Source organism: Diadema antillarum, unplaced genomic scaffold (assembly GCF_040938485.1).
Source record: "Diadema antillarum isolate AM-2024a unplaced genomic scaffold, OU_Dant_1.0 seq00001014_RagTag, whole genome shotgun sequence".
In the NCBI taxonomy this organism is placed as follows: Eukaryota; Metazoa; Echinodermata; class Echinoidea; order Diadematoida; family Diadematidae; genus Diadema; species Diadema antillarum.
This window is the reverse complement of record NW_027271850.1, coordinates 113,689-241,660: the sequence shown is the minus strand read 5'-3', so window position 1 is coordinate 241,660 and position 127,972 is coordinate 113,689. Positions and strand designations below refer to the sequence as shown.

The following is a 127,972-nucleotide window of genomic DNA, read 5'->3' as shown; positions in this document are numbered from 1 at the left end:
CTCCACTCAACATTGATGTTGAGTAGGATCTGTTACCCGGGGGAAGAATGTCTGTCAAATCATCATTGGCATTCGTTTTGATGTCGGATGCCCCCATCGAGATTAAAAACATTGATCCCTTAATACCTCAAGTTCGAATATAGATAGAGGAGCATTGAGAACACGTCCTTGTTACGCCAGATTATTCGAGCGAGAGGTGCGAGATTGGGGGTATAAACAGCCTTTCCTCCCGCGGTCATTGTGGAACATTCGTGAGCGCTCCCGTCGCAATCGGCAGCTTTCGCTGATGATTAACGAGTCCTACAAATTACTTGCAGGACCCAGGTCCGTGTGTCAGAAAATGAAGGTTCTTGTTTGTTTTGATCACATACTTCCTCTTTGTTTAATCCTTTAATTGTTAATTTGCTTGCCTGCAATATATAGTTGTAATGCAAGGGCTCTGCTCTGTCAGTTAATGTTGCACTCGATGTTCAAATTCAATTGATTGTCATTTGATGTTTAGGAATATTGTGTAGACAACTTAACATTAACAGTGCCGGGGAGACTCAATAAAATCTGTCAAAGAATCAAGAAAGTTAAACGCTTGAGTTGTTTTTTTATTTTATTTCATTTCCTCCAAAAACACCGACATGAGTCATAGTCGTAATTATATATGGGTAATCCGCATGAAATTACGCATTTAATTAGAGGCATTCTTGAGTAGTGAACACTAGATAAGGGTAAGGGAATATAGAAGCTTTTAATTTTCATGCGAAAACAAAAAGGAAACCTTTGCGAGTATACGACATTATTGTCTTGTCTGTCAAGTGTGTATATAGGATTGAGAAAGATATAGGCCTAATTTTATTAAATTTCTACGTGATTTTGTCTTGTCCTTAATGACGTGCCGAAGAGCAAATGGTCCCCTGGACACATACTCGAACTATAACCTTTCAGGGCCACCAATCTCAAAAAATGGTAAAGATGATTGTATGTACCAACAGGTTAACAGACTTGAGGGGATTTTTAGCAAGGAAGATGCAATAGAGAAATCAGGGTTAAGACATCATCATCATCCTTCACGCTAGGTTATCTCCTCGATTTCCAGCCAGACTTAGCACCACACGCTCCCAGTGTATATTCCCTATCTGTCAGCGGGATACAAAATAAGAACATGTAGGACGTCGTGTGGAAACAGACTGGAACTTATCCGCATCAGCCAGACGTTGGGGGTTTGCAATGTTCTCATTACCGGAGAGAAAGTGGGCCAGTCGACACTTTCACAGCGATTAGCGATTGAGCCTTTTCAGCCGCAGGTAATGTACACAATGATCCGCACGATATACGTCACTCCCACAACCCAGTTTCACTAATCTATATTCAGTAGATTAAGAAGGAGAGAAAGGGGGAAATATTTGTCCATGTATTCTGCACATGTTCAACGACATCACCTCATATTTCGTTCAATAGATCAGAACCCCCCCCCCCCCCCAAAAAAAAAAAAAAGAAGAAGAAGAGTGATATACTTTTTGACATTATGATTTATGGAGATAAGTAGATTTTTACTGGCAATTCTCCAATCAACTTTTTATCATTCATATTTTCTTTACTGTTTATTGCATTTTGTATTAGTAATCTTGAGCAGAGACAAAAATTAAATGAATATTTTGTCGATATCGGATATAAGGATGTAGAATATCAAGGTTTCATGTTTTGTCTTGAGATAATTATTTCAGTCAGAAACACATACAATGGAAATAAACACTATGTTGATTTTGTTATTTCACACTCGTTCATTAGTTTGTGATTGGAGAACAACATCAAATCACTATACTGTGATCAGAAACTCTTACCTTACCCTCCTCCTGTCTTTTAACATGATTACAGTCACATCAAAATTATCAAAACTTTAAGACTTTTAGGTACAAAAAAGTAGATTAAAACGTGAATTATGAAAAATTATGTCAATTGTTATTTCTGTTTCGTCAATAACAGATATACAACTGTGGCACTCCATAACATCTTCATCGAATATCAATGAAACTGTTCTGATTTCATTTCACTCTTTATCAAAGTCAATTCAAATATGGATATGGAGTAGAGTTTCTCTTTAATCACATATCATTGTTGCTCCTTTCCCTCCAAATTTGATGGAAAATATATCCAATATCGAGACTGGATAGTTCTTTTTGTCCAAGAATTCACATTTCACAACCGTTTCCATGACACTTGCTCCTGCGACAATAATTGTTCCCATGAAATATCTGCACGCTATACAACAGCCAAACATAAAACCCATCCACAAACATTACCCTATATATACCTAAAACCCTATCACAACCCTAACCCTAGCCCTAAGTCCTTGGAGAAAATAAAACAGGAGCAATTGTCGCAGGAGCAAAATATTGTGTCACCTTATCAACCACAAACAACCAGTTCTACTCATATTGGAGTTCTTCACTCTTAATGTTTTTTTTTCTCCTTTTCATAATTATTCACTCAAGTACTTATGGATATCACCATAATGATAAAAGGGCCTAGACATGTCCGTTGTATCAGAAGGTGCAAAAAAACTTACAGCTGCTGGAATGTACGGAGCGTGGTAAATGACGTCATCGAATATATCATGTGAGATCTCAGTTTGACTTGTCACTCAATGTCTCGCTCCTTCTAAATGTCAAGTAAATAGGAATAAACGTGTCTATCTCATGACCATATAATATATCATGAAAGCTGTAGAATGCACAACAACTCGGGTCCCCCGCAGTAGAGTGCTACAATTATACTAATCAGGGGGGTGGGAGAAAAAAAAAGTATACTTTAGTCTCACCTCCCTGTACTAATGCAGAACTAATCAACACCTGATCCGTAAAAGCTGAGTAATCGTAGATCTTTTAGGCAATGGCTGCGTTGTTTACGGTAGTAGGGAATCATGTTAATTTATGCCCTGACACCCATAATTGTATGGAGTGTCGATTATTTGATTTACACAGCTGATGGCAAGTACCGTCTGCAAAGTATTAACAAGTCAACTCCTGGGGAAATCTAATGTAGAAAAATATCTTAGTCCCTTCCACCTCCTTGCTTAAACTGACAACTCCGAATTTTACGCCGTGTCCTGTATTGGTAGAATACTAGATGGAACTGGTTAAATTCTTTGAAACTGCACAAAGAAGATTCTAATGCCAAATTTTTAATGAAATGTTGACTTTATTGGCTAATATGTCTTGGCAACCTTGGGATTGGTAAGAGATAGACCGTTTCAGAGGCTTTAGACAATGTACGACTAAAAAAAAGAGACCATGCATATCTTTTTAGTACGGTACACTGACAATGGATAGTCAAAATTAGGAATAAGAATATTGACTTAATCTCGTTTGTCATTATTATTATTATTATCATGATAAGTAGAAGTAGCAGAAAACGTCATCTATTTATCCAATACTTAAATCTTTGGTCTTCGGAAAGGACCAGCCATTTCGTCTAAGGATGTATAAATAGGATTTATTTTTTTCCCCCAATTTTCACGCTATAACAGAACCCTTTCTCCAACAACTGCACGTATAGACGAATATTCACATGTGAATTTTTACAAATTTGTATGTGAATATATATCTACATAGGCTATCACGAGTACATTGGTTCGAAGTTTTCTACTATAGTGGGGGGGGGGGTCTTGATTCTTTACATGGAGTATATCCTTGCACTATATTACGAATTGGATGAAAAAGTCTGTGCATTATTTCAGCTAAGCATTTCCTTGAGATTTACATGTTATTTCTTATGTTTCATGTCATCGGGAACTATAATATTATGATGTTGTGTCTATATCATGACGTCAATTTCGTACAGAAAGGGAATATGATCAATATCTTTAGAAGAAATCTAATAGGCAACCATGGAAGTAGTTGAACCGCAGTGACAGAGGTTTTCATAAAACAAATCCACATAAAAGCTGAAAAAAGAACCAAACAGAATAGCTAAACGAAAACAACAAGGCTTACCAGTAAGTAAAATGGAGAGCAAAATAAGAAGCAGCTCAGGATGCATGAGTCTCACTGACGAGTTCAAGAAGAACGGAAGACGACGTGATATTATTGGAGTGACCATGAGACTGATTAGCAGGCTAATGTGTCAATACCGGAGTGATCTTTTCTGGTCAAACTTAGGCTAGTTGTCCCTGTAATGGACTCCAGACTTATGATATTCAATCCGCTTCTTGAGGTCTCTGTCGCGGATGATTTTCATATAATATACAGCATGTCCCCCCCCCCCCCCCAAAAAAAAAGAAAAAAAAACAGTCCGATTTTCGCACTGATAGCTCCCAATGTGATTAAACCGTGTAAATGCTACTTCAGGATCTTAAAATATAACATCTTAGCTCTTTTTTTTCAAACAGAAAACCCCGTTCAATTTGGTTAAGTAGTCACAGAGATATGTGGATTGTTGTAAAGCATGTCATGAGTCAGATTCTTTCAAGTTTAGCACTTGGATGCTCTTGGAATTGCATATTGATGTGTAAAGATAATGGGCAGAACTCGGAGGGAAGGGATTCCTGACATCCTCTACAAAACTCCTTATTTCTCTTTGACCACTGAAAGCAAATCGAGTGGAGTTTTCTGTAAGATGTAGGCAATGAGTTATAGTTTCATACCCTGAAGTTGTATTTGGACTGATACACTATTTTTTAAGTTATCATTGCGGAGGGTCCCATTGTATTTTTTCCTCTTTTTTTTTTTGGGGGGGGGGGCATACGGTACAACAAACATCGAGCTGTGGGATTCCATAGAAACTAAAACTGGACAGGTGCTGCAATTTTGATGAGTTTTACTCTGCTAAGATCTGGACAGTTGATATAAGTCTCTGGACTTTCAAACAGGAATTGAGTCTGATTTCTATCCTCTCCCCAGACCTAGTGAATACATCCTTGAACATGAAGTTTTACCTACTTGGTCCATTTTGACCCAGGTTTATAAATGGGTACCAACCAAGGTGATCTATCATTTGGTCTACTCCCACTTCGTCTAATAACCATTCATTGTTAACCCACATGGTTTAATCCCGTTTCATCTAATGACCATTTAGTTCAATTGAAACTTAGCCTCATTACCAGCTGGTCTACTTCCAGATGAGCTATTCCCATTTCGTCTGAATAGCCACAGTTAATTAGACAAAATTGGGAAAAATCCAGGGAGACAAAATTGCGATTAGACCATCTGGTCGTTAGACGAATTGATAATTAGCCAAACTGGGCATTAGACCAAGTGAGGATTAGACCACATTAGACGAAATTGATAGTAGACAAAATGAGTTTAACCGTATAGTGGTGTTAGACGAACTGGAAAGTAGACCATCTGATATTAGACCAAGTGACAATTAACCCCAACCAACACGGTTGAGTTAATGATAACGGTGATAATGGTCGTCCAATAAGCAGTGTTATTTTCCTGTCATCAGTGTGCTTTATACCTATCAATTTGTTTTTATTCATCCATCGATTTTGGTAAACCATTCCCATTTTTGTCCTTCTTTTCAGATCATTTTTTCCCTTATGAATAAGCCCCTCATTAATTCATCGATTTATTGATCAAATGCATCTTGCTGGAGGGCAGATTAGAGTTACGGGGGGGGGGGGGGGGGGGGAGGTGGAAGCAAGAGCGCACCTCCGTAAAAGGAAATAAAAAAAACCCAACAATTTAAGATTCCATTTGGACAAGACATTTCTTATGTTCCACATTGAACAAACAAAATATAATGATTAAGGAAACAAATCGCCACTTTCAAGTTCATAAGACTTTAATAAGCTCTCGAGCTGGTTATCAGGTTGGCGCACCAAGTTTAACGTTTAATCTTGGCCAAATGATTAAAGGGATCGTACAGTTTTGGTTGAGACCTAATTTCAGGTTTCTAACATTTTTGGTGAGATAATGAGAAACCTCTTATGAAATATGAAAGAGCATGTAGTTCCATGAGGAATTCAACGTTAACTAGTATTTGATGAAAATTGGTTTAGAAATGGCTGAGATATCAAAAACAGAGCGATTCTAAGGGAGTGTGGGACCCATCTTTTATTACGATCGCTTTGTTTTACTTTGTTTTTGGATGTTTCAGTCCTTTTAGGAGAAATAGATTGGAAGAGAGAGAGAGAGAAAGAAAGAGACAGAGAGAACGTGTGTGTCTGTCTGTGTGCGTGTGTGTGTGTGTGAGAAAGAGAAAAGGGATTTAAGTTATACTTAGTATATAATTTCATTTTCATTCGTGTAATAATATCATGTTCGCATTCACCAGAGTACAATGTCTTCCAACTTTCAAGAGCATTGGATGCGTTCCCATCAGATCTCCTCCAAGGCATGCCTACACCCTGGCAAGCTTTGCTCGCAGAGGTCGTCGACTCGACGTTCGTCTGGACTGTGACGTAACGGCCTGATCGTGGGCCGACGATAGGCGTCGCTCCATCGTCACTCTCTTCAGTGTGTTTGAACGCGCGGGCAGTTATTTCCTCCAGTAATTGAAATACAACAGTGAACCGTTTCGGAGAGACGGAAAGAGAGAGGGAGAGGGAGAAATTTTGCCGAAACATTTTGAGTATTCCCTGGATGGTACACTCGAAGTATTCCCAGGTATGGCGACGTGCTATGGCAACGAAAAACACATGAAATGGGAGAAGAAAGTGTTTTTAAGCCAAAATTTGGAAATGCAGACAGGACTGAAAATTCCGAGGCTGTGCTATGGGTCGTTGTTTTCATCAACAACACGACCCAAATGGTCTGCTTGTCTTCGAAAGCGTGTAATCCCAGTGAAGATTGTCAGTGTTATTGATAGTTTTGTGAAAGAGGAACGAACTCCCCGATTTTTGCAGAGATTACTGATTCATACATAATCAATAGAGATATAACCCAAATTCATAAAGTGTAGCTTGACACTTTTTGTAAAGATCGATTACGATTCGGATTGGTTTGCAAAGCATAACACTTTAGCACCTAACTGTGCATATTCGCAAAAAAAAAAAAAAAAATCGCATAATTATTGCAACGCGGGAAACGTCTAAGTCAACTCATGAAAGAAGAAAGCTTAGAAATCAGTTCCCATGCCATATATACCAAGCGTTCTTCTGCATTCTTGGTGAAAGGAAAGTCGCTGATTCCGGTTTGTTGTTGGTACGATGGAATGTGACTGAAAGTACCACCCCCCCCCTATATATCTATAAAGTACATTGCACGTTTCGATTTTTAAGAAGCATTCTTTGATGAGTCACCTTGAATCCCAGACATTAGACTCAACATAATTACTTTGTCATCGCAGTGGCATCCATACATTCTGACTGAGATTGCATGAAAATCTCATCACAAACAACCATACGATTCGGTCATTGTTTTATAAACAGTTATTAGTTGTAAGTTTCCTTTGGGTATAAAACAGCGTGAGAGTTCCACATCACCGTATCCAGCCCCTTGCAGTGACCGCTGGATGGACTCCGAGACAAAGTGAGAAATTTTCTTTCGACAGAGAAACGGAAAAGAAAACAAAATTGAATTTGAAGAAATGACCTAAGCAGGACGATGTGTGTACAGCGTGAATCCAGCCGCAATTTGTGGGAGTCCGTCGGGCCACACTTTGCGAGACAACCGTTGTGACCACGACGATGTTTATTCTGGGAAGGCACAGCATGTGTGCCTATATTGCGGAATTTCTGAAGCGATAAGAATCATTTTTTATTTGTGCCCGCGTTGCACACATGACGTTGATGTAAAATGTTTTGCGGTGACCTTACTCCAATAACATTTGGCAATCTCGCTATAGGGACGACACTATTTTCATCTCATTTCCTTTTGTTTATAAGGTCAATGATGGAATGGTGCTGTGTTTAAATTATTCACGATGATGAACAAAATGCTATGATTTGACCCAAGGTTCACCCCCTTTTGTCTGTTTCAACCTGAAAACACACTCACATGTAGGCCTTACATTCAAAGGTTTACAAGCTTACAGATTGGAAGTAGAATTATTATTGACTCTGTACTCCTGTAATGACCAATTAAGAATCAGAAAATGTTCATTATTTTGATGCTCATAAAATGCCTAATTTTGTAATTTGATAAGAACTGCCCAATTGGTGCAAGTAAGAATTAAGAATCTATTTAACATCTAACATCTAACTATCTAACTATCTAACATCGCGCCATTAAAAGTTATCGACACATCTGCCGCAACTTGAATGTCATTTCTACACTTCGCCTGACGTGCACACATCGTCTCATGTCGTTGTTCATGATGACTGAACAAGTTTTGATCTAATCTTTGTTCTCTTCAATGGTTTATCGCCTTAAAATTGTACAAGGGGAGCATTCACATTTAACCCTCGACTTTCTGGAACCGGGGGTGCCATACACTTTGTGTATAAGGGCACTATACTTCGAAGAGACAATGGGTTAAGTTAAATGAGCATATCACGCTGACCCGTTGCCCTCGGATGATTGAGAGAAGAATCTGGACTTAAAGGGACGATATGGTATTGGATGAGGTGAAAATTCAGCTTTTCACTTTTTGTGAGATACTTAGAAACCTCTTTAGAAAAAATTAAAACGCATACAATTCTAAGAGGAATTCAAGCTTATGTTTATTTGATGAAAATCGGTTTTGAAATAGCTGAGATATAAAAAAATAAAGTAAAACCTTTTCTTAGGATCACTTTGCTTTGGATATCTCGGCGATTTCAAAACTGATTTTCATCAAAAATAAACTTTGAATTCCTCTTAAAATACATGCTCTTTCATATTCCATAAGAAGTTTCTCATTATCTCAAAAAATCATCATTAAAAAAAAATCGTTGGAAACGTCAATCCCCATCTCAACCGAAATTGTACCATCTTTTTAAGAAATGGAGGGAGCTGATCAAACAGGCATTTCCAAAATAAATGTCAAAGTTTTGTGAAGACTTGAAGGGTCACATAGTTTGTGACCTGATTGTGTATATCATGGATTACTCTAAGTAGCTGATGGACTGTGTGGAGTTTTATCTACTTCGGCTCAATAGCGGATGAATACGAGTCCAAGAGGAGTCCATCCCATTCAGGAGGAGTCAAGCAATTTCAGTAACAAGGATAAAGGAATGTCTAAAAACAAAATCAGAATATTGTAAAGATTGCCTAGTTTTCTAAGTACACCACCATAGCAATCTGCGATCTGATGCCTATATCTGCAGTATACTGGTTTCGTTGTTCTGTGACTTTTCTCAGTGATATTCCCAACTATCTTGGATCCTTCTTTTAACCTGTTGTGTGCCACATTTCTTTCCCGTTCGTAGGTTTGTGTGTTAAACCTGTGCACATTATAAACTCATTGGCATATAGGGTTAAAGGGGATGGCTACTAACTGATCAGTGGGAATCAGTGGGAATGCTGGGGGATGATTGTTCCAATTCTTGCGGGATTAATTTAAGAGTACATTATTGTTGAGTGAAAATCATTTGCTTTAGAATGGTCTCATACTCAAGTAATGTGCAGTTTAGTGTTTCCAGGCTAGCATGCCTGTACATTGACGGGGCATTCGACTGCACATTACTTGAATATGAGACCGTTCTGAAGCAAAATTGTCCCACAACAATAGATATATAATGTACTCTTAAATGAATCCCACCAAAATTGGAACAATCATCCCCCAGCATTCCCACTGATTCCCACTGATCAGTTACTAGCCATCCCCTTTAAGGATTTTAATCCTACGCAACATTACGGTGAAGTCTATGAATCCTTTAAACAAACAGCTGTTTCGATTATAAGCAATAACTACAAACTATACTGTTTTGAATGATTGCACTAAGTCACGCTTATTCCCGAAAGTGCGCTTACACACCCGTGTATCGCTCTCCTTTTATGAAAGAATATAATATAGTCTCTTATTCAATTGTTTGTAAGAATATATTCTATTGAAACAGACTGAAAACAACATTAGTTCATATACGGATCATTGATGTTTTTGGACGTCAGACCTAAGGTAAAGCTAGTGGGGTAGAAAAGGGCGGTGGAGGGGAGTTTCTGAGCAGGAAAGCACAGACGAAGAGGAAAAAAAGAGAAGAAGAATAGAGAAAATAGTGGAAACTTCTAGGAAGAAAAAGAAGAGAAATGAAAAATAAATAACTTGGTCTCTTATTTTTTTTTCTCCTGAAACAGATATTTATCGAATATTGATTAAGTAAATGCAATAAATATTAAGGACCTTATTCCCCTATTGCCTCACAAAATTAAATGGTTTTGCGAAGCAACGAAAAGTAATGAAAATTAGTTTTGCGTGTCTACGAAGCATGTTCTATATTATCTGATAAGCGGAGAAACGGGCAGTTGAAGGTATTATATATATATATATATATATATATATATATATATATATATATATATATATATATATATATATATATCACTCGTGGGTAACAAAGAGACCCTATTCATAGACTTCAAGTTTGAGTGGGAGGGACGATTAGGTCTCAAGTGGCATATTCTTATTCCGCGAGAAATCTCTCCGTCCTTGAGATTTGGGTTTCCAGGGAGAATTCATATTTCCTCTTGGCCAGATGATTTTTTTTTTCTTCCTCCTGGACAAATTCCAGATGACTTTAAATTATCTCAAGATGGCCCTTCACCGCCACTTCAGTTGGTCAAATTGTGCCACAGAATCGCCGTCTCCTTCTCTAGATGTTTTGACATAACCAAAAACAGAAAGAGAGAGGCAGATGGAGAGTGAGCTTCGGGGATACAGAGGAAGAAAGGGAGAGAGAGAGGGAGGGGGTGGGGAGGGGAGGGGAGCGGGAGGTTGAGAAAATGTCGTCTGGCTCCCGCCAAGTTTCCGAAACGAACACCGGAAGATTGCTTCAGGAAAAGAAAGGCTGAATTATGGCACTTCAAAGAAAATATGAAATATCAACAGGGAAATCACATAGCGGTGTTTGTCCAAAAGACCTATACATTCCACTATTGCGAGAACTATTTCCTCCTTTTTTAGTGGTCGAGTTGTTTCCTCTTCTGTTTTTGTTTTGTTTGTTTTTTTGCTTTTTGTTTCTTGTTTAACATTACTGGAAGTGGAAGTACTCTGTAAGTTTTACACGCACGGTGCTCAAACAAACAGAATTATACATTTTGTTGTTGCTATTGTAAAGAGGATCCTTTTTGTGTAAATCATTCCTTGACTAGTGTTTTACGGAGGCAGCTGAAAGTTTATGACAGTTTGCACCATAGTGGAAAGAGGAAGAGACCAGATATTCAAATTGTCGTTTGTAAATTAAATCCAGTCTTTGTAGGGAAGAAAATGAGATGCTTTAGAAATTATGATTTGCTGCAATTTTGCTAAGTTGATGAAAATCATGTCAATCTTATCGACGTGTTTTATGAGACATTTCTCGTCTTGAAAATAAATGCATCGCAGTAAATTTGGGTATCAAGTCAGTTGAGTTAAAAGGCGTATTGCTATCATAATCAAGTCTCAAAAAATTCATACTTTCTTTCTTTTTTTTATTTCCTTAAGTTAAGCCTCCCAGAACTGTAAGGTATGAACAAGAGCCATTTATCTTTTTAAGGCATGGGCTACATATTTTGTTTTTGGTGAGTGTATGATAAGATATGTGTAAGTTGTTACGACTTAGACAATGAGATGGACCAGATCGATCGCACACGCATCATTACTGTGATACTCGACAAATATAGAAGTCCCCAACTGTTGTAACCTCGAGGAAGAGAAGGACCAGATCGACTGCACACACATCGTTAAAGTGACACTGGACAATAAAGCCACATCACCACTCATCTTTCAGGGGGAAACGGCAAAGCCAAACTGTATTAGCCTTTCTCCCAAATGGGTTATTCATGAGCACACGAATTAGCATAATTCGAATATGCATACTCAACATGCGTACCCAACATGAATAAAGGCTCTTTCAAAGAGCGGGCAATTTCCAAAGTGTCGATAAGTTATAATTTCCAAAGTGTCGATAAATTATGTATATCTTTGATGCGGTTTGAAAGGACCTACCTGTTTTCCTCCTTTTGAGTTTCGCTTTACTCTATAGGCCTAAATCTTCGCACCTTCCTGCCTTAATACACTTGTCCTGTCTTTAGCAACTCTTCCCAATGGCAAAACGAGTTATGCGCAGGCGCATCAGGAAAAAACTTTTTTCTCGTGTGTCCACACTACTTTCCTCCAATGGAATGGGTTTGACTGTCAACTTTCAAACTGAAATTCCCCAATTCTCTCTCTCCTTCTCCCCCTCTCTCTCTCTCTCTCTCTCTCTCTCTCTCTCTCTCTCTCTCTCAATCTATCTATCTATCATCTATCTATCTATCTATCTATCTATCTATCTATCTATCTATCTATCTATCTATCTATCTATCTAAGTATCTGTCTGTCTGTCTGTCTGTCTGTCTTTCTCGAAGAAAGCCAACCATAATTGAGCCACTTGGGACAACTCCCTGTCATCTGTTAAAATTGGGCTCCTAATTTGCGGTTGAACGAGTAGTGGGGAAGTTATATGCATGTATATGTGGAAAGAGGAATGTTTTACCACTCATACAAAAAGTCCAGTGTTTTGCCCTTTGATAACAATGCCTTGATGACAGAAGAGGCAGGAAGAAAGTGGGCGAAAATTTCGTTTGACTGCAGACAAGGAACCATTGTGTACTCCAATATGTGGGCTAAATACCAAACTCTGGAATGATTTATACAAGATGTGAGCACCAAAAGACTTACTTTTAGTCAGATCTTCCGATGACATCCATTAAGATCTTATCAATTTTTTTTTCAAGCCTTTTAGTCGTTTTCTTAGGCTGTTTAGATTTAGGTTTGTACTCGAATCGTTTAATTTGACGGTAAAACAAGTAGGCTGTATAGATAGTTTCGACAGCTTGTCAATTGTTTAAAGAGAATGGATAATTATGATGCTTATAAATGTGATAGGGATCGGTGTGTTTCATATACGTTACATCAATACCTTTAGTCTACAATTGTATACAAATGTACTTTGGACATTATGTAGATAATTTGTGTTAGAATTATGACAATGTTTTCCTCTTATATCAGTGCATGTTACAAGTAAACAAAATTACCTCTGAGTATTACACGTGTTTCCTGTTAAACCATAGTGGTAGCAATCACTGCTTGTACGATCATCGACTCTCATGATGAAAAATTGAATAATTGTTATTTGATTATATTGAAGGGTTTACACAGTCTTGTCGAAATCAGCCGCAAAAACAATGTCAACGATTAAGTGGTGTACCGACTGATACAGCTACAACCTGATTTGTCTTGTGAACTTGATGATTTCAAACGAACATTCGAAAATGTTTATAATTCTTCGTAATGATAAGTGAATGAAAGATAGACTGAAGTAAGGAACTAATGAACGGGAATGAATGGACGGATGGTGAAAAAAAAAAAAGGTTTACAAAGTGAACTTATGAATGAAAGAAGGAATGAAAAATGAATAACAACTATATTTATTTTTCAAATGTACACATTAAAAGGTAATTAGGTTGCTGAACAGTAGTGCCATAAACGTGTATGGTAGCCTTGATAATGACTACGAATTGCAAGTTTCATCAAAGTCGTACAAGAACAATTAAGGAACATGGATAGTTAACGTGTTGGTATCGGATAGTGATATCAGTATCAACCAAAAATGGACATAACCTCACAATGCTCGCATTTGCTTTCACACATAGTGTGGATCAATACTTATGCACCTATTACTCATCCCATGAGTCTTCTAGGTTAAACAGGACAACTGTTATTTGATTCGGGGGACACAGCTTACTATTTCTTTATTTCAGGTCAGAAAAGGAAATCAGGCAAAGATTTATACAGGTACTTGTCGGTGGGATATTTGTGAGTTGATGACATTATTTGCAGATGCGTTTTAGCCGAATATCACTGACTTGTGCAAAGTCGCCTTTTTTGTAAAGTTATTTTTCATTATTGTAAGTCAGATTTTGATGAAACACATAGATCTCCATGTGTCTTATGTATCCACAATCAATTCAAGTTAACATGCACATTGTGTGGAACCGCAACATTAAGATCAAGACGCGTTCTATTTTATGATTATTTGAATCATCCTCCCTCCCTCCCTCTCTCCCTCTCTCTCTCTCTCCCTCTCTTGAATGGTATTGAGTTGATTCTGTGTCCTGCTTCCTTGTGAAAATATTGGACAATCCCCTAATGTAAATCAGTCTGTTTGTTGAAAACATCATCGCCCATCTTGGCTTACTCGGCTCGTGGGTGGAATAAAAATACTTTCATTTTCCTACTTCAAAGAATCGGCATTCCGTTTCCATGGTAATGGAACGCCGCATGGTTGGGAGGGCTCTGTTTTTGAAGAGATTCACTTACCATGCACGGCTGGAATACGCACGTGTTCTCCGTATTGATGGGAGGGGATTTATTTTTGCGTTCTTTTGTTACAACCTCTGGAATAAACGCTTTTCTCCTTAATGCCCAGAAGGGGAAAAACGACATGAAAATATCTCAGAAATATTTGCAATGTTTGGTAAGTGAAAAAAAAAGTTGGAGCCTAGTTTTGTGTGTTAGTGTCAAATCGAACAATGACGCATTACTTCACAGACAAAAGACGAAGAAAGAGGATGCGTCATAATGCGACAGACTGGCTAGAAAAACAAATAAAAAGGTAAACGTAGATTATAACAGCTGTACCGCATCTTAAAACCCAACCCAATAAATCAAAATGGACTACGTGACAGTCTATTGACTGCATGATAGTTACGGTAAGACCCGGGCACTGCTAGGAGAACGTGAGAATTGACTGTGAGGCTTCATTTATGGCAAATTGCTCATGACGCAATGTTATCCGTCTAACTTATCAGTGTCATCAAACTATGTTGCCTCTTATACATATCGGTTCCCCATATGATTATGACGCCACAATCGGCCGCTTGGCCACTGAGAGAAGAAAGAGAGAAGACAGTCCTGTATTTTCATGTCTATAATTATGTCATGATAATGACCTTGGAATCTGGAAGAGAAGTAGGAACACTTCATTCTCACAGAGATGAATATTTATCGAATTTTATTCATTTTCGTAATTTTGTGGAGATGGGAGGATTTTATATCATTTATCAGACGAATTCGTCACCATCAAGCTTGGATATCTATGACACGCGTATAGATAATTATCATAAACTACGATATAGGGGGTTCGATCCCATGTTGGAGAGGATTGAATCAATATTGAGCGTAATTGCATCATATCAGAGAAACACTTAAGCCATAGACGCGTCAAACATATCCCCGGGAGAGTAATACAGAGCATTCAAGATGAGAAACACGTGTCGTGCATGGGGAAGATGGGCTGTACCGGATAAGAGACATCCCGAAAAAAAAAAAAAAACCAAACGGGAATCCATTCCCTTACTCATCCAGAGATACCGGTGTCATTCTGTGTCATAGGAGAAAATGTCAGTCATTGTCCTCGGAAGGTGGCGGAGAGCAGACTGGAGTAGATGTCCGCGCATCCGACGCTCGGCGGGCGACGACCACGGGAGAATACTCAACGAAAAAGTAAAGGACGACCATAGATGAAAAACGTGTGCAGCGGGAGTCGACGAACTGTTACTGAGTTAAAGTAAAGCTCCAATCCATGTTAAATGAATCTTCCATGACTAGAGTAAGTAGAATCCAGCCAACAGAATTGCGACAGTGTCGTGAAATTAACCAAAAGACAAAGAGACGGAAATTCAAACTCCACTATTACATACTGCAACCTACAACGCTGTCATTATGCGTCGCAGAACTTGAGATGAGCCAATGTGTTCATACACGTCTCCGATTGCGTCATAATCACACATCACATGACATTTCACTGTTGTAAATATTAATAAGCAAGCATAAATATGACTTTTTAAAAAGAGATGAGGATTGTGAGTGGTGTTAACACTATTGACATTGTGTGAATCTCTCAAGTTCTGTCCATAACATTTAAAGAGTTTTAAATCTCTCAATTATTATGCCCGTAACATTCAATAGTTGCAAATTTCTGGTCTTGGAGGCATGCATATACAGGCTGTGTGTTCCGTGGTTCGGTAGGCTAGATTACTCCAACTCAGCTTTGATATGGACATGGATGTGAATTATTCAAATAACTAGACCTTAGTTTGTCAATTTTTCAGCCCGCTTTGTGCTTCGAGCAAGCAGAGTTGTGGGCGTATTTCCATTTCTCAAAAAATTACCTTGGATGCCTGATGACAAAGGAATCACATGTGACTATGTTTGTAAGTTTTCCAGTGCCAGATTCTGATCTAAGTTTTCATCGCATATTAATTGTCATTCTCCCTGTCACTCAATCCAACAAGAACTAGGCTTGCCTTCATAAAGTATACTTCCTTGCTCAAATTATAAATAAAGCGATGCCAAATACAGCTATACCGTGCTCCAGGTACCACATGTAAAGACACTCCATCCCTCTCTGTCTGTTTGTCTGTCTGTCTGTCTGTCTGTCTCCGTCTGCCCTCTCTTTTTTTTTATCTCTATATCTCTCTCCATCTATCTATAATACCTATATCTATCTATCTACCTACCTGTCTGTCTGTCTGTCTGTCTGTCTGTCTATCTAGCTATCTATCTACCTATTTATCTGTCTGTATGTCTGTCTGTCTCTATTCATCTATCTATCTATCTATCTATCTATCTATCTATCTATCTATCTATCTATCTATCTCATTTTCTCTCGTATTTCTCTATACGCAAAAACAAAAATCTTTCCATCAGCGTGGTCAGGTGAATCAAGTTAACTGCAATGACTGAATATGTTCTGCGACATCTTTCAGTGAAGACTTGGCGAATTAATTTCACATTTCATCATGAAGAGGGGAAAAGACGAAGGCAAAATTCATCAAAATAAAAGAAAAATGGTGATAAAAACGGTGCAAAGCTCCTTCACAGTCAAGAGACGACGAATTGAACTTTCCTGGGGACGAGGTCGAGTTTGCAGATAGATTGCGAGTTTCGCTTAGCCAATCGGCTCTTTATCATATATATCTAGCATTATCATCTGCCCTTTCGGTCAAAAACCTCGCCTTGTGCTGTCGGGTTCAGCAACGACAGGTGGAGGTGCGGGACTGCCAGCGCTGATGAAAATTGTATCCATGATAAGGGCATACGCCAGAGTCTTACGTCAAGACAGACTCTCTCAAGACAGACTTCTTCGGAAGAGCAATAACCTCCGATTATGATCTCTATGCACATGGCACATGACCTGTTGAAGAATACAAGAGGGACATATAAATGAACCTAAAGAGTATAGTCTCACTAATTACTAAGGTTATGTAATCACTTTGTGATGACAGAAGAGTATTTGACCATGATTTTAACATTTTTCTCTGGAGAAATTCCTTTTTCTCGAAAACTTTCATGAACGCCAAATATTGTCTACCTAAATTTGAAAGATGGTTGCTGTCGGGGGAAAGTCAATCAATCATTAGCTGTATTCAACCATATCGTATTCCTGACGACCGAGTACTTCCGATTTTACTGTGTTGTTTTGTTTTTCTTTTTTTTTCTTACACTGATATAAAGCAAAAATAATTTGCAAGATGTATTAGGTAAATTGATAGTCAGACAAACTGATGAGTAGATAGTAAGAAATTGAAACGAGACAAACAGGACAGAGAGAATAAGAGAAGACAGATCGTTATTCGTTTACCCAAATAGTGCAGTTTTTACTTACAACACCATAGCTGTGCCAATACGATATGTTTACCTTTTCTACAGACATAAGTTGTGAACGATACATTTGAGCGAAACGCTGGAATGAGTTACCAGCTTTTATTAAAGATTGCCCAACTCTGTCATTTTTCAAACGTAGCAATAAATGTTTTTCAGTTAGAGTGCATTCATTTTTTTTTTTTGGGGGGTAATATTCATCTGTTTCTGGTTTGGTTGGTTGGTTGTTTGTTTGTTTATTTGTTTGTTTGTTTGTTTGTTTTGTGATGTAATTACTTTCTTATTTTGTTGCTTAGTGTATAGGCTTTTATTTCTTAACCTGTGGTTGTACATTTCTCTGCTTAGTTGCAAATTGTACCTTAAAGGGGATGGCTAGTAACTGATCAGTGGGAATCAGTGGGAATGCTGGGGGATGATTGTTCCAATCCTTGTGGGATTCATTTAAGAGTACATTATATATCTATTGTATTGTGAAAATTATTTGCTTCAGAATGGTCTCATATTCAAGTAATGTGCAGTTTAAGGCCCCGTCACTGTATACAGGCATGCTAACCTGGAAACATTAAACTGCACATTACTTGAATATGAGACCCTTCTGAAGCAAATAATTTTCACACAACAATAGATATATAATGTACTCTTAAATGAATCCCACAAGGACTGGAATAAACATCCTCCGGTATTCCCACTGATTCCCACTGATCAGTTACTAGCCATCCCCTTTAAGGGAATCAGGCTCGATAGGCCTCATAATATGGTCTTTTCTGATCCCTCAAGTGTATGTGTGTATATTTGTTTCCTTCTGGTTGTTTGTCCTGTCTTGACATATTTTTTCAGCATGTGGAATAAAACGAATTGAATTGAATTGATTATCCGGATGAACAAACTAGAATTGAGAGAGAAATGAAGGCAGACATAGGAGGACAAAAAAAAAATAAAACTGAATTCTGAACTCACAACATAGTGAGCAAGCACTTGAGCTTCTTATTATGTTCGACTGCCAAGTTATAAAGAAGAAGGGACAGTTGACAATCACACTTACACGTATATAGCATACAAAATCAAGATGGGGGGGGGGGGGGGGGTGGAGGAAGAGAAGGGGAGTGAGTAAAGGAATGAAGAAAATGATGGAGATCTATATACAGGAGAGGTCATTGACTTAGTTTCCTGAAATGAACACACACAAAAAGGAATTCATTCGTAAGTTCTAGAAGGGAAGGATTTCTGTAACTGTTATTGAAATGAAAGCAAAAGAGAAACTTTAGTGTAGAAAATTTCCCAAAGATGACTCAAATCTATTAACAGTCTATCACTTCATCGACACTACTGTTGATTCTGACTCTCAGTTTATTATATAAAAAAGCCCCTCCCCCATTTTTCTCCCTCCCTCTCACACACACACACACACACACACACACACACACACACAAACACCAGGGGCGGATCCAGGAATTCTGTAAAAGGTGGGGGCGCAAAAAGTATTTATGGTGCCACTTCCGGGTTTCATTTTATGTTCTTCTTTTTATTTCTTTTGTTTTTAAGGAATAATGCGCCCCCCCCCCCCTAGATCCGCCACTGCACACACAACCCCCCCCCCCTCTCTCTCTCTCTTACTTACGTTAATGCGTATACATTATGTACCTATTATACGGTCGAAAATTTCAGTTTAGTCTATCTAGGTGATTTAATGAGTACCATGGTAGTTAGGATTATCAGATTATAGGTATCAATCTGGGGGGCATTTCATGAAGCAGTTTGTCAGATATTTCGTCTGACAAAGCGTTAAAAGCTACCGAAATCCTTGCATCTGATTGGCTGAGAGCAATTTTTCTGACAAGTTGTCGGACAAAATGCTTCATGAAATGCCACCCAGGGCTGTGTGCTAACATTTGTCTTTTCATCTAAGGTTTTACGATTAGTTTTGGCATTTAGGGCCTACTATATTCTCTGTTATAGGCATGATCTCACATGAACCGCAGACAGACTCTACAAAGAAATATTAATGTCATGGTGTAAAATAGATATGGCGCAAAAGTTTTGATATTGGGAAAAAAAAATCCAATACGCCATTAGAACAAGATTGCAACCTGCAGTTTAAAGGATTTTTAAACTAAAACTAATACCTGTTATGTTTATGTTTAAACTGGCTTTGTTTCACCTGTCAGTATCACATCATTACTGTATCATGTGATGAAAATTTGAGGCGGCGGAAAAATTAGTATGGGTCGCGTTTTATTAATTCACATGCTACGTTGCTGTACTTTATGCTTCCGAAATGGAGGGACATATACTTCCGAAAAAACAGTAAGCGGTAATGAAAGGCAGTCCTATTACAACTCTGAATCATCCTCGGACATCAATCTCACATTTCTCCCATCGGAGATGGCGGCGACCTCATCCGATGAACTTGTTTTGCCTACGCGTTACCATGGCAATGTTTCTTGCCACCAAACAACTTCAGAAGCCTCGCTGGCGTGTTCTAGAATAGTTAGTTACACACATCACGAGTCTCGGTAATCCGTGGATCGCTCCTTTAATGTCTCACCAAGGTTTCTGGACTCTTCTTGTGAATGTATACCACTACTGCTAGTAATAGAAACTGTCTCCCAGCTATAAGGTTGGAAATGGTGCTATACATTTTCCCAAGACTTCTGATAGAACGCTGAGAGAAACACTTAGAACTGGGGAATACTGATTCATAGAGCATCAGATCCGCCATGTATATCCTATACCAGTGATCAGTGATATTTATACATACAGTGAATGTGCTCGACCAGTGCAGTGACATTCATATGCTGGTCATGCAATATAATTTATAGCAGAGGTGATGTCATGTCCTCGAAATCTCTCATGCGCTTGCACACAATCTTTACACAAAGTTTCCTTTTCGTACATAAAATAAGAAAGAAGAATGAGGATAAATTGTTGAAGGGGAGCACATCAGTGGTATATATTTTAAAGCTGAGGTATCAATGAACAGAATGATATTCTGTTAAAAAATATCTTTATTTTCAAACCAATTATAGGATTTAGAGTCGCAGATACCATCGACTTGTGTGATTTGCATACTTGCAATCTCGGTGTATCAGGAAGAAAACATTTTCAATTTCAGTTCTCTCAATTCAATTCAATTCATTTCAATTCAATTCAATTCAATTTAATTCAATTCAATTCAATTCAATTCAATTCAATTCAATTCAATTCAATTCAATTCAATTCAATTCAATTCAATTCAATTCAATTCAATTCAATTCAATTCAATTCGATATTTTTCCCGTCCGACAAAGTGCGAAACAAAATACAAAGCATGCATTAAACAATCACATTGTTTGATCAATTTGAAAAAAAACAAACAATGTAAATCGTCCAGTATATGAAAAGATGTGATATGTACATAAAAATAAGTAGAATAACTAAGAACACATGTACATGCTTTGAAGGTGAACAGAAAAGTAAGTATGGAAGAGTTGTCCACTAAGTTGTACCACTCAAAAACCATGATAAGTAAATATACATCATCATTATAAAGTACCCAAAAAAATGCAAACTCAGGCTAATCTAACAATGATTAACCTGCAGGCACTATTCATTGAGCCGTGTAAGAATGGTAAAAGTAAAGGAGAAGGAAAAAATAAAACACACACCTCACAATCAACTGTGGTTGTTGTTGAGTTTATTGGCGTTTTTCAGTCAGACTTGACTATTTACGCCAACGACACAATCAACAACAATAGTGAATGTATATACAGTGTATACGCACATGCTCAGCCACTTGCCCACACACATGAAAACGAATGAAAAAAACAACAACAAAAACGCTCTCTTGCTCCTTGCCTCGTTTTCGATACTCACGTGACGCTACGTGTCCCCAGTGTCTGGAAATGGGTGTAGAGTTCGATTACATCAAATTGCACATGCTTTGATCTGCACTGGCGCTAATTGACTCAAGACTGTCGACAGTTTACGCGACTACTATAGTCTGTCAAGAATATAGAGCACTTTGGGGGAATTACGGCCAAAAGGCCCAATCCTTGTATTTGAAACGACTCAAAGGAGGCGAGTCGAGTCTATTCACATCACAGTCAACAAATGGTGTTTGTAGACTTCATTTCACCCGTTCACGATATGAAACCGATGCGTATCTGCAACCAAACAAAATAAATTGTTTGTATCATTAGACGCTATATATGTAGAGGATATTCCGAGTGTTTATCCATTATACGTATAGCGCAAGAAAACTGTGGTGAAAACAATGGAAAGCACTGCTGGTGAGTCCTTCCTTTGTAAAGCCAAACAATAAAGAAGAATATGAAATTGATAAATAACAAAACAGAGGAAGGGATAAAGCTGCAGTCATGTAGGGGAATAACATGATTATATTGAGAGAAGGTATTGTCGGTGTAAGTCATTGTGGAGAGCAAATGAGCATGCAATTCTCTTTAATTTCTGTATGATATACTTCCACTATTTCAACACTGAAGCAATTGAAGATGACACTATAGTAACATCCCTAATGGGGGATTCGCCTTATATTTTTCATACTGTGCCGGTTTGAAAATAGGATTGAACTTCGTACAGGATTTGTTGTCTGCAGAATTTCGTAACCTTGAAACGTAAAGTTACAAATTGAAGAAAAAAACACTCCACCGTTATCTATATAGCATTAGGTACGACAAACGTGCACATAATAAATGGGAAATTAGGCCTATGCATGTTTGTAATCTCTTTATAGGTCAGTATTAAATTACGTATATAAATGAGATGGATATTCAACAACATCGTACATGTGTTTTTTAGGGTGCTGTTCGTTATTCCGAAGGTTCACTAATCCGAAACACACAAATTCCCTATAATACCTAGAGGTTCGTTCATCCGAAAATGAAAAAGGGTTCGTTAATCCGAACATTTTGTGACGTTATTCCGAAGGCTCGTTTATCTGAAAATGAAAAAGGGTTCGCTATTCCAATGGCTCGTTTATCCGAAAATGAAATAGGGTTTGTTATTCCGAAGGTTCGTTGATCCGACAATGAAATAGGGTCCGTACCGAACCTTCGGAATAACGAGCTTTGTTTCATTTTTGGATGAACGAACCTTCGGAAGGACGAACCTTATGTCATTTTCGGATTAATGAACCTTCGGAATAACGAACCTTCGGACTAAAGAACCTTCGTAATAACGAACTTTCGGAATAACGAACTGTAACCGTTTTTTAAATGCATGATACAAGTATCAAAAGAACATATCATACAATATAAGCGTATTATAAAATAGAGAAAGAGATTCGATATGTATACAACGATAATGAGTAAGGAAGAACCCCACCTTTGCCCACCCTTCCCCAAGGTTTAATAGGATCTATGTATGTACATACTCAGTATGATTATGAATACATTTCATGATGGCCTTACTTAAAAGATAAAACTTCGAAAATGATTTTAATTGGTTTTAACATTAAAGATCTTATATGTAAATCACAAGTATTTATTCGCATGTATAGGCTATAATGAGCTAAAAAATTAATATTGAAATTAACTTTTTGCATAATAATCATAAATTGAAACACAGTACAATGTATATAAATTGTCAGTATGACTGGATGTCTGTGAAAGCATTGATGATATTTTACATGTTTTAAAATCTATGTTCAATGTTTGAGACAATGTAATTTGACAATGTCATGACCATTGAGAAAGTCTGAAGATCCAAATGAAACTGTCTAACCCTTCAGTCAATATCAGCCAGTCCTGCTTGTATAATTCCATGTCAGCGAAAAAAAAAAATATGAAAAATGAGAAAGAGAAAGAGAAAGAGAGAGAGAGAGAGGGGAGAGAGAGGGAGAGAGAGAGAGAGAGATGTATAAGGACGGAATGATGGAAAGTTATCACGTTTAAGAAGCTGGACCTCTGTGTGCGTCTTCCGTTCGGACCATGATGAAAACTTCCACCGGTCTCTGTCGTCGCCCATCGAACCCCTGGACGTCGAGGGCAGGGGCTGCAGCACGCCATGACTCACTTCCGATCTCGGTGTGCTGGTTGTCCGCCAAAAGATGACACCTATAGCTATTCTCCTCCGCGATGACAGTCAGTGGACCCGCGTTCATCATCTCCATCCCAGCTTTGACTTTCGTTCCATGACCGGTGCATGGCCATATTATTCCCGATGGATCTAGTGACATTAAGACAGTCTGCCAATTCCATGATTTCTTATCAAGTTGAATCATTTTTTTTTTTAATGCTTGAAGTTGAATGCTGAGTTCCCCTAGGCACAACCTTCTGTGCTTGCGGAAAGAATATTGGCATGTTATATGCTCAGCAAAGACAATATAAAATAGATAGAGCAGGAAAGCAGAAATGCACAATACTAGAAATTGGAAGTTGCAATTGGTATAACCTAAACTGTACCTAACAGAGATTTAAATATCTTTACAAAATAACGCATTGTCCAGTCGGCTACATGGTGGGCGAGATGTCGGGAATTTACACAAACCAGCAAGTGAGATGTAAATTCTCTTAATTTCATAGTCGGCTCACGTGACCAACGACTCCGGATCTGAATACAAACAAGTAACCAACATGTAGTAAAATACACGAATTACAAAGGCATTGAAGTATGGGAAAGAGCCGATGCCATCAAGCGCGCCGGAACACTTCTGTTTTTGTTTTTGTTTGTTGTTGTTGTTGTTGTTTTCTTCTTTTTTTTTGGGGGGGGAGCAAAATCTCGACGGGGGCACATTTATACAAGCGGGGGGGGGGTGGAAAAGGGGATTCCCCCCCCCCCCACACACACACACACACACACTGAGGTACTTTTTGTGAAAACAGAGTATAAAAGTCGTTTTTATAGAGCAAAATCAGTTGGAAGGACTATGATTATAGCATACGGAAGTACACTAATAATGTGATGGTGTGAGATCCTCGGCGAGGGTGTGGGAGGGCGATACCCCGTCCCACGGTAGGGAGTTTTTGTAAAAACAGAGTATATAAAAGTCGCATTTATAGAGCATTTAAAAGCAAATTTCTAGGGAATTAACATATTGAAAAAAATAAGTTGGAAGGACCATGATCATAACATACAGGTGTATATTATGTGATGGTGTGAGATCCTCGTCGAGGGAGCGAAGCGACCGAGGGGGGGGGGGGAGGGGAGATACCCCCTCCCACGGTATAGGGACTTTTTGTAAAAACAGGTTATAAAAGTCGCTTTTATACAGCATTTTGAATTAAATTTCTGAGGAATTAAACATAGTACGCTGTAAAAGAAATCACTGCGAAGGACTATGATAACAACTTATGAAAAATTTTCATTTTACTAGACCTATAAGTACGGGCAGAAGGAGCGAGCCATTTTCACTTTGCCATTTATCTGAAATGTATACTCATTAAAAGCTTAAACGTGATCGCATCATTCGAACAATAAAAAATATTCTTATACTGCTAGAAAGCGAAGAAGAAAATGAAAAATGTAAGGTTTACTGAAGGTATGTTTCAGCGGGAACACTCGAGGACGCGAGGCTACCATCTATACTCTAATTTTACTCATAAGTTACTCTTAGTGTATAGATACAATGATGTATGTTGTTAGTGTATTGTAATTTTCACCCCGTTAGGGGCGAAAATGTTGCATTTTCAGTTATGAAATTACAACATTTAGGCAAGAAAATATGCCTTTATTGTTCATTTTGGTCTTTAGCCATAAGTGATTAGTTATTTGTTACAGGGGGCACGGGACGGGGGTGCAAAAAAACTCGTTTTGTCCCCCCCCCCCCCTTTCCGGCGCACTTGGATGCCATTCTTCTACGTTCATGGCCAAGAGTATCTACTGGCTGATTAAAGATTATATTTTCTCTCTCGTTTGCACACAATCTATGAGAAAATTGTTATGGGTGATAGCATCATTAGCTCACCCACTTGCATTTTCATATAAACTTTTCAAGAACTGCTGTGCAAAAATTAGCAAAACTTCGCAATTTTGCAAATCTTTATCCGACTTTGATCAAATTTTCACTGTTACTCTGCTAATTGTATTCTCATATTAACTTTTAACTGGTCCAGAGTGATTATAATGATAGGCTTAATATTAACAATACTGGTCATTGTTATAATAACTTTTGCTATGTCTTTTATAACCATTGTTATATATTTAAATTTGAAAAAAAAAAATCCTCTAATATTGATTGGTAGAAAGAGCTAATTCACATGATGATTTAAATTTTCAGCTATTTCAGAATGCAAGTCTAGTACGTTATTTGGAAAATGGCGTCACTGTTAATGACATTTTCTGATAATGCACTGTTTATTAAATAAGTTTAATGATGCCACTGAGCAATGGTGACATCACAAACGCGCGCTGCTTCGTACAGTCACTTTGTAAAGGTGAAACGAAAATGTAACAAAGCAATTGTGACATCATGAAACAATTCTGACACCGCGCGCTGCTTCGTACAGCCACTCTGTGAAATGTACGATCGTAACGAAGCAATAACGATTGTCACATCCCAAAACATATTGCGCGTTGCTTCCGCAGTGACCGTAGGAAGTTCGTACACGGTCATTACGACCTGCTTCGTGCGTTCACTGTTCATGGCCCTTCCACATCACATCCAGCGCCCGACTTCTCGCCTAATATCCCCCCCCCCCCCCCCGCGCGCGCCTTGTTTGTGTAGATTTTCGGTCCCAGATATAACACAAATATATTCTGCCTAATTTGGAGTTTCTGGTTAAAAATATGGGTCTTGGTACGCTAAAAGTAATCTACATAGGCCTACCCATTGTCAAACGACTGTGCCCGGTTTGTAATGGAGAAAAGAGAGAGGGAAAGAGGGAGAGAGAGAAGGGGAGAGAGAAAAGTAAAAATCATAGCAGGCCTATCTATAGAGGGCGCGATACGAGAAACGAAATAGAGCTTATTGATTTTCGTGATCTTGGAAAGCCCTCGGCCTCGCGCACCGTTTTGTTGTTGTTGTTTGGTTTTTTTTTGGGGGGGGGGGGTGGGGGGGGGGTGGGATGATGATAAGTTATTAAATACACAGAATGGCCAAACATCAAGGACTTTATAAAGCATTTCATCCACAACGGTGATGTCACTTAAAGGACAAGCCAACCTTTATATACATGTGGATTGAGTAAATGCAACAATATTAGTGGGACATATCAGTGAAAGTTTGGGGGAAAATCCGACAATCCGTTAAGAAGTTATGAATATTTAAAGTACAATATATCTGCGCAATCATTGCTGGATGAGAAGACTATTACAGTGCATGATGTCACACGCGTACAACGATCTAAAGGAAAATAAAAAGAGAATTTCACAAAACTTTACTTTTTGAAAGTACACGGGCTTCGACCTGTTACTGACGTATGTCAAGTGTAATAATATATTCCCCCTGCCTTGTAAAAGAGAGAAGTTGAGTGTTCTTTTGTTATGCGAGGAAAGTGAAAATATTTATGTTGAATTTTTATACTTTCTTTATATCGTTGTACACATGTGATATCACAAGTTATGTCTTCTCACCCTGCCGTGACTGAGCAGAAACTTCAAATATTCATAACTTTTGAACGGATTGTCCAATTTTCCTCAAACTCTCATTGATTGTGTTCTACTAATTTATTGCTGCATTCACACAACCCACACGTCTATGAAGGTTAGGTGAACTTGTCCTTTAAGACTACAGAGTATGCAATTCAGCTAGGATGATTATTATTCCATACGACCTACCAATCCTCGCGGACACCTACTCACAATTCTCCACTCATCTCATTTTTTTTTTCCTGGCGGAAATACAAACTCTTTGTTGCATGGAATGACAGATGATTACATATCGAACATCACTTTGAAAACAATAGGCCTACACTGTCACTTTGTCTTTTGAGGATAACGTTCTTCTCTTTTTTGTTTTGTTTTTTCATGCCATCTGCATCATACTATTCCCATTACGAGTAGCACAACTAGGAAACGACAATGTTTTTATCGTAAAAATCGAATAAAATCGAACACTCCCTCTATGTACCAGCTGGCACAAAGAGGGAAATCCCCGCACGTAGGTTCTACACGTGTAATACGAACTTGATGATGATACGCTTGATAAGGCGAGTTGTTATTTTGTTTGATGATGGCACTTTTCAATATGGGGCCATTGGACATGCATGGCCAACAGCGCACGTGGTTCCATAGTCCAGAAAAAAAAAGGATTAGTTGTTTTCCTGATAATATCGACTGACCTCATGATGGTGAACGCATTATTTTCAAGTCAGTCTATCGTGTCCACGAAAATAAACAAAGACGCAGTAACACTTTTTAAAACGAACATCAACGATTGGAACGTATACTTTATTTATACTAATATCAGTGTGATAATCCATAATATTTCGTCACAGGGAAATAGGTCTGAATTGATCTGGATTTGTTTCACTTTCCGCACATTTTGTTTTGTTGTTTTACCGGGTATTTTCTTTTCGGCTGCATCATAGGGAATGTGCCTATGAGTAAATGTCACCCGTAATATTTGCCTTCATACCAGTATACCCGAGTTAAAAATCAAACCAACAGAAAACAGAAGAAGAGCGTCGTGGTTTCCACTGACACTCTCACATTTTACATTGATTCACGCGTTCTACATCATACAAATCACATTTTCACTGGAGTTTAGAAAAAGTCAACATTGGATGACAACCGCGGCCTTGTCAGCTGGGCGCCTCCTATAGGCCTAGCTCCCTACATGTACCACAGCTGTGACATATGTACTACTAATGTACAAGTAGTATATCAGCAAAGCACTACCCTGCCGTGATGCCGCCGGGTGTAATGTCCTTCAAGGCTGAAGAAGCCGGGGCCGGGGGGGGGGGGGGGGGGGGGGAGGGGCGCGCATAAATTATAAGCATCGATCGATTGTGATGGGGAACCAAAGGCTGTACCTACGATGAAGATCGAAAGTAAAATTTCGACATTGAATGTGTTCATGAACTTCGGTGAATGGATACCCCCCCCCCCCCCCCCCCCCCCCCAATGTGGATGAAATGACCACGTGTTCAAAAGAAAATGCAAAGCGCTGTACATTATTGTTAGTCTCATATCACGCGCTACTGTCAGGGATTCTCGTGCACATGTCATTTGAAAAGACTAGACGAGTCCATTATTATGATGGGATTACAATTATGTCGGAGCGTGGAAATCGATTCTTTAAAAATACAATTTTAAATAAACGTTTCAGCTAAACTGTACAAACACTTCTCCTTTGAAAAGTGGACACATTTTAATTCTCGTGGTAACGTCATCTCCTACTTTAATTTTCATACTAACAAGGAAGTGTGATCATCAACTTCCCTTTCATTGGTGAATACTTCAGATTCCTGGGGCAATACGAACCGCAACTAACTGCACTGGCATTGGAATTACACACACACGCTGTTCATGTACACACCCACGTTGATTATATGCTGATCACGACGTGATGGCTTCGAAAGGTAACAATCTCGAACTCTGTATTGCATCTTATGAGAATAATAATCGGTACCGTCGGCATGTTGTGTAGTTTGTACGTGTCAGTATACATTATGTGGTTCACTGTATTGTGTTAGAAGGAAATATGACAATAAACATGATTAGTAGTGGTGAAGACAAATCACCGTCGAAGCTTACCGGCGTAAATAGCCGCTTACCTGCGACGATGTGCCTTTTATTGCACCCAGAACTTCAGCGGCCATGTCGGCTACATGCGCGTACTTTACTGCACAGCCACGTACCACTCCCGTGTCAAAACATACTTTACATATGGTGCCAATCCAGGGTACTTTCAGCTCACCGTGTGCAGGAGTGATAGCTCCGAACTGCACTGTATACACTGTACAGCAACACGCATTGATTTACAATGTGTTTCAAGTGTGGCCACGTGTGTATGTTCAACAAAATATATCATTCACCTGGTAAAGGCCACTATGCACTAACCGTATTGAATAAAACTGTTTGCTTTGGCATCAAAATAAATGACTATGTGAATTACAGAGACAGTAGGGGTAGGACCGTAGGCCTATAATTTGGATTAATCAATTTTGGTGGAATTGTGAATCCCATGACACTTTCCAGAGCACAGATTCCCAGAGTAGGCTACAGACCAGTTTACAATGTATATTATAAGGAAAATAATTAGTGACAACAAGTAGGGCCTAAGTTATAGACCTGTTTCAGTGTTAGAATCTTTACTGTGCATGTGTGGAGTTACCTGCAACATTTGACCGAAAGATCTGTCTGTATCTGGTCGTCGGGGGGAAATGTTCTGCGGAGACTGCGTCTGGCTTCACGCATCACGGATCCTTGTCTATGGAGGAGAGCGATAACGTCAAAAAAATGAAAGACTCCTCCGGACAGACAGATCTTTCTGTCTACTGCAACATATCTTTATCAGTATTCACTTCACACTATTGCCAATAGCAATACTGCTGCTATTTATTTATTTGTGTAAATTGGTATTAACAGTTTAGACTGCGACTGATCAGCAGTACAGAACTGAAGTAGCCCGACCAGACGCTCTAAAGCGACTGGGCTGTGTATAGTTACTAAATGTATTGAATATGAACAATAATGAATATATGTAAACGGTCAGGGTTCTACCTACATGTTTACATGGTATTCAAAAAAAAATGTGATAATTTTACTGCAAGTGAAGTGCAAAGACTGGTCGCAAGTGGATGAAGTGTTCACCAAATTTCACCGGTATTCAAACACAGAAAAAGATGTGAGAAAGTGCCCTGAATTTAGCAAATGTTCAGAATGTTTTCAGTGCTGAATGCATCTATAGGGCTCTGTTATGCATGTGCTGATGTCAATGTAGGTGTGTAGCCACACACATTTTGGCATAGTTATGGTGCTGCTGCTGCATATTCCATTGTGTTTACTCCTTGACGTAAACTACATGAGGAAGATGAGTTTGTGTTGCACAGGAGGAAGTGTGTGTATTCACTCAACATACAGTAACCTTGTGGGTAGCCTGACCAGATGCCGTATGACACTTGCAACACTTGTGTACAGCGACAGGGCTGTGTATAGTTACATTGTACCTTGTGGGGCAAGATTTATCCTTGTTGATTAAAGCAGCATCTTTCCAAGCTAAACTGGGATGTGCTGTGCAGTGTGACAGATAGCGGTGATGGAGCAGTCAATATTGCTGTTAGTAGTGTACAATGTAGCATTTCTATTCATAATAAGAAGAGAGATGTTCACATTAAAAATTATTTTGTAAACTTTACACAGGAATTTACAGAACCATTCAAACCTACCTGCTCTAGCCACAGGAGGTTCCAACCCTCAATTGACATACAAGTGTGCTCTCCTTGAAAGTAGTGCTTGTTTGGGAAGAAACTGCTATGGCTGGTAGTTTGTTCCAGGTCAGCAGGTTGTTTAGGGATAGAAAGACAATTTGTATTGTGGGAATCAGTTGTTGCTTACTTATAGTTATAAGTTATATAGGGGACATAGACTTGAGTATGATCTCCTTGATCTTCTGATGTATGGAGCTTTCTTATGAAGTGAAGTATGAGTAGATGGATATTGACTAGTAGATGATGGTGTACATCTGTAGAGTGGAACAGGAAGGTCAAGATTTTACTGTGAAGTGTCGATGTGAATATTAAGATCTTATGTTTTTGAAATGCAATGAGGCAAAAAAAACCCAAATGATTTAAGTTGTCAAAGTCTATTCATACAGCTTAAAGGGGAAGGCTAGTAACTGATCAGTGGGAATCAGTGGAAATGCTGGGAGATGATTGTTCCAATCCTTATGGGATTCATTCAAGAGTTCATTGTATATCTATTGTTGTGTGAAAATGATTTGCTTCAGAATGGTCTCATATTCAAGTAATGTGCAGTTTAATGCTTCCAGGTTGGCGTCCCTGGTCAGTGACGGAGCATTAATCTGCACATTACTTGAATATGAGACCGTTCTGAAGCAAATCATTTTCACACAACAATAGATATACAATGAACTCTTGAATGAATCCTATAAGGATTGGAACAATCATCTCCCAGCATTTCCACTGATTCCCACTGATCAGTTACTAGCCTTCCATATGTGACCCTGCACCACAAAACACACAAAAAGTCGCCAGACATGAAATTTTAGTTAAGAACATATTCTGAGAGAGCAGACTTTAAGCTTTAAAATGATGAATTACTCAAATCAAATGGACTCTCCTAACCTATTCAAATACTGGAAAGAAAGCACGTACTCAGGAAAAGTTGAACTGAGAAAAGAGGCTCTGAAGTGCAGTGTCTATTCAAGCGCTTAATCTTCACCAAGAGGTGCTGGTTGTGCGATGAACGAGACAAAAAACAGGATGTACATGTACATGTAAACCACTGGAGTAACAACAATGAAGGGATTATCAGACTAAACTGAAATTTAGCATGCCTATTTAACACATTCTGTCCTTAGTTAGTGCCAACTTTCAAAGTAGTAGCATCATCTTTTCAAAAGTTATAGGAGTTGAAAGTGAAAATTGTGCACGAGGTTTTATAGAAATGAAAAGGGGACTCTATTCTGCAAAAAAAAAATGTTCGAGATAAGCTGCTAAAAACACACTTTCCTGCCCATTTTATGATCCCAAATTTTAGCATAATGTAAAGAAGACTTGCTCTTTCAGAAAATATGAAAAAGTCAAGATCGGCTCGGTTGACCCATTTTACCTATTTTTAGTCCTCACACAAAATCAGTGTGTGCGACTTTTTTCTCGTTTTGTGATGCACAGTCACATATTCAAACACTTTTCCATTTGTGTCTGCTACTTTGTGTCATGAAGCTTGAAGGTAGGATAATTATTCAGCAAACATCAGTGTTTTACAAAATTTTTCCTCATGTCTGACATTATGCAACTTTCTGAAACTACCAAAACAATGGAGTACACAGTCAAGTGGTTGTATTTACTGTACAATATGTGATAGTACATCATATTGCTTTGTAGACTGTTAAAGTATTCTATGACTTTCCTGTGATGATGAAATCATTGGTACTCAGACTACAATCGGTATTGTAAAGTTGCCCTTTTAGGACACTTCTATAGCCAACTCCACTGAATCTAACATTTTGATTGCCACAAATCTGGAATGTACATGTGTTAAGTGCTCATTCCTGATGAAATGTATGGGAGTATCCTTTTCATTGAAAGACAATCATCATGATTTTCTTTCACAGCTTTCATCTTCTTAGTCATGAGCTGGGGAAGGGTGTGTTGCTGCCCCCCCCCCCCCCCCCATTTTTGCACAATACATAGGAATACATTTAGGGTGAAACATTTTTGCTTTTGTCATTGTCAATTGGAAATAAATGTAGTACCATAGGTTGGATTTTTTTTCTTGTTACAACTTGTAGCTTTACATGAACCTCAAAATGGCACCAAAAATATAAACTGCGCCTGCCCCCCACTTATAAAAGTGTGCTGCTGACCGCTCGTACATGTCTGTGGCTGATCCGTGAAGTACTATCTGTAATTATTAGTGCTTGCCGAAATTTTCAGAAAGTGCATGACAAATGTGATCACAGTCATTCACATTTCCCTTCTTTGAGTCCTGTTTTATTTAACGAATGTCCTACCTTAGCCTGGAGGTATCTTTTGAACTACCTCCCACTTCATAAACAGTGAATATGATTCACATGTGACTAATTAATACATTGTATGCATAAAGGACCTCATGCTGACATGCTCAGCTTTAGGCCTGTTTCACTCACAATACCAAGGGCTTTTTGATTTCATAGCCACAACGAAAACTGCGATAATATAAGAAGAAAGATAATAGAAATAGCATGTGTTCCATGTTCTCTGCCAGGATGAGAACCAGAATCAAGAACATGTGTATGAAGGGTTTCATGGTCCCATTGATTCTAGGATGATGTTGTCAGTAAGGTCATTGGCCCGAATTCACGAAGGTGGTACAAATGAAACCATGGACAAAAACCATGGAGCGCCAAGTGTCGCATGGAATTATTTCATTATGAAATTGTTCATTTCGTCGACAAAATAACCGTTTCGTTAACAAAATTATCATTTTGTGGACGAAATGTTCATTTAGTTACAAAATGTTGTCATTTTGTTACAAAATAATCATGATCTTAGACGAAATGACTGATTTCATAACGAAATATTCCATGCAACACTTGGCGGTCCATGGTTTTTGTCCATGGATGGTTTATAACATGGTTTCATTTGTACCACCTTCATGAATTCGGTCCATTGGGTGCAGAAATCAGGCCAGCTCTGGGTAGGAGTCATAAGTTCGTAATGTTCATGTCAATGAAATGGGTTCCACTTGTTGGGCATAATGAATGGATCGCAACCATTTGACACTGCTAGAGAATGAGGTCTGCGTGTCCCTATTGTCAGCATAAACAACAGTCTGAGGGCCTAAGAAAAAGGCAAGATCATGATTTGCCTTGCAGAATGTGTACCAGTTTTTGTGGCACTGTATGCATGGAGAGAACAAGGAACTAGCTGGGAGTTTTGTGTCTGTGAGCTGCAACGTATATTATGATAGGGAGGCATTACACACAGAGCATTTTAACTCCACTTGGGTTTCATTTTCTTTTTAAAACTTTTCTATTCTTTGGTGCCATCATGTTGTGCAATGTCAGGGAATTCCAGGCTGAAGAGGATGTGAGAGTGTAACCGGCCACAGTTCAACTGACCTCGTAGAGAACTTACCAGTTCCGAGACTGTGCTGTGCAGCACAGCAGCACTCTTACTATCAGTACCTGTACCATAACCCTGGATCCCCAGTCTTTGCATTTATTCACCTAAATTTCTAGGGGCTTAGGTTTTGTTCGTAATGTACTTTGGTGCCATCCAGGTTGCCTGGAATTTCACTTTGCTCTTATCACTGTTTGTACATGTATGCCTGTACTTACACCTTTGTATTAAAGGGAGACAGAGAGATTTATGTGTTCTTAGCATTGACAGCCCACACTGTTTATTAATAGAATGTTGAAAGTGACAAACTATTAAACAGGAATTCCTAACTGTTGTTGCAGATGAAGTGAAAGTAATAAATTTTCCATGCCAACAATTTGTAATTTTAAAGTGTAATATTTGAAATAATATTTGTGATAGGCCTGCTCTCTAGAAATCATTGCCATACATGTTGTCTATAAAACAATAACATTTCAAGTCTTAATTTTATCTTTTCCTCCTTTAACAACACAGTGGAAGACCAGGCCTTTGTTACCCTCGTCACAAATGACAAGTATGCGTATGGCGCCCTCGTGGTCGGACAGTCTCTGCGAGATGTTGGAACAACACGACAGCTTGCCATACTAGTTACTCCACAGGTTACTCAACCTATGAGGTAACATCCCAATTTTCTTTTTTCTTATCCTAGGAGGTTAACTGTGCTGTTGTGGTACTGACCATTGTGCTGTCTGGATTAAAAGACAAGCAGTGCCGTCCAGTGCTTGGGGATCCTCTTCCCCCTTTTCTACTTGTCAAGTAAATTACAGTCATATTGCTATTTTGGTCAAACAATTTTATTGTACAACATTGAATTGGTGATACCATGATGGCACATGAGAGGATGTAGCAGAAAATGACAGCAATAATATGCTAAAACTATTATCCCAAGATTCTCCACAAATATGCAAAAATTTATGATATATATGCTGGACAAAGGAATTTGCCAGTGAGTCAAATGTGTCTGCAAACATGCCAAAAATTGTCTTGGAAAGATTTGTTTTCTGGAATTGGAACAGCTAATTACCTGTGGTCAAATGATCTTGAAAAAAGAAGAAGACAAAGATGGAACCAGAGAGCATCTGCAACGTGCGCTTCATTGCAATACTTTCATGCACAATAAGAAGTTATGAACCACACTGGTAACCCCCATCCCTATTTTTCATGCTTGCCTGTGTTAATAGGAGTAGAGCTGTGTCTGTTATCAAATACTGTTATAAATCCCTGCATTTCCTCATAAATCTGGCACTGGAGGATTAGTGCCTTTACCCTGGCTTAGAACTGAATGGTTAAACCCATGAAATTATGTTGTGTTATGTGTGTTCATAAACTTTGTTGCCATACAATTTGTAGGCTATTTCAATACAGTGTTCAAATCTCTAGATATTTTGTTTGTATTGTTCGTGTAGGACTAAGTAACAAGAGCTGTGCTCAGTGGATCTGTCCCATCGAATTTATTCCAGTACTTTACAGCTGGATTGCATGCATTTTGTGTTGCTGCAATTGTACGTCAGAGACAGTCCTAACTCATGCTTTCTGGTTGAGAGGAACACCTGTGATATTGGTTTGTAACAATTTTTGTATTGTTCTTGTTTTGCTGTAATGTTTCTGAATTTTGGTAAATTGATCTATCCTGCAGGCGGCAGCTCTCTTTCATGTTTGACTACATCCATGAGGTCAATCCTCTGGACAGTAACGATGAGGCCCACTTGGCCCTACTGACCCGTCCAGAGCTGGGAATCACTTTCTCCAAGATCTACTGTTGGCAGCTCACACAGTACTCAAAGTGTGTCTTCCTTGATGCTGACACGCTGGTAAGATTTCTATTCACATCTACAATTGTGAATTACAGGTTGTTAAAGGCTAATGCTGAAGCTGTGTTTACAATGTGTATGTACAGTAGGCATGATAAACTTGCTCTGTTATCAGGCATTTCACGTCTGATGGTTGCGACTGGGTGCATGCAGGGCTAGCACATATATTGATCTAGATGTTGTATAATTGCATCAAGTGATAGAGCATCAACCCAGCTGAAGATCGGACTATTAAAATGTTGTCCATGCATTGCGGGATGAATCATAACAGAGTGTCAACCCAACCTAAGATTGCGCTAATGTCATCCTTTTGTAAAGACAATACAAAATGTAGATTAAAGTTGTGAAAGATGTTTTTGGTGTATCTGTCATACAATATGTACAGCAAAAATACAGTCCTTGCCTGACAAGGTGCCTTTTAATACACCATACATCCCATCCCTGTGAAAAATGGGTTAATGAACTTTCTGTTAAAGTACCACGTCCTCTGAAAGTTGAATTCATTGCCTTTTGGAACCATACAAAGTGTACGTGACAGTTATGACATCTGAGGGAATTAAACTGGTTCCCCTGAAGATGTGTAAACTTGGTCTAGAGAGCTATTGATACCATTGAAATAGAAGTAAACACATGCTTTTGTGTGAATGAGATTAATTCCTACCATGCCAATGGCCTACATCAAAATCTGAAAGACAAACTTATACTGGTGTTGTGTGTGGTGCTACTTTAAGCACTTTAGCAAATATGTTGCAGGTATGGTGTGCATGTGTGTGCAGTGGAAAAAGTCTAGTACTCCATGCCATCAGGCAACCCTGTAGAGTGTACGAAAGTATTTGAGAGAGAAGCTTGCCAACAGACTGATGGAAACAGACGGACAGACAAAGAGAAAGTCAGCTACCTCCACTGATTTACTGCCTAAAAATACTCTGGTGGGAACATGTCTTTATGGCCATGATTTGAGTGACCATCTTTAGATTGCTCATTGTTTGTTAATGGAAGGAAAGTGTAGTGTCAGGAGAATTGCTAGTTCACAAATGATTTTATGGTACATGATGTTACCACGGTAACGAGTGAATGTCATTGTCTTGACATTTCACAGATTTGTTCTCGTTTTCATTGCAGATTTTACAGAATGTCGATGACCTCTTTGACAGGGAAGAATTGTCGGCTGTGGCAGATGCTGGTTGGCCGGACTGCTTCAATTCAGGCGTCTTTGTCTTCAGACCTTCCAATGAGACCTACAGAGGCTTACTTCAATGTGCAGTTACTCAGGGAAGCTTTGATGGTAAGGCACTATGACATGGAGCATCATCACTATTGATACAGTGATAATATGATGACGATGATGAAGATGATGATGCCAGTGTAGACAACAATGATAATTACAATGATGTGATAATGATTATGATGACATTGAAGAATCAAGCAATCCCTGAAAATATGATTAAGACTGCAATGATTGATGTGAAAATGGTGGTCATAAAGTGATAGTGGTAGTGGTTGTAGTGATGGTAATGCTGATGTTAATAATGATGATGAAGATTCAAGATTCATGTCAAGCAGCTGCTCATGATCATGGTCTCCTGCTATTGCGATCGTTCTTTGTCCGGCGTCCGTCGTGCATCATCCGTCGTGCGTAAACTTTTTACATTTTCATCTTCTTCTTGAAAACCCCAAGACCGATTTTGACCAAACTTTGGCAGGTATCATCCCTAGGGGGTTAGGAACTCAATTTGTTAAAATGGGCACCATGCCTCACCCAGGGGGCCCTCAGGGGGGCCCAAACCCCCCAAAATTAAGGAATCTTTAAAAATCTTCTTCTCTAGAACCAGAAGTGATAGAGCTAAAGTTAATACTATGAGTTAATACATTGATGACTGTAGTTTCAAGTTTTTTCATGGCGGAATCAGGGGTGCCCCCCTTGGGACCCAGGGGAAGGGGGTAGGGAGGGATCCTAATGGGGCCTAAATTGTACATTTTCATCTTCTTCTTGAGAACCCCGTGACCAATTTTCACCAAACTTGGCAGGTAGCATCACTAGTGGGGTTAGGATAGAACTTCTTAAAATTGGCACCATGCCCCACCCAGGGGGCCCTCAAGGGGGCCCAAACCCCCCAAAATTAAGCAATCTTTAAAAATCTTCTTCTCTAGAACCAGAAGTGATAGAGCTATAAAGTTAATACTATGAGTTAGTACATTGATGACTGTAGTTTCAAGTTTGTTCATGGCGGAATCAGGGGTGCCCCCCTTGAGACCCAGGGGAGGGGGGTGGGGAGGGGGGTGGGGAGGGGTCCTAATGGGACCTAAATTGTACATTTTCATCTTCTTCTTGAGAACCGCATGACCGATTTTCACCAAACTTGGCAGGTGGTATCCCTAGGGGCATAGGATCTCAATCTGTTCAAATGGGCACCATATTACACCTGTAGCACCCCAAGGGGCCCAAACTTCCCAAAATGAAGAAATCTTTAAAAATCTTCTCTGGAATCAGAAGCAATAGAGCTAAGATAATACTATGAGTTAGTACATTAATGACTGTAGTTTCAAGTTTGTTCATAGCAGATCCAGGGGTGCCCCTCGTGGGGGCGGGGGGGGGGGGGGGGGGGGGGGTGGGGAGGTCCAAATGGGGGCCTAAATTGTACATTTTCATCTTCTTCCTGAAAACCTCATGATGGATTTTCGTCAAACTTGGCAGGTAGCATCCCTAGGGGGTTAGGATCTCAATTTATCAAAATGGGCACCATGCCCCACCCAGAGGGCCCCAGGGGGCCCCAAATCCCCCAAAATCGAGGAATCTTTAAAAAATGGGCCCTTATTGTACATTTTCATCTTCTACTTGAGAATGCCTGGTCAAATTTTAGTAGAGCTGTGACTAATTTTGATTAGTGACTGCGTGAAAGGTAAACTTGCGATACTCGGGTGAGTGCCAGACCCGTGGGTCTCTTGTTCAGATTGTGATGCTGTTTATGTAATAATGATGGTGTGATGACAGTGATTATAATAATATAATACAATGCTCCTGATCATGACAGCGCTGGTGATACATGTACTACTAATTGAAGAGATGATTATGATGATGATGACAAAAACGTCATTTCTCAGTTAAAGCTACTTAAAAACATTTGATGGAGTGATTAAAAAAATGTTTGAATTATCACATTTGATGCATATATGGTAGTCTATAGTGCAGTCACATCAAGAAACACCCTACCATACAAAAATGTCACAATGAATCTGCAAATTATACAAGGAGATATCACTGATTTTCTCAATAAACCATCATGTTGATGGTTTACTCTAAAACGACTTTTATTAAAACTGTTGTTCACATTTTGTATATATATTTAACAATACTTAACATTGATCATGCTGATTAACGGTTTTGTGTTGGTTATTTTTGTCCCTAACTCGCATTTCAGAAGTATTTTGAAGCACTGAAGCCTTTTTTTTTTTCATCTGCAAATGTTAGCAAGGGGCTTTAAACTTTGGTATTAAAATGAAACCTCTATTTCAGCTATGAGATACTGATGACCTTTGAATACAAAAAAAAAAAATATATATATATTATGTAGTTCTATTATTGCAGAGTTTCACTTTGATTGTGTTTTAAAACCCCACATAGGTTTAGACATATTCTGGTCATAACCAACATATTTCAATTGCCCAAGGGTGTCCCATTTGCTCAGTGTCTGTTTGATTTTCCTGTATCATGACTTTCATAGGACCTGATTAGATTTGTTTAAACTCTCTAAAACTCTTCCGCCGATTTCGATCCTTTTCATTTTTTTTTCCGGGGGGGGGGGGGGGGGGGGGGGATATTTATTTTTCTTTGTATGAGTTGCGATATTATATTAAAAATAGGTTGAATGATATCTTTGCAAGAAATAGTGAGACTCTTATAAAGTGCTCATTTCTACCTAAAAAAGATACTCAAGGCTCTATAGAACAGAGTACATATGTGACCCGCGACAACGGTTTCAGGCAAAAGTCGCAAGAGCAAATTCCCTCCTAGGCGGGGTACAAAGATTTTAACCATTATTTTTGTCGATTTGGGTTTTTTGCAGAAATTGAATCTTTGATATGTTTTCTACATCTACACTAAATTTCATAGCATAAGACTGCATTTTTCCTATCGAAAATGGAATTTTAAGCACGCTATTTTGGATCGCACTCGTCAGTTTCGAGCTTCTTTTGAACGCCGCGCCAATATCCCCAGCGTTGCTACGGCGCAGAGTCTCGCATGCGATTGGCTGGTGCGTCGCGCGCATTTACATAATTCGGCTTTCGGAGACACCAGTAGCAGCGTTTTGGGAATGCTTTGTCCACGCGTGCATGATTACATGCTCCATTGCTCTTGCTATATTGGTTTATACACTCGCTCTGTAGTGCGTGCTCTTCGTTTGGCTTTCTATCCAAACTATATTCTACGACATGTTCGACAACGGAAATGAAACAAAATCATGTAGCACGACAAAATTGTATGAACAGAAGAAAAAAATTAGTCTTCTTGTACAGGTAGTAAAAACCATGACAGCAGACTGACTCAAGGGAAGGTAGATGAGAGGAAAGGACAGGTCACATGTGACCAGTTATATTCAAATACTACACATCAAGATCGCACCAAACTAACGAGTCATGTTTGTTTGTTTGTTTTGATATAATTAACACCACCGAACAAGGCAACATATGCACGGCTTGTAAAAGCAAAACAAACATAAAGCGTGACCCTTGTCAGCACTGGCAATTTTATGCCTTCAAAAGGGTCGCCAATGATAAAGTCAAATCAACAACAATGAAAGTGAGATTTGTAAATGTGTTGATTCGCCACCCGCTCCAGTTACATGCACATGGCCATGGCGTGTGGATGCCATTGCGTAATGCGTGCACCATACACATGTACACCATACGTGCAATTATCGTATCCGCCATCTTGAAAGACGTACTGGTAAAACAAACCCGAGCGATCACGCATTGTTTTTCGGCTCCATACGCTGAGCTCCTAGGTAGGGTGCCCGGGAAATTTGACTCTCTCAGTGAGCCAATCAGAAGGCGATGTGGTTGCTATAGGCGGAGCTTAACATCGATTGGCACCATCGTACGGATGGGTGATTCTCACCTCGCATCGCCGCTCGGACATTGTCTTTGAGAAAGAGGTGAATCTTCAAAGCTTGTTTTCTCGCAATTTTGTCAGGATAACAACTTAAAAAGTGCATTTTATTTCTCTTTCTATGCCCGCTTGTGGTGCCTAAGAACACAAGTGTTTTATATCAATGCAAAGCTTAGGAAATGGGCAATGTGATTCATTGAAAAAATGAAATTTCAAAATGCCCGACTTTTGCCTGAAACCGTTGTCGCCGGTCACATATTGTGTCACGTTACAACAGTATCACAGAAAATGATAAGACAATAAACCAACAAGCAATAGGCCTATATACGTACACATACTATACATACAGGTATACAATATTGTCAAGAACAATGTTTCCTACATGGCACATTCTCTGACTTTGTAACAGGGGAATTGCTGTGTCATATGAGAGGTGTACACGTCTATCTAAATAATTATCATAAATGATTATAGAAATAAATGTGAGTGTAAACTGTCTTATTTTCAATAAAGTATGATGTGGTGATACAATTTGTCTATATGCAGTTCAGAATACCAGTTTTATTAGTAGCAGCATTTTTGGCCTACAAGTGTAGGCGTAAGATTAATATTATTGAGCACTATTACCACATTATTTCTTTATCTTTCATAACTGAAGTTGAGTGAAATACCGTTAACTAGTGACATATCCCACAGCCAAACAATAGGGCCTACTCTGCCTTTCTTTCTTGCCACACACAATAATGCATGCACACACACATCTTGGATACACATGCACATGCATAACTATGCATACCCATGTTGTTCCAGGGGAGTACATGGAAGTAATTAGATAAGTAGTGATTCATTTAGCTAGCAATGTTTTGCGTGTGTGGCCTTTGGAGGCAGACTTGAGCTGTTAATCACTGGGTGTGGAATGTTCCCCTGGGAAGGAGCAGGCCAGCAATTCTCAGACAGGTCAACACAGGGCTTATGAGACTCAGTGGGCCCTTGATGGGAACCCCTGTGAGAACTTGAATATTCTCTGTCTATATTTAGCACCCTTTGTGATGTCACAATCCTCCCAAGTCAAGAGGAAGTAGCCCACTCATTTGCAAAGTCTCAATGGAGGGTTGGGGGGGGGGGGGGGGTGAATGGAAGTGAAAGCTGCTACAGCTTACTGAGCTATAGCAGAAAGTAAGTTTTATTTTGTCATTTTGATGGCCAATTTGGTTATAAAAATGGGTAAGGATTTTAAAATGGAAAATCTGCAGTCTATTGTAAGACTGTCACTTCGTTCTCGCAAAATAGTGCAACAAGTCAGCTAAATCATGTGAGGTTAACCAAGCCATTCATTTACAAAGCTGTAACAGGGATGTTTTGGGAGAAAGGGGTTCATAGAGGGTTTATTGAAAAACAATCAGTTCACCTGTGGTGAGGATAGCAAAGGTACTGTGCTAAAGGGAGCAGAAATCAATGTAACTGTGGAACTTATATCCAGATCATGTGACAAGTTGTCTTAAAGCCCCAGTATCGTGGGGAGACATAAATCGTCCTGTTGAATTCACTGCCCACCTGCAGCATTCAAAAACCACAAAAAGCACCCGTCAACCACATGTCAGCAAATATAACAGGCATTGGAGTGTCTGCTCATTGGTAATGGTTGATTCCAGTGGAGATAGTTATTGGTAATGCAGTGGGATGATATGAACAAATATATCATGCACTGTTTCAAGTCACTAATGAAATTATTATCGGTTTCCTCGGTGACAGAAAAAGTGCTATGGTCAATTCCACGGAAAGGTTGCATTTTATGAAAATCAAACTATTGAGTATAGATTATTAATGAAGCTTAATCAGATGATCTGGTATTGTTTACTCAAAGCAGCCTTTCACAACGGATATTTTCATACCTCATTTGTGAACATCGGTGAACGTGGAGTGGAGTTATGTCCCAAAAACCTTCATTTTTCATGAAAATTGCCAATTTTTGCAAAATTTATGTATCATTTCTGATACACCATTATGACCATAATACAGCTTGTGTAATTCTCAGATGGCTTATTTTCTGAATGTTCTATGGTCATAGATCGGTTTTATGATGTTCTAGAACTTGTTTCGGCATCAGTAAATATTATTTCCTTAATCTCAAAATGTGGTAGTTGATAGCGTCCCATAAGTCACGTTTTTGTGTCCCATCAGTCACACTGGTTTTCCCTATCCTGCTACTGTACCAATGAGTAGATACAATGTATTCATACCACTTGGCTCAGGGTAAGCACCAACCCTTTGCTACATTCAGGAAAGAAAATATCTTTCCAGAGACTCTGTGTGTAAGAATATTTCAGAATTTACTTTCCCATTTGAAAAACGGTGGTCCTCAAATGTCCCATAAGTCACGACAGCAATTTTTTGTTGCTGTACGTAATGCAATGATACTTTTCAAACTAAGTATGGTGTTTTCATAAACTGTGATATGATGGATCTAACCATGAACTGAGAAAAATGCATCTGATACAACTATTTTCTCAAAATACTGGTTTGAAATTGCCAAAAATTGTCACTTTGTCCCATAAGTCACAATGGAATTGACCCTATACCTGCCCCCTCAGAATCTATGGTTTCAACGAGAACCTATCAGTGCATGGTGTATTTGCTTTATAGAATGGCAGTAGTGTCATGAGTTTAACAATTTGTAGAAATAAAATCAAATACAAGGTGTTTGCCAACAGCAACACGTTTTTGCTAGTGATTGAGATTGGTACAGAGTCCGTTCGGATATATTTTTCGGAATTTCATAGAGATTTGGTCTTTGCATGAACAAACAAAAAGCTGAAAGTACATTGTTACAGAAATAGAGCAATGTGACAAAGCAGAAGAAATTTGATTCCCAGAATTTTGAGATAAAATGCTTGGAAATAAAAAAGATTCCTCGCTGACTATAGCTATCCCCAACCACAAATCAACCCCTACTCTTCCATTGTACGAGTCACACAATGGAAGAGTAGGGGTTGAGTTGTGGTTGGGGATAGTTCAAATTCTGATTGTATTACTTATATGTCAAAAATAGCATATTGTTATCAAACAGTTATGTTAAGGACTCATTTCTGTTTTTTAATGTGTGTGGGATGGCCAGACAAAATATTAAAAGCAACAATGTTTGCAAACTGCTCTAATGGAAGGCTCAGATTTCCCTAGTCACAATTTAGCCAGATGTCAAATTAACCTGCTATTTGTTCAGTGAAGACGCAAATAGTGCGCTACTTGATCAGGAAAATTTCCCCCAAAAATCTTGGTCTAGTTTGTGAAATAGCAGCACTAATTTGTGCACTAGCGCTATTTGGGTTATGTCCCCATCAACCTGAAATTTTCTTGATCCCATCATAGTGGGGATACCACTTTCAAACCGAGCATATTGAGCCGAGTAATGATGCAAAATATTCGTGCACCAATTTCAGGCGGCCTATTTTCAAGCTAATAGAGAGGCACATTTGTAATATCATGTCATTATTCCCCAAACCACAAAAGAGCCTGCTCGTGTGAACTTTGGTCTGATGAAGACAAGTATTCAGTATTGTCAAGTATTCAGATGGAATCGAAGATGGCAGTGTAATTCAGAGCACAAATGAACACTTCTTTTCAAATATTTCATGAACATTTTTTATGGTGCAGTTATTTTTCTTTATGATTATATGATTGATAGTATACGTACATGAGATATCTCTATAATTCATTTTCATTTTTCAAAAGCATGTAAGTCATAGGCTGCATTTATCATCTTTCCCCTGTTTGAAACCGCTTTCAAAAGCCGTTTCCAAAGCCCTTTAGAAATGGCTTCCAAAATAGTTGCGTTTAATATCAACTCATCGCGATCACGAAAACTGGCCTTGTCACTGCACAGCTGCATTGCGCATTTTTACCCGCATGGTTCGTAACCGCAGTACAAAGCCATTTCAAAACAGCTTTGCGTATATCTCACTTCAAAGGGCTTCTAGAAACAGGTTTCTGGAAACCTGTTTCGGAAAGCACAAATTTGGGGTTTTCAAAAAGGCTTTCCGAACCCCATAATCAAAATATCTTTGCGTTTATCATCTCGTAAAAATTCCCTGAAAGCTGTTTGGAAAACCTGTTTCTGCCGAGAGAAAGAGTTGATAAACGCACCCATAGACTTACAGCAGTTGTAAATTATACATTGCCTGATAGTAGCAATATATGGACAAACATGGATTACTGCAATCAATACATTAGCAGAAAAAAAGAAGATGTGATTGTTTTGCAAGGCTTTACAATTCGCAGGACTGTGTCATATATTGATCTCAAGTAGAGATATTCTACAGTTTGGTTTTCATTTTCAGTTGTTTGTTGTTGTTGTTGTTTTTTTCATGCTAGTGTAGTATTGATCTGATATTAATTTTGATTTGATTCGGTTTGGCTGAATTTGGTTTGATTCCTGCACTGTTCTCAAAGCACAATGACACTGTGTACAAACATGTGTGACACAGATCGTGTACGTATACAATTGTATCTTTGAAAAAGCATCCATCAACACATCTGTATAATGCAAATAACTGGGAAGTGTCCCATCTCATGGCAGTTTGTATAGACTTGTGAGTAACATTGAATCAGAAGACAAATGTACATATATGTAGATAGGCCACATACATTGTATATTGGGTATACATCGTACAAGTATAGGACACAATTTTTATGGGCAATTTTAATTTGGTGGCCTCATCATGGAAGTAAGAGATTTTTTTTTTTCTAATTTAATACAAAATGTAATTATTTGCATATTGACCAGCCTGACTGAGCTATGGACCAATGACCTTTTGAGTTGTACACACAGGCATCAATCATTCACTGAACACAATGCCATTATAATGATTATATTCCTCTTTGCGTTGTAAACACCAATCATTGGTTTCTTTTCTCCTCAAACATCCTTGTCATTGTAAAGTAGTGTTTAGTATTAAGAACTGAGTGCTTCTAGTTGCACACAGTTTAAGATTACAGTGAAACCTGATTTGAGGTGAGTCCCTAGTACCCTATGTTGTAATTCACTACTCACTGCAACAACCAGAGGTCACCAAAGGTCATGCACAGCTCCACATGTGATAGTGTTGAGCGACAGAGATAGAGATCAGATAGAAAGATATTAATGCAGTCACGACAGTGTGACTGTACAGCTCTATAAAGATTATGACCTTTGATGCCTATATTTATTGGCCTTGATGCCTATATACGCAATGCTATTTGGGGCCCAAAAGGGTTTGGCCCCCAAAATGATGAAATTTAAGGCCTGGCATGGTATTTGAGCCACAAAGTCCTGCTTAACCCAGATGTAAAAGCAGGTACCATGCAGAATTGCCATCATTGCTATGACAGGACCCTCTTGGGAAGAGCAGTACTAACACCACAGATTAGCTACTTCGGTAGATAGATAAAGACTATACCATCTATTACATTTGATTGGCTTGTCTGTTGTAAGTTATCCCAAAATGGCAGTGATGACCTTCTATTCAAGCTATCATTGTTTGTTTTCCACCAGGTGGGGATCAAGGGCTGTTGAACACATTCTTCAGTGGCTGGGCAACGTCAGATATCAGCAGACACATACCCTTCGTCTACAACATGACCTCTTCCACCAGCTACTCCTACCTACCTGCATTCGTGAGGTATTGGTCCAGGACCTGCACAGAGTACCGGGAACACACCTTGTTTAACTCTTTATGTGCCACGTTCGCATGTCTGACTCAGTCAACGACATGCCAACTTCGCATATTCTGCTCAAACCTACAAACCCGCCCAAAATGATTGATAAATCGCCAAATGCCGCCGTACAATGAAAACATTTTCTCACACTTCATTCATCTTACATAAAGCTTGCATTTTATGTGGTGATCGACTACTGTATACGCCGAATATTTCGCGAGGTTTTTATTTTCGCAAATTTTGCAAGTCAGCTGCTATTCGCGAAATTGAAAACACAAGAAAATATTGACCCCATTCAAAGACCTAATACTCTAATATGAATGTGACATACGCGTATATATTTCTCTGTTCAGTACACGACTCCACGATCGCGAATTTAACCACTCGCGAAATTGTCGGGAAGTCCCGATTCGCGAAAACTTAGACTCGCGAAATATATGGCGTATACAGTATCAAGCGGTGTTCCCTATTAAATAGATTTGCATCTAAATTCTTAGTTTCTGTCACTGTTTTGTGTGCAAAAGTCATCCCTTTACAGTAATGTAGCTACTTGTCATTTCAAAGAAAAATAATCATCAATTCGTCATGCAATTTTCATCAAAGCAAAGCATGGCATTTTCTCTACAAGTTTCCTCACTACATATCCAGCGTAACAGAAATCTATAGAAGTTACATAGATTTGAAAAACAATGTTTCCTCAAAGCATGACTACATTGGTGTTTCAGAATAATGTGGCACACAGGGGGTTTCCACCATGGCACATAAAGTGTTAAATAGAGGAGATGATGGTTGGATTGGTATGAACAATATCCACTATGACCCAGTGGATATGAACCACAGGGCCTTCATCATGTGGGCTCTAGCTGGCTACAACTTGGTAACAGTGGCTGTCACACTCTCCTGCAAGCTAAGGCACTTTACCCCACTGCCTAGTCCTTTTAGTAGAAAGGACTCAAAGCTATCTCTCTCATTGTACAATGGAGGTTGTTCATTAGCATTTAAGAACTACAAATTTTACCTTTAATAGTGACCATTCAAAAAGTATCCAAGCTTACATTTCTATGGAATGCTGAAGAGGTTGTGCTATCATTTTACATCATTCTCAAATATGTGACCGTGCACCACAAAACAAACAAAAAGTCGCACCCCTTGATTTTACGTGAGGACTCAAAACAGGTGAAATAGGTCAACTATGTCAATCTTGAGTTTTTCATATTTTCTGAAAGACCTATCTTTCTCCTACATTATTCTTTAGTTTGGGATCATAAAGCGAATGGGAAAGTGTGTTTTCAGCAGTTTTTCTTCAAACACTTTTTAGGGGAGAATATAGAATGATCAGGTATGTATTAGAGGCCCCTTTTCATTTCTTGAAATCCTTTGTACACTCTTCACTTTCAAGTCTAATAACTTTTGAAAGGATAATGCTACTACTTTGAAAGTTGGCATTAATCATGGACAGAATGTGTTGATAGAACATGCTCAATTTCAGCTTAATCTGATAATCTCTTCATTATTGTTGCTCCAGTGGTTGACATCCTGTGTTTTGTCCCTTTCATCCCATAGCTAGCGCGGCTTAGTGAAAGATTATTAAAGTGCTTGAATAGACCCTTTACTTCAGAGCCTCTATTCTCAGCTCACACTTTTCCAGAGTGTGTGCTTTCTTTCCAGTATTTAGGTAGGTTAGGGGAGTCCATTTCAGTTGAGTTTATTATACATCATTTTAACCCTAACTAGGCTGGGGGGGGGGGGGGGCCTCCGAGGCCCCCCCCTCGATATTTCGCCCAATGTATCGCTAACGCGAAAAGCTAACGCCGCAACGTTTCATGACTTTTTTCTTTCGAGTCTCCCGCATCTTTTGACACCAAAGTTGCGATGCCCGGGCGCGCGGTTCCGAAGTTGCGCATAAATATGTACGTGCATGTCAGACCAAAAATTGCTCAAAAACGTGAATTCGTGTACAATTTCAATGCAAACTGTGGTTACAGGCAAATTTCATAAATGCATGATTATTTTGGGGTTTTATCGATTAAAATCAATTAATAACATATTTTCTTGTTCGGAACAATGTCACGGACAAGTTTCATCGAAAAAACAATGAAAAACATAAAGTCGAAAAAACAGAGAAATACATAAGAAATTTAAAAAACAATAAACTACTTAAGAAATTTTTTCAGATGACACAATTTTTTTCTCTTATATTTGCTCAGGACACTAAAAAAAATATTTACACAAAAAAACGTGCCCATTTTGAGCTTTATTTAGTGATTTATACAAAAATGTCTGATTTCATGCATCATTATGCATAAATTAGCATAATTAAGCATAAATGATAATTTTTTTTTAAATCTAACTTCATGGTACTTTAGATTACGTCATAGGCAATGTGTGTGCGAATTTTCGTCGCGATCGCGCGGTAGACGGCCGAGATCTGGAGGGGGCTAGCCCCCCCCCCCCCCCCCCCCGGCTCTATGATCTACCTGTTAATAGCCCGGCCTATTTAGGGTTAAAGCTTATTAGAGTCTGCTCTTTCAGAATCTGCCCTTAACAAAACATCCATGTCTGGCGACTTTTTGTTGGTTTTGTGATGCAGGGTCACATGATTATCGGCTCAGATTTGTTTGAAGGTCTCTAGTGTTATTTTGCAGCCAAAAGACTGCACTTCCTGTAAGCTGTAAAATTTTTTATTGTTTGTTTTTTATGATTATGTATCTTTGTCCACATAAACTTGTTTGCCGCCCTCATTTGTAAGGATCTGTCCGATCTCTTCTACCATACAAATGTAGATATCGAGTGAATAATGGCATGACAAATAAATCTACAAAATAGAGTGGAGTGAAGCCCGAGTTCAGGTATATCCTACATTTGGGGGGGGGGGGCGGGAAATGGGAGGAAAACTGTGGCAAAATTGTCTTGTGAAAACTTCAAGTTTCTCACACATAAGAACGAAGGGGGAAACTAGGAGGTTCACATCATTCACAGACAAATGGAAAACTTGTGCCAAATATTTTGTGTACTACATCGTATTATGGTAGTGTTACGTGTTTATGGACACAAGCTTTTATATATGCATACGTGCAATTTGTGTGAGTGCTCTACGTACATACAATTTCACATGTATGATGCTTTATTCTCCCAATTCATCTACCAGTATAGGTAAAGCTTCAAGGTGTTTTCCCCTCATGTGTAACTCATTCTGCTTACTATGTTTCTTTTTTCTTCTTGTTTGTGTCTCTCCCATCTCCTCAGGTTTGGTAATGATGTGAAGATAGTCCATTTCATAGGCAGAACCAAGCCATGGATGTTCAGGTACAACACACAGACCAGAGTCCTGTCCCCGCCGCCAGACTCCAGTGTGGCACACGACTTCAAATACGTACAAGCTTGGTGGAACATCTTTCTCACCAAGGTCATGCCACGGATAGAGCAAGAACAGGTTAGGTCAAAGTTCACTCGTACTGTACACATTTCATTCTTTATTTCAGCAGCAGGTTACCAGAGATGTCCATCACCACACACATTCACCCATTGTCATTGTCATTGGCAGGAGCAGTGAATGCCATTGCATCGTGCAATATTTAGTAATGTTGGGCTGGATGGTGATAGCAGAATATTGCCTGAGCTAGAACAATGATTGACTTTAAACAGAGGGGTGTAATATGGTCTTCAGTCATGCATTGCATTGTGTTATCATTTTACAAGTTTTGTCACAGGGGAGAGAGGGGATATCAGAATCTATTGCCTATACTTGAGCAATGTTGGTGAGTATGCAGAAGATTGTTCAGATTCTGTGGATGCTTTCAAGAAGAAAAACAATTCATGAAACACACAAATATGTGACCCGCTGCAACAAAAGGATCCAAAAGTCGGGGGATGACAATTTGCTGAAAATGGCATGACATTATTCCCTTACTCTTCTACTTTAATTTCATATGTAGTACAACTCATAAAAGTACTCGGTTGTGGAGATATTAATGATTTTATTAGTGCATGTCAAGTAGTGGAGGAAATCAAAGTTTCGAGAAAACTGCTCTCAAAGTTTTCCTTCCGACGCTATCATGATCAAGGGGAGGCGAGGCAGTTTTCACCGCTGGATAATAGAAGGCATGCTCCTAGCGACCCCCGCTATGTTCATTCAAGCTTAGTGCCAGCGGTCTACGCACGACCAATCAATTACCAGGATGCCACGCACTGACCAATAAGATCACTCCCTCGTTGCTAGGGGTGGAGTCTAGCTGCGGTGCTAAATCCAAATCTTTGGACACGTTTCTGTTACATTGAAAGTCGAAAAATCATGGCCCAGAAAGACGCTGATTTCTTGCCTTTCCTTTGATCATTTAGCTTCGAAATTTTGAAAGATGGTAGGCAAAACATTACACTACAAAACTGTGCCGAAAATAGAAATTCGATTGTTTTGACCAATTTTGATGATGTGACTTCAAACTCGATTTTCTCGGCTCAGCCGTCAGCGACTTTAGGATCCTTTTGTTGTAGCGGGTCACATATGATTTTCTTATCAAACAGAGAGAGAGAGAGAGAGATTAAAGTGGTCTTCTGGTAAACTCGCATAGCTTGATGGGATGGTTGTTGGATATGGATCAAATAAGTAAGAATGATTTGAATGTGCTTGGCATTGCTACAGTGTCACAGAATTCTGTGTAATCCTTTTACACTCTTCAATGGAGTGTAGTCGTGTTTGTGAATATGTGTACATGTGTGTATTTATGCGTGTGAGAGATATTGGCTGTTGTATTCGTGATTCTTTCACTCACGGCAGATTTGTACATGTCCTCAATACTCGGCTTACTCAATTGTATGATTACTATTCAACCTGATGTTTCCAAAAGTCATAAATTACAGGGGTTTCAGATGTCTCAATCTGTCTAGAGAAAAGAGCTGGTACTTGGCTTCCCATACTGTATATCAGAACAATTCTCACATACATGAATTTAGAATGTTATAAAGTTATTTGTAGCTCATGTTATAGACTCCCTTCCATAGAACACTAACAGTTTCTTTGTTTCTTTTTTGTGAAGAAATTATTATATTCATGACAAGATGTACCTTACCTACAGTTCTTGATAACATGTGATGGATTGAAAATCTGAATCACAGACGAGAATAACATGGAGGTTATTTCACTCGCAGCACATTATACAGAATGTTCTGTGCTTCCGGCTTATTCACTTTCATTGGAGGAAAATGCTAGTTTGTATTCCCTGTAATATTTACGAGCACAAGAATATCAACCAAATAAAAAGACGTATAAACTGCATGCACACATTCTTTAAACAGACGATCAAACTGAATGCTTGCACACTTGATTATGCATAGACACTTTTGCAAACCTCCATACTGTGCTTTGCCAAGTTTGGGTGAATTAAGAAATGTAATGCCCAGTTTTTGGTCTTCAGCTAAAATTTATAAGAAAAAAGGCTGTTATTTTAGTTCATTCGCTTGGAGTTTCTTTGGTGGAATTTTTCCAAAGCCTCGGGTACAATGTACCTGAAAGTGATGGCTTTATGTTTGTTCCTCTGGCCAGGCTTTCAAGGTAATGTTAACTATTGATTGGCTTATATCGATTGTTCAGAGACTCAAGATGTACATGTACATGAATCAGTTCATGTGCAGTGTTCAGGGTAAAGAGTCAGAATCTTACCTTCCCCTCTCAGACGAGCCACAGTAAAACATGGAATCACTCTGTTGAATAACACTGTGGGGAATTTGGGAAAGGCTTGTTCTACATTTTGTAAATTGAAAATGGTAAAATTCAGAGAAATGTCGAGTGACTTATGAAATACAGTTGGTGAACATGCCATAAGTTGACTTCTGTCATCAGTATAAACAAACAAGCAAACAAACAGACAAAGCCAAATGTGATTTATTATCACACACACACACACACACACACACACACACACACACACACACACACACACATGCACACACACACACACATGCACACACAAAGCATTTCTTTGTGTTACTTTTAAATTGCAGAAAATGTAAGCTACAGGTACTTTTACTGTAAGTGTCATTCTACTGATGTGTGCCACTCTCAACTACTGGTATATGCTTCAGCAGTGGAAGTCTGGGTGTACATTGTATGGCACTCATGGCAGAATTTAAAACTGCATTTTGGTGCTGCTGTAAAGAGAAGAGCTCTCTGTATTACCTGTTCTCAACGTGCTTTTTATGCCTCCGCCACAAAGTGGTGCCGGAGGCATTATGTTTTCGGGTTGTCCGTCCGTCCGTCCGTCCGTCCGTCCGTCCGTCCTTCCGTCCGTCCGTAATGAATTTTGTGGACAGGGTAACTACCAAAACCTTTTGAGGTATCCTAATGAAACTTGGCATGTATGTGTATTAGGGGGTGAAGTTGTGCCTATCAACTTTTGGGTGCACATGCTCAAGGTCAAAGGTCAAAAGGTCAAGGTCAAATGCTTAGAATTTTACTATTTCCCCCATATCTATGCAATGCCTGAAGATATTTTCTTGAAACTTAGTGTATACATGTACTACCCAATTAAGATTCTCTGGTGAAAGTTTGGGGTCATGAGGTCAAAAGGTCAAAGGTCAAAAGGTCAAGTAAAATGTTAAAATTTTACTTTTTTCTCTTTATCTTGGAAATTGTTCAAGGTATCTTCATGGAACATAGTGTATATGCATCTACTGACTGGCAGTGGTTATCTAGGGAATTTAGGGTTCATGGGGTCAAAGGTCAAGGGTCAAAGGTCAAGGGCAATACTTCAAAATCTTACTATTTTCCTTATATTTATGCAATGCCAGCAGGATATATATTTTTTTAAACTTGATGTATGCATGTCTAACCCAATAGAGATTCTCTGGGATATTTTTTTTTTGCCAAGAAGGTCAAAGGTCAAAAGGTCAAAGATCAAGTGAAAGTGCTGAACTTACTTTTTTCTCCATATCTCGGAAGTGGCTCAAGTTATCTTGAAACTTAGTACATGCTGAATTTATGTATGTTCTGCCTGACAGTGCTTCTCTTATAAATCAAAGGCCAGATGAAAATGATAACAATTTACTGTTCAATACAGAAATTGCGCTTTTTCTCCATACCTTGAAAATTACTCAGTGCATAAACTTATGAAGTGGTCAAAGTCAAGTTAAAGTTCTTTTAAAATCCCCAAATACATGCTCTCCTATTCATCCAATTAAACATAGGTCAAGGAAGGTAAACATTCAATACATTTGTGACAAACATGTCATTTTAATATTTTGCCAATTTTGTGAAAATGTAATCACACATTGTCCACATGTACTATAGATCTATTAGGAGAATCATGCATTATGGCGGAGGCATACCAGTTGCCATAGCGACATTTCTAGTTATGTTTATGTTTCAACACCACAAGCATACTGTGACTACCATTGGTATACATTTTTAACAAGCATTAGAGAGCATTGGTCACCTAAGTCCAACTTATCATACACTGGGCCATTGGGTGACCTCTAATCTGAAGCCCAACTGTTGCAGATGTATTTGTTGGTTCTAGTTTTCAATACTAAAGTGTAAGAGAGATTGTGTACTAAAATCAAATTACTTGAGTATTCCTGCCGACTGTTTCTGTTGGAACATTCCTTTCAAAAGTTTGGTTTTGGTTTTAGTGTATGGTTTGGTGTTTTGTGTGGTTTTGTTTGGTTTGGGTTTTTTCCTTGAAAAAAAAAAAACCTGCAATAACAGAGGTCCTAGTTTTTGGATAATCAGTTCATTGTGAAGTATTCAGACATTGATACAAAGTTCTGTGTTTTCACATGTCACTCCCATTTGTTTGCATATGTTGTGAACTTCAAGATAGGCAGCTTCGTTATGGTCATTGATACATGGAATTGGAAAGTAATATCAGCTGTACAATGCAGCAACTGGAATGTGTAATGGGTGTGTAGGGATATCCTATTGCAAGTCTGCCTCACATATCTGTTATCACTTTCACAGGAAGGCAAGCCCAGCTGAGAGAGGCAGAGTGGGCTAATTTGTGTTATATGCCTTGTCTTCTGGCTGCTACAGTGCTTACATGTGAAGGAAGCAGTGATTCTTTTCTTGCTATTACAGTGTACATTGTATAGTTGGTACAGTGTAAAAAAACTTGACTTTCAGTTGGAGTTTGAATCCCATCAAGTGTCATCGTCAAATCCCATCGTCCATAAACAAGATGTTTGTGGTCACTATGTCCCTCTCAATCTCGGTGCATAAATGGATACCTGGAAATGCTAGGGTTAACTTTATGATGCATTGTATTAGCAGGGCCCTCTCTATAAATAGAGCAGGGACAACATTGAAGAGGCTACCCAGAATATATGATTTTGGCATCAATATGTGGGCACCCCAATAAGCGCCATTAGCTTGCATAGGTGACTTTCATAACAAAGCCCACACACAGTCACACCTGTAGATTACTTTCCTAGTAGGTCTGCAAATAGTGTCTTTCGGTCCACATTGTTGATTTTGTATTGTCAATATTTTTGATGAGGAAGTTTATTTTATTTTGCTTCAGAAGTGTTAAATTTAGGCAAAGTCATGTTTTGAACACATTGTGCACCCCTATTTTAAAGCTGTTCTTAAAGTTGCCAAAGATGGTCTTGAGTTGTTTTTTCTCCATTTTTACCCTTAAAGACACCAGGAAGTGTGCACAAACAACATATAAGATCTTTCCTTCATAACAGCTTTAGCGTTGATCCTTGTGAAGAATGATGAGCACATACATAATGAGTGTGACAGATTTTGTGATACTTTGATAATCCCGTCATATGGATTTCTGAATCTGTCTTTTGTGTGCTTACAATAAAGAGCTATTCAGTGTGTGTGTGAATGTGTGTGTCAGATGCATGGTCACATTTGTTGGGAATTGGTGGTAGTGATAAAGCTAGAAGTGAGTTCATTGTGCTATACTATATCAAATGTCACAGTGATTATCACAGAATGCCACAAAGTGCAACCGATTCCCTGATCATATATATTTGTATAGTCACTGGCTGTCCACAGGAAAGAGAAAGGAAATGGGGGAAGGAAGTTAGCTCATCAGTGACTGTCTTGGCCCTGTGAGACGAAAAGTTGTGATCCATTCCATGTTGGACAACTGAGCGCAAGTCTACCGATACGCAGTGCTAACTGGCAGGTTGCCAAGTTGCATCAGAGGTTTAATGACTTGCTTTAGCTCATTCAAAATCTCATGAGTTAGTCAGAAGAAAATATACATCTGAAAAGAGAAGTAATCTGAACAACCTGTGACACAGACTGATAAGTGGTGGTTCATTGCAAAATGATTCCCCTTTTCAGTAGATCTGAAGGTCTGCTTTAAACTGGCTCAAAGAGCAAAAATTCTGTTTTGCCCTAGACTCTGTGCTTATCAAAGAAAAGGACAAAAATTCTGTTAACATGATTTTCATTTGAGTGGATTCAGTCCGATTTCTGCAATCGGAGAAAATCAAGGACTCCACAGCGTACTCTTCCTTTACAAATCATAGGATATGATTGATGACGGTCCCCTTGCTTTGAATTCAATGACGTGCACAGGTGGTGCATGGCATGTGACTTCAACCGTTTCCTAGCAGTAAAGACACATCAGGATGTGTGAAAGGGAAATGTAGAAGACGTGAATGTCAAAGTGTAGAAACTTCTCTACGGGCTGTCATCAAGGCATCAAGGTGGTGGTATTGATAACATCTCCATTAACACATGCATGCTCATTTTGATAGATATCCACATTTGGCTTTCTTTCGACAGCATATCTTGCATTTGTCTCTGTATTATGCAGCCATGTAAACCTCACCCCTTTTCCACTATTACATCTGTTTGTTTTGTGGTATTGTAAACTGTTCCTCATTCTAACTTCTAACTTTGAACGGTGGTTTTCTTTTCCAGGCTCTCTACCCATAACTCCTTGTCTTTTCAATGCCTCCCGATAACAAGATGTTTCCATTTCAAGGTTTGAAAGGCTGGTACATAGTTTTGGTTGAGATGGGGTTTCAGGTTTTCAACTTTTTTTTGAGATAATGAGAAACCTGTTTGTATGAAATATAAAAGAGCATGCAATTGTAAGAGTAATTGAGAGTTTATTTGACAAAAAGGTGGTTTTGAAATGACTGAGATATCTAAAAACAAAGATGTCCTAATGAAATGTAGGACCCACCATTTATGAGAACCACTTTGTTTTACTTTGTTTTTTGATATCTTAGCCATTTCAAAACAGATTTTCATTAAAGATACTTTGAATTGATTCCTCTTGGAATTGTATGCTCTTTAATATTTCAAAAGTGGTTTCTAATCATCTCACAAAAGTTTGAATCTGACTCCCCCATCTCAACCAAAACTATACCCATCCCTTGAAGTTTCCTACACAAGTCATCAAATAATTAGTTTATTCCTCAAATAAATGATGAGGAAGGTCTAGCTGTAGCAGAAAATCCAAGCTGACCAGTTCCAAGCCAAAATACAAACTTGGAAGATAATCAGACCCAATAAAAGGCAATCTAAAAATCCCTGTGTAATCCGTCAACAGCAAGATACTGTGATGGCTGCAACACCCTATCCCGACTCAAAACTGCATCCCTTGCGGGAGCTACATGAACCCATAGGACTAGAGCAGGGACCAGCAATGGTACCTACCACGCCTCAATCCACTACACAGCCCCTCATTGGTGGGGGTCAACATGACCCAGACCAACAATTGGAGCTGGTATCTGCACCCCTTCATGAATCACATCTCCACCCTCAGGGGGACATGGAATCATCTGAGGCAAGAGCGGTATGCTCCAAACCATCCTTCCTCTATAGTGTCTTCCTTCCTTTCTTTCTTTCATGAATGTTTATACTCTTTTGTTGGGTCGTGATGTAGATATGAAGCTCTCACTCATGTTATCCTTCCCTTCTTTTAATACAATGTACCTTTGTATTTCATCCTGTTTCTTTTTCCTCCTCTTCCTATTTCTCTTTCCCCTCCATTATTTTTTTTCTCTCCTCTTCTGTCCTGTGCTTATTATGTTTTAGTTTACCTGATTAATATGCATAGTTGCAGTTTTGCTTTTATGTTTTCTGTGGTAAATGAGCCACTTAGGTCAAGGAAATCTGCAATCTTTGGGTCACAGATGTACTTAGATGGAAAATTAAAAAAAAAACACCAACTTTTATTTTGCATCAAACTCCCTTATGGTCAGTGTTAAAGGTACCCTAATGCTTTAATACCAACATGCTCATATTAAGGTCTTATTTTGTTTTCCTTGGATAGTCATGATGAATCTCTTTGTGGTTTTCAATGAATTTATCTGTTACAGAGAATTACAAGCATCACGAAGTACACATCTACGTGTATGAACATTCAATTTGGGAGGGGGCGGGAGAGGGAGTGAAAAGCCATTTGTAGCATGTTTGAATGTTTTCTGTTTTGCCTAGATTCATTTTGATTCAAGTGTCTATTAGAAAATCTGTACGTATAACTTGATCATCCCCAGAATTCATTAATGTGTACAATTGGATGAAATTAGTCTGATATCTTTGTTCTAGGTCATTCACTCAGTGTCTCGTTTTAATTCACACTGAGCAAAATACAACATACTTTGTAATACAGGGGCACTCCAAAGAATCAAATCAACTTTTGGAAGCTGAATTTGAATATGATAGTCTATTGAAGTTTCTGAATGCACCAAATGCCCATTTGTTGATATCATAATGTGCCTTTTGTTCTTATGGACAAATCATAGGGTATGATTGATGCTCGGTCTCCATAATATCAACAGTATAGAGCCAATGCTTGGCTTTAGCCTTTAACTGTGGCCTAGCAGCAAACATATCAGGATGTGTGACAGTGAAATGTAGAAGATGTGAATGTCAAAGTATAAAACTTTTTCTACTAGTTGTCATCAAGATGGTGGTTCTGATAACATCTCCATGACACTTGCATATTTATTTTAACATCAATCCTTTCTTTAGCTTGCATCTTCTTGAATCTTTTTTGTAGTAATATGTATGTACAGCTTAATCCCATACCACTATTGTGTGCTTCTTTTTTGGTGTGTGTCTTGTAAACTGTCCCTCATTCTAACTTTATAACATCAGACAGGACTTCTTTTCTGGGCTCTCTACCATTGATGCCTTGTCTAATCACTGCCTCCAAACAACGAAATGCTTGTTAAAAACTATCCAGATCAAAGATTAGATTACCCCAAAAAGGCACCAAATAACTACTCTATTCCTCAAAAAGCTTAATTGGAAGGCCTGGCTGGAGCAGAAAATCCCAGCTGACCAGTTCCAAGCCAGCTATACAAAAATAATCATACTTGATCAAAAGATCTCTGAAAATTCCCATGTAATCCGTCAACAGCAAGATACTGTGATGGCTACAACGCCCCTTCCCGACTCAAAACTGCACCCCTTACGGGAGCTACATGAACCCCTAGGACCAGAGCAGGGACCAGAGATGGTACCTACCACTCCTCAATCCACCACACAGCCCCTCATTGGTGGGGGTCAACATGACCCAGACCAGCAAGTGGAGCTGGTATCTGCACCCCTTCATGAATCACATCTCCACCCTCAGGGGGACATGGAATCATCTGAGGCAAGAGCGGTATGCTCCAAACCATCCTTCCTCTCCAGTGTCTTCATTCCTTTCTTTCTTCCCTTGACATTTATTACTGACATTTTATTGTAGATTCCAGGTGTAGATATTGCTTGCAGCCTTAGTTTAATTCCACTATATGTTCTCTTCTTCATTTGTGTATGTCTCTCTTGGTCTCTCTTTCTCCTATTTTCCACCTTTTCTCATGTACTTCCTTGTTTTGTAATTCTCCCTCTTCATACTCATAATGTTATTCATCTCGGACATAATTTTTTCTTTCTTTCCTTCCCCTTCTTCCCCTCATTCCTGTGCTCGTAAATGAAATATTGTAATGTTTTACCCCAGTTTACCTCAGTATGCATTTGGCACTTATGCATATAATTTACCTGAGGTAAGTAGAACAGCTTAGATCTGAAAAAACAAACAAACAACAAACAAACACTGAGCAATTGAAATTGGGCAGTATTTGAGTATTGTACATACTAGGTAGAAAATCAGACCCCTGTTTTCACCAACCCCTTTAAATATGGACTGTGCATTTAGATTCCCTTTCTACTCCCCAAAGGAAACTTTCTTGTGTCTAGGACTTATACCAGGGTGTCATTTTTTCTTTGAAAAGTAATGATTTGCTGGTTATTAAATCAATTGCTTGTTTAATCATTAAAAAAAAAAACACACAAAAATCATGAGATAAGATGTGACCTGTAGAGGTTGCTCATGTGGGATTTAGCCATGATGATGTTAAGAAAGTGTAGATGTGTTTGGAAGAGGAACCCAGGTATATGAACACTCAGTCTTTCTTCTTTCTTCTTCTTCTTCTTCTTCTTCTTCTTCTTCTTCTTCTTCTTCTTCTTCTTCTTCTTCTTTTTTTTTTTTTTTTTGGGGGGGGGGGAGTCATTTGTTGCATGTTTGAATGTTCTCTATTCTGCCTGAATGCAAAAATTGCAAGTGTTTTTTTCAGCTGTGTACATGTATCTCCAAAATAATAAAGTAATGTTTTTTATCTGATAGAATCAATCTGATACAATTGTACATGTGTATGTTCCAAGCCACTAATGTTATGTTTTAATTTGTTTCTTCTCTCCCTCCCGACCCATGTTGCTCAATGTACTGCTATACCATTTGTCTCTTCTATTACCAAAATACCAAGTGTGTGCTCCATACCCCCTGCATTGTTGTAATCCTAAATGGCGCCCTCTTGTGGTACAACCCCTTGTGCTTTTGAAATATCCCTCTGACCCCCATGTGTATCCCTGTAAACCAACCCAAATATCCCCCCCCCCCAACCTGTTGCTGTATCATCCAATCCTTACTTCTACCTCCTGTCAAATCTGTACAAGGGTGATGTATGAATGTTGTGTTGTCCTGTGAAATTCACTAAATATTTCAATCCTATTACCTATTCCTTATATTGCCAAGAAAACTAAACAACTCACTTTACTACATGTGACTGCCTAATTGAATTAAGCATTCAATTCATCCTTTCCACTGTAATTGAGACATCTATTTGCTTTGTCTTTACCATTTGGCATCCACCTGGATATAAACCTTTAACAATTTGATATTTGTGACATCATGATGTTAAAAGCAAAGCTAACTTCCATATTGAAAATATTAATTTTCCTACTACACTCACATTTTCACATCTTTACATCATGCCGCTAATGAACTGAGTTTTTAATAACATAACACCGGCATCACATAACATCCATTAAACCTACATTTATCTGCCCACTGCCCATGCTGCTAACCACGGAAACATCCCCACGTAGGATGCTTCTCTCGCATTGTCTTCAGTATGTGGGACTGAGGGAGGGCGTCACCAGCATGCCTCAAGATTTGAAGATGAAACCTGTCGAAAGAAGCAGGTATGTTGACAGTCTGGGCTTGTAGTATGGGTTGTTTGCCTTCTCTGCGCTTGAAATTCTAGTGGCTGTCATTTAAAGAGGCATGGAAACCCACCTTCTTAACACTCTTGTTTTTTAAAACCTTTTCCATCCTATTATTAGGTGCTGAGACACCACTTTAGACTCTCTGTAAGGTATTCATGGTGCATTCATACACAATTATGTAGGGTTACAATCCTCTCGTTACATATTCTTCAAAAGGACATCAGGTAATCCATGCTCGACTCATTTTCCATCAATGATCACCATTTCTCTGTAAGTATTTCCCACTGAAGGTGAAGGTGGAACTACATTGTAAATGTTCCAAATGGCATCTGTCCATCGTCAATCTCTGACTTTATAACAAATGTAAATTAAATTGACTTGCATGAAACCCTGGAGACAAGTAACTTTACCTGCTACAGTGGCTCCAATTGTTACCACTCTTGGGTCAGAGGTACTTTTAATATCCATGTTATTGTGCAGTCAGAGGTTACAGTTGTACATTCAAAGGTCAAAAGTCAATTCAGGTCGCATGTTAAAAGTTTGCCTGCGAGAATCGTATGACAAATACGGGTAAGTTTTTGACCAATACTCCCAGTGCAACTCCACTTTGATCAGAGGCACACTTATTAGGATCTTCTTGTTGCTTTCCATGGTAACATGCCATGATCAAAGGTAATTTCAGGTCACATATTTCACTTTACTGTAAGACTTGTGACAAACTGTACAACCATTCATACTCGTAACTTGGACAAGAGGTTCATTTAGGGTGATCTTTGTCATGGTATACTACCCAAGGTTCCATATCAAGATCAATAGTCATTGCAGTTCATCCAAGTTACAGATGGCTTGCAAGACTCTTGATTTTGTCTTTCCACACTCTTAAATCCATTGGCCACTTTTAAATCACAACTTGTGTGATATCTGAAGGTGCATAATGTGAATCTTCATGTCAAGGGTTTGATCTTCCTCTGTCTGGTATGTGTCTGACCTTGTCTCTGTCAAGATGTCAAACTTACACTATGTATATGGAATCCACTATGGTATCCATTTGCCTGTTCATGACTCTCCAAAGCAATTGGCATCTTCAACTGCTGCAGTCACAGGTGCAGTGTATGTCTTATGATGCTGGAAGTCTATGAGAACTGTGTGCACATGAATGTGTGTCAAAGGTCATGCAAGGTCAACTTAAGCATTGTCATCTGTCTTTGCCATTCATGTAATGATGTTTCCTCAAACTCCCATACCATTTCACACTTGGACCCCTTTTATTTTGTCCAGGATGTGGAAACCAACTTCGTGTTTATAGAGTGGTTGCTGCAAGTGCATGTCATGTCACACACATCCTTATAAGAACCTCATAAAAATATATATAAAATTTGGATATGTAATAGTTGTATTTTGGACAAGAGGTTTGTTCTGTCTGTCTCCAAGGGTTCATTGCAGGGGAACACATACTGTTTTATAAAGTCCAGTTTGTGCATCTTGCATTGTATTACAGTGTATGCTTTCTTTGATGGTGTTTGCTCCTCCTACAAGACTCTTGAATGAAGTGGAAAGCAGTGAAAATCTGTTTGCTCATCATCTCTCTATGCCTCGAACTCGTTTGGCAGCACAAACAGCAATGTGGTTAGCCCATGTTTGAATTCTAAGACAGCAGTTCATGTTTTAAGATTGGTTGGAAAATGGATTGTCTCACTACTCAACATACTCGATGAATCCACTTAATGAATCCACACACACACACAACACACACACACACACACACACACACACACACACACACACACACACACACACACACACACACACACATGATACATCTTTGTGAAGGGAATGATGCATAAAATAAAAATCATTTACTTCTGCATCCAGCTGTATGCCGATGTGGGGAGTTCTGTTTTTACATACTATCTCTGGATAAAGGCTGTGACAATCATGAAAGAAGTGGTGTGAGGAAAAAAGTACCTACATGAGCTGCGTGCTTCCACCTGCTACTAGCGTATCTCATATTGTGTACATAAATGTGGATTTTTTTTTTTTTTTTGCGCATTGTGTGCAGCAAGAAACTAGCATGAAAATAAAAGCATTTAAATATTTTTGTCCTTTTTTATGCAACATGTTGATGTTTTGATTCTGTGGAATTCATTTTACCTGGCCAACATGAATAATTACTCGTGCAATAATGTCCTCTTTCACAGTACTTAATTTGAAAACAGTTTTCCCCATCTGGTGTTACTTATCCATAGATGTATGTTTGTATCTATATAGTGACATCATGGAAATTAAAAGCATTTCATAACTGTTGTAAGCTGTGACTTTCTGCATCCATTTGCATATTATTCTCAAAAGTTTCCATTACGGTGGCTAATATTAATAGATGTGAGTCACGATTTTAGCCATTGTCTGTCTTATGAGGAAAGGGCAGTAGACTGACTCAGCTGGTTGTTTGTCTGCCTCTCAAACAAAAGGTCCCTTGTTCAAATTTCAGTTGGATATCAGCAGTGCTGATGTTGTGTATTGTGATGCTGCCATCCTGGTATGAGGTAAAACTGCTAGAATAAACACAAAATGGAGGCCACATGTGTAGAAGGGTCCTAACCCATGCACATGAAAGAATCGAGAGCGATTCTGGTATGAGTGCTGGGTGAAAAGTTAGTGAAGTGCCATGGAGACCTTTTGAAAGGTATGATGCACTGTACACTATGAGAATGGTTATCATATTTATGTTATTGCCATTATTCATAGTACATTGTATACTTTTATTACTGTCATGATGATCATGTTGCATACATTTATGTGAATGAGTTCACAAACCCAACAAGTGTATAATCAGCTAAAGCTTTACTCTGATGGGAGAAGAACAGGAAGAAGAAAATTAAGGAGGAAGTATAAAGAGAGGGGACAGATTCTACTGATGGTAGTGTGGGAGAGTTAGAAAAGAGGAAGTTTGCAAAAGTGAGAAAAAAAGAGAGGGGCATTATTTAATATTTGCGTTCGTATTTGACTGAGAGGCAGGAGAGAGAATGAAAAGTGTACAGAAAGACACTGAAAAATCATGAGATAAATCTGGGTGAAAGGAAAACATAATTTGTGATGCACTTATGTTACTACATTGTACAGGATGTGCATGCCACATGTTACTTTGCATGTGCATTTTGACTTTTTTTGTTATACATTTCAAAAGTTTCATTATGTACCATGCAAAACAAGATCAAATGCAAGACTGAAGAGAACTTTGATTTATGTTCTATGCATGATGGCTAAAGTTTTGCTGTCTCATTTTTGTTCTTTCTCCTTTATTTGATTTCCATCTACTGTGCTTGTTGTCATGGAAATCTTGCATGGCTTGCATAAACTGAATGCTGCAATAGAGTTTACCCCAAGGGATCACCGTAAGTACTTCTGCCCAGAGCAGAATGTCTTCAAAACGAGATGTTTGATCTTTCTTTTGTGCAGTTCTGTTCCATGCTTTTTCTACTAATTTGCACTTGATCTCCATTCAGTTTTGTTGTCTTTGTATGACACTTGACCAGTGCATTTCTTTCTTCCTTTTTTTTTTTCTGTGCAAATTATGCTCCACTGTGGTTTCATCTGCATACATTCATGAGCTGTTGTGTGTTGTGTTGCTTTTGTTTTTGCATTTATTTTTTTGCAAGTGCCACTATTTATAATCTGTGAGTAATATTATAGTTACCATTGGCAGTAGAAGTCTTATACTATATGTGACCCTACATCACAAAACCGACAAAAGTCGCCAGAAATGGATTTTCAGTGTGAGCAGATTCTAAAAAAGTGGACCTCAAGCTTTAAAATGATGTATGAATTGATTCAGATGGACTTACTAACCTATCGAAATAATGGAAACAATGTACCCACTCTGGAAAAGTGTTTACTTAGAAAAGAAGTTCTGAAGTTTAGGGTCTATTCAAGTGCTTATCTCACCAACCTATGCTCTGTGCAATAAATGGGACCAATAAAAAAACAACAAACAAAACAAAACAGAAAAACAGGATTTACAACCTTGACCACAATAAAGGAATTATCAGATTAAACTGAATTTGTGCGTGATATATTATCACATTCTATTCATGACTAATACCTGTACCAACCTTGAAAGCAGTAGCATCATGCTTTCATTTAACCAATTGAGGATGGACTGATTTTGCTACAACACGCATTTCCCATAAACACATGCTCGAGTATACTCGGGACTCGTCTTCAATGGGTTAAAGTTATTAGAGTTTTAAGTGAAGAGTGTGTAATGAGTTTTTAAGATATTAAGTAGCTGCTATCATAAGGCATAACTAATTATACTACTCTACAATAAAGAGTTCTAGAAAAACTGCAAAAACACAATTTCCCATTCATGTTATGATCCCAAACTTTAAAGTAGTGTAGAGGAAGAATCGCTCTTACAGAAAATATGAAAAACTCAAGATTTACAAGGTAAACCACTTTCACCTATTTTGAGTCCTCATTTAAAATCAGCGTGTGCAACCCTTTTGTTGGTTTTGTAATGCTTAGTCACATATATGTACCATCATGATGGTGACGTGTGATGATCAGATGAGCACTTTACCTGTAGGCCTCTTGTTCTAATTCCACTGCCACTACAGTTATTTCATGTCCATTTCCTTGTAAACTGTATTCTACATGAGTCATGATCTACCCTGTAGTAATGTTGTGAGAGTGTAATTTTAGTATATTGCCATTATCATATGAGATCACAATCTTTGTATGCTAAGAGGGTTTTCACATTTCTATGACTGCTGATCTTGTGTTTGTGTTATAGTAATAATATTAGTTTTTATGTTGGCTTGAATTTACTCACTGTCTGTTTTCACACTTGTCTGTATCTTTGTCTCTGGTGTGTGTTTATTGTATAATAGATATATGCCATTTGTTTCACCATTGTGATATTTTCATGACTCATGCAAAATGAATGGCATACCTAAATATTGCCTCCTGTAACACAAAAACACATCATGCCTCATCTCCAAGGTGAGGGATTGCTGGCTTTTCCTAGCAAGGAAGAATAATATTCCTCTCTCCAGCTTTGTGGTTCTCCATCACTATTTTATCACCTCCCTAATCATCCAACAAATCCCGATTCACTTTAAAGGCATTGTTTACTGTTTGCAGATGAAACAAAGACCGTGCTTAAGTGCTTCAAAATAGTTCTAAAATGTGAGATAGCAATAGAAACAACCAATGTAAAAATATGAATCTGTATAATCAATGTTAAGTATTGCAAAATGTGAACAATTGTTATATAAAAATGTTTCTAAGAGACTAAACTGTCTACAGTTATGGTTTAGCCAGAAAAATAGTGGTATATCCACATATTCTACGTTTAATTACAAAATTTTTATGTGGTACTCGTAGGATGTTTTGTGATACAACTGACCTACACATATGCATCAAATGTGATATCTCAAACATCTTTTGAATCACTGCTCCCAAAGGTAAACAGAACCTTTAGATTACAACAGTGCATTTGAATAGATATTTGTAATCCATGTTCTTCACCAGTATTGTTAAATTGGAGATGTCATTAGGAAAAGAGAAAGACTGTGATAGTGAATGTATGTGTTCATAGCTCTCAAAAGAAGTGAACTGAGATAAACTGTCAATAACATTCTTTGTTTTACGTAACCTCATCATATTGTTATGGACATTCATGTACACCTACTTGTGTAAAGTGGACTTATACTGACTTTGTTCATATTTTAGATGGAAGATGGAACTTTTGGTCCATGGGTGATTTAAATTTTCATATATTTATTTGATTTTCCTCTGCCTTGTTTCTAATTTCATTGTGGAGTACTCTGCTGGAATTCATACAACCCTTTTTCAGCTTTATTTCCATATGTATACTTGTTATGCCCCTGCCAAATGAAGGTAGACAGTCAGTCTGTTGCAAATGTTGCAGATTTAACTGTACTGCACCAGTTTTCAAGCAATTTTTTAAAAGGAATTTGGCACATATTTCAACATCAATTTGAGTTGTACAAGACACATTTTTTTTTTTAATTAAAGTAGCAAAATGTGCATTGCCATGGTGACAGGGCGTTCTTGCTTCAAATCAGGTAAAATACTTGCGGATCAAACTTTACTTTCACTTCTCCAATTTCACCAATTCACAAGAAATTTGGGATACATGATAAACTGAAAACTCGATGTGAACATGTGCAAGACACATCTTTTGAGATTACTGGAAAGTGTGCTGCCATGGTACAGCACATTATATGCCCGAAATTAGGAAAAAGTCTAGCAAATTGAAATTCTTCTCCACTTTTTATACCCATCGTATCTAATATGGTGCACTTGATCATCTTTGTGCAAAGTTGTGCAGGATAGATTTGTAAGCGACATCCAGTGGGCTCCCATTCAGTGAGCATTCCATTGTACATGAAGTCCTAAGTTCAGACTTATCCCCCATTGTTTCAAGGAGTATCAGCTTATATCCTGAACTGAAAAGACCCTATAATTTTTACCCAGTTGCACACGGCACATAAAGCTAGGAAACGAAGAAACTAATACATCAGTCTTGAAGGGAGTCTATCATCAAAACCGAAAATTTGTCATTGCCAATCATCTCTCTTTGTTCCCTCAGGGCATTGGCCTAGCTGACTCCATGGGTGAACTGAGGCTGTCCGATGGCTCCGAGGGTCAACCTTGGAGCTCTGGCTCCCCTAGGGCCTCACAGCATGCCTGGGAGCGTGGTCAGATCGACTACCAGGGCTCAGACAGCTTTGACAGCATCATGAGCCATATCCACCAGGTCATCAGTAACCCCAATACCACCATCGCCGCCTCGCCCTCCACCAGCCTGTCATCATCGGCAGATAACAAGGAGGCAGAGAGTTAGGCATTGCGTACATTAAAATGTGTTCCTTGCAAACCCCTCGCCCACCTCATTACAGTCAAAGAAGGAGTCGTTATCAGCCGTATTCACATTCATACAGGTGTTACCACAAAAGAGGCTTTTAATCTGATTGACTTGTTATCGCCATCACCGTAGGCATGCTATTTTGTTTAGTTCTTCAATCTATATGTGTCTCGAGCAATCTGTTCTTTAACCAGATGCGAGCTGACTACAGAGTTTCAAAGCAAAATCTTTGTCATATACAATGTCCTTTGATGGCACCATCCTTTAGCAACATATCAAAGACCATGTCATTGATTTTCGGGGGGGGGGGGGGGGTTGGGTTCTTTCTTTTTCATTTTCTTTTTAGAATTCCAGTGAAGTTCATGCATGCTATTATGTGCTGTACAATAAAGGTGGAAGTGAGTTAAGGACAGAGCAAACATTTTCTCCAAATTGAACTCAGCAGGCATCCACTAACATTAAATGGTGTCATAACTAACTGAACTAACTTATCTGCGATATTAGATGTGAGCTGTGACTGTAAATAGTGAATGCATGTAGCATGTAGTTGATCCACAAGTCATTGCAGTCATGTGCCGGTATATGCTGAGTCCACCATGTCACCATGAATCGTCATTCCCGGATTTTTGGTTTGTGCTCGCCCTTTTTTCTATCCATGTGACTTTTGCATGCAGTATACGTTTAAAACTGGGATCCTACAAACCATGCAGGAGGTGTCAAGAGGTGTTGACTACCACTTCAAATGGCAAAGTAGCATGGAAAAGTGACATAGCTCCCTGCCACTTCCCTTTCCACTCGAAGGTTTCCACTAAAAGGCAAACTGAATGGGTCCTGATAAAGAGATGTACAGTTTCAGTTGAGATGGGGCTTCAGGTTTCCAACATTTTTTATAATGATTTTTTAAGATAATGAGAAACATCTAAATATGAAATATGAAAGAGCATATAATTCTAAGAAGACTTCAAAGTTTATTTGGTGGAAATTGGTTTTGAAATTGTTCAGATATCCAGATCAAAGCAATCCTAATAAAAGGTGTTACCCACCTATTAGGATGGCTTTGTTTTACTTTGTTGTCATATATCTAAGCCATTTCAAAACTTATTTTCATCAAATAAACTTTGAATTCCTGTTAGAATTGTATGCTCTTCAACATTTCATAAAGTGATTTCTTAGTATCTTGTAAAAAATTAGAAGCTGAATCCTCACTTCAACCAATGCTATGCCATCTCTTTAACTTGGAATTATGTTTTTTTAAATGAGTCTTGAATTTGAAAAAATATATATATATTTTGTTTATTATTATTTATTCTACTGTGACAGATAATTTGAAAATTAATGACTAATGATTAATTAATCATATTTAAAGATCAGAGAACAATGGGCAGGGTTTCAGACTCATGAATATTTACGGGAATGATGTTATAAGTGCTTATGCAAATCCAGGTTGTACAATGTACTTGAGACAATTTCACCATGAACTGGGTACTTTATCAATCCCATCATAATTTATGTTTGGTAGATAAAGTGTTGCTGGCCTGTATTAAACAAGTACTCTTTTGGGCCGTCGTTTTCAATGCTAGTTGCACCGGCATTGCGCAAAGCTTTTATAAAACTGCATGTTCATCAAATTGGCTGTATGGCTTGTGTGCAAAATGCACCTGCCCACACAGTTTTGCCTCAAACCTCCAGATTCACCTCATTTCTGGTTCCCCTTACACCGAGAAAGATGTAAGTTGATCTGAGGGAGACACTGTTTTTTGCAGTACTCAACCAAATTTGCACTATTTTTTATACAAATATTTCAGTGTCTTGTTATCCCTCAAGCATGTTACCAGGTGATGTCTATCATTTCTATTGATGAAGTATAAAAGGTGATTGAATATCATCGTGGCCTGGAGGTAAAACCTAGCATGATGCCTTTATCAATGATGGAAAGTTTGAGCCTAGTTTTCATCTCTTACCTTTTGATGTGATCCCATAAGGTCAGTGTAAAAATCTATAGAGAGGGCCCTTTACTGTAGCACTGGTGATATGTAGGCCTATGTTTTACATCGATCTGCAGAATCATTTGGCCCTTGTTAGGTCAACATTTGAAGTAAGTGGCTCATTTACTAATATATAATGCATTCAAAGCATATTGTGGAAAAGAAATCAATTTCTTTTAGTCACAGTTTTTCATGTACTAGTAGTCATAATTACTGTAGCTGTGCCAACAAATTCATCTGATTTTTTTAATGGTTTTTTTTTTTGTTGTTTTTTTTAGATGCTGCCTGTGCTATTTGATTTTTTATCTTCCAGTATTGAGTAGTTGTTATTACAATCATAGCTGATTGATTTTAATACCAACATTTCTATCTTGCCTGGATTTTGCAGCTCATTACATAGGATGTGTAAATAATTCCTTGAAGTTGCAGTCTGCTATACAGCAGAAGAACTTTGTATCAAGGCTTTTAGGTACTCTAGTTTGATTTTATTAAATTGTTAACATCCATAGTTTTTTAGTTTTTTAGGAGTTTAAAGCTTGAAAGCAAAACTTTAAAAAGCAATAACAGTTCTGATATGATTATGTACAATAACCTGGTCTAGTTGAATCAAGAAGAAACTGTTTCTGTGTCAAATACTCTGTGTGTGTTTGCTTGTTTGTTTGTTTGTTTTTTCGAAACAAAAGTTTCTGTAATGACTCAAAGCAGTTCATAAATGTATGGTTAGTTGTTTTTTGTTTGTTTTTTGTTTTTTGTTTCTTTGTTTGTTTTTTGGGGAGGGATGGGGAATCACATCTGGGTGACCCCAACACAGCCAGATTGTTTAAAAACTGGAAATTAAAACCAGTCATTTCCTTAACCTCCTAGATGTATGCCATGGTTTTTTTGTTTGTTTGTTTCGTAATGATTAAACATGATTATGATTGAATTCTACCTTGGAAGTGGTTGCACAGAAGTGGTGTTATACCAACTGAAGGTAGTTGGAAACTAACTGGAAGTAAGAGCTGCCATTTCATTGCTATATTTAGTTTTGTTTGTTTTCATACAAAACAAGAAGCTACTTGTTTGAAATTTTTTCAGTATGTGGAGATCTTTTTTTTTTTTGAAGGATTTAGCATTCTTAGTTTGTATGAAAAGTGTTTTCATTTTTGAACCAAAGTATGTCTTATTGCCTTCAAAATAATTATGTTCTTTATTGTGCATTAAAAACCTGCAGAGTTTGGCAGCTCAGGTAAACAAATCTGTATCTTCAAGCCTCACAAAAATGTAGAGATTGTAGCGACTGATAAATGTCCTTGTTTGTATATCATGTTTTCTGGAGGTGGGTTTACATTGCAAATGAGTGGCTTGAATTCAACATATAATTTTCAGGTGAATGATTAAAGCATGATGCAGGTGCTAGATATTGATAATTGTCGTTTCACTCACACTGCGTAATGAATGTCTTACAAAGTTTAAATTATGTTAACATGTTACTAGTTTTCCCTACAGCTGAAAGTGTTGTCATGAAAATTTGATATTACCAGTTATTGATTACTCAAAGAAAGATGTTGACTGTGGGCTCAAAGGGCAAAGGTCAGTCAAAGGCCTAGTGAAAATGCTCAAATTCCTGAATTTTTGCCCTCTTAAGCAATCTAGCCATCCAATTAAAATTGGGTTTGAGGATGTATGAGTACTCAACATATTAATTTGCAGGGGGTTATGCCACAAACTTTCAAACCTGTCATTTCAATTTTTTTGTCAATCCTGTGAAACTGTTGTCTCACACTGTCAAGATGTACTATGGACCTATCGGGAAAATAATGCGATATGGCAGAGGCATGCCAGTTGCCATTACGACATTTCTATTTTTTTTTTTGGGGGGGGGGGATAATTTGCAGATTTTCTGTGGGAAAAAAATTACATTAAATAATTTTACATGCTCTTTTGTCTTCAGGTGTTTTAAAAGTGTGTGAGCAACATTTAGTACAATGTACAATTGTGCATGGAAACAGAGTGGATGACCTGCCTTGAAACTTCAAAGCATTTCTTTGGTGTCTGACAAAAAGTGAATCATGTTTTGTATATATGCTAAAGGTGTACATGAAATCCATCATGACATTTTCAGTCATTTTCTTGTAAGGTCTTGTGATCTTATGTCAGTTTGAAGAAATCAAGAGCCCTAGCTGAGAAGGGGAAAAATACACAAAAATATGTTTCGATTGTCTCGCAGAGTTAGGAAAATATGGGAGGGGGGAATGTGATTACACTACTATGATAACAAGATTGAAAACAGTATGCGAGTAATTAAAAAAGAGATGCTCTTTTTTTGTTCAGAAATGATTTGCCAAAAATGTATGACAGCAAATGCATTGATGCAATCACATCTCATGAAAATACATGTCCAAAAAAAAAAGAAATGTATCAAGAGTATTTGAATACCTGGTAGGTGCAGGGTGTTCTGCAAGCTGCAATCAAATGGACTTTGTGACATGTATCTGTAGAAACACCTCATGCTGAAACAAGGTTTGTCCGAGGCTTGCGTGACCTATCAATATATAGGATATGCACTGCCAAGTCCAGATATGGGTTACTATTTTGCTCATCATTACTGTAGTTACGTTTGCACACACAGCAACCTCCACTTCCGAACTGTAAAAGCAGTTTACAGTCACAGTTCACTCGATCTCTGTTGCTTATTGTATTTAGGTTGTATGTCTACATCAATGATAAATTGCCTTTTAATTTAATTTCGTGATTATAATAAATATGCAACACATCTTGAGTATATGTGGTGTTTCTGTAGAGCAATAATAACGAGCAAACTGACCCTCATTTTTCACGTTCCAGGTAGTGACATGAAGTATTTTCTGAATGTAGTAACGACACACATGTCAGCATGGTTGTGTGTGCGTATATGCGAGGGGGGGGGGTTACTCGCCCATTTTATGGTCTGGTTAAGTTTCTCGAAGAATTCTGTACATGTACTTAGAACTCTCACAAGATGCAAAATCATGACAGACGTAATTCCCCGGTCCCATGAGGTAATGTAGCTGGCTGTTCAAGTACTGAGATACAATGTATTCATTTTGTTACAAGAGGTATGGCAGGGTATAGAAAAAAAAAAATCTGTCTGTTCGGAGGAGTTATATTATAGCATTTTTTTTCCTTCTAACTTAGACAGTTCAAGATTCCATGAAGCCAGACGCAGTCTCCGCGAAACGTATCTCCGACGATAAAGTAGTGCAAACTATCTTTCGGTGTAGGCAGGGTAGTGCTGTGTAGGTTAGCTATCATGTACATACCTCGTCTTCAGTTTCTGCTAACTAGAGAAGCGATGTATCTGTATGGGGGAAATAGGTTGACAGAAGAAGCAAGTATATATAGCGAGTGGCAGCAAGATGTAGCGATATAGAGGGAGTACATTTGATTTTTTTTTCTCGCCAAACCTATCAGTGCCAATCACTGCATTCCTTTCTTTTGTTCTATCCCCCCCCCCCTTCCCCATGTATAGATCGCAAATGTTTGTACACTTGGCAAATAGAATAAAAAAGCACTTTACAACAATGAGAGCAAAATATTTCTTGTCTGCAGAAAATATTGTACCTGTCAGTATTGTACTCTCATGACTTGATATACTAGTGTATGTATACTGGTTAATGTGCCCTTGTAAAACCACGCACCTGCGCCACCACATAGGTATACTTCTGCTCACTGCCACAGAAGGAATGCAGGAACTAATTATGCAATGTACAATAAAAACAGTTACCTTCTCTGTAAGAAAGGTGATTAGTCGCTCTAGTTTATGATGCCGACTATAATATTGTGCTATACACCAGTGTTTAGTCATTACACCTGCCGTGAATTTTATCATTATTTTTCCGTTTCCCACCATATTTGGTGCACATAATCTTGCTAGTTCTCATCGTAGCCTTGGGTACATATTCTTGGTGTATACTTTATGCGAAGAAATCTACGGAAGTACATGTGTAGATATTCAGCTCAAACTGGGCCTCGGCAAAGTTTAATGAATGCTGCATCACCAGGAAATATGTAAGCATTAAATCAAGTTTTTGTTGTAGGTTGTGTCTATTTCTTCCTACATGTAATATTTTCTTCATTGTGGCCATGTATAGCACGAATATGTGGTGTTCATTTGACGATGATAGCAATCAATCATTGCCTGCCATGAGGAAGTGTAACAACAGAGTTTTATGGTAAAGATGAACAGTTTATCAACACAGGATTCTGTGTGAATTGATACATAGAGTGGTCACAATTATATCCAAGAAATCTGTTTATTCTTTATCAAAAGTGCGCAAAGCCAAGGTGCAGGATATAGTGTAATTGAAGTCCATAGAGCACCACCGTAAGGGTTTTCTCGCGCGATTGTACACAGGATGTTGTACAATACTGAGGAGTATGTAAAACTGTGCACATGCAGTGCTATTTTTTAGGTATAATGTGCATAAGATGAGCGGACGTGAATATGCATGTTTATTTTACACGTGATATATTTTATGTATAACGGAGTACTAATCTAGAAAGACAGGATCATCTAAAAAGCTTATTTCTATTTAGTGTGTTGACAATGTCAGATATCTTCCTCTGGGACTGTTTAGCGAAATGTTCCTGTATCAATAAAGCACAAGTTGCTTAAAATAGGAATTTTGGACTGAGGTGTGTTCATTTCATGCTTTGACTTCATTCATACCAAGGGGTTCCGTGTTATACAGTTATTTCCGACAGCAAAACAGTTAATAAAAAAAAAAAGAACTTCTTGGGCTAACCAGTAACAAACTTACTGGTCCTCATTGTGAGTTAATCACTGGTAAAGTTATTTTGCATTAGTGTTGCATAAGCGTTCACAGTGGCTGATCCAGGGAGGACCGCAACTGGCGCACGCCCCCCCCCCCCCTTTATTTTTTGTTGAAACAAAAGAAAAAAAATGAGGGAGGGGTGCGTGCGCCCCCTCTTTACGGAATTTCTGGATCCGCCCCTGGTTCATGCATACATACGGTCATAATATGACACTTTACATATCATACACACATATATTATAATATGTATTTATGTATGTATGTAAAGTGTAGACCTACTGGTATACATACATGCATAATATTATACAGTCATATACATACATCTACATGTACATGACTTGTATGCATAGTGCATATGTACACACACGATCATGTAGTTTACACATTGAACTCACCAGGTATAATACATGCAGGGGACGACGCAACAGAGTGAAAGGAGACAAACAATTATTATTTAGGTCAACTACCTGTTAACCAAAGCCGTTAACATTTTGTTATGTGTATTTTGTTTCCTTCTCGAACACTTTACTAATACTCGGCGCCTTTTGCTTTTACAAAATGTAGATGGTACATCTAGTTATCAGTATTTGTATAGATAATCTATGAGTACTAGAATGGGTTTTTATTATACGAGTGTAACAAAGTACAGTTGCGTGTTTTACAAAAATCCTGTCCGAAATACATGTACACGTGTACCAGTAGTAAGTGCATGCCCACACCATTATGCCATTGAATTTCACTCCTTGAATACTAATCATCACGGTTGTATACATGTGCCGCCTAGAGGCGTGCAAAACTTCAGTAGGTATTGATACATTTTTTTTTTCACACACGAAAATTTTCTAAAACTACATCTATACAGAGTATATTGTATAACTATCCATTCTTTCTCTCACACATAGATACCGTTACAATGTACGTGTACACATAATACAACCTCGCTCTCTGCCACTCTCTCTCCCAGGCTCTCTCTCTCTCTCTCTCTTTCTCTCTCCCTCCTACCACCCCTCCCTCTCTATTTTTTCCCCCTCCTCTTTCTTCAAAAGGAGTTTTATCAGCGCGATTTAATCTCATGAAAAATATGTCAAGTGGGCATGCATTTTTTTACCGCAAATAACCTCTCTTCGGAGAGTTGCAAAGCAAGATACACGAGATATACATATCGTAGGGTCCGACATTTTGTCTATTCATACATTATTGCTGTTTACACTTTCCTAAATTCAGAATGCACTTTTTTCAGCAATTTCCAATTTCAAAGAAACTGATAAAGGCAGGTGTCTGTAACATGCAAAGGAAAATGTAAGTGTTATTCACTTCTTCTTTTTTTTGTTTACAAACTCCCTATTCAAAAAGGCATAGTATGTATTTGCACAAACGTATTTAGCAGGCTACAAATAAAAGTGGAAAGTACTTTTTTACTTCTTTCTTTGCTAGTAACACAAAGTACTGCTCTACAACATCACCCTTCAACAATTTCCTTTCTTTTGAGTTTAAATGACAAAGACATAAGTTAAGTTACACCTTAAGTATAATTTGTACAAAAGGGTTGGATTAGCATCATAATTATCTCCACATCACAACCACTGCATCACAGCGCGACAATAGTTATCAAATATCTTTTCAATACACATCATCAAGAGCCTGTTAATAAAAAGAAAAAAAAATGAAAAAAAAATCACAATGATAATAATTACATAGGAAAAAAAGTCCATCCATTATTCATTGAGTGAACTGATATGCACTCCTTCCTTCTTCCCGTCCCAGATTATGTGTTTGATATTCTGTGTTCAGTCGTCTGTCTTGTGACACTCTTCGGGTGTACTTGAAATTCACATGAGTATACATGCGTACAGCATACTTATTTTGTCAGTTCATTTCCTCCGGATACGCCGGGGAAATCCGATCGTTTGAATCCGCAGTTTTCAGTAGCCGCTGTACACAAGGAAGCCGTTAAATGTGACGTATTTGAACTTTGTGTCACTATGGATACCGAATCTCTCGGACGGACCGAGCCGCAGATAGAGGGCGTCCCCTCGCTCGAGATGGACCATCACGCTCTGACTCTCCATCACATTGCGATCGTGGGCGTCGGTGTAAATAGCCGTGATGACTTCTTCGTTCTTCATGAGGGTAACTCCCAGAAAGAAGTTGTCGTATGATCGAAATCTGTGTGTGCATCGATTGGGAGAATGAACAGGGAGCAGGGTAACTATTTATCTTACAAGTCGGTCATGTCGGTAGAAAAATCGATAGTCGATAAAACTTCCTAAAAGTCGGACTATACCTACCGGAGACAGTGAGATCTCGAGTCAACTTGTATCGGTCAAACAACAGCGGTCGTGTAATGATCATGATTTCGCACTACTTATGACAAAGGACATACGCTCACTCTGTGTGCATACCAGTCATGTCGATTCCCCCTCCCCCCCCCCCCCCCCCCGATCATCCACCATAATGGTGGATTCTCGCAGAAATCATGTTTTTCTTCTTCTTTTTCAGCTATATGCAACATTTGATATTCCTGGGGATTCGAATATTGTTTTCTCTCTCTACTCTTTGTAGGAAATCTTTGAGCTCGCCATATTGTCCGGTTGGCTTTGTGTCTCAATATGGTCAGAACTTTACTATTATCATACGCTATTGCGGCGTCATGAAAGAAAATGCCCGTACAAGCACACAGGGAACGATGGACACCACAACCCTTTCCTGCGCGGGGCTGTTGTAGATTTCTTCTTTGCTTGGAATGTATTTTCGAATATTATGTACGAAAGGAAATCAGAGTATTTGAATAAGGAACTCAATCTAGTTAACAAATGCGATCAGATATAAGAAAAGGAAAGGGTAATAGAAAGCCTGTCAACAAGCTATAATAGAACCGAAGGGAGGCTTACGTGAATGTGATGAAGTAGTAGCCCGCCCTCTCGCACACGAACGAACCATTGCCCTGAACGAAGTCTCGGCCTTTGTTTACGAACACGTGATCAAAAGTGACGACCTGTGGCGAGCTCGAGCCAATCATGGAACGCGTACGGGCCACCGAGAATGCTGATTTTCGCGACGCTGTGAAGAAACGATGAAGAAAAAAAAAAAAGAAAGATTCGTCAAAATAATATACGATCATTGCATGCATGCACACATTATCGTAAAATGGTATTTTGAAACACGGTTTGATGTGAAGTGGGTAACTCATTTCATGGCTTATCTCTCTATCTCTGTCTGCATGTAGGCTCCGACATCACTTGACGACAAGTCTTCTGTATGTACCACCAAAATTATTAATTTGTTTGTGTATTTGTTTGTGTGTTTGTTGTTTTGGATATTAACGTCCTAACCAGAATGGTTCATTTGCAAAGCCATGTTTATCCCCTGCCTACACCCTGAGTGGAGAATGGTTAATATCTTCCATAATGTCGGATTAGAGTGAAAACAGTTCAGATTCTCTGTGAATATTTCAATTGGAAATTCACATCTCGTGCAAATGTTTTTAGGAGTTCACTGCTATCATTGTAGCTACAGTGTAGGCCTAATTACCTTTTCAAAACTTTCATACCTTGACGATCAAAAGATCACCTACTGGGCGTTCATAGCATAATGTGTGTCTGTTTGCGACGCGAGAGACACGAACCGGATGTACATATGATACAGCATGAAGGAGTAGAGGGGAAAAACTCCTCAAACCCTATTTGATATATTAAAGGGAATTGGCCCACTGCGGTATGGTGTGTATGGCTATTCTAAGGATTTAGAGTCGAAGCTTGCCCGATGCCAAAGACACATGTCTTACCCGCGGTACACGTCATTCTTGGCCCTGGTGCACGTGGGTACCTTTACCATTGCTGAGGGAATGACACTGACAGAGCCATCCAGGAAAATAGTACGAGCACTGAATAAAACCAATGATGACCCCTAATGATCCTTCAGAACGTCAGCTGTGCCAAGCTCAGACAAAGCTCCTAAAGCTAATTAATATGGCTAGCCATCATTGCATTTAGTAAGTACTTATCTATTAAAACAAGTTTGCAGATATATAAATATATTTGTTTGCTGTATCTCTTAATGCATGATTTTAGCTGGAATTGATACAAACAAACACGCACTAACACGTTCATGATTATGAAATAAAAAATCCGATCATTACTATTCCTCGTGGTCAGCCAAAATGTGAGATCGAACTTACATCCCGAACGAGTTTCCTCGAGCACGTCTTTCATGATAGCAATATCATCATCCCTCAAAGTCGGTCTGGATCCCCTGTTGCTGCTGGCAATCGATGGGCTGCCCCGGCTCTGGACGCCGCTACCACTAAGCCTCGACGTCGTGACGGTGTCGTCGTCGAGAAAAGACGACGCTTGAAGGGCCACCACTTGTTCAAGCAAGTCTACCTTATCCAAGAGCTGAGGAAGGGCGTAGAACAGATGTTTATTTCATGAGGTATTGTGACATTGATATCGAATAATGATCTTATTTCGTAACAGAAATGTTGCAATCTAATGCCGCAGATAGATGAGTCATCTTCACAATATGTTTAAATCTGTCTTCGTAAAAATAAGGATCACTACAAATGCATACATCGACATCCAAACATTTAATAGCCTTTGCGCTAGCTTCGGGAAACTCAAGCTGTACGACAATGTACAAGTTCTTCGTTCTTGTCGCGTAGATCAAAAAGTTTGATTTGTTTTTGTTTTGTTTTTTCTACAGAACCTGAAGATGTACAGGGCCGATCTTGACTGTATGTTATGTACAATGTGATCTATGACACACCGTGCCTTATGAAAAGAGCTTTAGTTCAATGAATAATCAAAAGATATAACAGGGAACTGTGTCTGAAGTTGTGTATATTATGTTCTTAAAATCGCAACATTATTTGATGATGTAGGTCTACTTGGTACCTGAGATGTGATTTCATCATTGGACGACGGTCCCCTTGCGGCTACAGGCCCAGTCGAGCGATCCCCCTCCTGCTCCAGAGTACGAAGCCGTGTGGTCAGCTCGGCGTTCTGTTCGTCCAGTCGCTCCAGTGCAGCAACTAGCTGATCTGCCTGTTGCTCTGTGAGGTGGACCCCACCCGTGGTTTCGTCAGTGTCGCGAGCCGTTCCGCCAGCTGAAGCTGCAGAAGGACCCGCATTTCCGCGGCTTGTTCCTCGCGAAGAAGACCCCCTCCCCGGCGCTAGGCGATCGCCTGATCCTACGGCTTCGGGAGCTTCATCAGATTCGATACGAATTGATTTGATTTTATATCAATATAGCAAAAAAATACCTTTTAGTAACACATTACAAATCCACTTGAATGAGGTAAAATAGTACGCCCAAATGAGTAGAATATTCACAACTGTGATTGTGGTAGATATTCTATGCTTCGTTTTTGGATTATTCAACTTTTGTTGATACATCTTCTTGACCTGGGACAGAATCGAAACTTCAAGAAAGAGTTATCGAGAGAATGATATTATTTCCCGCCGAATAAGGGTCGTTTATGTTTCCTTTTTTTTTCCAATACGAATGAGATGATAATACATAGACTATCATAAGTCAGTACCGAGATGAAAAGCGAAACGACCGTAATCAATCTCAAACGTTTCCTTTCATTTACACCTATTTATTTCACAGTTCAATTTCTTCATGAACTCTTCTCTCGCCATAATATTTCCTTCTTGCAACTATTTCAATTGTTCGTCCTTTCTCTACGATGAAATAAAGGAAAGATTAAGCCGGTATCCTACATTTCACGAATTCAGTATCTGAACATTGATAAGTCTGATAAGAAGAAGTTGACATGCGAGGACAGATAATCAAAAACTGTAAAAGAGACTCACACAATCCAAGTACCACAGCATGGTCCAAGCGCTCTGTTGATGTCATGATGCCATCTGCTTCCGCATCCATGCCGTCCAGAGACGGTGGGTCGTGTGAAGAAATGACGGTTCGGCTTCCAACACTCATCAGCTCGGCCTCGGCATTTCCCAGATACTGATGGAGTCTATACGGGGTGGCACATAAATTTGTAACGTGTTCAGCAGTTTCCATTTTTTTTTTCTGTAGCTTCATTTCTTTATTTTTTTTCCTTCTACTGAGACATCTTACCTGTCCCCAAATCCCCTTATCACATCGATGAATACACCCCTGAAATGCCCATTGTTTTTATAGTCTTCTCTCTCTTTTTTTTATGTTTGTTTGATTTTTTATAGCTAATTCATTTTTTTTTTGTCACGTGTGTGTCCATGGCACCCTAACTGCCACTAAATCAAATTTCCTCTTGCATGTCTATTTGAAGTGTTCTGAAGCTTTTTAGACCTTTGTGTGTCTGGTATCAGCGACTTTGGAGGAACCATGTGTAGATGCAAAGTTCCAAACAAAGTAGTATGGAAACACGTCTAGCTTTATCGTCGAGCTTTAATAGTAAGATGATATGCCTTTGGTCAATGTATACAGTATAGTTTGTGACAGAGATGGATCGTGCTTTATAAGAATCATATTGAATTACTCTAATATCCTTCTTACTTAGTTTAAAACATTTGCACCCGTCTAATTTGGAAAAGAACAAGGGTATCACTGGGGAGCAGACTCCACAGGAATGAAAAAGGTACCTTCAGTCAAAATGATGACATTAAGATATCCTCTCCAAAATTTCATCACACGAGAGAGAAACATTTTTCAGAGCTTGTTTGCAGATACTTGATACGATGGCAATGACAGAAGTTAAGAAACAACTAATTGTTACCTTGACAACCGCTGGGACGGTTCTAACGCAGGGTCGTAGGACGAAGGGTCTTCACTCATCAACCTGTTGAAGAACTGCTCGAAGTGGAGGAGGAACTCTCGCAGTTCCTGATTCTCGGTCTCAAGCCGCACTATCCTAGACTCAAGGTCCGATCTGGCAGCAGCTCTCACGTTCTGGGCCGTTTGGACCCTCAGCTGGGTATGCAGATTCTGGACCTGAAATAGGAATACACGACAAACCATTACCAGGTTCATAGTTAAAGGGCAACTAGCTCCCAGTCCCTCTACCCCTTAAACAAACTTACAAAGATACAATATGAACAATAATTGAAACAGAAACAAGAGAAACAAGCTAGAGATAGTCACAGTGAGATCACTTAAATACAACATATTTGTAACCATTTGTAATTTGTAATTTGCGACAGGTATACACCATTTGCAACACAAATGTTGAAGATACGTTCATCAGCCGATTGATCCATAACTGGCATGCTCAAGAAGACAAGAAGTTCTTCTTGAATTCGAAAATATGGTTTTCAAAGCAGTAGTTCAAATGTTTGTTTTTTTTCAGAATTGAATGAGCATGTGTGATAATGGTCCCTATAAAATACAGTGCTTTGTCCAGAGATCAAGAGGCAAGGTAGTGATGTACAGAGGACAGTGACGAGAGAATGGATTAGGCATGTTAGACTTACCTGCCCGACGAGAGATGACACCTGTGTAGTCAACCTGCTGAACTTGGCATTCAGCTGGGCGTTCGTGTTGTCCATGACAGACAGTCGCCGGTGAATTCCTGCCAGCATAGCTCTGTTTGGGTCGACCGCTCCTCGCGGGGGAATGGGTGCCTGGACCCCGCTCGAAATCGGCACCCTGGCCAGTCTCGAGTTCGTCTGCGCGCCCGAGGTTGGTCTGCGCGAGCTCGAGCCCGGTCTGTCCAGGATAATCGGTCGTTCTTCAGGAGGAACAAAGCAGACGGTCACGTGCGCGACCGTAGCCAGAACGGCGACAAAAAGCGCACCGCAGCAAAGAGGGGATATAGCCATCATTGAAGTCTTGCTCCTGGCGACGATACTTTAAATACTGGAAAACAGTGGCAATACCAATATTCATCGTTAATCCAGAAATCGATTACGATGGAGGTAAGTCATAAAACAAATAATGCTTTACTCTCAATTGTGTTAGGAACCACACATACGCAAAGCGTACTTGTCAAAGTAAGTGGAACCTGAACCTATGAAAGACACCCGATAGTAGTAAAATTTCCCTAGTTTGTATTCTATGGTTTTGTTCTTTTTGTTTCTGATGTTGTGTTGTTGGAGGTGGTTTTATTCTAAATCAAAACATTGATTGCAGATGCGGAGTCAGTGGCTCTTTGTGTACTCCACGGTCTCGATGCGTGCGACAAATTTCCGAGTAAAGTTCTACTGAGGCCTGAAATATCCTGACAAAGGTAAACGTCACTTAACTGTTTCGACATCGACAGCTGGGTGCAGTTTGTTCTCTGTCCCGAGTCATTGCCCTTCCCACTACTGTCTCTTCGTCATTCGTCCCCTCTTATAACTCGAGAAACGATGCTTATGTTATAGACAAAAAATGCACAGAGCCGAATTTACGGGTGTTCCATCATTATACCCTAGAAAAGAACATCATTATTGTGCCATCCATTTAACGTACTTAATATTCAAGTAAAGTATCCCGACTATTCCGTCCCGAATTCAGTCTTTTATGGAGTTTTCAAATGTGTATCACATGCCCTTTTTGTCTGAAAGAAAACAACAACAACCAAAACGCGTTTTCAATATTTGAATGCGTTATATTCCTGAACATTATGGGGATGAAGTGATTTTTGAAAATAATCCTTTCCATACTCAACTGCTATCACATATCTAGTCCCCTAGCAGTAGTATATGTGAGTGTGATCTTCTTTAAAACAATGAATAAACAAACAATTAAAGCACTGAGATCGACCGTTTTGCCTCTGGATGAGCCTATACTAGTTTTCAGTTATCTTTATACAGCGGTTTTGCAGTAAAACCAAAGGAGAGCTCACGATGTCGTAATACAGAGCTGAGCACCTAAAATAGGATAGCACATAACGACTTGTTTTGTACTGTGGTTGCTTTTTACAAGAAGAGGCAAGCCAGCATTCCGAGGAGTTTTAATTGGCCCTTTGATCGTTTATGACAATATTACGAGGATGTCTAGCAAAAAAAAAAAGAAAAAAATCGATCATGGAAACCCCGAATAAGAAGAAATTTCGCAATCAAGTCACAGCTTTTGCTTCGCTTTTTTAATGTGGAATACCCTTTTAATTAATTCCAATCCCTTTTACAAGAATTCAGCTTGGTAGGGCCTATATGGAATGAGAGAGAATAAAACAATAACACGGAGGCAATGTTTTAGAATACTTTATGTGTGTCCTAGAAACGTTCACAGAAAAAGAAAAGTATAATATCGACACTTTTTTACTCCCGAAAACAGGCGATTTTCTAATTGCAAAACCGTAGGATTTTACAGAAAAGGAGCAGAATTTAACAGCATTGTTGACGTGTGACTTTCTTTGATCGTTTTGACAGTATACATGGCTGTTTTACAGGCACGAAAAGAAGATATAACAAACTCATCATATACAAGGTCTATTACTATTGTTTCGTAATGAACATCATTGGCATATAAAGAAATGCAGCTGCGAACGATATCCCCTATTTAAGATAGGTCCTGATGCGATTCCGTTTTCCTTTACATGATTATCTATGTATGTCGTCTGACAATAGCGATAAGGAAAGAGCATGGATTCCCGTTATCACTCGAGGTCCTATGACTAGCAGCATATACAGGATATAGTCATATCTTCTACTCCCTCTAATGTTTGTTCCTTCCTCCGCAATCATTGGCAGTTTAACCGTTCCTATACATTAAAGGGATCAGCGTGAACCTCTTTTGCAAATCTCTTCGATTATTGACTGTTTGATCATTGGCCGGTCAAAAGATTGAATGATTCATGAACCAAAGAATTAATGAATAATTAAGAAAAGAGGTGAACAAATCAATAGTTTTGACATTTCACTCTCGTTTTCATTTACAGGAAATCCACGGACGAACTAACTTCTGAGAGGAATTAATTCCATCTGTATGTGCTTCACTGTGCTCTCTTTGCCCCAAAGCATGCCAGCACTCTTCCCTTCCTCTCATCTTTCTGTCTTTATCTCTTTCTGACTTTACTTTGCACCTACGATCATTGCATCCCCCAATATCATTCCTCCCTCTCTCTTCCCTTTCTTCCCGGCAGAGAAACCACCTCTAAGGTAACCCGAAAGTTTCCCTACATCTCTCACTTCCTGGGACTAAGATGGGTGAGCTCTCAGCATGTTCCATTTAGGGTCCGACCATGTGACCCTTCAAATCGGTACAGATCTCGAGACTGTTTTCTTTTCATCGAAAGTTTTATGAGATGTCAAGTAACGTCACGGTGCCATGAGATCGAAACAATTATTTTGATAGAGTTGTTCTAGACCCGAAGAGTGACTAGGGTCAAAGGTGATTGGGTCAATTTCTTTTTTCCTCCGATGAAGCGGAGAGATAAATCATATTTCAGAGTTCCATTTCATTATTTAACCCTGTCACTCCCCGAACAATGCTAAATAGAGTCTGTCGTGAATACAGCGAAAATGAATCATTGAAGGCACGTGCTATTCAAAAAATAAACTAGATATCGTTAAGGATAACGCCAGACTAAGTTTCAAGAGCTATCTGTCAACCTGTATCACGTGATTTCTAATTTTAGGACTGTTTGTCAAACTGAAAAATAATAAACATGAGAGATTTAAAAAAAAGCAGAGATTGCACGAATTGGCAAAAGTCCCACATTTTAAGAGAAGGCATCTACTCTATATCATCATTTTCAGTGTTACTTTTGTCCCGAAGAATAATAGTCATATATATAGTGATACCGTGTAGCTTGATTATTTTTCAGTTCAACTTTTTAGGAACTTGACAGGACTTGTGCAAATTCTTACAGGATTTCAGAATCCCGTTGTGAATTGGCCAATGCTTGTTGACTCTGGGAAATCATGAGTCCTTGTAAATCATAACATGTGAACTCTTGGCAATCAACATAACAAAGCAATGACAATATTTTGTGCCCAATTTTTTGCTCATAATATAGGTAATGACTTTCATATTGCATACTGTGATTAGATGTATTTGAGATCAGCGTGATAGAAGCGTATGAGACAAAAAAGAGAAACAGTGAAATAGTTTCTTTTGTTTCCTCTCTCTGGCTGCTACAGAAAGTGATATAATGGACTTTTGTGGGAATTAAAAACGGAAAGCGCAATTCTTTACAGCAGCTGAACATTTTTATGTGATCTAGTGTAATGTCGAAGAATAGTATAACTGTTACCTACCCTTTATAGCAACTCAACGAGAGCGACAGTAAGCAATTGTAAAGGATTCCCACTTGTTTTTACAGCTGTCGCAGTTGTTGCCAGTTACGATATCACAGTGTGTACATATATCTCTTGTGCAAGAGGTCATACTTAATGGTGCCTTTAAAGTGAAACATCCAATCTATTCGGGTAATCGAGTCGACTTTGCTTAATGGATCAAAAAAAATGACACATAGAATAATGAAAGTTAAATAGTCAAATCGGACAGATTTGAGGTTGATGTAGAATTCTACATTTCCAAATATTTATCAAGAACAGATTTCCATCATAGTCATAGTCATGTACTAGTATGTAAGTGTGAGATGACGCGATGACGTCATGGCCGCCTAAGCCCATTTACGTCCACGAATATCAAATCTTCCTATTTTCTGTTTCTTCAAGTAAAAAGCATTTGAATTATATAAACACACTTGATATCAAATCATTATATTATAATATTGTAAGAACTCGGCTACAGTGATATACTTTGAAGAAAGGAGGCGGTCATTCTTGTAGTTTTAGGCAAGAAAAAAAAAAGACTTTTCGTGTGAAACCTATCGGTTTGTTATTATGAAGGCATCATATTTCCGAGTTCATACTGGCATATATTGCAAGCGTTTGGGACAAATATCAAAATTTCGTGGATATATGTTAGGCATCTAAATTATACGACTTTCTTACTTTGTCCCGATATCAAAAAAAAAGAGAGAAAAAAATGTGCTGTTATCTTAATTGGAAACACGCACCATAACATTATTACAATAAGTTATAAGAAATAATAGAATCTATACCTTTAAGGTCACGTGAAAAGCATAATCCCTGAGCTGAGAGAATTGATAACTCACCTGACGTTTGATCTGTTTTTCCTCGGAGTCATTTCCTGCTCAATGTAAGATAGGCCTAAGTCGACGTTTTCAAGATGATTTGCACCATACACGATACATGCCTAGACAACGCTCAACTGATGTTCATCGTTAAGCTCAGCACCACCACTCTTGTCATAGCAATAAGTTCACAATACCAATGTTATTTAAAAATGGCTGTCCTGAGCGGGACATGTTTATAGAAGAACCTTGCAGAATGATGAAACTACAAATAGTATGTAGGTATGGGCGTAAACTTTTCATTTTCGTTACTGTATAATTTTGCTGACATCTTTGGAACTTTGTTAGTATTAAGGTATGAAGGTTAGCATTAAGGTATGATGAGTGACCTATATGAGAAACCTGAAGGTGCACGGACCGGAAATTCACCTTTGATTGAAAATGTATCATCTCAAATGACGTCTGTCTCCTTTTTTCACACCATGGTCACATCATATTTGACGGGAAAAAAATACAGTGTTTAAGATTCCTAAATTCTTTTTACTCTATATCCGGTATCAATAGAACTTCGCTTATATTCTGTTTTCTGATTTTACTCAGTTTTATCAAACTCGAACATCATGGAAATGCAAGTTCGATTCGTGTACTAACTGAAATGGCAATTGATTATTTACGCGAACAATCAGGTTGGACAACTGTTAATCACAAAAGTCGGTCAGTGACTTCCCTGCAGAGGTCACAACGATTTTTTTTTTCAACCACACCTTGACCGCGTTAAGGGAAATTCATTATCAAGCTAATTCACATGATTCATCCTCATCAGTAATCACCCTTGGCACAAATTCCAGAGTTTCTCATTATTTTGTGTAAACCAAAACAGAGTGTAAACATAAATATACATTGGCGGGACGACATCATAAAGTGATGGGATGAGGTGCGTCACTTCTGGAAGTATTATAAGCAATATTGAGGTCAGCTTTCAGACCAATCTCTACACTAGTCATGGCATAGATTTACTTAACATATACTAGTATTTGAATACATTATACAAGCAGTATGATAAAAATTCTGATGTCAGTACGGGACTTAGTAACTGTAGACACAAAGATATTGTAATCGTACTTGGTTTTGTTTTGCCGTTTGGTCTGTTGCTGCTGCTTTATGGTCAACAAACGAATTCGGTATTCCAGCCTACTGCCATGACTGCGCCTGCGTGTAAAAAGTTGTGAGGCTATCGACGCATTGTTTTTTTTTTGTGGAAGTGCGACCATCTCTTTCATTTATTTATCTATGTATTCATTTGTCTTTCTGTCTATCTATCTATCTACCTACCCACGTATCTATCTTTTTATTCATGTATTCATTTGTTTTGCTAAAAAGCATTGAAGTTATACCATCGCGTAGTCTGTATTTGATTCTCGTGTACATGATTCTCGCATTTGAAATGATATCATGTTTACTTTAGAATATCTTTGTGTTTCTATCGTTATTTTGTTTGTTTGCCTGCTTTTAAATGTCATTCGAACGCCGCATTTTACCTACACATGTCAATGTATTGTTTCCAATACCAGGGATTATTTTGTTGTTGTTTTTTCCCACAATGTTCAAAGCTTGTAGATAATCCAAAACATACAAATTATTCTTTTCTGTTAGAAGTCATCGGTTCTCAGGTTTCACTTAAACTCTTCAATATCTTTGCGCGTTTGCGAAAATCATCAACCTGTAATTATTCCAGCCATATTAATATACGTGCGTATTTTATCTAGAAAAAGAAATAAGAGTTTCGGAGCCGTTATGACTCTTAAGAGGAAGAAAGCTTTCAATGATTATGATCGTTAAATCAGAAGCACGATCGATGCATCATATCACGTCATGTCGATAACTTCTTAATGTGGCAAGAACTAAACTTCTGATTAAAGCGTGTAAGACACGGTGTATAAATGTAACATGGGTAAGCGAATTATAACAATTGATTATAATATACCTTCTTACCGAATCGGATGGCGAGGTGTTGAGGTTGGTAGTCTTTCCGGTGATCGTCGATGGAGCTGTTGTGATCGACAAGGAGCTCAGGCCACAGGACTTGTGATCTCGCTGTCGAGCAGAGTATTATGTTCACTGTCACTGGTGCTTTTGCCTCGTGATGCCACGAAAATGACGGGCAGCCTTTCTGTTGGATGTTGGGACTATCGATTTCTTTCAGAGGGGTGAATTCGTCTCTCACAGAGGATGCGCTATGAGTGGCAGAGACACTAAAACCTCAACATGCAATATTGCGTTTTGTGACTGCGATTATAAACATTTTGAGAACAAATAATGATGCCAATCACAGCATTTGATCCTCTCGATTCGAAGGCAGTCCGTTATAAATTGAGTCAACAAAAGTGATTTGCACTTACGCGGCACTCAGGACAGCTTCACATTCATCTATCTTTATTTTTCGCTTTTCAAATGTTATGCAACAACGGCAAATTTAATTGCGTCTTCTGGGAAGACACTTAATTGAATTATATTTCCTTTTTTTATCCCTGCGCCAAGTCACCCCTCCCTGCCATCTGGAAGCTGCAAGGGAGTTTGGATCGGCCACCCGAAACGATGCTGTATCACGCCAAAAGTTGGGACAGTAAGATAATAACAAACCTTTTTTTTCCTGGAAGTTAATTGGCCAAGGGTACACACACGCGCATACGCACTAGCACAAACACACGCCTACACACATACACCCCCCCCCCCCCACACACACACACACACACAGACAAGACAAAAAGAACGAGCGAAAGAAAGAAAGGGAGAGAGAGAGAGGAGAGAAAGGGAGACAGAAGCATACTGCATCCTTTGCAACACATTTTCAAAGCGGAAAACACAAAACAGCACCCAAAATCCATTACTCTTCAAAGTCTCGAGTAACACTTCCACACGAAGCAATTATCATTACAACGTAGAAACTTTGGGGAAATTCTCTATAAGTTGCTCCATGAATGTGCTGACTGTGTTAAAGAGTAAATCAAACATTAGCGAAATAGCAGATTTTTCACCAAGATTGGGCATGAAATAAGATCTATGGTATTCAAATACCATTTAAGTTCCACACATTTTTGTTAATAGTAATAATATGTTCACACCTCATTTGCAAAATATCTGATGTGTCCCTGTCAAAGTAAATCACTGTTATTTAAAAAGAAAATCAACACCTATTTTGATTAATATCCTTGGCCGGCTCTTTAAAAAATTCATTGCAACATTAGTACTTGCTGAAACAATCTTTCTCTTTCTCGTTAATTTCATTTAGACATAAACAAAAAGGAAACTGGTGATTATTAGGTCCCATGTGTACGCAGGCTTCTATGAATCACTCGATTTGCATACATACGATTGTGACTAATGACGCAGTTTCACGAAAATACGAATACCTTTCAAAAATCCAATGAAGTTTCTTCTTTTTGACGTCGGGAACTAATAAAACGTCTACTATTTATTTATTCATTTTTTAGCTCTACTGTACTCTTCTCATCAGGGTTAATTGAACATAATATGCATTATATTCTTTCACTTTCAAATGTTTCCTGTAATCTTCCTATTATTCCTTTGAATGTTACCTATTCGTTGACGAGCTTCAGAAATTCGGTGACATTGTCTTCAAAACAACTGAGCGCACAGCAAAAAGAAACAGGCTGTTTGACCGGTTCGTGCTTACAGCCGAAAACAGGATGTGAGTGTACGGGGACGAAAAGGGAAAGGCTGATGGGAGCCGCACGTACCTGGATGCTAGCATCCAGGAACCTTCATATCATTGTTCACCTATGACATTTTATCAAAATACGTGCGATAAAAACAACGATGATCTGTTGCATGTTGCAGCTCCATGGTTGCATCATGTACTGTCCATACGTCAAGCACTGTCAAGAGAGAAAAATATCTGACCTTAGCTGGAAACGGGTCTCTGTACGCTAGCTCGCTTGGCAGTGGCTCTAGAGAAGAAGGCCTTCGAGTTACTTCTTGTTTCCGCCTATTTTTTTTTTCAGAGAAGTTTGATTTCAATTTTTGATTGGTACTGAGTTTACACTATATTCTAAGAAATGCGATGCTCCCTATACTTGGAATCTTTGCTCTCATTAAGGGAAACTGGTCAGAACTCCACGGGGGAGAATGGGGTTGAGTGACAGAAACGAGTCATGTCTCATTTCTACGAACAATAATAAAAATGTAACAACCAAATCTCCAGCAAGACGTCAGGGAGGCAAATCGATGCAAAATCAATAAGGCAGTCATCATAATGTACTTGTGTTCCTTCTGAAACTTCTGGAATCGACGTTGGCAGGCCAAGAGACTGCAAACTACATGCCATGTACGCGTTCCACCGGCAGCCGACAATCCAATGATATAAACTGACCGCTGGAGTTAAAGCCTGTTCATGAGGGAAGTGTGTTTTTTTTTCATCTCGCACTAAATTGCAAGTTATAAACGCCAGATATGTGTAGAGAGAAATAGATTCACTAAGTTGTAAATACACACAGTATACTAAGTACGCTTATTATACTCCTTACTGTTGCGTTCCAGTTTCTAGGGGCAACGTATCATTTCAGATGATTATTGATAACTGAAATGATATTATGTTGGAATCATTCCTTTTATCACAATTTGCAAGAAACATGCAGATGTAAACAAAATTCATAAAAGATGAGAAAGACTTAGCCATCAATTAATTCGAAGATTGATATCTGTTTCAGTTTCAGTTTATTGACATCTGTTTCCAGGAAATATAAATATATGTAAATGCAGATACATTGTAACATAATACAGTCAATTTGAAAAGTGCTGGGGGCACAGTTCTAGAATTTACAAAAAATGATGAATGTGCCCTCAACAACATAAATGAATATGATGTCTGCTGAATTCCCAATGTTCAATTCTTTACCTTTTTCCTTTTTATGGAAGTTTATCACTCTTAAAAAGAGGTGATATCGTAAGTCCTCTTGCATTATCCTTGCAAGTCTCAAATCCAAAAATTGAATACTATCAGTATCACTGGGATATATTCAGGGGTAGCACAGGTATTTACAAACTTCAGCATGTATTGATGTGGGATATATTCGGCGGGGGGGGGGGGGTAGTACAAGTATTCACAGATGTCAACATGATGCATTATTTTTGTTTGATGTTTGGATACGAAAGTGAACAGGCGACATACTCTGTATACGGATTATGATAACTCTTCACGTGGTATTTTATTTTGAACGAACGTCATTTCACACGTCACAATTAATCCATACATTTTTTTGCCACTCTACTTCCATCAATGTTTCATCATGTCAATTATAACATGTATAATGATGATGATACGATTATTGTGATAATAATGAAATGTCATTTCTATCATAACCAAAAGAGGTTATTATGGCATCGCCACTTTTCCAATCATTACCTTGGTGTTCATTGTTACAACACGAAGAAGAAAATCCAGAAGAGTCAGAAGTGATATAATCATTTACAGGATTGTATTGTATTTCAATACATCTTCGCCAATATTTGAACAAAGAGAGCAAATGCTCCTTTTTGCATAGAATGAAACTAGACTGAATTCCATAACACATTCCAAGATTTTATCATACATCAAAATACAAATGACTGTGTTTACAGAAAACGGGTGCAGTTTCAATTCTTTCAAAACCAGCCCTACTGGAAAGAACAAAGTTTCCCACAGTGTGTTCACAGTGTGGTCACATAGTCGAGTATGTGAAAACGCTCGAATTTAACAGTGTGGAGATGATTTCACACTGTGGTTTGGTTTTCACAGAGTGTTCACATGGTAATGTTCTGAGTCACACTGTGAATTGATGATTCAATATGTGTTCACACTCTTAAAACGCTCGAATTTAACAGTGTGAGGAGATTTCACACTGTGTTTCTCACACTGTGGGACACTGTGTTCTTTTTAGCAGGGAGGGTGCGTGGATAAAACAAGATCAAAAGCCTCTCGGATGACATGGATGACGTCAAGATTTGTTATGAGGCTTTTCTGGCATGAAGTCACCATCGATGTATTTGCAGGAAAACTAACGTATAAATGTACCATTTTTGTTCTGTAATTACCATCGCCTTGTATTTCTTTAAAGAATCTAACGAATTATCAAACTTGTCATTTACTGAATTACTATCATCCCTTTAGTTGTGCCCCCTCCCTCCCCTTATACGCTGCTATAGACCCTTGTCACGATGTCAAATTTCCTGATGCTCTATGTAATGATAGTTATTACAGAATGACAAGAATGCATGATATTCTTATATTTGTACGCGAATTCTGGAAAAAAAAAAATATATATATGCCTTCCAAGGTGTCCCTACAATGTCTCCGAGAGGGCGAGAAGGGGGACAAAAAGCCTGTAACGATTTGGATCACACAATTAGACTTTACGAAATTGCCTGAATATAGTATAGCACTTGTCGATATTTCATCATACTTCAAACATTACTTGACACTAAACCTTATACACTAGATTATATTGCCACTTTTACGCCGTCTCTCGGATATGAATAATTATTATCCATACAGAGGATTTTTAGAGCCCAAATACAAGTGTTATTTTGTCGACGCACCTCATAACCTCCAACCCACTTAAAAAGTTTGTTGAACTCGACCAATATTTTTTGCCGAGGCGACCAATATTTAAAATATTGGACGGCAAGAGGGGGATTCCCCAAAGTTTTTATAAACTGCACCGTGATTGGTTGAGATATATACGAGATGACCTGAAATAAGAAGTAAAAATGTCTGTGATTGGTCAATCACGAATTAACTAGAATATCGTTTCTTCTAAAATTCTGTGTTTATACAAACACATTTCATATATCAATTAGTTGAAATTGTTTTTCACACAATTTATCAAAATATCACTTTCATAACAGGAAGTTATATTTAGGTTTGATGAAAACAAGTTGCATTTTTTTGTGCATGCAGGCGCAAGGCGACGATTGATCTGCAGCTCTGCATGCTCAGCGCTACTGCTAGATAGCCCGCGCGCGATATAATGTAGCCGGCCGCCGCCGCTGCGCTTGCATTTGCATGCGCGATATGCATATTACAGTTACTGTACATGTACGTACGTGTGTACAATACGTTATATACAGCACAGTAGGACTAGTTGTGGTAGTAGTAGCCTAATTCGATCTTTCACGATCTACGGTATAGATATGACGTGAATTCTTTCTCAGATCTCGGATACAAATACATCTAATTCTGGTCTAAATTAGCTAAACAGTAACATGACGGCTACCTTGGATACATAGATCACTGTTTTATCAGAGACTGAAGTGGATTAACTTGCACTGAAGAGTGTACATGTACCATACCCCATGTCAGGATCACTACACAGTAGGAACAGCACTCGGAGTCGGAGACAGAAAGGGTAGGCCTGAGTGAAAACATTCTTTGCTAAAATCCTCTGTAGGATAATAATGATGATATTGAATGTCCTATTTTCGATTAATACAAGGAAATATTGGACTCGCTAAGCAAAATATTGGACTCGTCTTCGACTCGTCCAATATTTGTGCATAGCTCGTCCAATATTTCCTTGTATTAATCTCAAGGCCATCCAATATTATATAAATATCACTTCAAGGAAACAGGAAGGACTTATGCGTCGACTCGTTGTGAATGTCGAAGCCACATGTCGAGATTTGGTGAATTTGTTAAATTGAATGTTAGTCAAATTGCATGAGATTGAAGCGTTCAGAGCACTATTGCCTTGATAAAAATCTAGGGTTAGCTTAGTCTTGAGTTAATAGCACGGGTGCATGTCACGAGCTCAACGCCCACGAGTCATACCGCTCACGAGTCAGACAGCCCACGAGCCAGACACTGGGTGAACAAGGCCCATGAGCTTGACATCACCAGGTTCACAAGATATAACGTTCACTAGCTTGACACAAGGCAAATACAGGGCCCACGAACTGGACACTAGAGGCAAATAAGGCACATGAGCTCGATACTATAGACAAAAAAAAAAACCCACAACAAAAACGAGCATCACAGAAATTATGTCTACGGGCGCTTTGTCAAGTTTGTCGATCTTTTTTGCCTATATAATAGTGTTGATCTCCTGCTATTTAGCCTAGTGTCATACAGCTTCTTACTTTAGTGGCCAGCGTGTGGTCCAGTTTTACTTTGGTGTCTAGCTCGTGGGCTATGTAGGGCTGTATGATTCGTGCATGGGTGTAGGACTCATCTACACCCTCTTTTTTTTTCAATATCTAGCTCGTTGGCCGTATGAATAACGGTTCGTGGGTCTAACTCTTGGGGTGACCCCAATAGCACGGTGTTCCGAGCTGACTAAGAACAAATCAAGAGATGCTTGATAATGAAGCCCTATCATCCCACAGTTGATAACACGCATTATAAACCAGTATACACTGTATCATCATACGTATGCATCGCTGTATGTACGGTAAAAGTTTCTTGCCAAACACTAAGATCGTATAACATGTACATCTTAAAGGAACATTATCACATCACACATGATAACATCAGCACAAGATTTCTCTGCGGTTTTTTTTTTTCAATTCAAAATGTTCATATGGATTTTAAAGATCATATTCTTCAAGTTTTTCAGCATCATTTCTAATTGACGGAGATGATCTGGATTGCTCATCATGAACGTCACTCTTGATCTAGTGCCTGAAAAGACCATTTTCTTCATTTTTTGAAATCTACAGACGTCAAGTTCAAGAAATCAGTTTGAGAGAGGGCGTAGCACGCAAAGTACAGGTCGTACTGTTTGCTTCTCATCGTAAGTTGTCATGCTCTTACATCTATACTGGTACTCCCTTCTTCTCTCTCCCTGCATTCTTTTTTTCTCATACTCAATTCATGAAGCCTATTTTAGGATTTGTTGATTTCTACGTATTTATACATAATATCAGTCTCTCCCGGCAATATCCGGAGACTGAATCAACAGTTCCAGAGGAAAACAAAAACAAAAACAAAATACTGCGAAGGTAACAGTGCGAGCTTTGAGTTAGATGAAGTGGCAAAAATGTAACATTGAGGACATATGTAATCCTGTATCCCTTAAAGGGAAAATCCAGTCCAAGTATAAGTTGGTCTGATTAGAAAAAGTAAAATAATACGAGTTCAACGGTATAATTCTGATCGAAATCGGATGAAAAATAAGGAAGTTATGACATTTTGAAGTTTTGTTATCTTTTCGGGAAACAGTTCTTGAACAGTCAATATGAATATGCAAATGGCAAAGTGAGCATGTCATTCCTTCACTACGATACCATATAGTTTGTTCATAAAATTGGGAAATTTCCAGTTTTTCATAAAACGCAATTATGCCCGAGGCTCAAATCCTGGTATATCTAACTGATCACTATTCTGAAGTTATTCAACTAGAAATAACATCATGTTTCAGACTTCCATGACAGAAACATTGAATTTTCGTCATTTTTTTTTTTGCACGCGATCAATGGAAAATTGTGAGGGTGTGACATGGTTAGCTCACTCATTTGCATATTCATATTCACTGTACAAGAACTGTTTTGCAGAAATTAGCAAAACGATTTCAGTCAAATTTTTATCGTGGAACTCGTAAGATTTTACTCTTTTTTTATCAGACTAACTTATAGTTGGACTGGATTTCCCCTTTAACCTTCCATCGTCAGATCAAACGCTTTGCCTATATGTGTTATGTAGTTTGCACTGTGTTCTCTCGCTTAAAGGGCTAGTATAGTATTAGTGGAGATGAGGATTTGGGCTTTTAACTTTTTGCGAGATACCAAGAAACCACTTATGAAATAGAACAGAGCATACCATTCAATGAGGAATTCAAAGTTTATTTGATGAAAATTTGGATATGTCGAGACATCCAAAAACAAAGTAAAACAAAGCGATCGTAATAAAAGGTGGATGGCTCTGTTTTGGCTATCTCAGCCTTTTCAAAAAAAAAATTCATCAAATAAATGTTGAATTTCTCTTGGAATTACATGCTCTTTCACATTTCTACTTATCTCACCAATATATGTTAGAAACCTGAAGTTAGGTCTCAACCATAACTATACGATCCCTTTAACCTTTAACTTGGACTTCAATTGTGGATGAAGTATACTCTGGGTTCTCATTTGTTTTGGTTGTTACCTAATTTGTTACAATTAATAACCCTCTCGTGCCATCTATCTATTTACTATCCCTTCCTCAGCTAGGTTCTCGTCTCTGAATCATACTCCGCGAGTTTTAGATTTGCGACGCTATAAATGTTCACGACGCGCCTCATCCGGGTCTGAGAATGGAACCAGCTGTCTTGCGCATGCGCAGAACATTTTTATCTTTTGTTTATTCATTCGTTCATTTGCTTCATAGCTTTGTCTTCGCGTTCTCGTCGCAGATCTAAAGCTCGCTTATGTATGTCGGTAGTCTTACGTAAGCAGTAAGCAGGCGACCAGAAAATGCATATACCTCTATGAAGGTGTCCTTCCAACTTCGGTTGTCCGATTTTTTTTTTTCATTTCTCGCTTGTCTCATCCCTCCCTCTGACACAAAAACCAATATCATCACCACCTCTGCCACTACCACAACTACCACCACTATCATCACGACCACGCCCTGATCTAGTTCCCCCTGTAGAGGAGGAACCCACTGAAGGTGCTGTACTTGTAGGACGCGTCGCTGTAGACGGCGAATCTTTCGGAGGGGCTGAGGCGAAGGTACACCCTGTCCCCCTTCTCCAGGGGCAGGATCACACTCTGACTGTCCATTACGTTCCTTTCGCTGGCGTCGGAGAAGATGGCAGTGACCACGTCTTCGTTCTTCATCAGGACGACGCCCAGGTGACGGCCGTCGTACGACCTCAGGCTGGAGGAAAACCAGAGAGGTGAAAATGTATTTAATCATGATCAGTCCTTGCGTAAGCCAAACGCCGATTTCCTAATTGTGACATTTTTGTTTGTTTTATTCATTTATGTAATGGTTCTTCTAATTCAATCATTTAATGTTTGCTTGCTCGTTTTCGATGGATTTTTTTGGAGGCTTAGCTACATAGTAATGTGTATTTTTTCCACTTCATTTTCAAAACTTCCCACAAGAACCGTAGGATCCCGAATTTCTGTTTGTGGTGGAGTTTAGACGCAGTGAATTAAACTGGACATTTTGATATTTCTTATTTTCCAGTACAATTGGTCAATTAAAATCACTAGAACATCATGCTTCGAAAAAAACCTACTAGATTTTTACTTCAAATCTTCTACTCTAGAATTCAGACTGCAATCAATTCAGATTTCAACACTGATTTTTTAACCAGGTGATTCAAGGATATGCTACTTTAAAAGAGTATTATCCTAAAGGATGACCGTGATGCGATCCGTGAAAGTTTAAAAGGGGTTTATAACAGTTTGGTCTCTATCCTTAGATTGGGCTCTTCATTATTACAATGTGACAAAAAAAAATCAAAATATAAGGAGGAATATAACTTTCAAAAGTTGAATAATATTATTAACGGAATACCGTTGCCTGCTTATCAGCTGGGCAAAAGAGAAGAGTCACACTGAGTGAAACACGATGAAAATAGGCTAATTCTTTATATTCATGATCTCTTCCGTAAGCTAGTATACATACAGGAGCAGACACAGTCACGACACATTTCTATCAGACACAATTTGTGTAGGCATAAACGGTTGCTGTTCGATATCCCAAAGGTTCGTTAATCAGAAAACACATGAGGTTCGTTAGTATGCATTTCCTCTTTCTTTTTTCTTCAACAAACCTTTGGAATAGCGAACCTTCGGAATAAATCACATAATATTTTCATTATTATCATAACCCCACATCATCTAAACGTTAGAACGCTCATTCATAAAGACACACATACATACATACATATAACATACATAATTATAGTTACAATACATACGTCATGTATGCCTATATACAAATACATACACACATGCATACATACATTTATACATTCATACATACAAATATTCGTACTTTCATACATACATACATTCATAGGGCTTACATAATGGGTACATGCACACGTACATGCATACAATATTGTAAACTCACTGAAATGTGATAAAGTAATAGCCGTTTATCTCGCAGACAAAAGTGCCGTTCTCCGCGTTGAAATCGCGACCTTTGTTGGCGAAGACGTGCTGAAAAGTCATCACCTGGGCTTCGCTGGTGCCGAACATCGAGCTCGTGCTAGCTGCGGAGAAGGCCGACTTGCGTTTTCCTGCGGGATAGCAAAAAGTACGTATTAGAAGGTGCCTTTATATTTTTGCTTTGTTTTATTTTATTAGATTTTTTTTCGTTAGTAACTTACTAATCGAAAAAATTCCACAACATATCATTTCTACTACTGTACAATGTATAACTTGTCCGGTGTTAACAGAACCGCCAAACGAAGTGCAGTTTCATACTCAAACTCACTTGAAGTATTTGGGACTCCAAGGATATCCTCAGCCAGGATATCAATCTCCTCTTCGATTGTGAGACTGTCGTCGGTGATGTCGGCATCGGAACTTGAAGTCAGGTTCGACGTCGTGTTCATGGATGAGAGTATGTCCATGATCTCGTGGGCCAACTTGCATTGGATATTAAAATTAATTCACAGATAATCACAACTGCACGTAAATCACCTTACTGGCAACTGAATTGTAAATGTCAATGGAGATGGGGCTGCAAGGATTCCCCAATTACTATCTGAGTATATAAGTTCAAGCTTATTCAATTCAATTCAATAGTTTATTTACTTCCATCATTAAAAAACAAACAAACAAGAGAACATCATTCAAAGCGGTACAAGTTGTCGACTTGATAAGGGCGTTTTTTTTTTTCAAATACGATGTAAAGTATATGCACGAATGATATGTCATAAAAAAGAAACAATGCACTTTGTCATGGCAACAAAAAAGTAAATAATCATAACGATGGAAAACAGTGTGCCACTAAAAAGCCAAGCTTGTGAGACGTGAGCACTGGAAACAACGACAGCACCAATTTGTTATACAAATAAAATATATTCATATCAAATTCTTCTATATTTATTGTACATTGACTAATTGATATATGATGCTGATACTATAAACAATACTTACCTTGATCTTAGCATGCAAACACATGAACTATTTAGCATATTCAAGGCACAGACACCATTTGGCCGTGTATGCCAGGAAAATTGACCAAAAAGGAAGATATACGCTCAAAACAATAACGACAACAACAACAATAGCAACGAAAAACAGAAATAAGAGAAATGAAGAAAAATGCACACACTCAGTTACTGGTTAACGAAGAACGAGGAAAGAGGAGCTGGGAAGAATGAAAAAAAAACAGGAAAAAGAAAGGAATGGAAAAGGTCTGTGGACACGCTACAAAATCTCAAGGAGAATTGAAACAAGGCGGATTTTTTTCCGCATAAACGGAATTAACTGGTATTAATGGAAAGCAAATATTTTTAAAGTTTATATTTGAATGTAATTAACTTAACAGATTCTTTTAATTCATTATCAAAGCTTATTCATTCTTACTCATCGAAATCAAATCTTATGTGGCAAGTTTTAACAATGCATTGATCTTACCACATATCACATACTGCAATATCGTTTGGGGAAACTGTGGCTCAACTAAAATTAATCCAATTCTTACCCTCCAAAAACGTGCTGTACGTTTGATTACCAATTCCCGTTACTTATCCCCATCCAATCCCCTATTTCGTCAACTAAAAACATTGAAAATTGAGGATCTTCACACCTTTCAAACTGCTGTTTTTATGTATAAATATACATTTAATTGTCTTCCAAAAATTTTTGATGGCTTCTTCACTCCAAATTCCACCGTTCATTCATATCCAACACGTCAGTCGTCCGATTACCATCTCGAAAACCCCAGAATCATTTTAGCTCATAAATCATTAAAACATAATGGACCAGATATTTGGAATTCTTTACCCCCTAATTTAAAACAATGTACGTCGTTGAACAATTTCAAACGAGAACTAAAAAACACCCTCATAAGCCAGTATACTTCTGACACATAAATATTCATACCACCTGGTCAACAAACACCCTAAACAATGAGTTCACGGCCATAACTGAAGTAACATTCACCTCATCACACTGATACACAAAATAACACTCAACGTACAAACCAAGATTCATCCCAACACAATGCACACCGCACTGCACCGCACGTCCTTCGCACAATTACTTCCCACTCAGTGAGTGGCAAGGGCGTACCGAGGGGGGGGGGGGGGGGTGTTTTGGGTGTTCAAACACCCCCCTTTGCCAAAAGGGGGGTGTTTGAGGTGTTCAAACACCCCCCTTGGACAAGAGGGAGGTGTTTGAGCTGTTCAACACCCCTCTTCAGCAATGTTTAGATGTTGACAAATGAAACAAAAGCTGTCTTTACCGCTTTTATTTCCGTTTTGAATTCCGCCTTTCCTTTCTTTTGCGTTAATTTTCTCTCTCTCTCTCTCTCTCTCTCTTCCTTGTTTTATCTTAATGTTTGTGTGGACGATGACACATTATGGAGTTACAATAATATACGCACTAAAGAACTCGTGTACAGTATGTGTTAATACTACGTTACCGCACCGCGCGCGAAGCTGACGCGCAAACAGTAGACATTCCCGATCCCTGCCTTGCTTTCTGACCGAATCGCGGAGATACACGTACATTACATTGCGCATAATGTTCAGCGTTTACCGGTATTGTAAATTGTAAATCGTAAATTGTATATGATGCATAATATTATGTGTGTACAATGCATGCTGCGCTGCAACCTATTATAGGCACATTGCATGCTAAGTTAGTAGTATCAACTAACAACAGTGGCCATGGTGGCGTATCTGGGGGGGGGGGGGGGGCAAGGGGGGCACGTGAAAAAAAAAACGAGAAAAAGAAGAAGAAAAAAAACGACGAAGAAAAAGAAGCAGAAGAAGAAAAAAAAAACCCTCGCTGAAATATTAAAAAAACAAAAACAAAAACAAAACAAAACGCTGAAATACAAAAATTTTCGCCTCACTCACTTGTAGTAATTTAGAGTATTTTTCCAAGTCCTTAGTTTGTTGGCATAAATCGTTATCTATGAAGCCGTCACTATATCTTGATTAAAATTGTAAGATTTAATAACCAGAAAATTACAAGAATTCCATGTTTTGCAAGGTGAAATACAAAAATTGTCGGCTCGCTCGCTGTGCTCGCTCGCCAAAATTTATCAAAATTTATCAGATTTTATATCACCTTCAAAAAAACCCTTTTAAGTGCTCGAAAAGCATATCAAGTGGACTTTTTTTTAAGTCCCTACCGGGATGGGATTGGGGTTGAACACTGCTGGTATAAATCGTTATCTATAAGACCGTCACTATATCTTGATTAGAATTGTCATTCGAAGATTTAATAACCAAAAATGACAAGAATTCCATGTTTTGTAAGCTGAAATACAAAAATTTTCTGCTCGCTCGCTGCACTCGCTCGCCAAAATTCTTCAATATCTATTACATTTAAATCACCCTCAAAAGACCCCTTCTAAGTGCTTGAAAAAGCATATCATGTGGACTTTTGTTAAGTCCCTACCGGGATGGGGTTGGACACTGTTGGTATAAATCGTTATCTATAAGGCCGTCACTATAGTTAGAATTGTAATTCGAAGATTTAATAACCAAAAATGACAAGAATTCCATGTTATGTATAAACCTGAAATATAAAAATTTTCGGCTAGCTTGCTGCGCTCGCTCGCCAAAATATAACAAAATTTAGGGTTGCCTATTACATTTAAATCACCCTCAAAAGACCCCTCTTAAGTGCTTCAAAAAGCATATCATGAGCATTTAAGTCCCTACCGGGATGGGGCTGGGGTTGAACACTTTTTCAGAAATTAGGAGCGCAATTTTCGCGCTTGCCCCGGGCGCCGTTTTCCCTAGATACGCCACTGACTACCAAGTACAGTCAGTATAGTAGTCTACTGGAAGCAGCAAGCTCTGGAAGCTCTGGGAGTAGCAAGTTACTTGCTGCTCAATGTAATTAGTAATAGCACATGGACTTGGTAATCTTTAGTAATAGTAGATATGAATTTTTTCAATGACTGAAAGTTAAAACTGAAAGATAACTGAGTGTGAGTCTACAAATTGTAGTTGGATGACTTTATTGCGCCTAAAATTCACTAGATATCTAGGTCTAGGAACAGTGGCGTAACTACGGGGGGCATGGGGGGCACGTGCCCCCCCCCCCCCCCTCCCCCAATCCGCTGGTTAAAAAAAAGAAAAAGAAGAAAAAACAAGGGGAAAAAAGAAAAAAACCTACGAAAATGGTAATTCAAGGGTTAGTAAACTGCTTTTGAAATCGACATGAAAGAATGATCAAGAAAAAAAGATATTTTTCTAAGATTTCTTTTAACCACAATAAAGAGGTATAACATTGTTCAAAAAGCCCGGAGTCGACAAAAGATTGTGATTCAGCGTGATTCCTGGTTGGCATTTTGAATACAAGCAGGATGTGCGCAGTGACTCAGAATATCGGAATGGCAAAAAGAGTCGCTGCATGTTGCGCAATGTGATGTTTAATAGGTTGTACACATTTGCTATCAACGCTTGATCATTGATTATGCAGTGTTGCTATACATACTAGTCTATATTAAAATGCCTTGCATTGCCAATAATAAGACTTGACCTTGGCTATTTCCTAACTTTTCCATCTATATGAAACACACACACTCACAAACACAAACAAATTAGGGGATGCTCTATATAAAGTACAGATCTTGGACATCCTTCTCCCGCTTGGTCACTTCGACGCCCCCTCGCTGGTCATACCTCCCCCAATCATGAACATAAACCGACACCCTTGACTACCAGTGGCGGATCCAAGGGGCGCACCGGGCGCCCCCTCCCTCCAATGCGAAAAAATATACATGTAGCTACAAACGACAGTTTTTGGACGGTAAAATGTCAAAATTTTTAAGCTCGCTCGCCTCGCTCGCTCGCATTTAACCGTTATATGCCATTCTCCTGATGTTACTGCCAGTAATTGCCAGCAGTTGCGCCCGGTGCGCCCCCCCCCCCCCCCCGAATTTCCAAAGCGAAAAAATATAGCTACAAACGGCAGTTTGGGGACTGTAAAATATCAAAATTTTCAAGCTCGCTCGCTTCGCTCGCTCGCATTTAATCGTTATGCAATTCTCCTGATGTTGCTGTCAGTAATTGCCAGCAGTAATTACGCCCGGTGCGCCCCCTCCCCTTAATTTCCAAAGCGAAAAAATATAGCTACAAACGGCAGTTTTGGGACTGTAAAATGTCAAAATTTTCAAGCTCGCTCGCTTCGTTCGCTCGCATTTAATCGTTATGCAATTCTCCTGATGTTGCTGTCAATAATTGCCAGCAGTTGCGCCCGGTGCGCCCCCTCCCCTTAATTTCCGAAGCGAAAAAACATAGCTACAAACGGCAGTTTGGGGACTGTAAAATGTCAAAATTTTCAAGCTCGCTCGCTTCGCTCGCTCGCATTTAATCGTTATGCAATTCTCCTGATGTTGCTGTCAATAATTGCCAGCAGTTGCGCCCGGTGCGCCCCCTCCCCTTAATTTCCGAAGCGAAAAAATACAGCTACAAACGGCAGTTTGGGGACTGTATAATGTCAAAATTATCAAGCTCGCTCGCTTCGCTCGCTCGCATTCAACCGTTATGCAATTATCCTGATGTTACTGCCAGTAACTGCCAGCAGTTGCACCCGGTGCAACCCCCTTAATTTCCAAAGCAAATATATATATATATATATATATATATACATATATTATTATATATAGCTACAAACGGCAGTTTTGGGACTGTAAAATGTCAAAATTTTCAAGCTCGCTCGCTTCGTTCGCTCGCATTTATTTAATCGTTATGCAATTCTTCTGATGTTGCTGTCAATAATTGCCAGCAGTTGCGCCCGGTGCGCCCCCTCCCCTTAATTTCCAATGCGAAAAAATATAGCTACAAACGGCAGTTTGGGGACTGTAAAATGTCAAAATTTTCAAGCTCGCTCGCTTCGCTCGCTCGCATTTAATCGTTATGCAATTCTCCTGATGTTGCTGTCAGTAATTGCCAGCAGTTGCGCCCGGTGCGCCCCCTCCCCTTAATTTCCAATGCGAAAAATATAGCTACAAACGGCAGTTTGGGGACTGTAAAATGTCAAAATTTTCAAGCTCGCTCGCTTCGCTCGCTCGCATTTAATCGTTATGCAATTCTCCTGATGTTGCTGTCAATAATTGCCAGCAGTTGCGCCCGGTGCGCCCCCTCCCCTTAATTTCCAAAGCGAAAAAATATAGCTACAAACGGCAATTTGGGGACTGTATAATGTCAAAATTATCAAGCTCGCTCGCTTCGCTCGCTCGCATTCAATCGTTATGCAATTCTCCTGATGTTACTGCCAGCAACTGCCAGCAGTTGCACCCGGTGCAACCCCCTTAATTTCCAAAGCAAATATATATATATATATATGTATATATATATATACATATATTATTATATATAGCTACAAACGGCAGTTTGGGGACTGTAAAATGTCAAAATTTTCAAGCTCGCTCGCTCCGCTCGCTCGCATTTAATTGTACAGTTATGCAATTCTGATGTTGCTTCCATGAGGTGCCCCCCCCCCCATGTTTTGACCCACGGTACGCCACTGAACACCCCCCTTTAAAAAATCCTGGGTACGCCTATGGTGAGTGGTAAGATTTTCTTTATGTATCTCTTTATTGTGCCCTTTGCACAATTACCCCCCACTCAGTGAGTGGCAAGATTTTCTCTATGTATCTCTTTACCTGGGGCCATCTTCCTCGTCAAGCTTAGCTTATGATGATGGTCCCCTGCATTTCATTTTTATCATTTCCTATTGCTTCCTTACATATATGATATTCGTTCTTGAAAAAAAAAGAAAATGTATGTAAGATCCAAACGTTACGAATATTAGCTGTGTAAATGACTATGTAAGTATTTTGTTGATTTGTTGATTTGTATTGATTCTGAAATGCAGAAATAAAAACTGAACTGAACTGAACTGAACTTCGCATCATTTACCGAGTTAATTTATACTTATTATTTCCCAGTAAATCGAGAGTTAATGTTTGTGCTACAGAAGCTACAATGTACGGCTGATAGAAATCAGTGCTAGAGTACAAGATAGTCAAATTCAGTCGCAAGTACTGTAATACACAATGATATGAATCTAAAACCAATAAAGATTCATACTTGTAATTATAGCGCTTTAAACTGTATATGATTACAACACTGCGCAAGCTAAGGGTCAGTAGTCGTAAAATTGTGCAGTCAGTGTAGCGGTCACTCCGTTGCGGACAGACCACTTTGCGTTAGAACGCTTCGAAGCATTAAATAACTGTGCCATAGAGTATACATAATAAGACCCGTATAAAAGATATGCGGGTTGGGGGGGGGGGGGGGGGGGTTACCTCATCAGATATTTCTTCAACGTTGTCGGTAGCGGAGATTTGCCGCTGAAGATCACGAGTTTGTCTCTTGCCTCGTACCACGGATGTGTCGTCCGCGCGGCCGCTGTCCACCCTACTGCCCTTACTTGGAAGCGTGATGTCCACTTTTGATTGCAACATCTAAAGAGGGAGTGAGAGAGAGGAGAGGAAGGAACAAAAATAAAAAAATGAGAGAGAGAGAGAGAAAGAGGAAGGGAGAAGTAGATCGATATGAAGAGATAATATGGGAAATTAAGGGAAAAGACAAAGCCATTAAACGGGGAAATGAGAACAAAGGATAATGGAAGAATTTAAATAGCACAAGACAGGAAGAAAAAATATTACAGTAATAGAGAAAACAAAAGGCGGAGAAGAAACGACAGAAGATAAGTTCGGCAGTGCTGAAAATGAGGACTTTAATTTACTCCCAAGTACAATAATGTAGTGTCATCGTCAAAACATAATCATACATAAAGGACGTTTAAGAGAAGAAAACAGATAACATTATAAACAAAGTCACTTTCAAGCCTATTGGTATTCTTACTGGAATCATATTTGTTAAAGCTTGCTCAGCATGTCAGTTATTTGATAGCAGTAAAGACCAAAGTAGTTGGAAGAGGCGTTTGGGTCAGTAAATTCTTGATACTGGATCCGATCTCCATGGGAATGGTCGCTGTAAAGGAATGTGGGCTGACTCTCATCTTGACAGTGAACTGACGCCAGACAAGCCATATAAAACGCAAGTATAACTCGGGTAAACACACACTAAGAAAAAAAGGTTCAATAAGGGAGCTAGAAGGGTTCGAAGTCGCGAAAATGGGTGCAAACTACACGATTTGAGAAAATGGTGGAACTTTGCTTCTTATATGGTTCATTTTGGGTTCGATCTTGCCACGGTCATTGACGGTGCAATATTACGCCCCAAACTAGTCTCAAAACAAAGGCCATCCTATGGTGTTGCTCGGCACTAAAATGCAATATTACATATCCTTGTGCTGATATTATGAACATATATTTGTTGATATCAGGAAACTTAAATTTCTTTCATATTCTATAATCATTCATCGAGAGTATATTTTCAAATTAAGTTGAGTCCATGATGAAAGGGGTCTACTAAAAAAACAAAAGTAGAATACCTGATTGCTTGTCTGGTATTGACCAATCACATTGTACACATAACCTAGGAGGTTTAACAGATGAAGTTCCAACTGGATGTAATTATTCAAATAGTCGTCAGATTTCTATTGCTGTACAAAACAATTCCACAGGTGCATTTGTGCCTTCGCTGATCGGGATTCGATGCCGCCGTCTCACTGAGCAATCTGAAGATTCATTGTGGACGTTTACGTAATTTTGGCTATATTTTGCTTCAAATGAAATCCTATACTTTAAGATAAAAACATATAAAACAAAAGTCAATTCTGAACAGAAATATTATTGTGCAAAAGTGTTAATCAGAGCTGTTTCATGTGAAAGTGTTTAAACTGTACCCTGGATAGCCGGTTTATTTTATCACTTTTCCTCATGATTCTGACAAAGCAAACTGATATGAATCTTCAAATAGAATTCTCTATCAATAGAAACATCAGATTACTGCCCAGGCATGCCTATTAGAATAATGTTCGCTTTATTTCATTTTTTTTTTGGAGCAATTTTTATTCGTGTATCCCCGTGTCTTTAACATTCTCCTAACCTATCTCTTATTGGTTGGGATGTCGAAACGTAATTACCATTACAAAGACATATCTTCCTGTTTGTGGTTCATTCTTGCTAAGGTGCAATATTGAGCCCATAACAAGTCTCAAAGAAAGACCCATATGGTGTTGATCGACACTTGAATACAATATTGCATACCGTCGTGGTGCTACTATGTACATGTTTTTTTAAAGACATCATAAAACTTGATGTTCTCCCATAATTTCATAATCATTCATCGGAGCATTTTTAAATGAAGTTGAGTCTTTGATGGAAGGGTCTGCGAACAAGCTAACGAAGAATACTTGACTGCTCGTCTGGTATTGACCAATCGAAATGGAATATGTCACAGCATTCCCTGCATGCTTACTGTGCGATGATGGAATCAAACCCTACTACACGCTAAAGATTTTCGTTTCGACTCGATCTCGGGATAGAAAAAAAAAAGTCAATATTTTTTCAAGGCTCTCAAATCTGGAATTCCATCCACTCTGATGTGAAATGTAAGAAAACGGTACAAAGTTTTAAGGAAGCTTTAAAACGTATTTTACTTGAAAGGTTTTCTGGAAGTTACCAATATCATTTTACGAATTTATAAGAGACTAGCAAGATAGGGTGTGTTTGTGAAAATGACATCTTGTGTATTGCTAATATGCGCTGGTCCATGTTTTTGTCTGTGTATGCATGTGTGTGTATGTGTGAGTGTGTGTGTGTTTGTGTGTGTGTGTGTGCCAATGTTTTTCTCTGTATATACAATGTATTTACTTTTCCGGGATTAGTTTTGAATAAGGCCAATTGCCTTCTCACTCACCCCTTCACTTGATATCTTTTGCTGTTTGTTTGCTTTGTTTGTTTGTTTGTCACATTGTCATTTTATTCATACCATTGTCACATTTTATGTATGCATATTTTATTAAGTGAACGTAAAGGAAATGATAAACTAAAATCATTTAGAGAGCAAACTCGCGGATATATAAGGGTGCAAACTACACAATTTATTTGTAAGGGTTGATTTTTTCCCCTTTTTTTTCATGGATTCATGCACGGTAAAGCCTAAGGGTAAAGTGCATGCACATGAAAAATGTAAGCACATGTTTCCGTATGCTTGCAAACACCACATTTTCGAATGAATAAAGACTAGCTGTGATAGTGGAATTTCTCATGAATAAATAATAAAGCATTAAAACCCTGGCTATTGTTCAACACCATTGTCAGGGTGTTAACCACATACTCCCATACACACCCATTGACCCCTGTGCAAAGTGAAAATTTTGTACAGAGGGTTGGAAATAGAGCAAAATCTGTAACCTAACTGTGAAATTAATCATGGATTTCATGAAACTGATTTGTGTTTTAAACCACCTCCAACGAAATTGTACACTATACAACTATCTCCCATATCAATGATAGCGTTATCTGATATAGGCCTATAGTTACTGAATTATTAAGAATCAAAAGTGGATTTTTTTTTTAACGCCTATTAATCCATAGAATACATTCGATGCAAAATAATGACATGGATGTTTCCTAGAGTGTCAATTCACGGACCCAGTAGTTTGGTCACCTGGTGTGGGCATGTTCATTCTTTTCTTGAACATGATTAATGAATTCAATGAATTGTTGAGTCGTGCAAACTTATGTGCACATAAGTTGACTCCCAGATGGCTCATTGTACAGCTCGTTCATGTGTGTTTGAGCTGAGCATCTAGCGCAAATTCCATTTCCATAGCAGATCAGCTCTTCTGAGGCTTTTCGTAGCGGCTTACTGCAACTCTGACTTCAAAATTATTTTTGTCCACTTCATAATATCAAGACCCCGCAGATTCCTACCACGTGGAAAATGGTGAGTTAAAACATCATCGTAAAGCATGATTTGAAATATCCACAATGTTCTCGACCAAGGCCTTACTCTCGATATTACCCTTCATCAAATTTCTTGTATCTGTTATGTTTTTGGTTGTATAGCCATGTCTTATAATGTAGGCTTGCAGGCAGTAATATTAAAATGTTCATTTTAGAATTCTGTTAAAACTGGCTAGTTTTATGCGTGCTGTTTTCTGTTCTATTTTGTTTTGTTTCGTAACCATTCTGTGGAATTAGAGCAGCTTTAGCGATAAAATGTCTTGCTAAAGACGTCCCGATTTCAGATTTCAGATTCATTTATTGTTCATTTAGGAAATTCTTTTTGTTGGTACATGGGCGTGCACATAGGAATATCTACATACATGCATAAACTCACATATATTCATGTACATGTACACATTATAAATGGTACAATTTTCACTACATACACAATTATACAAGCATAATTTATACTCACAATACAGTGAACACATACATAATCACAATTCTTTATATTTACCGATCAACAACAAAACAAAATAGTTAAGAAAACGTAGAATCGGATATTCCTATAGGAAGTGTATCCTTAACATAACCTTTACGCCACCTCCCCCCCCCCCACACACACAAACACACATCCCCAAGGGTAATACATCGCGTCGTGCCATACCACTATTTTGATTAATAACGAATAAAAGGAAGGGAACTGCATAAGTTGATGAATAATTGTTGATAAACTTATGGATAAATAGACTAGTGTATTAACTAAACTTATAATGGCAAACATTGCACGCTTATCTTTATGCTGGGATAATTCTCTGTAGTCAGGTAGTGTTAGTGATAGACTTAAGTTCACCCTGTATGCAGCAAGGCAGTGCATAAGAATTGAACTATACATTAAGCTGCCATGGAGTGAGTTATGTAGTCACATTTACATAAGTTAGCTCTTCTGCAAAATTATTACACACGCATGAACAGTGGCCTTGAACTCATGACACTTGATTTTCCTTTTCAGGTATTCAAGCAAGATACAATATGATGAAGTTGCGCGCATTCTCCTGATCACGTAAACTTATATGCAATTCTGAAGGACAGAGTGATTCCTCAACAGAATATGTAAGTTTCATTAATGGATTAATCCGTAATACATGTATATTTTCAGGTTATTGATTCATCTAGATTTTCAGCATGTGATATCCGTGAAGTATATTATATTAAAGCGTATTACATTTTTTATTACACATGAACGCAGTTTTATCGGTTACTATAACGTAGCCAACGTTTAGTGGGTTGCGGAAAATTTGATAAGACTATAGTGCAATTTTTGATACCATCTATAATCGAGAGATATGTTACTCAAGTGGACCATTGCGATCATTCATTCTTGCCTTTTCCGTTCTACGTCTTCTCAGTTTTTTTGGACTTTTTCCTGAAAACTCCATGATGGATTGTATAACTCATACAGGCAGCATCTCTACCCCGCAAGAATCTTCATTTTTTTCTTTTTTTTTACATTTATTTATTTATGTATTGTTTATTCTATTTTATTTTATTTTATTTATTATTATTATTATTTTTTTTTTTTGGGGGGGGGGTAATCTTCTTTTCTGTAACCAGTATTATCAAAGTAAATCAAATCAATGTTATGAATAAGTAGAGGGGGCTATATTTTCTCTTTTTTGTGTGTGTGGTAGCAGGATTAGAGGTGTCAACCATAATGGGCATCATTACACCCATTGCCATGGCCAGCACCCGGACCATCATCTGTGGCAAGCTCAGCAACGGCTGAATGGCTGAGGTCTATAAGTCTTACTCCTTTCCTAACTGTGTAAAATATACAGCAAACTGATGTTAAATTGGCATGTAATTTGATGTTGTCTTACTTTGTTATTTTATGTTATGAAGACTTTGAGTTGGTCAGGAAAAATGTGGGAATATTTGAATATGCCCTATGTCATAAACGTATGCAGGCCTACATAAAAGGTGTGTATTTTCATCTCAGTCCAAATTCGCCAGATTTTTCTTTTCAACATGACTTTACTCAGGCTATTCCACATTTATTCCTTTTTTTCAGCTCTAACTTAGTGATGTCGGCATGCTGTCTCCTAATTCCCCGTCTGCCTGGAGAGGACATGCTGTATGTCTGTGACAAAGTAAGTGCTGCACTTTTATTTTTTTATGGGAGACGGGAATTCCATCTGCTTTGTGACTAGAAATATAAGAGGAATATTTCTTTGCAACATTATCATGTTTTACTTATATGACAAAGAGCTGAAATAAATCTATCCGACCGGATTTGTTTAGAAACCAATATCAAAGCTTAAAGGGATGGTATAGTATTGGTAGAGGTGAGGATTTGGGCTTTTAACTTTTTGTGATATACCAAGAACCTACTTATGAAATAATAGAGAGTATGCCATTCTAAGAGGAATTCTAAAGATTATTTGATGAAAATTGGTTTTGAAATGTATGAGCCATCCAAAAAACAAAATAAAACGCAGCGATCGTGATAAAAAGTGAGTCCTATATTATATTATTATTGCTCTGTTTTGGATATCGCAGCTATTTCAAAACCATTTCTCATTATTTCAGTAAAAGACGTTAGAAACCTGAAGTAGATCTATGCAATCAATTTAATTTTCCATTTTCTGGTCAATGATCATAGTTGCAACCTGTTAGTTTATGTAAGCAACAAAACCGCCTATAGTGTAAACGACCTATTTCCTTCGAAATTTTATTCAGTCATTATTTATTCATGCCAAAATCTCTTTCAGAACCTGGCAGGACTAAATCCCACAATCTTCACTGTGAATGCTGCGCACTATTTGGCTGGATGGTTGTGAAATCTGCCCGAATTCCTGTATACAATCGTGTCTTCCTTCGCTACAATGTTTCCGGCCTTCTGTGCTCTGTGGCTTTCAGTATCCCAGACAAGGCAGAAACACCCGATGCATACTTCAGCAGTACATTGCAAGCCTTGATCTGAACAGGCAACTATCACGAAGAAAAACCTACGGCATTTCATTAACAATATTGTTCAATAATTGTCTTGATATAGTTTACCAGCCTAAAGTTTTCATGGTGTATACTTTTACAAGGAATTGTCACCAGAGAAATGATGTTGTTCAGCTTGTCCCTCCGTTCGTACATCAGTCTGTTATCGATTATGGCAACGTTGTATCACGAAGGGAAATGAAACGAAAAGTACAAGTGGACAAGTTAATGCAGGGAGATTACTTTAGCAGTTGAACACATCGTCACAAATTGAGGAATATCGGAAAATCCGTTGAAGAGCTATATATACACATATATTTAGAGTTTCAGTGCCGCCATTACGAGATGAGAAAGCTACATCTTTGACGTCAACCATGGAAAATTATATAAAGAAATGTAAAGAAAATAGGCATAGTTTCACGTTTCTAGCATTACAAAAGGAGCACTTGATTTACTTCTTCCAGAAGGGGGTGGGGGTAATATTACCCTTAACATTATGGCAACGACAAATAAGTGGAGGCAATTTTGTACTTTTCATTTAGAATCAGATTTTATGGAATTCCCTTGATATTTTCTTCATAGGCCTATACGTTTCCATACATGAAAGTGACACTGAAACTTTAAAAAATGCATAACTTCCACTGGATCATACGATTTTCCATGTTCACTTATGTGTTCTTATGATATTGCTCCAATCCACGGGTACATTTGGGTTTCATTCCCCTTTAAGTACTGTTTGAGGTATCCAAATGAAACTTTGCATATGTATGTACGATTGGATGAAGTTACTTCTACCACCTTGTGGGTGCCAGCGTTCAAGGTCAAATATTGTAGGTCATTGTCAAATTCTACAATGTCATTTCGTGCTCTTTCTTTGTATCTCACCTTGTAAGCACTGTCGACATAGTATTGTGGTGTTCTTTTAGTAACTTTCCACACTTTTGAGCTATATGACCACCAAATTCACTCCCCAGAACATCTAAAGATGGCTGTCAAGTGTTGATATTGGTGAAGTCCGACTCCGTCAACAGTCAAAAGGTCAATGAGCTTACATTTGAAAATCAGTGTAATCACAAATTCGATATGTGGGCAAGACCTCACTTCGCTTTTACCTTGTTAGATGGTGAATATTTGTGAAGCTTCCGTTTCTAATTCATACAGCATCAGCATACCTTATGTCTGAGAATAGTGGTAAAGAAGATTAGATACTTTGGCAACAGCGTGTAAAATTCGCAAAATTTTATTTTGTGCCTTATTTGCTGAACAAACGTCGTAGAAGGACTACAACCTGCCAGGCAGTATGGCGGAACAATTACTTTATTATTAGCGTCATAGAATAAATGACAATGATGTAGTTCTGAAGCATGCTATTCATTAGATACTTTTGCAATGACTCCATGTATACTTTTAATCGAACTAGGTATATAATCACCAATGTCTTGTACTTGAATAACGACAGAATGATTTCGGTGAGGAAAGTTTTCTGTCACGTCATTTAGGAATAAGGGAACGTGTCAATATTATGCTATTTGTTCCATAGTTATTTCTGAAGTGGTTAAATGTATTTTCCTTAAAAAAAAATCATTTTATATATACCTACGTTGCATCCAGATGCCTATTCGTTGAAAAATATGGGCAATGTATTCAAAGGACAAAGATCATACACTAATGGGCCTAGGGTATACAACATTTCACTCGTTGTTGTTGTTTTGCTTTGTTTTGTTTTGTGTGTTTTTTTTGGGGGGGGGGAGGGGGGGGGGGACACGGTTCAAAGTGTCCTGAAACCTTGTATAATACATGCATTTAGTCATGTATGATGCCAAACTGTTCCCGCTCATAGCCGTTTCAAGGAAATGACTTAAGATTATTCTTATACTCCATGATTTGGTAATGCTTAAGTGGTTCATAAGAGTCCAGTGAAACTGTGTACAGAACAAAAAGTGGATTTGACAATGGTATACGATATCCGCAATTTACTCTTTGACGGGGTCTATCATCCGATTAATATGTATAAGCACGGTAGTCCCCTATTCGGAAACTACAAGTTAGATAAGCTGCAATCATTTTGCACGCGACCATGGCGTTATAGCCAAAGGTGATCTGCAAATCCCTGTGTGCCTACAGAGGATTGGAAAACGTAACAACTTTCTATGTATAGAACAACGAAACAGAAACTGGTGCATGTATTATTCTCAGTCACTTTGTTAGTCATTATGATGATTTGCTCATTGCAGTTCCGGAATCTCAGCTCGAGGGACTCGAATTGATCACCCAAAACAAAATCTGAATACATAACCATGATAACTGCGATTCTGCCTAGTCTCCATTGGTAGCCCATAAGGGCTGGTATCAAGTTTGATTTTCATATTATAATTATACCTTGTATTTAGATGTTTTCATCGAAATGCCCGTATACCTGAATATGGTATGCGTATGTCAGTTAAGTATCTAAACCATAATGAATTGTAGTCGTAATCTAAGTGCCAAGAATATCATAATTTGAATAAGTGTGAACACCAAGACATGTCGTGATAAGGACTTTAAGACAATTGGCATCGTCATTATAAAACAACAATTGTAAGACATGTTTTAAATTTTAGATAAATTCATGTCTATGCTGGAAACATATCTTTTTGATGATTCATGATGACGTCACTGTTACATGAATATTGTACGCATGGAAATATGTAGACCTATTCGTTTGAATGCATACAAACAACTTGTTAAATCCTCTTACATTTTTTTTTTTTTTTTTTTAGATATGGTGCATACTTTAGAAATGTACGTAGCATGCTTTTGTTTTTTGAGGCTTTGTGTACTGGCAAAAAGCATATCTTATTCTTATAGATTATGTGAATAAGTACGTATTCAAGTACGTTTTGAATAAAACGTATCCAGACAAATGTATATCATATTTTTACCTCTTCCTTCATGCAGATTAATGCTCTTGCTTAGAGGGTTTGTTTGATAGATAGTGATAGTGCTCACCTCATTGGAAATATAATTGGGTAAATATTTGGTTTTAGTATGTCATTCAAACACAGCTATAAGTTAACTTCTACATTAACATTTCAAAACTCACAAATTCCACGCACACATTTCATGATTCACAGGATCCAAATTACACCAATCTTATTTACTTTGCAGAGTGCAACAACAGCATAAGTTTGATATACTGAGCAAACAGGCTTGCATTAGTTCGCACTATTCAAGATTTAAAGTAGTTAAGTAACCAAATTGTACCTTGTTATGTATATTAAGTATATTTACCTTATAGGTATAATGTTGCAAATATGTGGTGCTTATTTCATCCATAACTGCTGCAAAATTGCTTCTTTAAAGGAGCCAATCAGTGTCACTGCCTGTTCCTCTAGAGACGCAATATTGCCCAGTAATCTCAAGGTTCACTTGAGGTTATACTGGGCAACATTGCGCCTCTAAAGGCGTAGACAGTGACACTGACTGGCTCCTTTAAGGAAGCAATTTTGCTGCAGTCATGGATCAAATAAGCACCACATAGGTGCAACATTATACCTATATATATGGCACAAAATCGCACCCTCAAAAGAGGCTACAATCTTGGAACTTAGGGTGCTTCTTTGCACCCTCACGAAAGGTGTAAAGTTGCACCAAACGTAGAGGCAAGAGAGGGTGCAAAGTTGCGCCGAAAATTAAAGGGAGAAAGATCGCACCCTCAAGAAAGGTGCATCTCAGCACCAATTAGTGTGGGTGGAAAGATGCACCCTCAAGAAAAGGGTGCAACTTAGCACCAATTAGTGTGGGTGGAAATATGCACCCAAGGGAACCACTTCGCACCCTCAATAAAGGGTGCAATGTTGCACCTTCTTTGGCGGTGCAAAGGTGCACCCACAGGTTGCAAGGTTATACCCTTGCGCAAGGTACCACTTTTGCACCCATTTCTCGAGGGTGCAAGATAACACCCATAGGGAGCCACCAGTGTGACATCACTTTGCACCCTTAAAAGGTGCAAGAATGAATCATTTTTTCTTAGTGTGCATGTTCTGACTTGTACCATCAAATTACTACTTTCTGTTGGTGTTGTTGATGTTGTTGTTGTATATTCTTCTCAGTAAGAAACCAACCTGCACTTTTGCCGCAAGCTGTGAATTCTGCTCGTTCATTTCAGACAAAACTTTCCCCAGGAGTTCAGGGTCAAATGTCTCATGGCTGTCGACCACGGTCATGGGTGACGGGCGCAAACCTGCAAGCTCCGCCTCCCGGTTACCTAGATATTCGTTAAGCTTCGACATTCTGGTCTCTATGGCAACCTCCGGATCAAACGCTTCAGGCTTTTCCGCGTAGAGCGAACCAAAGAAGCGTTCAAACTTGCCCAGCATTTGGGTTAGTTCATCGTTCTTCATCTGGAGCTCAGCAACCGTCGGTGACGACTCCATTACTTGCTTTATGTTCCTAAAACGGGGTGAAATCATCAATCATAGCTTTGATATAACATTGAAATCAGCATTATCTCTATCAATTTCTTTCGAGTTGCAATACATCACGATAGAGATGTGTGAACGTTAATCTTTTACTGTGGCACTGTAGCGTGAGTTTTTTGGGTTTTTTCTTCATAGCCAGGTCACAACGAGGACCTTTAATTTTACAAATCAAAGGAGTTGAGAGAAATTATATTTTTCATTGTATCGCTTGGTGTAAGTTCATGCAACCATTATGTCCTGTCTCTGTCAGTCACACATCTTCCCAAAAGAGTGGATTGTCATGACAATACACAAATCATTGAAGACAGGTATCACTGCAGAAGGTGAACCCATCCAAGTTTATTGCGTGGCAGCAGTATTGTTTTATTTGTTTCAATTGTTTGTTTTATATCTTTACATAACTCACTGAGATGCCAAGACTCCCATTATTGTTTCATAATCCATTTATAACAAGCCTTGCACAACCATAACCTGACACTTTCATTTTCTTCCTTGTGTTGATGTGATGTGGACTTAAATAATGATTACAAAAATTAATGATCTGACGGTGATGTCGAACATACTTTCACATGATTTTCACCAAAGATGCATGGTTATGTAAATTTCATATAACTTACGCATTAGCCATCTGTAACTGTGATTCCAACTGATCGATCCGAAGACCGATATACTCTATCTGTTGATCGACAGAAGTTGTTGTCTGCTCTTCTGAACCCTTGACGAAAGACTGCGGGGACTGTATCACGTGGGCAAGTTGGGATTTCCCCATCTGCCTCAGGCACGCCACGACAGGGTACAAAGTGGATATGAAGAGAGGGAAGGTAGCCTTGGTTACGGCATAGCATTCTGACTTTGAGGTCGCAAACATTATTCCACCGTGTATGCTGTTTTTTACTTTCGTTTTACACAATATACATACATGTCATGTATCGTTATGAATCAGATTAATATGCTGAGGTGATACGTTGACGTGCATGGAAAATTATACACTGTATCTATTTTTTTTTCTTTTTGGTATGTTTGTACTTGTATTTTGGTATTTTTGTATTATTCTGGTATAGATATTAATTTTCCGGTAAACTGTGCGCTTAGAAACATCGGTATTAAGCGCCTTATAAATGTATTGTATTATTATTATTATTATCATTATTATGGAAAACTCACACCACTTTAAAATCTCTTCAAGAATGGAAAGATCTGTCATGGCTTTTTGGGATAAAAAGTGCTTCGCCCTTCAAAAACGGGACTTCAAAAAACAGCTCTGACAATACGATACCACCTGTTTCAGCACATTATTATACGTATCATCATTATAACCTGGGCTCCACGCTGACTTCACATTCATTTTTCTTACCCTTCGGGCGAGTAGATGTCTCATATTTCATATGTAAAACTTGCCCGACACAAAAATAGGGAAAAAAGTCAAAAATAATCCTTTCTAAGTAATCTTAACAACATAAGCCTCTATAGGTATGGCATATCATGAGGTTGCATCTTCAATCTGGGATTTCAAGAGCTGTGATTTGTTTCGCATTTGAATATTTTAGAAACGAGGTTTAACAGTACAGTCGGATGGGCATTACAATGATCTTTATGGACGTTGCTAATGAACGTTCTTTTGATACTTTTAATATCCTTTCTCTTTATATTTCTAAAAGGAAAACATGAAGAGGAAGGAGCCCAAATCCTAATGTTTATGATTTTGATGAGGAAGTTAGAGCAAGCTGTTTATTTTGGCTATTGATCATACTAAGACATGAAAAAATGCAATTCGTTTTGTGCTACAAGGAAGGGTGGGGGGGGGGGGGAGTGCAGAGAGTAAAGGAAAGATGAAAAATTTGCGCACTCTCCGTGGTCACCAAACAGACGACAAAAATTAATTGGCGCATGAATTTGAATGATCTGGTTTGGATTAAATAATAACATATAGGCCTACATGTCAACAGTCAACTACCATGATTATCCATTTCATTTTCTAGAAGACTACAACAGTTTGTGAGGTCACAACAGGACAACAATATTAAGAATTTGTCGACAGAATTCAACATATTTTCATATTCTTAGCAACATGGAAGAGCACATGACTTACCTCTTTCAGAAAGCAGTGGAAGAATATTGCCCTTAATGTGTGCCAGTAACAACTCTCAAGTCGAGGGAATGTGTACTCTACATATTCCTAAAAGAAACTTTGCGAAATTCACTTCATATTTTCTTTATAATCGTTGTCCTGCATGAATGTCACAACATGTCTTCTTCTCATCCAGCAATGACGGCACTGACATCATTTTTTTTTTTAATAATGGCGGATTTTCCTCAAACTTCACTGATGTGTTCGCCCAATATTGCTGCATCAATTTACACATATTGGATAAACTTGTCATTAAAATTATAGCTCCCGGAGTCTCATTAACAAAGCCTTGCAAAACATTCAAATTCCTATAGTAGTTGAAAGAGATGTGGTATATACATCGAAGCGTAAATCGGAGATCCTGATCTGATTTGGGTTGAAATCTGCCCAGTCCTGACTTTGTTGGACTTTGTTGTCACTATTACTATCATCATTCGAATTCTTTTATCATCGCTTTTGTTATCAACTTTACTGTTTACGTATAATAAACAACACATATTAAAGTAATAAATGCAGCACTAAAATTTGATGCACTAAGCTTTGACTTGAGGTTTAAACAATAAAGTCGTCTATATATTGCTTAATTATGAAGATTGAGGCTTGAATCTCTGTGCCCATGGTTATTCAATTCAATTTATATCACAAAATCATAAAAAGCAGGCTTATAGATAAAATATCAGTGAGAAAAAGGGTTGTCTTGTTTCTGTTTAAAATGAGTTCAAATAACGTTGAAGATGATGGTAAAACAGAGTAAAACTAAACATGGGAACATAGAAGTTTCATCAAAATCAGATACACAAAAAAAAGTCTCGGAATTTGCAATTTCAAATGGTTTTACCAATTTCTCGCATAGTCTGAGTTGATCACGTTACACATTAAAAAAAATGTTTAAAAAAGTTGTATTTCGGGTTGGTAATTTGACATCAACAGCAACCACTTCCCCTCCCCCCCCCCCCAATCCAAACATGAATAATGTAAGTTCGATAAAAATCAGTGTTATTATAGATATATTCAACGAGAAGAGCAAGAGAGCGTCATTCATTCTTGCTCTATGCACAAAGTACTAGTACTGTCCTTAATGATGATAATAAAAATGGTTACTTAGGAGTATGCTCCTTAGCTCTCAAGCCTTTTAAGAATAAATCAAAATACCTTTTTTTTTTTGCTAGTCTAAGAAACAGATGTGCAATCATCATCGTCCCGTTTCTGCATAATTGTCGTAATATTGGTCATCCTCATCTTGTTAGTCTTTCATGAAACAGGTGATGCAAATTGATATAGATTGTTGTCGTCGTTGTTTATTCTATAGTCTCGTCGTCAATCAATTAGGTTGAAAATGATCTGTTGTCTGTTCCTTCTCCAGTTTTATGTGTCTTCCACTTCGTGTGTTCTTATCAAAGTTTGTATTATAAGTCTCTGGTGGCTCCTCTGCTCACTCGCCAATCTATTCATATATCTATTCATTTATTAATATATTCTCTTTTAACTGATATGTCCAGGTTTAAGCAACCGTACTATCATCTACTTGTGAAAACTTCTTATGAGTAATTTTTCTGCCTATACTCTATAATTGATTTTTATGTTTGATGTATGCAAATTCTGACTTTACATGAATCCCGCCATTCTTGTAATTTAATAACACAACCCAATTTTAATGCCAGGTATATTATACAATGCTCTCATTTTCATTTTATGTCAGTAAACATGGAATTTATCACTTTGGTAAATATCTGTGTGCAAAGAGATTAAAGACATTTTAACCTGTAGGCCATAAAATCATCACCTAATTTTGGCGATGTTATTACAATGTGACTGCTAGGAATACCACAAAGTAGGCAAACCAAGTGAAACTTTAAAATTCAATAACTACTCTCTAAAAACGAGTGAAAATATTCATTCTTAAAGGAGTGAATACAAAAAAGAGTGAATTTAGAGTGAAATTGGAGTAAATGTTGAGTGAAAACTGTTTTCACTCGTTTTAGAGTGACCTCAGGGATCACTCCAAAATGTTCGAGTGATCCCTGAGGTCTCTCCAAAATAAGTGAAAATGAACATTTTCACTCAAAATCCACTCCAATTTCACTCTAAATTCAGTCTTTTTTGTATTCACTCCTTTAAGAGTGAATATTTTCACTCGATTTTTTTTTTAGAGAGTAAGGTTTGTTTTATTGTGAAATTTCCACCATTCTCTTGGTTTGACTGTACTCAATATTAAAAAAAAAATCAAACGTGCCATACGAATTGCACTGCTAACTCTGATGTCGCCACCTGATAAATCGGGCAATGTTGGGCGAAATCGTGTGCTTGAAATCTTACCTGCACAAGCATACAGCATGACCAGAGAACTACCTTCAGGAACGCGACATCGGTACCCATGGTGACTATTCTACCTTTCAGCATAGCCGGACGTTCGAAGGTTAGGTGGCCTGAAGTCAGTTGTGGGCATTCGATCGGCGCTTTTGTCGACTGAAGACAAGGTGTTATAATAGCTCCGTCAGACCTTTGATTTCATGCTCTAGACCTGGGCTCCAAGAGGTTGGTACTGATCCACCCGGCTGCCGTATGCGTGCATAAGTGTTGTGCTTTCGCCGTCCCATGTGCCCAGTCATGGGGATATGACCTGTTTGTCAGGCCTGACATTATAGTCCCATGACTTTTGACGACGCACGATTTGTGTAAGCCTATCCATCCAATTACCTCGAGAATTGCCGCTTCACGCTGGATCCGGTTACAGATCGAGATCATATTTTATTGTCACAACCCAGATTGTTAGGGGAAAAGATACAAACCTACAAAATGAAGACGTGCTGACTGTTTGACATGTTAGGGTAACCCTCGTGCCACTAGAGACTTAAAACATGTAAAAACTCGTCCTTCATTATCGTCTGGTTTCGTCCCGTCACGATTGTTTCACGCCACAAGCCTACAAAATAGCTCTTTTTCCTCCCCAGTCTCTCCCAATATTGTTTGAACAAAACATACTTCATTACATGGCGTTGAAAGATAACGCATTGTTGACTACGTCCCAACCCGGATGTGCGGAACGAGATGAAGTTTAAAGGACTTTTAGGGGGCAGAGGAGCAAAGAGTATGACTCCGGTAGAATGACGCAGAAATGCATAAGTTTAGCCCGTTCGAGACGGGATAAAATCGTTTAAATCGTTCAAATCGTCACACCTTATGGAGAGACTTGGCATCTAACATTCGCAGTACATGTATCAAGTTGGACATGCTTTGAGATTTGTATCGTAGCAGTTCCATAAAGTGTATTTTCATCGGGATTTGACGATATGAATATGACTTCAAAACTATGTAATAATATTGACTGTTACTTCAAAAGTCTTTGATTATGTAAATTCAGCCAGATAACCGACACATCTCTAAATGAACTTTTATGAATCAATTTACATGAAATGCATATAGACCCTACAAATTCACATTCACATTGCATTTTCATTCTGTACAATAACACTTTATACTTTCTCTTTTTAAAGGCTATTGTGCACGATGTCGATCTGGCAGAGCGTATAACAATAACGTTTACACAAATTACATGACAAAATGCTCATCAGCGTTCTATAATTGTTACTCCGAGTTTTACCCGCCGTAATGGGTGTGATCATAATATTTGCTATCAAATAATATTAAAACAGAATCTTCGTAATTTCGACATTTGTAAAGCACAATAAGAACTCAATACCACGCTCGCAGCTTCAACGAACAGCCACTCATGATTTTCTGCATATTTCGTAAAAGTACACTAATCATTACCAATTTCCACGCCTTGAAATACAATTAAATATTCACAAATATAATTAAACGCATGAAAGTGAGCTTTCGTTCAATTCTCCCCGAAATGTGTTACAAGTAGGCCTAGTTCAATTATTTAACTAGGTCTCTCCCGTTTCAATCACCATATATAGCTTGTATATTCATATTCATAAAATTTACCTTTATAAGCATGCATGTTTTTACCACATGATTGTGTGTTCAATGTGTCTGCTAAATACGTGCCTGTCATCAGAACCTTACAATGGATAAGTAGAGGGCAAAGATGTGGGAAACCCGTCCGAATAAAGAGATGACAGGACACTAGGCCATAGTGATTGCCGTTGGGATATATGCAAATATAACACCTTAGCTTCTTCTTTTTTTTTTTGCAGAAAATGACATTCAATTTGGTTAAGTGGTCACAGAGAAATGTGAATCATTGTAAAGCACGTCATGGGTCTGATTCTTCTGAGCTTAGCACTTGGATGCTTTGGGAACTGCATAATGTGTGAACACAATAGAAAGAACTTGGAAGGAAGGGATTCCTGACATGCTCTACAAAAATCCTCATTTCTCTTTGACCACTGAAGCAAATCGGATTGGGCTTTCTGCAACATCGTGGGTAATAAAATATAGTTTCATTCCCTTTAATTGTGTTCCGATTGATTCACTATATTTAAAGTTACCATTGTGGAGAGTCCCGTTGTATTTTTTGGGGACATACAGTAAATCCCCAACAGCCACCCACTACGTATCCGATCTTCCCATTCTCGTGGTGGCGTCCATACCATCACGTACCACCCCACGAGGAGCGTTCCGTATTTAGTACTGTACTTGAACTTTAAATTGACTTATGGCGCCTAATGTTTTGACCTGTTTTTTTTTTCTTGCTGCCTTTCTTTCTGAGCACCTGAGTAGGAAAGGTTAACATTTCGTCGTACCATTTAATATATCTCTGAAAGGGGAAGGGGATCCTTATGATTAATGAGTGTAATTAATTATAGATTATGATATGGGCAAATACGTAATTGAATGAATAGTTTAAGAAATAATGAATTGCTAAAATGAACAAAAGAATACGAGTTAGTGAAATCATAAACAATTCGAAGTATGGATTCAGTATGAGGTGGACCAAATTTGCAATTTACAAAAGTTTAAAGTAATTATGTGGTATTCCAGAGCTCTTTCACATAACATTTTTGAGTATGCAAGTAGCTTTGTTCAAAAGCCAGATTTCATCAGAGCAATTTTGGGTGGATACTAATACCAAACATCTTGATTTAAAAATTCAAACAGTAGATAAAATCACATTTAAAGCATAAGAGCACATTTAAAACCAATTTCTCACAGTCTCTTTAGAAACACTTCTCTATCAAAACCGTATTTCTTTTTTTTTTTTATCGGCTATTCCAGTTACTATAGTTTTCTTTATCAATTTCTGCTGCAGCTGGACGTCTGTTCTTTCTTTTACGAAAAGTCCAGCCAACAATTGGACGTTTTCTAAACATTCCAAGTTCGTTATTTGGACGTTTTGTCAAAACGTTTTCAGAACGTCTTTTTGTGGAAGGTTTTGGACGTATTTAAAACGTTTCAACTGCTTGTTAAACGTCAAAAACCAATATAAAGCGTTTGAAAAAAATCAGGACCTGCTGAAAACATTCTCCGACGTTATAGACGTCAGAAAACCTTTTAAGAATATTCAAAACGTTCTGTGGATGTTCTGGGAACGTCCAGAAAACCCTTCAAAACCATCTAGAACGTTCAAAACCATCTAGAACTTTCAAAAAATGTTTTAAGAATGTCCAAAAAAGGACTCTTTCCAGAACGTGTAGAGAACCTTTCATATCCGTCTAGAACATTCAGAAAACCTTTTAAGAACGTTTACTTTTGTCTAATTTGTAATTTTTATTGGGCACTAAAAAGTATACTCATGAGATTATACATACACAATCTGGGATTAATGTACTCTTATCCTAATTCTATATAATCCTATTCTAACCTGTTCCTAATACCCTACCACCTGTTATATTCTATTCCTAGCTGATGTGTCTGTATCACATTCTTTTACATACCGGTAAAACTGTTGAAATGCGATAAGACACGGTTACTAAATTTAAATCACATAAATCTTAATTAGGCCTATTGAATTACGAAAAAACCTCTTCGAAACACAATTTGGAATTGTGACTACTTGAACAATTTTAAGACAGTTAGAAACTTTGAACCCAGCATAAATACTTAAGATTTCAATGTCTAACAGTTTTCAAATTTTATATTTTCTTACTTATATGTTCATGATAAATGTTATAGGTACAGGACGTTTTAATTTTGTAATGTCCTCTGACGTTTTAAAAACGTTTTCCAATAACACTGTGCTTTGCGGTAAATGCTAAGTCAAAACTTTGACATTATGAAGAGCTCAGTTGCAAAAGGTACTACATACATTTTTCATCAAAATTCACTTTTTGGTTTTAATATATTCATTTTTACGACCACTCTTCCCTAATACTAACAAAAAGCTGAATTTCCAACCAGAAAACATTTTCCAATGATAATGTGCTTTGCGATCACGCTAAGTCAAAACTTTGACGTTATAATAATTATGTTATATTTAAAATCGTCCGTTTTAGACGGAGACGTACGGAACCTAAAAAGGGTGCCTGTACCGTATTTCCTTATTTCCCAATGACCTTATTTCGTTTTCGGTTTAACGAACCTTCGGAATAACGAACTTTACTTCATTTTCGGATTGACGAACTTTTCGAATTACGAACCGTGGAATGCTATTAGGATGACGATCGTGACACTGGTCGATGTTGGTGGGCTGGATGACGGTGAAATTCTTTCGAGGCAGAGTCTGTTGACAGATTATACGTGCTATTGTGCCTGAAAGGCTATATCAACTCTCTACTTTCACACGTTTATAAATATTTCTAACAGCTTATTCCGGTTCATGTGCATTTAATGAGATCAGTCAGAGGATGAAATATCATTGTGATACTATTCAAGACTTTGTCCACGAATTACATGACTTGGAAGAGGTAAGTCAGGCGGTATACAATTCCTCTATCAACTTATTGGGTCCACTTCACCATTGTGGCATCAAATATTATATTTGATTATGAAAATAATTTCATAGGTAAAGTGCCTGTCATGTCTTTGTCCCATACGTTTGGCCTTACTGTTATCCTCAAACAAATTGAACTCAAAGAAAGGGCATATCCTTTAACCGTATTATAATTCGGTGGAAAAATCTCTTCTAAAAAATACCTGTATTTGTTTCAATAGCTTTGAATGACTCATTCTTGCAAGCAAGTATAGTTATAGGCAAATGATATGAGCAATATCGGAGAATCTATAATTAGAAATGATAATCATCTAAAAGGTCTTTAGAAAAAAGAAAGGAATCTAAACACACATGTGGTTTGTCGCATACCAATAAAAATGTACACCCAAACACTACGTCTATCTTGAAGAATCCTATAATATAAGCAACAAAAACGTCATGTTGAAGAACTTCATCAACATACAATGGGGTGAGAGTAGGGCAGATAGTGACCCTACCATAGCAGTCTTTCGTTTATTCCGTAACCCGGCGTCTCTGCTGTGTTGACTCTGACAACATTGATGCTAAACTGTATGTGAATATTGAAACCTATGCAAAACGTACATATTCATTAATCGGCGGAATAGAGTCGTGTATCTATACGTCATTCTATAAGCTGTTTGAGCTATATTACTGAAATATATAACGAAAGAGAGGTGTTCGAACAGCCATTGATCGTTTTGCAGATTCTGATCAGTATGACTTTAGAAAGGGCTGAATAATTGATGTAGCGTTAAATAATGAAAATACTAATCGACGATCGACTTTCGAACTTATGTCGTCAAAACTCTACCATATCTCGTTCTAAATCTTATCATTATTGCATCGATTACTGCTCATTCAATAGTACATGTATTCTTCAGGGGCGGATTCAGGAATTCCGTAAAGGGGAGGCGCCTTCACAAAATGAAAGGGGGCGCACGTGCCCCCCCCCCCCCATTTTTTTTCTTTTTTTTAACAAAAGACTAAAAAGGAGGAGCGTACCCGGTGCACCCCCACTGGATCCGCCACTGTTCTTTATAAATTATAGCTTTTATGCATACCACTAATGTTTATGATCCATGGATCATAAACATTAGCGGTATGTATCGCCTTTCATTGAACCAAGAAATTATCAAGGTATACATTTGCAGGAATTCTGAAAAAGAAATTTATTTTATTTCTTTTTTTAAACAAAAAAATAAAAAGGAGGAGCGCACCCGGTGCACCCCCTCTGGATCCGCCTCTTTTCTTTATAAATCATAGCTTTTATGCATACCGCTAATGTTTCTGTTCCAAGGATCATAAACATTAGCGGTATGTATCGCCTTTCATAGAACCAAGATATTATCCAGGTATACATTAAATTGCATGAATTCTGAAGCGCACCCGGTGCACCCCCCCCCCCTCTGGATCCGCCACTGTTC

At 38.4% G+C, this 127,972-nt stretch overlaps 2 protein-coding genes across 4 annotated transcripts; one reads left to right on the top strand and one right to left on the bottom strand.

Moving 5' to 3' along the window:
- The first annotated feature begins 29,112 nt into the window (after positions 1-29,112).
- LOC139742682 (glycogenin-1-like) lies at positions 29,113-69,354 on the top strand. Of its 3 annotated transcripts, none has more exons than XM_071653213.1 (8): positions 29,113-29,156; positions 34,878-35,019; positions 36,040-36,214; positions 37,337-37,499; positions 46,849-46,975; positions 50,259-50,445; positions 64,845-64,865; positions 68,090-69,354. In XM_071653213.1, exons 1-8 carry the CDS (start codon positions 29,144-29,146, stop codon positions 68,342-68,344), a joined length of 1,083 nt encoding a protein of 360 aa, XP_071509314.1. In that variant the 5' UTR covers positions 29,113-29,143; the 3' UTR covers positions 68,345-69,354. The 3 variants fall into 3 exon arrangements, with proteins under 3 accessions (XP_071509314.1, XP_071509312.1, XP_071509315.1); XM_071653211.1 differs by lacking the exons at positions 64,845-64,865; positions 68,090-69,354 and adding exons at positions 57,527-57,772; positions 59,345-59,690; XM_071653214.1 differs by lacking the exon at positions 64,845-64,865.
- Positions 69,355-75,631: 6,277 nt separating this feature from the next.
- LOC139742691 (uncharacterized) lies at positions 75,632-117,516 on the bottom strand. Its single transcript, XM_071653221.1, has 13 exons — positions 117,205-117,516; positions 106,553-106,711; positions 99,542-99,695; positions 99,176-99,344; positions 97,724-97,966; positions 89,110-89,351; positions 82,562-82,941; positions 81,868-82,082; positions 80,963-81,126; positions 80,039-80,349; positions 79,324-79,540; positions 78,038-78,206; positions 75,632-77,312 (listed from the first exon to the last, which is right to left on the bottom strand). Exons 1-13 carry the CDS (start codon positions 117,514-117,516, stop codon positions 77,069-77,071), a joined length of 2,979 nt encoding a protein of 992 aa, XP_071509322.1. The 3' UTR covers positions 75,632-77,068.
- Positions 117,517-127,972: the final 10,456 nt, after the last annotated feature.

Coding starts and splice junctions, on each gene's coding strand:
- LOC139742682 (XM_071653211.1), top strand. Junction 37,500..46,848: donor TACTCAGGGAAGCTTTGATG/GTAAGGCACTAT, acceptor GTTTTCCACCAG/GTGGGGATCAAGGGCTGTTG. Junction 50,446..57,526: donor CACGGATAGAGCAAGAACAG/GTTAGGTCAAAG, acceptor ATCCGTCAACAG/CAAGATACTGTGATGGCTGC.
- LOC139742691 (XM_071653221.1), bottom strand. CDS start 117,516: ATGGAGTCGTCACCGACGGTTGCTGAGCTCCAGATGAAGAACGATGAA. Junction 97,967..99,175: donor TATTACTTTATCACATTTCA/GTGAGTTTACAA, acceptor GTTTTCCTCCAG/CCTGAGGTCGTACGACGGCC. Junction 79,541..80,038: donor ATGATGAAATCACATCTCAG/GTACCAAGTAGA, acceptor GCCCTTCCTCAG/CTCTTGGATAAGGTAGACTT.